The sequence below is a fragment of the Vipera ursinii genome, assembly GCF_947247035.1.
Source record: "Vipera ursinii genome assembly, chromosome: 8".
Taxonomy (NCBI): domain Eukaryota; kingdom Metazoa; phylum Chordata; class Lepidosauria; order Squamata; family Viperidae; genus Vipera; species Vipera ursinii.
In genome coordinates, this window is record NC_139519.1 from 21,457,448 (window position 1) to 21,601,626 (window position 144,179).

Here is a 144,179-nt window from a genome sequence, read left to right on the forward strand (position 1 = left end):
CAAAAGATCCCCATAGTCCCTAGTCCTGCATTTGTTTGTTTGTCAACAATAACACCAAAAACCAAAAGGAAGCTCTGGGTGTGTGTTGCATGGCGGTCCTGCCTCCTGGGCATTGCTGACCGTACGTCTTGTCTTAAAACCAACCAAATTGAGAGCCATCTCTACATTCTGTGGCAGGAATCCCACCAATTAACTGCCTGATGGGAAAAGATATTCTTCTTTTGAATAGGCCCAAGTCTCCAGTCTCCTCACCCCGAGTAGTATCACTGGACGGCTCTCAGCTCAGAAGACCAATTTCTGGCTGTTAAATCCAAACTTTGTGGTCCTTGGTGATCTCTGAGCTTTGTTGTTTTCTTGCAGATGTTTCATGATCAAAGTAGGTAACATCATCAGTGCTACAAGGGAGTGGAGTTTTCTGAAAGGAAGAGGTGGAGGAGGAGGAGGAGGAGGAGGAGGAGGAGGAGAGGAGGAGGAGGAGTTGGGGTCTTTGGTGCTCTCTGCGCATGGCTGTTTTCTTACAGACGTTTCATGATCCAACTAAGTAACATCATCAGTACCAGAAGGGATTTGCTCTCTATTTATATGTAAGTGGCTTGCCCTGTCAATGTTGGTGTGGTTCTTGTTTTTTTCTCTGAGCTGGGAATTCCTTGATTGGAGTATTGTTTACTTCTTGACTGGTAGTCTGGTGTTAACCCTGAGCTACAAATATTCTATCAATCCAAACGTTTCTGGAATTTTGTTCTCCCGAGTACCAGTTTAGAGAGGATATGTGTAGTGTGTGTGTGTGTGTGTGTGTGTGTGTGTGTGTGTGTGTGCTTTTAAGCACTCCCTTGTTTCCATAGACCTCCCAATATCTCCAATTATTTTGAAAGGTTTCCCAAAAAGTCAGGGAAGGGGATAATCTCCCTTCGTCCTCAGCTTTATCTCCTCCTTCCTCCTCAAACACAAGTACGGGCTTGTGCGTTTTTCTAGCAAATTAATAACACACCAAAATAAATACGATGCAATTTTTTCTTCTTCTTCTTTTTTATCTTTCTGTTTCTGGAACTGGCTGGCTGGTTGCAGCAGCCAGCTCCGTTTGGTTTCCCAACAGCAGCTGCATAATTCATAAACTCCTGACTAATACACAAATCCTGCCTTTCCCCACAGGCCGTCCCAGGCAAGCTGGTGGAGCTGTTGAAGTGCCACCGCAAAGTTGAGGGAGCACAACAGGGAATATGAAGGCTTGTTGGCTGAGCCTTAATTGTGAATTACGCCAAGCCCCCTCCTCATGCATTAAACAGGAACCCCAACCCGCACCTATATGGATGTCTTTGCTCAGGCGTTGGACTTGTTTATATGTTCTGCTCCGGTGAATCTGAACTATAGCTCTCTACTTAACAGTTACATCCTCATTTTCTTAGGAGCAAAAAAGAGGAAATTGCATCCCTAGCTCTGCCAATATATCCTTTGATTTCTCCCCAACTGCCTGTAGAAAGCTTCACTTCCATAGGTTTTATTCTCCATGGGAAGAGCCTCACTTGAGAGCAGTCATTGCTCTGACTTCAGATGTTGGCATTGGCCCGGAGTCTCTGGGGAAGAGTTTTAATGATTTGTTACCAATCCCACTTCTCTAAACAAACATGGAGCTGGAAAATGGGGTAGGATCTCCAGGAGGCAAAAAGGTATATACAGTACTTGGAAGGATGTTCACCATCAAACATTTCCCAGCAAGGAGAAATCTAGGCTGGTAAGAAGAGAGAAGAGGGTTGGGTAACGGCTCTCTTCCGTCGCTGTTTATTTTATTGACTGATTTATTTTATACCCCACCTTTATTCTGTTTATAAATAACTCAAGGCTGAGAACATACCCAATACGCCTTCCTCCTCCTATTTTCCCCACAATAATAACCTTGTGAGCTTGGTTGGGCCAAGAGAGAGTGACTGTCCCAAAGTCACCCAGTTGATTTCCATGCCTAAGGCAGAACTAGAACTCACAGTCTCCCAGAGATTGGTCCATAATCACCTAGTTGGCTTTTATGCCTAAAGCAGGACTAGAACTCTCAGTCTCCTGTTTTTTAGCCGCCTGCCTTAACCAGTAGACTAGACTTTTCAATGTAGATAGGGCATTTTTCATCAAGGGGGGGTTCAATATCTGATCCTCACCTACTTGTCCCTTTGTCATCAAAGGATCCTCCCTTCTCTGAAGGTTGTAGTGCAGCTCCTCTTGAAAACCCAAAACTGGGTATAAAAAATGATTTTTATGCATGGATTTAACATCTAACATCCCTGGAAGAGAAGCTCTCGCTAGTAGATCCCATAGATGTCCTTTCCCCGAAGTTCATTGTTTTGTTGTTGTTGGTGATGGTGTCATTCTAGTTTCCTAAAACATTCTTCCATAAAAGGTAAAGCCTTGTTTGAGAGGAGCTTCAGGAAGGCTTCCCAACCCCAAGTTAGAAAAGTGCTACGATCTGAAATCTGTTGTCATCTGAAGCAGTTCTAGCAATGAGAAGAAGAAGAGAAGGAACACATGGACCATTCAAGGTGTGGCTGAAAGCCCCACCATTTGGGACTCACCTACTTTTTCAAGGTGATTGGGTTTTATTGAACAATTGGAGCCTTTTTCCCCCTCTTCACTTTCCTATTTATTTTCTTTCCATGGAGTATCCATAAAAGAGCTTAGAGGCAGGAGGAACTTTAGGAAGCTCAGGAAGAGACATGTTGAACAGGTGCTGGTTTCGTTCTTTCAGACCACGCTTAGATAATGGTCCTTCCTCACCGGAATTCAACTTCATTATTCACTGCTCTTCATAAGGAACAGGATGGCTTAACTTCTACACACCTGGCAAATTCTGCCTTTTCAGATTGCTAGATTCATTTTCCACCCTTCCAAAAAGTCACCATTTCTACTTCTAAATTTAACAGACCATCACTATAATCAGATGAGACTCAATCCATTGTGGTTACTGTCCCTCACTCTATTAATAATATTTGGGTTATGCATATATATTTTTTCCTCTGACTTGCCATGTAAGATGAGTCCTCTGCAACTTTCATAGGACCTATTTGCATTCCACCAATCTGGGCACATATTACTCTGTGTGGTCATTATGTAGCTTGTTTCTTGTTTTTGTTGAAATTATTTGATCTTGAAGCAAATAGAGAAAGAATAGGATGGAAAACACTCTACTGTAGAGCAGGGGTATCCAACCTTGGCAACTTTTCAGACTTGTGGACTTCAACTCCCAGAATTCCCCACTAGTGGTAAGGTCAGTCCTGTCATATTTTTTAAGCACTAGCCGAAGAGAGTATTTGTTGCTCAGGGTTGAACTTTAGGGTCCTTGGTGCTCTCTGAGTTTAGTTGTTTTCCTGCAGATGTTTTTTTTTTTACCCAACTAGGTGACAGCATCAGAGCTAGCATTGACAATTCAGACAAATCAGCCATTAATAGACACGTAGAGATAAACCACTTTTACACACCATTCAAAAGAGACAACAAAACTAAGAAGGAAATCTGAAGACCAGAATGCATCCTCGCCACCAGCCAACACCCAGATAAGCAGGAACTAATACTAGACAAACAATCAAGCAGAAAACAATATCCTAATCGAGGAATTACCAAGGAGAAATCCACAGCCGCACCAACACTGGTAGAGCTAGCTTGTATATAAACCTTCGCACTGATGAGTGTTAGTTAGGTAATGAAATAGCTTCAAGAAAAGTACATAGCTCAGGGAGCACCAAGGACCCCATATATTTCTGTTGAAAGAAAAGTCTCCATCGGGGTCCAGTCCAAGCTGGGAGTAAACAAAATGGAGACTGCTTTAGAAAGAAGGTTGCAGTCCATTGAAGAGCAGAGCCAGACAGACGCGTGGCTCTGGGAAAGCTGACCACATGTAGCAGGGAGTGGTGGGTTTTTATGCCTTCTGGGGCTGTTGAGGTTGCTTCCTGTTCCGGTTTGAGGCTTTGTATTTCCTGTGTCATGCACTTTTTTTTTTAATTCCATTTATATCCCGCCCTTCTCCGAAGACTCAGGGCGGCTTACAAGCTCAGCAGTAGCCTTCATTCTATGTATATGCCTGCTTATTAGGGCTTTCACATACACCCCAAGCGGCATTATTACAAAGTCAGCTTAATTGCCCCCAACAATCTGGGTCCTCATTTTACCTACCTCAGAAGGATGGAAGGCTGAGTCAACCTTGAGCCTGGTGGGACTTGAACCTGCACTAATTGCAGGCAGCTGGTGTTACTTAAGGAGGCATTAGCCCACTGCTCCACCAAGGCAGTGTCCTTAGAATTTGGGTGGGGGTATGAAGGTTTTAGGGGTCATTATCTTCCTAATTTCAACAGCTCCTAGCCTCCTGGCTCCAACCTTCCTGAATGGATTATTACATCTGCATTTCTAAAAGCTGGTTTCTGCTTGGTTTTCTGTTTGGGGGAGAGGGGCTGGGGTTGCTTTCTGTCTCTTTTTTTCTAAGATCGTCTCCATTATTCATTTGGGGAAATATATTCTGCCTTTTTAATATTCCCCAAAATATTTATTTCTCTGGATCCTTCCCACATTTCTGAGCAAATAACCATTCAGAGAGAAAAAAACAAAATGAGAATATTTTCTGAAGGCATATGGAGTGGGATACAATATATACTGAGGAACATCAAACCATCTATCTTTCTCCATCTAGGAAATTCTCCCAAGCATCCATCCTTCTTTTAACTCTCCGTCTCAAGTGTTCCAATCCAGGAAAAGTTTCCCAGCTATGTTTGCACATTCAATAAACCAGCCTATCGATTCTTTGTAGGAAAGGTCACTTGAATGCCAAAAAAACAATAATCTTTTCCCCTTCATTTTGCCCACCACCAAAGATCGGGCTTTCTTTTTTTTTGAAAAGTGGATTTTAGGAATTTCTCTCTCTCTCTCTCTCTCTCTCTCTCTCTCTCTCTCTCTCTCTCTCTCTCTCTCTCTCTCTCTCTCTCTCTCTCTCTCTCTCTCTCTCTCTCTCTCTCTCTCTCAAAGGCAGGCACAAACCTAGCTGCAAAATAAGAAATCTTGAGGGAACAAATGGGGTGGGTAGAAAAAGCCTTGTGAGTTTTAAGAGAGATTAGGGCAAATTTAGTTTTGTCTTAAGCCACTAAAGGCTCATAAAAGCTCCATTGAAGACTGGTGAGCCTCTGAAAACCTGGCAGGGCTTAGGGAAGAAAAGTCAATTTAAAAGACCAAAGCCTTACTTAAAAAGCTGGGGAGGGGGTTGGTTTTTTTTTGCTCAAGTTGAAAAGTCGCAAAGGGCATTTCCTGGACGTAGGAAAACAGGGAACAAAACTTTGAAAAGCTGTTGGGTAAACATACAGTACGTTCATCGCCAGCTAAAGATATTTTACATCCAGGAGGAGTTCCTTAGCAAGATGAAGCTTGGTGGAACAAAAATGTCTTTACCAAAGTATCACGATTTGAGTCTTAGTTTCTAGGTTATTCTCAGCTCATTTTTAGTTCAGTGTTATCAATAGAATGGTGTAGCCCAGGGGTAGGCAACCTTGGCTCTTTTATGACTCGTGGACTCGTGGACTTCAGTTCCCAGAATTCCTGAGCCAGCATAACATAGCTGGCTCAGGAATTCTGGGAGTTGAAGTCCAAGAGTCATAAAAGAGCCGAGGTTGCCTACCCCTGGGTGTAGCTCTACGTAAAAAGTAATCAAATTTGATATTTCCTGTGTGGTGCTGCTGTTCGATCCTTTTAATTTTGCTTTGTTCTTCTTCTTGTTTGCATGCTGGCTGTCAACCGAAATAAGAGACTGGATTGATGGATATCTGAAATTTTTTTATCATTAGAACATTGTATTCATTTATAATAGACAATATAATGGAAATACAAAAAGCAAATAGCAGAAAAGATGGGGAAGAGAAAGGGGAGTAGAGTATCAACTTCAAACCTCAACTTTTTACTTTATAAACCAGCCATTTCGGTAACATCAAATCTATCTAACTGATAAAGCCCAAAATCAAAATTTCACTTTTCCCCCCAAATTGTTGGAACTTTTGAGCAGGTTGTTGTTTACCTAATTTAATCTTTAGTTAAGAATTCCCTTCCCACACCAACACACGGGTCTTCAACTTAAAATGGAGGAAACCTTGTGATGCCATAATGACCAGTAGGAATAATCTTGAGGAACAGGAGAATGTGCTCCAAGAAAGACAAAGGTCAGTGTTCCAATATCTCAGGGGCTGCCCCAAAGAGGAGGCAGTCAAGCAAGATTCTGGTTACTAGAACCTTACAATCAAAGTAGCCTCTGCATTCACAAGTGGTTTTTTTTTTAGTATGGGCCTCCCTGGAAGGGCTGTTGTGCGCTCACAAGAACCAATGCTTGCTCCTAGGCTGCTGCTAGCCGCCCTTCCTAAACCATCTAGGAAGGAGATCCCATCCCCGTAGACTCCATTTCTCCGAAGGCAGTTGAAGAAGAAGCGCAACTGGCAATCATATCTGGAGGCAATATTGTGGTTCTTGGAACGGGAGAAATGTTTAAAAATGTTTTCCATCACAAATCGCCTGCCAACCTGCAAGGTTTGATGGGTTAAGTACAATCCCACCTTAAAAGAAGAAGAAATCTCTCTTCCCCCCCCCCCCCCAAGTTGAGAAATGGTTCAGGACTGATTTTTATTTATTTTTACAAGGAGAAGCATTTTTTAAGCAAAAGCTGAGGATTTCAGTGCATTTTCGTTTTATTTGTTTGTTTGTTTGTTCTATTTCTCTATACACACACACACACACACACACAAACACACACACACACACACACACAAAACCCTGCTTAACCAAGCGACTCTGGGTGGTTTACAATTACAAAAGAATTTAAACAATTTAGGGGAAAAAACATTTAATGTTATTGCACAAAACTGCTTTGAGCCCCTATTATGAATTTACATTGCCGTTGTACAGTAAGTAGATCTCTTAAAAACTAACAGGACAATGGAGCTAAAACTGAAACTCAACCCTCTGCAAAAAAATAATAAAAATAAAATAAAATTGCAGGCGTTTGTTTTGATCAGGGGGGTAAAAGCGCCTCTCACTCGCTTTAATTCCCTTAGCTTTTGATTGCCTAATGAAGCCTAAATTCATTCTATTAGTTCATCTCAACTTTGGTTTATTTCATTAAACTTTGTTATAAAAACCTCTCCTTTGCTTTACCAAAGCAAGGGAGACGAAGATAATCAAGATTACTTCAGCTTGCTGAAATCAGTCAGCTTAGCAGATGAAACCGAGGCTTTCCTTCAGAACAGCAAGAAGGGAAAATAGATTGTCTTCTAAGCCATTTCAGACAGTACAGAATCTCCGTTATTGGCATTTTTTTCTGAATGCACAAACCTACCAGAAACTGAACAAATTAATTGGCAACACGTTATGGTAGGCAAACTTTTTTCCTGGCTGGACATATTTGGCATTTTAATAGACTTATGGATCTGGCTATAGGAGGATAAGTTCTCGTGTGCATCATAACATCATTGGGTAAATTACCCAATGATGATGTCATACTATAATAATAAAGAGCCAGTTAGTGGTTAAGACATCAGGCTAGAAAGCAGGAGATTGTGAGTTGTAGTCCAAAATTATCCTTGTCACCCAGACTTGTTTCTGTCTTTTTCCCCCCATTTCTGAACATGTTCAGAAATGAAAGGAATGGGTTCGCAACTAAGCAGGCCAAACAGGAAGAAGAACATAGAATAGCAAAGATTAAACTGAATGACCAATGTAAAAAAAATCACAATTTATTTGGAGGATGTTTAATACGTACGTTTTCTTCCAAGAAGAAAACAAATTGTCTGCTGTATGAATTATTTTCTTTTTCCATTCCTTTCACGGTACTACTGTATGTCTGCTTGCCCTAGTCTACTAGCACGGATCTAGATTCACATGTGCTACACACCATGCTATTCTAAGCCCGTAGTGTTTTGGATTTCATTTGATATGCTGGCCAATCAGTATCAATGGTTTCCACTTATTGGGCCAATCCTATTCTTGCTGCTTAGAATCTCAGAATTATAACCCATCATGAACTAAAAAAAAATAAGACTCCTTCATCAACTGCCATTGATTTGACTAAGCTTTGTAGACACTGGATTAAGGGTCTCCAATCTTGGCAATTTTAAGACTTGTGGACTTCAACTTCAGGGTGTTGAAGTCCACAAGTCTTAAAATTGCCAAGTTTAGAGACCCCCTGTGCTAGAAGAAACTTGGCCAAGGAAAATAATAAAAGAGAGCAGGGTTGGTTCCTCTGATGACAAACCAGGAGAGAAATTTGTCTTCATCATAGGCCAAGCTGTGAGGTCAGCTGGCCCCAAAATTGTTCCCTTTTGCTATCCGGCAACTTTTCCTGATTTTTTTTATTCCACCAGCTAGATTGTTCTCAGCGGCTTTTGTTATGCTTTGAATGTTTGTTTTAAAACTGAGCTTGTTGACTATAGATCACAATTATTGAGTTTTCTATATTTTATGTGATTTTAAACATTGCTCCATTCTCATGTAAACGACCTCCAGCTTAAGGAAAGCAGCATACAAGGATCTTAAATAAATCAATGCACATAACATTTTAAAACGCCAAAGCTGGCAAAATATATTGAGTCGGCAGGAGAAGAATTGCAGCCTGTCTTCTGAATGCATGAAAATCTGAAAATGCGGAGAACGGAGTTCGTGTGACGGGGAAGTTCTGCAAAAAAATGCATTGGTTTGATGTGACTCCCAGGCAAAACATGTCAGCCAGGCCTCCTTTGTTTAAGACAAAGCTGAAGGAAGGGGCTGGATTTGTTGACAATGGCTACGGGAATGAAAAAAATAATAATAATGCTTTGCTCAGAAGTTGGGCCGCAAGGTATTACTTACAGTGGTGGGATTCAAATAGGTGAACGACCGGTTCTCTGTGTGGATGCCGCTTCTGGAAGTCTATTCTGGGCCCGGGCAACAAAAAATTAGCTACTGGTTCTGCCGAAGTGGTGCGAACCGGCTGAATCCCACCACTGATTACTTAGCGCAGAGGTTCCCAACCCTTGGTCTGTGGACCAATACCGGGCCACGGCATGCCAGCAACCGGTCCGCACAAATAAGCAAAGCCCCATCCACAGGATCCAGGCAACACACAAAACCAGGCACTCTCTGGTCCACAGAAAAAACTTTTCCCATGTAACCGGTCCCTGGTGCCCAAAAGGCTGGGGACCTCTGACTTAGCACATAACTGTGAATAATGCATACCTCAGTTGTGAAAATGCAGTTCTTGCCAGAGATATCTTGGCTTGAATGCTGCTCCAAATTTTATATAAATGCCTCCTGTTGTCTATCCAGCTATCTGATTCTGTGCAAATCCTATATAAGAGTGAAGCCCGAGTGGAGCCCATGGATAGATTCTGACTGATTCGCCATTTATTTAAGAGTTGTTTATTTAAAGAATATCACCTTCATTTCAGAATAGGGGTGGGTGGGAAAATCACATCTAAACTAAATAAAGTGTTGGTGAACCAGACATACGAAGGAACCCCAGCTGGGAGAAAAATGAGTTTCAGCCTTTGTTTTCTTGAGATGTCTTCATGAGGCCTAGCAACTCTAAAGGGAGAGTCCTTGAGATGTGACAGGCTGAGCTTAACTTGCCAGAAAGAAAAGGAAATGATGAACTGTTGCTTGGCCCTCTCCAACACCTCGAGACATGTTGGATTTCAAGATGCACACCGGGAAGGTGGTGGTGGGGGAGGAAGAGGAGGAGGAGTGCTAAAAAGCCTCATCCGGAGGGCGCCAGGTTGGAGATTGCCATGTGAAAGGTGGGGCTTTTTTTCCCCCTGGAAAGTTAATTGCATTCTTCAGTCCAGTTGCCATGCCTACATCCTGACAGTCAAAAAAAGGTCGTCTGCTTTTTAACTGGACATTGATATTTAATAGATATGCCCTATCACATCCATATCTTTTTCTTTCTTTCTCTTTCTTTCTTTCTTTTCTCTCCCTCCCTCCTTCTTTCTTTCTTTCTTTCTTTCTTTCTTTCTTTCTTTCTTTCTTTCTTTCTTTCTTTCTTTCTTTCTTTCTTTTCTCTCTCTCCCTCCCTTTCCTTCCTTTCTTTCTTTCTTTCTTTCTTTCTTTCTTTCTTTCTGTCTTTCTTTCTTTCTTTCTTTCTTTCTTTCTTTCTTTCTTTCTTTCTTTCTCTCTCCCTCCCTTTTTCTCCTCTTTCTTTCTTTTCTCTCTCTCTCCTTCCCTCTTTCCTTCCTTCCTTCCTTCCTTCCTTCCTTCCTTTCTTTCTCTCTCTTTCCCTCCCTCTTTCTTTTTCTTTCTTTCTCTTTCTTTCTCTCTTTTTTTTTTTTAAAACATTCTACAAGCTGGGCAGAAACTTGCTTTCTATCCACACAATCACTATCACCCTCAGAGAAAACCTTACTTGCATTTACACCCAGGCAGAGGAGAACAATTACAGAAGAATACCAAAAAAAAAACAAAAAGCGAAAACCCAGCCAAGGAACTTTGCTCGGGCAGTGAGTAGGGCCAATCTGAGAGGTTTGCTGGAACCAAGGAGGAAATTTAATTAAAGATGGCACCCAAGCTTGGCAAGGGCTGTTGATGGCCGTAGAATATAAAACACGGTTCCTACTCTGAGATCAGAAAGCAATATTAATAAACCCGTGGAGAGGGGAGGGCAGAATCAGACGGCGATATTGATAAAATGCAAAGCAAAAACAAAGCACCAAGGAATATTGGATGGCAGGGTTGATAAAAAATATAATAGGGACCATATCAGTAGCTTCAGCTTTGGGTGTCCTGCTGGGCTTGTCTCCGTTATCTTTTCAGAGAAAGGCCTCTGCTCCCTAAAATAAGCGGAGAGAGTGTGAACAGAATTCTAAAACAATCTCATTATTGCCAGATGTCGGGCATCTAGAGAGACAGTTTGGTCTAGCGGTGAAGGCATTAGGCTAGAAAGTGGGAGACTGGGAGTTCTAGTCCTGCCTTAGGTATGAAAACTAGCTGGGGCTTTTTGGGCCAAGCACCAGGAGAGGATGAGTTCCAGTCCCATCTTAAGCATGAAAGTTGTCTGGGTGACTTTCAGCCAAGCACCAGGGGACAGTGAGTTCTAGTCCTTAGGCATGAAAGCCAGCTGGGTGCTTTGGGCCAGTCCCTCTCTCTCTCAGCCCAACTCATCTCACATGGTTACTGTTGTGGGAAAAAATATTTGCCACCTTATTTGTAAAAATAATAAAAGTGGAATATAAATAAAATAATAAAAATAAAGTGAAATAAACCTGTCTTCAAAGATTGGTATCCTGGACACATCCAATTCTGCAACTCTCTCTCCAACTCCCTCCCCCCCCCCCGAAAAAAAAGGTCAGTAAGTCCACATACATTTTAAGCCATGATGTGCGTTAACGATGGATTGTTGACTAAACCACAGTTGGCTGGCTCGGTGAACATGCAAAGCCTTAACTCATAGTTTGCTTATCGCAAATTTGTTTCACCAAAGAGATAGCCCAAACCTAGGAAAGCATATTATAGTTTTGCGCCACGTATAAACCTAGTTTGATGTTATCGTGGGGAACAAAGCACTGAGACTACCTAGACTTCCTGATTGAAATAGTGGTTCCTATCTTGCCTCGGTAGCAGCTGGATGTTCAGACAGTCGTGAAAAAAGGCAATCGTTTATTCCTATGCTTTATTTGCTGGTTTGTGCAACTCGTTTTGGACAACACAATTTCTTTTCAGGTCAGTTGGCAATCTGACCACGATGATGAGAGTTTGATGAAATGGCCTTTCCTGATCCAGGCCCGCATTTCAAACTGTTCCCCATCAGATTGAAGCAAGAGATTGAAAAGACACCCCCCCCCCAATTCTCTTTGGAAACCGGCTCTCATAAGCTTCAAATGTGCAAATGCAGCTTTAAATTCTGGACTGCTTTGGCCACAGCTTAGAAAAAGGAATGTCTCAAGCCGTGCTGGGCTATGAAAGCCGCTGCTAAGCGGTGGCTTTGTGGCACGAGTAGAGGCAGAAACTCAGGCAAGAGAAAGTTTTGATAGAAGAGGATATTTGTAGCATTTGGTGCTCCCTGACCTTGGTGGTTTTCTCGCAGACGTTTCATGACCCAACTAGGTAACATCATCGGTGCTAGAAGGGAGTGGAGATTTGTGGAGTGGAGGGGGAGGGGGAGAGGGAAGAAGAGGAGGAGGAGAAGGATGAGTACAAACAGAAGGATGAGTACGACAACAGTGACTGAGATCCTTCTTGCTCTCTGAGCTCGATTGCAGACATGTCGTTACCCAACTAGCTAAAACATCATCAGTGCTAGAAGAGTGTTTTATATATTAGTGGCTTCCCCTGTCAGTATCGTTGGGAGTGTTCTTGGTTGGGCTGTGTTTACTGCTAGCTTGTTTGTCTGAATTGGTCGTTCCTTGATGGGGTTATTGTTTACTTCTTGTCTGGGGTTAATCTTGATGGTTTAATCTATGCTCATCTGGGTATTAATTCCTGGTGAGGAGGAGAGGAGGGAAAGTCTGTGATCAAAGTCGCAGTTGGGTGGAGGGTCGCAATGGGTTAGGGAATAAAAGCAGACCGGAGGAATCTTACTAGATTTGTGTGTGTGTGTGTGTGTGTGTGTGTGTGTGTGATGCTCAGCTGGTAGACAACCCATTCCGGGTTTACACAATGGCGCCACCTGATGTTGCCAACAGACACTGATCTGAGCTTTTATCAAGGTGGACCTTTTACAAGGCAGGTGGGATTAATCCGAAACTTCCCAAAGCACCCGTCCCTTTGCTGTAAATATTTAGTTTGGTTTGCCTACGATCAAAAAAAATTTTGTCCCACTTTTCTCTCTAAAGCACAGCAGACAAACCCACCTTTATCAAGTTGCCACGGAACAGAATGCAAGCAAAGCCGTGCAGCAGCGAAAAAGCAGCGACCACAAAAGGGCAAGCAGGCAACCGCAGAAGACACGTGCCCATAATGAAAGTCCGATGACATTTTCTGATGCCTCGTTTGACATTTTTTAAGTATATAGAGACTGGGAAGGAGACGAATTGTTTTGAGAGAAGAAATAGCACGGATAATAAATCCTTTCCAGTTTACCTACTTTCCTGTTCTAAAACCTTCGCAACAATTTTTTTTCCTCAGGAGAAGATAGTCTGCTAGATAATAAAAATAAACAATCTAACTTGATGGCATCTAACACTGCTTTTATTTGGATGGGTTCACACATTGTGCCAAGACAGGATTTACTTAACCACAGTTTGTAGGATTTTTTTCCCCTCTCTCCTATGTCAGTAGCATGGAAGCATCCTTCTGTGGTGAAAGGATTTGCCAGTGACATCGCCATTGCCTGGGGGATGCCCAGTTGGGGGTTCATTTCGTGACCCCATGAAGTGGCCTGCCGAAATGGTACCCATTTATCTACTCGCAGTCACCTGCTTTTGAATCGCTGGGACGGCAGAAGCTGGAGCCTGTGACAGGAGCTCATCCCACCCTCTGCTGCAGCAATGGGTCTCAAACACGAGCCTGCCGATTGCCAGCCCGGTGTTACAACCTTGTGAACCACCACACTTCTAACAATTTGTAAAATAAAACACCATTGGCTGGCTTTGGGCATTACACTCCACTGCCATGATGGATTATAAACCACTTATGGGCAGGAATTACATAACATGCCACACGAAACTTAAGTAAAAGACCTGTCGGATGGTGCAGAATCACCTTCCAACGTTGCATTGTCCAAATGCCAAATAATCCGCCTTTCTGGATTCAGGAGAGTAGCTTTGGCTCTTTGATAAGATGCTAATTTGAGGAGGACCATCTTCTCTGACTTCTTGCCCTCTCCAGGATCTTAAGAAGAAGCCGAGATCTCCTATTTATTTATTTTGGAAAATTTATAAGTTCCCAATATACTTTCTGTAATGGCAATATGGAGATCCCTTGATCCTGGAAACCTTCTTTTCTATCCACCCTGTGGTCAAGAGTGGTCATCATGGAGTGAATTCATCTCAGGTCATGGCCAAAACTTTGGGCTCTCTTCATAAAGGTTGAAAGACTGAAGCACCATTTTTTTTAAAAAAAAAATCTTGCTTTTAGGTTGAAAGACTGAAGAACCGTTTTGAAACATCTTGGTTTGGTTTTGTTTTTCCTCCCTTTATGGCAAAAGAGATCACTGTCCTGTAACATGGACTGAATGAAAGACCCAAGGGCCATCCAGAATGCAGCAGAGGAAAGGAAACACTCTCCAGCCTTAGCAAACAGAGGATTATCCTTCTCATAATCCCGGTTCTGCAACCTTGCCAAACCTTTGAACTTCTGCTGCCGTTCCACTTCAGCTCAAGTGGAATTCTTTCTCACACTTACGTTTGCTTTTAATCCTGGGAGAAAAGAAACAATGGGGCCCGTCGGCTCCTTCTGATCTTTTCCGGGACTCCTTCTTGTCTTCTTCGCAGCTGCTGTGGGCTCTTGATTTTCTTTATTACCTGCCCTCAATTTCCCTCTGGCGTTCCCCGAGACAATCATTTATATGCTGGTAATGACCTATAAAGCCCTTAATGGCTTGGGTCCAGATTATCTAAGGCAGGGGTGTCAAACTCAGTTTCATTGAGGGCCGCATCAGCATTGCGGTTGCCCTCAGGGGGCCGGGTGGGCATGGCCTGGGTGGGCATGGCCTACAGGGTGGGCGTGGCTAGAGTGTGTATGGCCTACTGGGTGGGCGTGGCCAGCTCTACATCGTTCGCATCAAGGGTGCCTATGGGGGCCTGGGCAGGAGTGGGACAGATCTGAGGGTCTCTGGCAGAAGGAGGGTCTCTGGGCCAGGACCAAGGCAGTGGGGGCCATTCCCTCACTGTTTCCAGGATGGCTTCGCGGGCTGCATGAAACCACTTTGTGGGCCTGATCTGGCCCCCGGGCCTTGTGTTTGACATGTCTGATCTAAGGGAACACCTGCTGCCGGCATCAACTTCCCATCGTCCTGTGCGCCCCCACAGGGAGGGCCTTCTCAGGGTACCGCTGGTTAATGAATGCCGGCGGGTTATTCCCAGGGGAAGGGCCTTCTCTGTGGGTGCTCCTGCCCTATGGAACCAACTACCCACAGAACTTAGGACTGCCCCCGACCTTCGCTCCTTTCGCCGGGACCTGAAAACTTGGCTCTTCGATCTGTTTGGTCCAGACTGTGGGGTTGTGAATTTAACTGGGTTTTAGATTTACTCTTGGGGCTTGAATTTAATTTAATTGTTTTAATTGTTTTTAATTTTTTGTATTTCATGGTTTTAACTGCCTGTAAACCGCCCTGAGTCCTACGGGAATAGGGCGGTATACAAATCCAATAAAATAAATAAATAAATATCACCCACGGCACTTATGGAAAGCACACACCCCCTCCTGTCCCAGCAAAAAAAAAAAAAAAAAGACTGCGGTTGCTTTGTGTGTGTGAGTGTGTGGGTGTGTGGGTGGGTGTCTGTTGGTGTGCCTTGAGGTCACTTTATATAAAGTTGGGCATTTTTGGATGCTGCTGCTTTTATTCTATTATGATGGTTCTTATAATTGTTGCCCCTAGGATGGTGCTGTTGTGCGGTGGGTGGCGTTTTTTCTCTGTCGAGAGAAGCGCATCGGAATTTTTGTTTCGAGGTGTGCCGTTGTGTAGAGGGAATCCTCGGCTTACGAGCGCAATGGAGCCCCAAATATAAGTGGTTAAGGGTGAGACTTGTTAAGAGAGCTTTGCTCCACTTTTACGACCTTTCTTACCTCAGTTGTTAAGTGAATCGTGGCAGTTGATAAGTGAGCAACTGGGTTTCTTAAGTGGCTTCCCCATTGATTTTGCTGGTCAGCAGGTCGCAAAAGGGATCCCGCGACCTTGGGACACAGCAACAGTCATAAGTACGAAGCAGTTGCCAAGCGTCCGGATTTTGATCAGCTGATCACGGGGACGCTGCAAAGGTCGTAATTGTGAAGAACGGTCATAAGTCCCTTTTTTCAGTGTTATTGTAACTCTCAACAGCCACTAAATGAACCGTTGTGAGTCAAGGGCTACCTGTATACAGGTAAATGACAAGAAAGGTCCTTCCTTCCATCCTTCCTTCCTTCCTTCCATCCATCCTTCCTTCCTTCCTTCCTTCCTTCCTTTCCTTCCTTCCTTCCTTCCATCCTTCCTTCCTTCCTTCCATCCATCCTTCCTTCCTTCCTTCCTTCCTTCCTTCCTTCCTTCCTTTCCTTCCTTCCTTCCTTCCTTCCTTCCTTCCTTCCTTCTTCCTTTCCTTCCTTCCTTCCTTCCTTCCTTCCTTCCTTCCTTCCTTCCTTTCCTTCCTTCCTTCCTTCCTTCCTTCCTTCCTTCCTTCCTTTCCTTCCTTCCTTCCTTCCTTCCTTCCTTCCTTCCTTCCTTCCTTCCCTTCCTTCCTTCCTTCCTTCCTTCCTTCCTTCCTTCCTTCCATCCTTCCTTCCTTCCTTCCTTCCTTCCTTCCTTTCCTTCCTTCCTTCCTTCCATCCTTCCTTCCTTCCTTCCCATCCATCCTTCCTTCCTTCCTTCCTTCCTTCCTTCCTTCCTTCCTTCCTTCCTTTCCTTCCTTCCTTCCTTCCTTCCTTCCTTCCTTTCCTTCCTTCCTTCCTTCCTTCCTTCCTTCCTTCCTTCCTTTCCTTCCTTCCTTCCTTCCTTCCTTCCTTCCTTCCTTCCTTCCTTTCCTTCCTTCCTTCCTTCCTTCCTTCCTTCCTTCCTTCCTTCCTTCCTTCCTTCCTTACCTTCCTTCCTTCCTTCCTTCCTTCCTTCCTTCCTTCCTTCCTTCCTTCCTTCCTTCCTTCCTTCCTTTTTATTCTCAGCAAGTCTTTCCCTAATCAGGCTCTGCTTTCCCGACAGGTCTTTTCGTCGGTATTCCACAGAGGTTGTTAGGCAGCCATGTGGAACCTGTGACCCCCCAAAATACCTTGATTAGTGTTTCTTTTCAGCCCCATTTACCTATGCAAATGCTTCGGTCATGGCTGAGCAGGCCCATCCTGGCCACTTACTTTCCATTAGTTCAGCAGAAACATTGGCGATGCCCAGAGAACAGGTATTGCTTGCCGCGTCACTTTGCCTTAACCATGCAAGGAACAAAGCTCCTATTGAACCGGTTAATGACTTTGCTTCTTGTCTTCACGGCCACTGCAAATAGGATTCTGCATAAACTTGAGAACATTACAACTGAGCAATGTGGCAGCAAGATGGTGTGTTATGACCCTTGCCTCTGTTCCACAGTTCAAGCATCAGACACTAGCAAGGAAGCATAATCTCTCCCTCTCTTTCTCTCTCTCTCTTCTCTCCCTCTCTCTCTTTCTCTCCCTCTCCCACTCCCTCCCTCTCTCTTTCTCTCCCCCTCTTTTTCTCTCCCTCTCCCTCCCTCTCTCTCTTTCTCTCTTTCTTTCCCTCTCCCCCTCTCCCTCTCTCCCTCTCCCTCCCTCTCTCTCTTTCTCTCTTTCTTTCCCTCTCCCCCTCTCCCTCTCTCTCTCCCTCCCTCTCTCTCTTTCTCTCTTTCTTTCCCTCTCCCCCTCTCCCTCTCTCCCTCTCCCTCCCTCTCTCTCTTTCTCTCTTTCTTTCCCTCTCCGCCTCTCCCTCTCTCCCTTTCTCTCTCTCTCTCTCTCTCCCTCTCTCTCTTTCTCTCCCACCCTCTTTCTCTCCCCCTTTTCCTCTCCCTCTCCCTCCCTCTCTCTCTTTCTCTCTTTCTTTCCCTCTCCCCCTCTCCCTCTCTCTCCCTTTTCTCTCTCTCTCTCTCCCTCCCTCTGTCTCTCTCTCTCTCCCTCTCTCTTTCTCTCTCTCTTTCTCTGAAACAGGAAGATCTTCCTGCAAATTTCTGCTAATCAAGCTGCACTTAATGTTTTTATTCTTGTCTAATGGCAACCCCAGAGGCTCAGCTATCTAAAAGAATATATAAAAGCAATAGTTATTATGATGTGGCTTCACACAACATTGCCCCAGATGATGAGAGACATCACACATGATATTAAGAGGTGGTGGTGGGGGAAACATTGGTAGAGGATTCAGTGAAAAGAAAGCGGAGATAGCGAATGAATAAAATGTTCCCAGGCCTTGGAGTCTGTGAAGAAAAAAGTCCTCCAGATGTATCGATGTTGGGTTATTGTAGTTAAATGCTTCAAAGCCTCCTGTTTCAGGCTCTAAAGCCAGCAATTAAACATGGTCAAGGCGCTGTCTGATCAGGATGTACAAAATCCAGCGTTTTATCTGACAAACAAAAGAAGGGAGCTGTTTTTAAGGTGAAAGTTTAAAAGCTGGAACAGCAGAGCAAATCTCTGCCATCAGATCAAGGAGATTCTACAAGTAGCCCTCAAGTTATTCATTTAATGACCATTCCAAGTTACAAGGCACCACAAGAAGTGATTTGTGACTATTTTTGCACACCTAGGACCGTTGCAGCATCCCCGTGGTCACTGATGATGTTACCTAGTTTGATAATGAAACTTCTGTAAGAAAACAGCCAAGCTCAGAGAGCACCGAGGACTCCGCAGTTCAACCCTGAACTACACATGTTATCTTCTGCCAGGACCTTCAAAGTTCTCCAAAGTTCCTTTAGGAGACCTGAAGTCCAGCATTTAACAAGATGATTATCAACCAGGGTAAATGGTCATTTGAAACCTTGAAGAGGCAGAATAGAATAGAATAGAATAGAATAGAATAGAATAGAATAGAATAGAATAGAATAGAATAGAATAGAATAGAATAGAATAGAATAGAATAGAATAGAATAGAATAGAATAGAATAGAATAGAATAGAATAGAAATATGGAATAGAATAGAATAGAATAGAATAGAATAGAATAGAATAGAATAGAATAGAATAGAATAGAATAGAATAGAATAGAATAGAATAGAAATATGGAATAGAATAGAATAGAATAGAATAGAATAGAATAGAATAGAATAGAATAGAATAGAATAGAATAGAATAGAATAGAATATGTGGAATAGAATAGAATAGAATAGAATAGAATAGAATAGAATAGAATAGAATAGAATAGAATAGAATAGAATAGAATAGAATAGAATAGAATAGAATAGAAATATGGAATAGAATAGAATAGAATAGAATAGAATAGAATAGAATAGAATAGAATAGAATAGAATAGAATAGAATAGAATAGAATAGAATAGAATAGAATAGAAATATGGAATAGAATAGAATAGAATAGAATAGAATAGAATAGAATAGAATAGAATAGAATAGAATAGAATAGAATAGAATAGAAATATGGAATAGAATAGAATAGAATAGAATAGAATAGAATAGAATAGAATAGAATAGAATAGAATAGAATAGAATAGAATAGAATAGAATAGAATAGAATAGAAATATGGAATAGAATAGAATAGAATAGAATAGAATAGAATAGAATAGAATAGAATAGAATAGAATAGAATAGAATAGAAGCTGGAAGGGACCTTGGAGGTCTTCTAGTCCAGCCCCCTGTTCAAGCAGAACCACCTATACCAAACTCAGATAGGTGGTTGTCCAGTCTCTTCTTTGAAATCTCCAGTGATGGAGCGCCCATAATTTCTGGAGGCAAGCTGTTCCCCTGGTTAATTGGTGAGGTGATTCTGTAGCATTCCTCTACTATCCTCGCTTAAAGATTATCATGCCTTTTTTTTCATAAATCCCCTATTCCTGAGGTTCTAACTACTTCCAGAATCTTTCTAATCTGATGGTCTGGGGACGTGACACCTGCAACCCTGAAGGGGCCCAATTTGTTTTAGTTCATGGCTGCATCTTTGCTTTCGTATTCTTCTTCTGCCAGCTCACATGTCAGCAGTAGATTCTAAATAAATAGAATGATTAAAAAAATGGAATAATCTTGCCTGGGAAAAAAAAGTCAGACAGGTCTGGGTAATGCAATGGTTTAGTACTGAGAATTATGATGTTCTGGAAAAGAAAGATATTTTCTATCACGCAAGACACTCCTTAAGTTCCATCAGCCCCTGTTATCCCTTATCTCTTGGTTCTTATGAGCATAGACCACCCTCTGGTGGAATTTTTGTGAAAAACCTGCTCGATATATGAAGAACCACAAGACATCAATGCTAGTCTCAAACACCCATAGAACATGGGAGCATTAATCCCTTAAATGATTGTCCGGTCTATTTTTGAACACCTCCAGTAAAAACCCACTTGAAATAATTGTTGTCACCGTTAGCAGAAAAAACAGAAAAAGAAACATTTGAGAAAGCACTTTTAACATTAGGACTTTTTTTATTCATCGTTCAGAATGTGCAAACCCCAACCATGATAAGAACCAAGGCAACGTAAATTAAACCAAGATTGTCCCAGGATTCGTGCTGTTCAGCTAGCAATTTCAAGAAATCTGAATTTGTCGCAGATGAAGGAGAGCAGCTGGGGAGAGAAAAGGGTGAAGCGGCAATGGACCTCTTTGCCTTCAAGCGCCAGAACATCATTTTGGAATTTTTTTTTTTAAAAAAATTGGAAATGGTCAATACAAAAGAACCCCACATCTCCACACGAAAGCGTCAGGGCAGCCAAGGGAGGAGAATTCAAATGGATGGAATATCCTTACCTGGTCGTGTCTAAATTGTGGATATTGAGACCTGGAGCTGAGTATCAGATAGGCTACATTCAGTATCTGAACATGCCTGGAACATCACTCTGGAGACGCTGAAAGGTAAGAAGTACAGTTAGCCTGGAAACAACGTCCTACCCAAATGAAACGCAGGTAGGGCGATTGGCACCCAAACTTTGTACGCATAAGCAATGAAATGAAATTGAACAATATTTGGAGGGATGCCACAGAGAAGAGGGAGCCAAGCTATTCTCCAAAGCACCTGAGAACAGGACAAGAAGCAACAGGTGGAAACTAATCAAGGAGAGATCCAGCCTAGAATTAAGGAGAAATTTCTTATGAGTGAAAATAACTAATCAGTGGACCGGCCTCCAAACATTGTGGGAGCTCCACCACTGATGGTTAAAGAAGGTTAATTGCAGTTAAAGCTGAGAGAAGAACTTAGAAAGTTGGGGTGAGAATTACAAACAGATCCACAAAAGAAAGTGCTCAGGAAACAAATGGAGATAATAAAGGCATAAACTAAACCTGGCCGAGATGGAAATAATGGCTCGACAGATTAAACGGACCAAACAGAACTTTTTTTTGAAAATGCTGTTATTCTGTATTCTGATGCTAATCCAACCATTTAATTCCAACGGAGTCTTACCTGTTCCTCACTTTATCCACCCTCTCCTGCATAGCATCCTTTCTCATATCACTCGTAATACGATATACTTGAGTTTGGCTAGAAAACATTAGGTACATTGAAATAAGTTTTAGTACTGTACAACAAAAGAGCCACCAAAGTCCAAAGATCACGTTCTAAAAGGCTTTTTTTAAAAAAGTATTTTCAGACTCCTATTCTGAGTAACATCATCTTTTCAGAAATGCATTTATTCTTATTCATTTATATAAAAAGATCTGGAAAATATTGGCCAGAGGCAATGCCATTTATCTTTTGTTCACTTTGCTCTATTGTTGTTGTTGTGCAGAACATATTACATGTCAAAATCTAAAAAATCCATACCAATATTCTATCTTTCCTTCCCAATGTGTGTTCCTCATTTTGCTTATTGGAACTACTGTTTAACCACTCCCTTCCACAAAGGGCTTTAAGTGCTCATAATCAGAAAAGATCAAGCCAATAAAATAATAACAACAATAACCAATTGCAAAAAGCAGCTTTACTGGGAACAGCTTTTATCCTGCAACATTACCTATAATATTATTTTTTTTAAAAAAAATCTGCCTATCCTAAATCCCTGGGATTAAGTGGACAAAAATACAAAATCCAGTCTAAACATGTGGCTGGCTGTGTGACCAACCGCAATAATAATTTGTTAGCCAATTCTTGTATCATCGGCATCAAACAGGTGTTTGTCAACTTACCACCAAGTTGAGGCCAGAATTTCTGTCGGTAAGTGAGACAGTTGTTAAATGAGTTTTGCCCCATTTTATGGCCTTCCTTGTCACAGTTGTTAAGGGAATGACTGCAATTGTTAATTAGTAACACGGTTGTTAAGTGAATCTGGCTTCCCCATTGACTTGGCTTGTCAGAAGGTCACAAAAATGGATCATGTGACCATGGGACTCTGCAACCGTCCTAGGTATGAGTCATGTGCCAAGCAACTGAATTTTGATCCCTTGACCATGGGAATGCTGCAATGGTTGTAAGTGTGAAAAATGTTCGTAAGTCACTTTTTCAGTGCTGTTGTAACTTCTAACTTCTAAATGAACGGTTAGAAGTTACAACGACATTAAAAAAAAGTGACTTATGAACATTTTTCACAGGACCACCTGTAGATGCCTGCAAAACAATGCAGCTTTCAAGCCCTTCCAGGAAGTTGGAGACATTCATCTCACGAGGCAGGATATTCCACAGAGTGGGGGTTATTCTCACATGTATGTTTTATATGTATTCCTTGTGGTGTGCAATTTGAGCTGCATCATCACCAAAGGCCTACATCTGAGGTCATTTCAGTTCCACCTGCCCGTCACTCTAGGAAGAGCAGAACCATTTCTAATGCTGATGGCATTTGCCTTGGAGAGGACGGACAACTTTAGTCTCTCCTAATTTTTTTTAAAAATAATGTTTTTCACTTGTCACTAAAGAGTTGCGATGGGCATTAGGGTTCTACCTCCAGCGCATAAACTGAATTCTCATTCGGTCCTCCAGAAGCTCCTGACTCGAACTGCAGGAAAGTCTGATGTCAGACATACTTGAAAAGTCCTACAAAGAAGAAAAGAAAAGGAAAAGAAAGGAAAGGAAAGGAAAGGAAAGGAAAGGAAAGGAAAGGAAAGGAAAGGAAAGGAAAGGAAAGGAAAGGAAAGGAAAGGAAAGGAAAGGAAAGGAAAGGAAAGGAAAGGAAAGGAAAGGAAAGGAAAGGAAAGGAAAGGAAAGGAAAGGAAAACAAATAAATAGGAGAGGGAGGGAGGGAGGGAGGGGAAAAAAGAAAAAGAAAGAAAGAAAGAAAGAAAGAAAGAAAGAAAGAAAGAAGGAAGGAAGGAAGGAAGGAAGGAAGGAAGGAAGGAAGGAAGGAAGGAAGGAAGGAAGGAAGGTATTGTTTACTAGAAGTCAAGTGAATTTCAGCAATGCTAGTAAACTATAGTTTTCTCAGTAAATGGAGTTAAGGATTGTTCTTACGTAAGAGGTTCAAACTGAGGCAATTGGTTCTCTCTCTCTGGTCATCCCAAGGAGTGCAAAAGGGATGATGTTGGTACAGATATATACCAACCTCAGGTTAACCCACAATAATCTCCCTTCTCCTTATTTACAGTTATCCCTCCTAAAGTGGGTTGGGTTGAGATGTAAACTTGTGAGCTGAATGTGGATGGAAACTTGAGTGTCTCCAATGCAGCCATGATTTTCCAAAATAGTAACTCTCACTTACCACGTACCTAATTATACTGTAGATAATATACAAGTCAACGAACAAGCTTCCTACCTATGTTTATGTGGGCGTGTATATTTGAATGCACAGCATTCTGGCTTTGCAAACAAGCTTCTTGTTTATTTTGGGGAGAAAAAAGTGCATTAAGTGTGAGCCGTATTTCACATATTGTCAAACCGTATTATCCACACAAAACTTTCTATATGTTAAACAGAAGGCCTCCAGGTAAGGATTCAGCCTGTGTGTGTGTCTATCTTTGACCAAAACCGAGAACTGCAATGGCACTCACTCAGAATGATCCTTGGACCAAAGGAACTAAGAAAGGTTGTCCTATCAAATTGCCGTACAGGTAGTCCTCAACATATGGCCACAACTGACACCACAATTTCCACTGCTAAGCAAGGTGATGGTTAGGTGTGTCGCAACCAATTTTACCACCTTTTTGCCACGATTGTTAAGTGAATCACTGCAGTTGTTATGCCAATTACATGGCCATGAATCCCCACATTGACTTTGCTTGTCAGATCTCAAGTAGGAAGGTCACAAATGATGTTTGTGTGACCTCTTGCCACTTGGAATAGACAGGCTTCTTGGGCATTGTCTCCCAGATGCTAGTGTTAGCATCTTTGGAAGCTATTAGTAGAATCTTGAAAGAAATGTGGATCAAGGCAATGTGACAATGACTCACCTTGAAATTGATTTCAAAGTAGTTGAGGATTATTTATTCGGCAGCAGTCACATTGCATTGTCGTATCTGTTTCCCATATTGCTGTAGATGGCTTTCAAAATGAGTGTTTTATTCTAAAATCCCTCTGTTGCAAACTCAAAATTTAAAGGAAGAAGGAGCGGACGACAACTGCTACAATTGTTGTAAATACACGTTGACTGCCAAGTGCTCAAATTTTGAGGACATGCTGTGACGGTCACCATGGCAAGGTCAGTTGTAGGCAGTGGTGGGATTCAAATATGTGAACAACCGGTTGTCTGCGTGGATGCCGCTTCCGGAAGTCCATTCTGGGCCTGGGCAACAAAATATTAGCTACCGGTTCTGCCGAAGTGGTGCGAACCGGCTGAATCCCACCCGATAATTAGATAACAGCAGCAGCGCTGGAAGAGTCTGCGGTTTTCTCCTTTCTAGCACTGATGATGTTTACCTAGTTGGGTCATGAAACGTCTGCAAGAAAACAACGAAAGCTCCGAGAGCACCAAGGACCCCACAGTTCAACCCTGAGCTATAAATAAGTCTCTTCTATCGTGATCGGCAAGTTTCTGAGGAGCAGTTTGAAGCACCGCAATGCTCTAGCATTTTTTAAAGTGACAAATGAGATCATTGCAAAGATCTGGGACATCACCCTAGAGACCAGTTCTTGCAAGCTGCAGAACCAGCTTTACCTTCTTTCTTCTACATTTTTGTCCCCTCTCACTTTTCACTGAAGACAAATTGGAGGTACGTTCTTCACTAGGAGAAAGCAAAGTGCCAATGGCCTACCATAGTTCTCATCTTGGCTGGCCTCCTGTCTTCAAACTTCTCCCAAGTTTCCGGTTTGGAGCGTGCTGCTGCCACATCTTGGCCAACTGAAGGAAACGCTCGGACATCCATTTGGCTTTCGCTCTTAAAGCCCGTTTGGTTTTCTGATTTCTGCCTAAAGATCTTTGCAGCTTCATCTTCAACCTGCAGAGAAAGAACCATACCCTAACCCTCAACTTACAACTGGTTGCAATCAGCCAGTGGAACGGCTTGCCACCAGAGGTTGTGGGTGCTCCATCACTGGAGGGTTTTAAGTACAGACTGGACAGCCATTTGTTTGAAATGGGATAGGTTCTCCTGCTTGAGCAGGGAATTGGACTAGAAGACCTCCAAGGTCCCTTCCAACTCTGTTATTCTGCTTTATTGACCATTTAAAGACCAAAGGGATTTATGACCCAGATTCAAATTTCCAAATTAGCATACAGATACCTGGGATCACGTGGCCACATTTTGGGCACTTAGAAACCAGCCTTTATTTATAATTGTTTGCAAGTCACATGACCTCAATTCATTTTATTTTTTCCCAGCAATCCACCTTTGCTTCCAGTTTTTGGCAAAAATATTCCATAGAAAACAATGAGTTTGCTCAACAGTTGTGGCATTTGCTTAATGACTTCTACAAAAAGGGTGGTAAACCTGGGTAGTCATACGATGACTAGCAAAGTTGTGGGCTCAATTACTGTCGTAAGTCAAGGACTAACTGTATATTGATAGGGGAAGAAACCCATAAGCCCGTGGTTTTTCAGAACAAGGCACATCTTACTATAGAACAAAACAAGATGCATCAAGAGAAAGCATTAAGGATGGACAGGGCATCACAGTAATCCAGAAACTTTTATTTGGGTGCATGAACATGCATTTATCTTCTATATATCCCTTTCTGCTGGCTGGAGAACTTTCATGGATACCACTCAATCTAAATTCAACTTTCACTCCAAAAAATATTTTGCACCCGTTTCAGATTTAGTGGAACAACTTGCCTCCAGATGTTGTAGGTGATCCAACACTGGAGGTTTTTAAGAAGAGATTGGACAACCATTTGTCTGAAATGGTATAGGGTCTCCTGCCTGAGCAGGGGGTTGGACTAGAAGATCTCTAAGGTCCCTCCAACTCTTTTATTCTGTCATTCTAAGCCTTCACGTAGATCAACACTCATCAACAATGAATTATGTAGGACCAGGATAGTCTGCGTCAAACTAATTTTAGCCAGTGCTGCCAAACAGACGAAGAAATTAAATAATAATAATCTGAGAAGACAATGGTGTCAATGCAAGCACTTTGTTACTATTGCCCAGAAAACAACCTGAGTATGTCCTTGTAGACACTGAAGCTCAACCTTCTCAATCAGCTTCTTCTTCCCGATCAAAGAAAGCCTTCTCATATCCCACCCACATCCTTGTTCTGTGATGGGAATCTCTTCCATACTGGCTCCATGCCATTTCAGCATCGCTCACTTACCTTTCTTAGCCAATGCTCCAGTACAGTCACAATCTCTGGTTCAACAACAGCATCATCCTTAAAGGAAAGAAAAGGAGGAGGGGAAAGGAAGGAATTCAATAGAGAATCTTGTGATTCATCTTAGTTTATTCTCCTGGTTCAACCTTCTTGTTCTGAGGACCAACCACCAACTGATCTCCTTACTGGATATTTCCCAGCTGGAAAAGGCCGTCTAGAAACTCTGCGGAGAAAGATGAATGCTGACCATGTGGTAATTATCATCCCAACTCACGCTAAGAGTACCGGGGAAGCCAGATCCCCGTAGCCACAATTTTTGCTTGGTATAAAGAACTTCTGGATCCTTCAAGTGAGAATGATAATTTTGTTGAGCAAATCCACCCTATGCCAGGAAAGGACATTGCCTGGGAAACCGTGATGTCATAATAGAATGGAGAGACATGCACCTCCATTGGTTGTGCTTCTCCAAGCAGGGAGGATGGCTTTTTATTTTGAATATTCTTTTTCCAGGAAGAGAGGCATGGGAATAATACAAGCAAATACCTAACAAACATTTACGTAGATCTTTTTATGATCTGGTCAATTATTTCATAACTTATACACTGCTTCACAGTGCTTTACAGCCCTCTCTGAGCAGTTTACAGAATCAGCCCCCAACAATTTGGGTCGTCATTTTGCTGACTTCAGAAGGACAGAAGGTTGAGTCAACCTTGAGCCAGTGAGAATCGAACTGCCCAACTGCTGGCAGTTGGCATTCAGCAGAAGTAGCCTGCAGTACTGCATCCTAACCACTGCGCCACCACGTAATACAGAATAAAGCCGAAACTGGTTCCCTTCCCAACCCAGAATGTAGGGTACTGAATGATGACAGGAAAGAAGAATCCAGTTGAATATAAATAATAAAACAAAGGTACTTCATAATGATGAGATCAGTTTTTCAAGGGAACCAGAGTTACAAAGGGGGAAAAGGGATCGTAAATTGTCATTCATGCTTTCATCTGGCTTTCCACCCTGAACAAGAGGTTGAATGGAGGGTTTACGTGGACTTTCCCAACACCAGGATCCAATGATTTTTTATGACAGAAGAAAGGAAGAAAAGATTTATGTAACATATGAAACTGTTGTTATTTTCTTAACAGCTTAAAACAGAAAAAGCTTTTCTTTCCTTCCTTCCTTCCTTCCTTCCTTCCTTCCTTCCTTCCTTCCTTCCTTCCTTCCTTCCTTCCTTCCTTCCTTCCTTCCTTCCATTTTCTTTTCTAGTAACCAGAAGTTGACATAAAAATGATCCATGCATGTGGATGGATAGAATGAAAGAGCCCGTTTTTGTAAATAATAATAAAAAAGAAAAAAAAGAAAGACTCTCAAGTACTTGAGGGTTTAATAAGCCTACGAAAGGTTTATTACATCTCTTTTCAGACGTCCCACTGAAAAATGCACTCCTGCTATTATTTGGTTTGCTCTTGAGTGTCCATAGTGCTTAGTTGAAGGGGAGTGAAGAATCAAGGAAGGGCCTGATATGTCTAGGTTGACCATTCTTCTTCTAAGGAGGAATTAGAGCTCCTTACATCCCTGTTCCATACAGATGAAGGGGTTGCCATCAAATATAGCTCACCTGGAGAAGATATCTATCTCTTGTGTCCATTTAGTTTTTTCCAAAGAACTGGCGGATTCCACAACTCTAGGAAAGTCATAAGTCAGTTTTGAAGACCATATAGGAGCCGTGACCAGGGGGGCCTTTGCCCAGGTTCGCCTGGTGCGCCAGTTGCGGCCCTATCTGGACCGAGATGCCCTGTGCACAGTCACTCATGCGCTCGTGACCTCCCGATTGGACTACTGCTACGCTCTCTACATGGGGCTGCCCTTGAGGACCACCCGGAGGCTTCAGCTGGTGCAGAATGGAGCCACGTGGGTTGTGATGGGGGTTTCCCGATACTCCCACGTAACACCTCTGCTCTGCGAGCTGCATTGGCTTCCGGTTGCCCTCCGGGTGAAATTCAAGGTGCTGGTGATGACCTATAAAGCCCTAAATGGCTTGGGTCCGGGATATCTGAGGGAGCACCTGCTGCCAGCATCAAGTTCCCTTCGTCCAGTGCGCTCCCACAGGGAGGGTCTTCTCAGGGTGCCGCCAGTAAAAGATTGCCGGCAGACAATACCCAGGGGGAGGGCCTTCTCTGTGGGTGCACCTGCCCTTTGGAACCAGCTGCCTGTAGAGCTCAGGACTGCCTCTGACCTTCGCTCATTCCACCGGGACCTGAAGACCTGGCTCTTTGAGCTTTCGGGCCTGGACTGAGAGTATTAATTGGGGTTTTAATTGGATTCTAATTGGGATTTTATTTATTCAAGGTTAATGTAATCATTTTAATTGTTTTTAATTTTTGTAATTTGTTGTATTGTTTTTTAAAAAACCTTGTGAACCGGCCTAAGTCCTACGGGAGAAGGGCGGTATATAAGTTTAATAAATATAAATATATATTTATATTATATATAAATATATAATGATGTGTCAAAGTCATGATAGGAAAGTGTATGAGTCAGAATGTTTTTCCATCGTTGTGCTGTTGGAGGCAAAGGAATTTTTACTGAGACTTTTGGGTATCAAAACTAACTTGCTACTGAAGTAGATGTTAATCTGACAGCGCCATAATATCTCATTTGGATGTTTGTTTTATTTTTAGTGGATGATCTTATGTGCGTTTCATGCTTTAAGTTCATTTATGAAATTAGAAGGCTGGCATTGGCTCTGCTTTCATGCTTCACATTCAGTTATAAAATTATAAGGGTAATTGGATCTGCTTTCAATCATTGTACCATCGTGTGAGCATCTGAAGTACGATGTTGTTTCAATTCAATTATGCAAATATGATACCCTATTGATGGGCAGCCGTGGGTCAGTAAGAGGTAGGGTAGGGGCAGTCCAAAGAAAATGGAGCTTCCCATCTTCAATCCCATCTCCCCAAATGACCTTGTGACTTCTTTCTCAATTGATCAATGTTCCGTTTTTTTTCTTTTTTAGATAATAAAGTCTTCTTTTAAAAAAAGAAACGCATTAAGTTTCAACAAGAGATAAAATACAAATGCTTGGAAAAGCATTCAAACAAACAGTTTTCTCATATGCTGCCTTTCTTATAGTAATAGACTCATTTTGGACTTTGGAAATCCAGTCACCAACCCCTACTGACCATGATTTCTGAAGAATACTGTCAAGTACCAGGAATCAGAATAACCCCATGAATGTCAAAGCAGCTTCTTTATTGTTGATCACCTATTTTGCAAGAATCTTCCCAGACTGACTGCATTCCCTTGGGAACCAGTAAAGGCTTCAATGGTGAGGCCTTTGCCATTTTCTCCCATGGATGTCTATGGAGATTCTCAATCATCCAACTCATGGTTGTTCCAAAAGTGTTTTTTTCAAAGGCAACTAGACTTTGAAAAGCACTTTTGGGACTTTGGAAAAAAGACCTTTTGAACTTCCTCCCATGGAGTGACTTCATGCTGGAAGATCTTTTTACTCGCCCCTCTCTTGTAGGTGATTCCTGGTGAACCCACCACAAATAGAGAGCTTAAAAACCTTGATGCTTGGGAACAGTTGCAAAATAGGTTGTCTGAGGCTGGATCTGAGCAATGCCCAACTTAATGGTGATTGGAGCAGCATATAAAGCTTAGAAATCAATCAGTGTCCTATCCACTCTTTCTTCTTTATGTATTTAATTCACAGCACTTATAGACCAATTCTGTCAAGCACAAGAAATCATGCATCCAGTGAATTTAAATGAATATAGTTTATTATATGCTGATGTACTCTACAAGAGTCTTAACTACTAATGATCAAAGCAAACTGGCAGTAGACAAGAGTCAAAAAAGATCAAGGTGGGTTGGCCTTAGATCCCTTGTGTGCACGAAGGAACTCAAGACTGATAACCTGTTTGACCCCTCCCTCAGGCTCAGCCTGGTCATCTCCTAGAAGTCCAAGGGAAGTACATGAGCAAAGATGTAGCAAGTAACTTAACAGTTATATGTTTTCAACTGTCAATAGGCACTGGAACCCCATTGGGGAATGTCCAGGTATCCATCCTTGAGAAATATTCAGATGAATGGATTATAATTTTGCAGGAAGAAATGATTTATTGGGAAATTTATGCACCATTCATCCTCTTCTGATGTATTTTATGTAATGCTTCTGATTTGCAAGAGGTCTTTTAATTTTTTAATAAAAGCCAGCACTGAAGCTTGCTTGTACTTGTATGTGATATTTGTCTGCGATTTCAGACTGTAAATTTGTGCTTCTTCAGTTCAAGTCCCTCATGCTCACCACAATATCATACCGGATAATAGCAACAACCACAACGCCATACAAATGCAAAATTGAATACTCTAGGATTTATTTATTTTTTTGCAAATGTTTATTTATATCAAAATACAAAACACTTCTGAAGCAGAGTAATGTTACATGTGGAGCAATTAAATGATTTTTTTTCTTGTAATCAATTCCAAAGTCCATCATTCTCCTACAGAATGGCAGGTTTAACATAACAAAGCGACACTGCCATAATTTTCTTTACAGGGTACACATCTCTTTTTCTTAAAAAAAAAGCAATAAAATAATAAAATAAAAAGCAGGGGGTAAAAGTAAATTCATGAACATGCAATGTTACTGAAGGTGGAATTGCTGAGTAGGCTTGTAAAATACCAGCAGCTGGAAAGGTTAAAGGCATGCCGTCCAATTTTAAGGCAGGGGAGTATGTGTTTTAATTAACTGGCAACATTCTAGTTGCCCACAGGGAATAACATCAGCACTAGAGAAAGTGGATTTATTGCTTAGAAGGATCCTCCATATTGTATGTGGCCAATAAAAGCCAAGTGTGAAAAGTTTCAGGAAGGACCAAGAAGCCCACTTCAGATAAACCCAGGAACTTGGCAGAAGACATGATCTACATTTGCTTTGGTCACATGAAGAGCCTCCTCTAACCTGGAAGATAGGAGACCAAGGGATCAACCTGAACCCACATTCCTGGATATTATTACATCTCTTCTGGTTTTGTCACTCTCAGAACCGAACGTGCTCCTTAGTGTTAGGATTATTTCAACGTAGAGTCCTGGAGGAGTAGCTGATGATCTCGCAGAATACCACTGAATCTCTAAACAAGTTCAAAAATTAGATGGCAATCCTATCAGATGCTAAATTCTGGTTTACCTGACCATGATTTATTGAATAAACCACACCGACTGGGTTGACATGTGGCCTACAAACCACGATAGGTGGAACCCACGGTCACATATCTATCGATCTTGGTGGAACACTGGTGGTTATCCTTAAGCAACTGTATCAACCTTCCCCAACTTTGTGGCCTTAGATATATAGGCCTTAACATTCCTGTAGGCTTCTCTTGGTTGACAAGTCAAAATGCTGCAAGAATAAATTTTCTAGGATATAAAGGTTCATATATAAAGCCACTGCCGAACAATTTGGAGTGTATTCCTGGTAAGTTCTCTTTATACCGCAATCATCCTTCACGTTTCTTGCATCCCTTTTGCAACCTGTTCTACATAAGTGCCTAGCAGTGACTGCCTTCTGAGTTTCTATCTGCTTCTTGATTCAGTAATGGACCAATCTTCTATCTCTGTGTTTAGCTGGGGAATTCTGGGAGTTGAAATCCACATGTCTTCAGTTTCCCAGGGTTGAGAAACGCTGTCCTATCTGGATGTTTCTTTTTGAGATCTAACCAGAATCTGGATGTTCCTCTCCAGCATTTTGACTTGTCAATTCATATCATCTAGGAAGCACCAAGTTTGGGAAAGTGGACTTTGCCCTCCCAGAATCCCATTTGCTGCAAGTCATCTCCAATGTACTGTTTTATATTTGTGGGGTGCAGATACACCCCACTTTCTGTTTTTCCTCTTCTTAAGTTTATTGGGGTGGGATGCATGACAGATGCAAATAAAGCAGACATTACCTTCACCTGCCTGTTCTCTCCTCCAAGCAAAATTTAATTAGCACCAAGTCATGGAGGAAACTCCTTTTGTACCATTCACTATAAATACAGAGCAAGGAAGCGGGAATCAGAGATATGGAACCAAACCAAACCATATGTTGGGTGTCTAATTTGCACTTTGAACTTAGGTTCTTAGATTGCTCAAAAGGACCAAGGAAGAAAGCCAACAGACACAAAACTGATGAGCATCTACGAAGATTCTCCATCGTCCAGGTCGTGGTTGTCCCAAAAGGAACTGGACTGGCTTGGATTTTTTTTTTCCTTGAAAAGGTTTCACTTCTCATCCAAGAAGCTTCTTCAGTTCTCTAAACTGAACTGAAGAAGTTCCCTAAACAGAACTGAAGAAGCTTCTTGGATGAGAAGCGAAACCTTTTCAAGGGGAAAAAGCCAAGAGAGTCCCGTTGCCTTTTGAAAAGCACTTTTGGGATTATCGTGAAGAGCTATTTGAGACAAGAGGGAAAGTGGGGGGTGGGAATAAGGGGATTAGACGTGCACCACCTTGTTGAAGGATAGCAAGCAAGTCTCTCCTCTTGGAAGTGCAAGGAGAGGAAGCAACAATGACTTGCACATCTAATCTCCAGCCTTCTGCTGAACTTTAGAAGTGCCTCCTCTTTCTCCAGAGGCTAGCAAGTCCAGCTTGTGATTCCAATTTCTTTCTTTGCTGGTATTTTACTGGCCTTTACACATGGAAGCAGAGAAAAACAATGCAGATATAGAGAGATTATACCTCTTGCAGATTAAATCTCATATAAGGCTTTGGTACAGCACCATTGTATTTTATTTTTATTTATTTTTTTGGAAACTTTGCAGACAAAAAACATACTGGAAAATAATGTTGTTGTGTTTTTTTTGTGGACAGCTTTCATTTCAGTAATCCGAAGTTTAAGATTAACGCTCCATATGCCTATTCTGAACTCTATTCGCCTGGGCGATTTTTAAAGTCCTAATAAAAATCAACCATTACATCTTTTTATACATTAGTTGGACCGTTAAGGATGGAAGAGTTGGATGTGTGCCAACCATGAATCAACACACATTCGCATCTATTTGTAACCAGATTTTCCCTCCCTCCCAAACCCCCCCCCCAACAAAATCATAAAGGAAGTAGTGTGGGGAATTAAGTTTCCACTTTATTCTTTTTATGGATTTTTAAAGTCATCCCCTCCCACCCCCATCCTCCCTACCCATGGCTGCTCTTGAAACAGCACCAAAAAGCACCTTAATATGAGTTATACATAGTAATACTCAACATTCAAGACATGAAATTGAGGTCGCATGGCCTTCAAAGGTTAAAGTCAGTTAAATTCAATAGGTAAGACTTAAAAAATACATTTGAATGGTTCAACGAAAATCTTTTAAGAACATAAGAAATAGCACCGTATGGAAAGTCCAGTTTGGACACACAAGAAAACCGAGAAGTTCTTAAGAACGTTGAGATATGTAGAGACGAAACGTCCCACTGCATGATATAAAGACAGTGAGAAAAACATGTTGATTGTAGCGTTCTCTCTATAAGAATATAGTTTTGTCTCTTCTGTTGCTGTACCTGAATTACTTACAGAAAAACATCTCCTCTACTATTAATACATTTCTACAGATTTTTCCATCAACGGGAAAAGACCAAAATGATGCGTCACTCCAAGTCTTAAGCAAGACTGGAGTGTGCCCACACAACTCTTTCCGAAAAACAAACTCAAACCTAAAGACAAGTCTTCATTTGACTGATGACTGGGTGGGACTGAGGAATAACAAAGTCCTCGCCCAGAATCACCAACTTCTCTTTGCAGGAAGCAGGAAGTTTTGAATTGACAAATGTATTGGATGGAACACAAGAGAATGGATTCATCAAGCACTTGGAAGGGACAACCCACAAATTTGAGTTGAATCTTCAGACATCACGAGTGAGACTTTCAACCAATGTTATCAGTTCTCTGAGGCCAGTGGTGGGATTCAAATAGGTGAACAACCAGTTCTCTGCATGGATGCCGCTTCTGGAAGTCCATTCTGGGCCTGGGAAACAAAATATTAGCTACTGGTTCTGCCAAACTGGTGTGAACCGGCTGAATCCCACCACGGTCTGAAGCCCAACCTGGACACTTCATGTCATTATCTGTTTCAGCTATGGCAGTCCCATTCATTTTTAAAAGTTATTGTTTCATTTCATGGGAAAAGACATCGCAAACGTGACATTTCTAACGACAAACGTCCAGGTGACAAATAGCAACCAGAAGGCTGAGAGAATTGAGGCCGCTTAGAAGTTATCTCCCCAAATACTATCAGGATGTGGTGGTAAACAAAACGCTGACTATTTTGTATTTGGCATTTTAAAAGCTCATCATCATTACTGCTGAAAGCTTGCTTGGTAAAGGCCCGTGATATTTTATTTCCTTCCTGTGACTACAAAGCAGGCCACGGAAACAAACCCTGTACACAACTTGAAGGGAAGATTCCCACGCTCCGATACCCCAGATAAGGGGGGGCGGCATAAAATACCTTTCGGATGTCCTACAGAGGCCAATCTCTTCCCACAAGCAGAGAGTGCTACCATCCCTGCGGCAAAGCTCCACCGAACACAATATCGAACTGAAAAAGTCTGCCTTCCTGTACGCCTCGACTTACAACCACAATCGGGAGCAGAATTTCCGGGTGGTTGTTAAACGAGTCACGTCCAATTTTTTGACTTTTTTTTTGCCACGGTTGATCAGCAAATCCCTGCAGGTGTTTTAAGTAAACCATGCAGTCGTTAAGCGAGACTTATTGACTTCCCTTATTGAGCGTGCTTGTTGGAAGCCAGTTGGGGAGGTCACAAAAGGTGATCACGTGACCGCAGGATACTGCAACCGGCCTAGGTCCATGCTGGTTGCCAAGCACCCAAACGTGGATCACATGACCCTGAGGATGCTGCGACAGCTGTCAGTGCAAGAACCAGTTGTAATTAAAAAAAAATTCTCCAGTGCCGTTGTAATTTTGAATGGTGGCTAAACGAATGCTTGTAAGTCGAGGGCTTCCTGCATTAATGGATGAATATGTTGGGAAGGAAGGGGAAGAGAAAAGTGATGGAAATTGAAAGTTCAAAGCTAAAGGAAAGGATCCTGTTCAACTCTTGACGTACAAGTTGTACCCCTGTATTCTCCTCCTACAAAGTCACATTCTATTCGTGGCCTCTCTGATTTTGGGCCAGGGGGATAGGAATTGCTTTTTGCAGGACTACAAAGCCAACAGCTTTTCCTGCAAGAGTTGCTACTCATGCTTGGTTCACACTCCATACTAAGGCATCGTTTGCTTCAATACAGCCTCTTGTGTAAGCTGTAGTTGCTACGTCATACATGCCTGGGTTTAGGTAATGTACCGCGTGGACCACATCATGGCTTAGTACGGTTGTAAACCCAGCTGAGAGTTTCCTACAGATGTGCACCATGATATGCATGGATAGATGTAATGATTGTAGAGAAGAGCCTCGCAGAACAGAGGGAAGAACCACTGCACGGCTCTTCGTCCTGTCTCCCAAGGCCCTCCTCTATACGCACTCCGAGTGATGTCTTCAAGTATACAGAGACAATATCCTAAGACTAGCCATTCAGCAGTGTAGGAAACTATGCTACCTTCACGTATCTAACATTCTAGACAAACTGCTTACTGAATGGGTGAAAGCCCCAACAGTCCCTCCCCCACAAATGCAAAGAGCAAATCCAGAATGGAAACTTATGATCTTCCACCCAAAGGTAGGAAGTCGCAAATTCTAGAAAGTCTTTTTTTTATTATTATTATTAATCTTGCATTCAGTCCCATAATTACACCTTTGAATTCTCACTTGGAAGCCTCCTTCAAGAATGAAAAGCGACGCCATTGCGAAAGGGCATCAATGTTTTCTGACCCTGTTAAGGATGGAGATCAGCTCTATTCTAACCCACTCTGCTTATTCCATTCCCATTCCCATTATTGTATTATATTGGGCATAATTATTTAATTCTTTTAAACTCTTTTTTAACTTTTGTATTTACATTTTGATATTTATTGCCCTGTACACCGCCCTGAGTCCTTCGGGAGAAGGGCGGTATAAAAATTTAATAAATAATAATAATAATAATAATTCCTACTTCAGGTGAACGTAAGAATTTCACCTGAAGGAGGGCTGTCACTTTCATTTTCTACGTCAATGCCTTTGGGGAAGTTTGGAAGAGAATTCAGCTGAACATTATCTTTCTCTGAGCTGGGAAAACCATCCCAGAGCTACTGGGTAAGAAGCGAAGATCCCTTCCCTCTATACAGTGGAAGCTTCACTGCAGAACCTCACGCAATTAGGAGCACAATGTAGCCCTGGATTATAATACTGAAAGAAAACTGCCCACACCCATCCAAGTTACAGAAGACAGGGGATGATGGGTGGCATCATCTACGCTGTTATTCCTATCATCCCTTAGCAACAACTTTCCCCATTGCCTCCCCTCCCCATTAACATTTCTCTAAACTACCCACGACAATAATAATAATAATAATAATAATAATAATAATAATAATAATAATAATAATAATAATAATAATAATAATATTAATAAATGCTTTTCCTAACTTGCACCATTGGCAGGGCTGCGTGTGGCTGCACCTGCCAAATGGAAGCCTTTTACCCAGCAAACTCAAGATTCTTTCAAAACAGCTGACTCCCGAGAGTAGAAAGTAAAAGCTTGGTCCTCCACATTAGGCACTCCTCTTTGCTACCTTGACCCATCGTCCCCTCTCCCTCTTGATGCTGCAAAGAACTGTTTGCTGCACAGACAAGCGCCAGTACTGACAGGTCAAAGGAGAACACCAGAACTTCTAGAAGACCAAGGTGGAAATTGCTGGAAGGCAGGTGAGATGCCTTCACCAACAGACAACCATCAGCCTTGCGATTCTACCAGAAAATGCCCCCAAACTATTTTTGCAGCGTTTGCTCTGGAGCAGCCATTCGGTTGATAGACCTTATAGAGTTGATGGCTCAGATTTTTTTTTTTAAAATCCAATGGAAACACCCCAGCACAGTGTGGACAAAGGAGTGCAACACCAAGCAGTTTTTTTGTGTTCAGAAAGGGCAGGTGCCAACTGTACGGCAATTTTCCTGGTCTGTGAGCCTCATTTGGCATTTCAGAGGAATTGCACAATCCATCTTAACTATGCCGATTAAACCTACATGGTTGTTTAGGATGTCTTTCTTGGGAGAGGCACACACGTGCATGAGTGCCCTGCCTTCTAATCACCGGAAATCTTGAAGGCCAGGATTTTACCAGGCATTCCTTACACACTTCCTAGTTGACCTTTGAACTCTAACAAAAGAAATGAGTGCAACTATTTTAAACACCCTTCAAAAAGTCCTTTACAAAGAGTGTGTGTGTCCTTTACAAAGAGCCCCGATTTGCTCCAATGTTTATTGAAGACACCCCTTTCTCTACATTCAAACCTCACCCTCAAATGCAAAATGTGGTAATGACTTTCGGAATTAGTCCAACCCAGATACTAAAATAAAACAAAATAGTAAAATTAGCTGGGAAGAGGAAGTGTTAGGTGCCAACACATTTTTTTTAAAAATAAATAAAAAAGCTTGCTCTTGTTCTTTATTTTTTTCATCATTAATAACTTTGCTGAACTTTAAACATCTATTTACTTGCTATCTCTTTAAATAGTCTTTTTCATCCTCTATGCCCATCCCCCCACCCCACATTTAAAATAGAAATCAAATTTATCTTTATATACTTTTATATACAACACAGTTTTGGAATGCCTGAAGAGCACATATTCCAAAGCCTGAGCAGAAAATGGGACTCCTCTAGCAGTTCATCTAAGGCAGGGGTGTCCAACCTTGGCCAGTTTAAGATTTGTGGACTTCAAGCTAAGGTTGGACATCCCTGTTCTGAGGGGTTATTTCTGTCATTCAAGGATATCTATATTTATAAGGGCCAAAGGACTAAGAAAGGATTTCCTTTGACCTACTGAAAGTCTACAGTCATTGCTGAAATTCTACCTCAGCTTTATGTCTCTCAAACAATCAGGACTTGCCTCAAAGAATCCTGGGAACTGTAGTTCTAGTAAAAGTCCTCTTCCTCTCAGAATTCCACTCCTTGGCCTAACCTGGGGAGACAAAATATCTATTAAAGTGGAATTGAAGGCTGGGGAAGAATCATGCCTCAAAAGCAAGTATAAACTGCTGGGCAAGATGGAACAACAGACAAATGACATTAAAATAACTTCCTATGGGAAGAAGATAAAAGTTTTTTTAAAAAAAAATTCTGTTGATATGGAAGAAGCTTTGTTAATATAGAGTTCCACACTCGCTCTACTTCCACCCAACCGTGATTTACAGTCAAAATATTTGGCCAAGAGAAATATTATCTCTTGACATCACTCATATAACTTGTGCATCAGGAAAGGCAACCAGCCTGTAAATGCTAAGCTCCATCCAGTTGCCCCTACTCTACCCCAAATTAAGGGATTTCAGGGTCCTAAAAAGGGAGACAAAGGTAAGGACGATGTGACTGAAATCATACTGGAGGTGGCAGCTAATGTTCTCAGTCTTCTCTATTTGTAGATTTTTCCTGACCTCTGATTAAACCATTTGATGGGTTTCCTCCAAAAAGCACTGCTATTAGCAGAGAAGTTTCCAAAACACTCTATTTTTAAAGTGATCCTTCTCGTATCAAAATATCTCCATGCAACTAATCTTAGAATCAGTTCAGTCCAATTAAAGTTGCCAGCTGTGTTTTGATTCCTGTCTTAATTTATTACCCTCAATGCACATCCCTATACCCAATCATATTATTTTCTTCTGCAGGAACTGCTTTTCACACGTGGCCATTTTCACTGAGTCAATTTCTAAGGAAGTAGAGCGCCAACTTGGACCTGCTTGAAAACTACCAGTTTCAAAGATCCACTTGAGAACATCCAACCTCTAAAGATAAGATGTTTCAAAACCATTCTCAAAAGTGGTCCTGGCAAGCACAGTAAAAGTGGTCTTCTCATCACTAGTAGAGTTCATGGCCAACAATCAAAGGCGCTCTTCCATGTACAACTGCATGAACCCGCAACTGTAATGGAAACTACAAGCATTGGTGGATTAAGGAGATGAGAAAATCACTTTTCCTCCAGACCTTCTGTGCATAAGAAAGGAAGGATTTGATAACAGTTTATTGCCCAACTGATTGTGGAAGAACACTTTAATCCAGTGGTCCTTAATCTTTTCTTCACCACGGACTCCTTTTAAATACCTTTCGTGGTGTGTGGCCACAGACCATGGCCACGGATCCCCAAGACTTAAGTCAATATTTAAATCATAACATTTCTTCAAGCCTTTGCAGCCCCCCCCATGATGACTTTGTGCCCCCCCCCCCAGGGATCTGAGGATCGCAGGTTGAGAACCACTGCCTTAATTGATAAATAAAGGCCTTGGTCCAGTAAGACCATGAGATGGTCTTATGGACACTCAAGCCAGGTCAGTTAACCATGCCATCAATGACAATCTCTTACCATCTGTGAAATGTCAAAGGCACAATGTGAGCGGATACAGTTTGGGTCAATAAATTCCCTCCGGAAGATTAGGAATCCCAAGTATAGTGAACATGCTTAATAACAGCCAGGAAAAGGCTGTCCTGGAGACAACTTTAGTTGTATTTAACATTTGAAGCTGAGCTGCCCTCAAGTAAAATGAGAAATAAATTATCAAGGAGAATCCCCTTCCCCAAAACAGTCTCAAAAGAACCAGGAAATTGTCACAATCTGTGGCCTAATAAAGCTATGAATTCCATAAGATGAACAGAGTCATTTCCCTACTTTGGGTTATCTCAGGGGTCTTCACACTTGACAACTTTAAGACTTGTGGAGTTCAACTCCCAGCATTCTGGGAATTGAAGTCCACAAGTCTTAAAGTTGCCAAGTTTGAAGACCCTTGGGTTGTCTCCATGCACTCAGATCTGGAATCTACCTGAAGTCTTCCAGAAACTTGGAAATACCTAAACTGGATCTGGGCAGACACTGCAGTTATTTTTGTTATCTCCTTCAGCTCACTGACAACTCCATTTTGCCTGTCTGATGTTCACAGCTCAATGGGTTTAAAACTTCTCTGAACCAGCCCATTGGTCTAAATAATCCTCTGCAGATCATAGCAGTAAATCACAAAGAACCACAAGGACAGACTAACACAGAAAGTCCCATTCCCACCTCTGAGGGGAATTTTTTTTTTTTTAAAAAAAAGGTGAATTCCATTCTCCTGATCCCTTGCACATAAATGTTTTCTGCAAATACATCTAACTTCTTCTCTGATCTTTTTCTTTGTATATAGCTATATAGTTCTTATGTGCATTTTTTTAAATTAAAAAAAAACTTTTCAAAGTACCACTCACTCATCCACATGTACATTCATACAGACTTACATATATATATATATATATATATATATATATATATATATATATATATATATATATATATATATATATATATATATTGTTAAAAAACACAAAACTGCCAACTAGCAAATAAAAGCATTTACACTAGCCTGATTTGGAATTGCAAGCTTTGATCCAAGAGGATGCCAACCTCAAGACCTTTAGCATAATGGGCAAAAAGATGCCACGGTTTAGCTGTTCAGCATTTCTGAAAACATTTGGCTGACTAGTGAATAAAAGTATTTCCCTTGGGGGTGGGTGTTATTTACTTCAGAAAAATCTGCATTGTTTTTGCTGGTCTACGTAAAATTTGTATGAACGCAGCACTGAAATGGCACCAAAGCAAAAAAAAAAAAAAAAATCCTGAAACCCTGATATATTCCACTCTCTTTCCTTGCATTTCTTCATTTAATTCAAGGGACGCTGAAGCCAAATGCAATTCTCTTCCAACAGCAAAATTAGCCAAAGAGCAAGATTCCCCTTCATTTCAGTGCAATTCAATGTGTTTGGTGCACTTCAAAGGAAAAAGAGCAGCTGGCAACTTTCTGTGACATTCCTTAATACGCAGCTGAATTCCAAAACCTTGGAAATCTATGAAGATAAAACACTTAGCACCTTAAAGACTAAAAACCGTCCCGTGCTTTAAGGGAAGCTGTCGCTGTTTAATGCAAATCTGAAATGAACGCAAATGTGTCCAAGGATGACGGCCTTCCCAGTTTTGGGCATGGTAGTGAAAAAAATCTTAAAATGGGGATAAAAGAGACCATAGCAAAGGCTGGCCAAATCATTAAAACAACAAGGCTACTAACAGCTAGACAAAAATCTTCACTTTGGGGTTTAGCATTCTGCAAAGCTATTTCATCAGTCACAAGCGCAGAGCTTTCCATTATACTGTGAACACATGCACATCTGAGCACATTCAAGAAAGCCTACCATGATCGCACATGAAATATTCAGCCTCACAATCCTAACTTAGCGATTCTGAGATCCGGCTGGAAGTCCGGAGGCTCCTCAATAACCTCAGGTAAGAGATCCTATGAAAATTGCCTTCTCCTCCCTTTCAAGAACCAACTTGTTCCTGAATGCACAAGATGATGAGGATCCTCAACAGATTTGACTCAACTGCCCTCTGCTCTTCACCCCGACTCCAAATGTTCTCAAAGATTCCAAGATTTTTCAGCCAATGGTGAGCAGCAAGAGCTGATAAAAGAGAGAACAGAAGCATAACTGACTTTATTTCACACAACCTTTCCTGAGACGTGCTCATGGCATGGTCTCAATAGTTTTTCTTCTCCATCCCAGTGCCCTTCAGATGTGATGGAGTTCAGCTCACTCAGCATGGCCAAAGTTACTCTGACTAGACCTCAAATGTGCAGAGCTCCATGTAAACTCGCCGAAGTTCAAAATGTTTGAAAGCTCCTTTCTTTGACCTACCTTTCCCCCCCCCCCATTTACAGATTGCTTTTGAATTTTAAATGAGCAATTTGTTTGTTTGTTTTTTCCAAAAATAAAGCTTAGTAGTTCTAACTCTGTAGAAATACACTCTGGGTGTACGTCTGCAGTAAAATACGGAAAAAAATGTCATTATAATTATTTGCCTCAGAACATCAGCTCCACTTTAATCGTATTACTATACCAGTATTAGAAAACAATAATTATGTCTAAAGGTAAAGGTAAAGGTTCCCCCGCACATGCATGCTAGTCGTTTCCAACTCTAGGGGCCGATGCTCATCTCCATTTCAAAGCTGAAGAGCCAGCGCTTGTCCGAGGACGTCTCCATGGTCATGTGGCCAGCATGACTAGACGCCAAAGGCGCACGGAATGCTGTTACCTTCCCATCGCAGTGGTCCCTATTTTTCTACTTGCATATTTACGTGCTTTCGAACTGCTAGGTTGGCAGAAGCTGGGACGAGGAACAGGCGCTCACTCTGCTACGCGGCACTTGGGATTCGACCCGCCAAACTGCCGACTTTCTGATCGACAAGCTCAGCGTCCTAACCCACTGAGCCACCGCGTCCCTATTTATGTCTAGCAGTGCTCTAAACATACTGTGCTAAGATAGGATTCATTTTAACCACGTTCTGCTGACTACAGTATGCCATAAAGACCTAGTTAATACATGACACTGAGGAACAAACCATGGTTTGCAAACCATATTGGCCAGCATTACACAACATTCTATTCTGAAACCAATAAATCGGATGATGGCTTTCCCCAGTGGAAAGACTTATTACCATCATTTCAAGATCCCTCGAGTGGATGGAGTGCCTTTTTTTTTTAAGACTGCGCAGTTTGTGGCTTAACTAACACAACTTGAAAGATGGGAGCCTCGGTGCTCTCTGAGTTTGGTGATTTGTTTGCAGACGTTTCATTGCCCAGCTAGGTAACATCCTCAGTGTGAGGGAGTGTGGGGTTTGCTTCCTGTTTGCCCTGCCCATTTTGGTGAGGCTATGCTTTTCTCCTTGGTCCAAAAAGGTCTTCCTCCAAGGAGAAACACATACCCCCACCAAAACAGGCAGGGAAAGCTACTGCTTATGAACAGGGAGCAAGGCCCACACACCCCTAGCACTGATGACATTACCTAGTTGGGTAATTAAATATCTGCAAACAAATTACCAAGCTCAGAGACCACCAACAACACCATAGTTCAACCCTGAGCTACAAATATTCTCTTCAGCTGGAAATTTGAAAGGTGCTCAGCAGACTTTATTGCATTTTGCACTCCAGGTCAACAAGGGAAAAAGAAAAACAGGAGGATTTGAAGGGGGTGGTGGTACATAGTCAGTGGATTATACTTGACTTGACAAATATTGATAAGCCATTTAAACTTGGGGCATAGAAGAATAATACAATTACATCTCCCTTTCTATCCTCAACCCATAAGAGGAGAAGTCTTGCTTGAGAAACTGGAGCTGAACACATTCTTGCTGCCGGCGTTTTGAATTTTTTTCATTTTATTTTCTTTAATGGATTTCTACCCCAGGAGTTTAAACAGCATCCCCGGTGCCAATTTCTCGCCACCACTATAACCTTGTGAGGTAGGACGGGCTAAAATGTCACTCAGTGAGCTTCCATGGCCAAAGCTGGACTTGAACTCATGTCTTCTCATTTTTAGGTCCAACCTCATTCTAATTGCATTGTACTGTCATTTTTAATTTAGCCTTTAAAACTTTTTTTTAAAGTAAAACTATCTTAAGGTATACTACTCCCGATCGTCCTTTGGACTAAACAAAATGGGCCTATCCAAAGCCCCCCCTCCCCAAAATAAATAAATAAAAAAACAGCAATAAAATCTCTAGCCTCACAATGCAGAAAACAAAAGCGGAAAATAAAGAAATGTTCAACATAGCTTGGAAAGCTAAAAAAATAATGAATCCCCGAGATTCCACAGGATTGTGGGGGAAAAAAAGATTTGGGGCAAACCCAATCTGAATAATTACTGATGATCGGGATTTTTGAATCCATTCAGTTCAGCAAGTTCAGCAGAATGGATGCAGAGGCCACCAATTCTAAATTCCCTCTTTGATCTAAACTGACCACTTAACTCCAAAATCAGAAATGTAAAGGATTGGTGATCAAATAATTACAACAGGGATGGACAACTATGGCCCCTTTATGATCTGTGAACTTCAACTCCCATAATCCCCGAGTCAGCCACTCTGGGACTTCAAGTCCACAAGTCTTAAAAGTTTCCAAGGTCGGACATCTTTGCTTTAAAAGTTCAACGCACATGCTAAAGGGACCCCATATAATATTGAAATCCTGATATTTGTAACAGCTGATTTACCATTAGTGCAATAGCCTCCACTGGGCTCCAAAGGGGTTGAACAAGACCAGTCCCTCCTAGGAGTTCCACGCTGTGGCTTGCCATTTGAGTGGCAAATGACTGGGGTCACATATGCTGCTAAGGCGTTGTTCCCTCAACTATGGTTTATTGAAGAAACCATCACCAGCTGGGTTCCAGGACTCATTCTCTTCTCCTTCCCCATCATCACAGAAGATTCACACAAGCAGAACATGAATGGCTGACAAAGACAGCTGCCATATCATACACTGGGCAGCCAGCCCATTGGGGGTAATACAATTTTCTGGGTAAACCTATGCACGAAGTCATACTATTAGAAAGCAAAGTCCTAGTTGAGTAAAGAAAGCTTGACTAATTGAACTCTTGGTCCAAGAATCCAAAAACTTAACTCACTGGAAGGTAATTCCACCAAAGCAGGCAGCAAAACTCACAAAGGACTCAATAGGCAATAGCTCATCAGATGAGCCTGGACATATATTTGGTTCTCACTCCTAGGAAGATTTGTATCCATTTATATACATACATACATGAGAATCAATGTGGTACTATAGTCAACGTTTGGACTAGAAGTGGGTACAGGCAGATTCTAATCATCCTGTACGGACAGAAGACAGCTGGATGACTTAACAGAATAACAGAGTTGGAAGGGACCTTGGAGGTCTTCTAGTCCAACCCTTGTTCTAAGTGTCAGGAAGTTTTTTTTTTAGTTGTAGGTTGCTTCTCTCCTTGATTAGTTTCCATCCATTGCTTCTCGTCCTGCCTTCATTCTTTGGAGAATAGGTTGATCCCTGCCCCCCACTTCTTTGCGGCAGCCCCTTAGATATTGGAACACTGGAATCATGTCACCTTTAGTCCTTTTAATTAAACTAAACATACCCAATTTCTGCAATCATTCTTCATATGTTTTAACCTCCAGTCCTTTATAATCATCTTTGTTGCTCTTCTCTGCACTCTTTCTAGAATCTTAACATCTTTTTTATATCATGGCAACCAAAACTGGATGCGGTGTTCCATATTACTTTGGGCCAATCTCTCTATGCTAGACTAGGAAGTAAAAAAACAAAACAACAACTTTATATACCAACCCACACTTGGGTAGTAATGTAGATCATTGTCCATAACCTTGAAGAACCCTTCATCCAGCAGTGGATTGACTTGAGTTGATGGTAACAATTATCTAATTACAAACCTTAATAGTCCAAATTGCCAATTGTTAAAAATGCTTTCATTATGGATGGAAATGCTGAGGCATAGGCTAGGTGTAGTCCTGGTAATGTAATATCAAGAAAGAGAGTCTATTCATACCGACCACTTTATATTACCACATTCAAACCTTTTTTTTTTCTTCTTGGAAGCTTGTGCAGGTGATAAACTTGATGGCATAAAGTTGAAAAACATGATCCATGAAGGAGATCACGGGGCTTCCTTCAACTCAGCTCACAATGTATTGCTTTGGATAGCTAAAACAAACCCCCATGGTTTCTGTCTCATCCCCTGGCAATGTCAGTCTAACTTTTCAGGTTACTATCCATTTCCCAACCTCTCAATAAGATTGTATTAAAAAGGAAGAAGGCTCTTGCCAATGACCTCAGTGAAAGACAAAAGATATATCAGTCTTATAAACTGACAAAGGATTTTATGACAACTCCATTGTCACCATCCTCCTGGCAAATGGTTGAGGTCAACTGATATTGTAGCCTTTTGGGGCAGTAGGAACTATTGCAATTGACCGATGGTAGAGCTCTTCTCTAAGAGAAGCTTTCTTCTGTAGAAGATCGTATTAGAAGCTACCATATATAAACAACGATTGTCATTAAATCTGCATTCAGAAATGACTCTTCAGGCTTTGTTTCCGGAATTCTGCGGACTCTTTAGTCCTCTTTAGTCAAACATCAATGATCTTGAAATGCTAAGCAGGATCAGACCTAGTTGATATGACATCCCAAGGTCACTAGCGTGGGAATTAAAAATCTTAGAAAGCAACACAAAATCCTTTCTGTATTGCTGTCAAGAAAACTAGATGGACACGCCTAGGGTAGAACTTGAGACCTCTTCTTGAAGGAAACGTCTCCATTATTTACTCCCAGCTGCCCAATAAGCAAAAACTAAATATTATATAAAAGGAGCGCTTCAAAATAAATTTAAGTAAAAAGCTAGAAGATCTGGTTAGGCATGTTCAAAGCTAGAGAAAGAACCTACGCGCGGTTATACTCTATTTATAGAGTCATCGTTAGATGGGTCCAAGCAACAATATGTAATCTATAAAACCAAGCACAGTCTCCTCGCCCCTTGTGCTGGTTTTATCATGGTTAAGAAGCGACATGGGCAGTTCACTTATTCCTGGGGTCCATTATGTGTTGCTGCTGACAGTCTCCTCGCTGTCCATCATCACCTGATTCTCTGAACGATGCTATCTGATAAACCCAACTAAGCCAGTTTGGTGTTGATGCAGAGAAACAGCCTAAGATGTTTGCAAAATTCAATTTTTTCAACACAGTAGTCTCCAAATGCTTACTTCTAGACTAGAGTAACATTAACAATAGGAAGAATGATAAGGGCCAGCCCTAAGACCAAGATGAGGAAGGAGAGAAACAAAAGCAGAATCAGAATCAGAAGTAAGAGGCATAGAAAGACAAGAGAGAATTTGGTTTCACTAGCTGCTACTTGAAATAATTCCTGTATTCAGCCATGGAAGATTAGATTATTTTCTAAGCTCTCTTTTTCTGCTGTGTTTCTGCTACTTTTTTTCATTTTGCTCAAGTCTGTACTCACAGCAAGTCATCTGGTAGCATCTGAGGGCTACAGAACAAATTGTATTTCTTTAGGCTGCAAATGGGAATCCTTTCCATTCTTTATTTAAAGCAGAAATCCTTCGCAAGTTTTTTTTTTAAAGTCGTTCTAGCTTCCCTCTGCACTGAGCCCATTCTGGGCAGACAGTGTAATTTGTCCAGAAAGATTTCCAAATATTGTCCTCTAATCTTATAAGTCCTCTCTGCTAGCTTGGGCTCAGCCACCACATTCTGTTGTTCTTGTAGATCAGACATGTCAAACACAAGGCCCGGGGGCCGGATCCGGCCCGCGAAGTGGTTTCATGTGGCCCGTGAAGCCATCCTGGAAACAGTGAGGGAACGGCCCCCACTGCCTTGGCCCTGGCCCAGAGTTCCTCCTTCTGCCAGAGACCCTCAAATCTGTCCCACTCCTGCCCAGGCCCCCATAGGCACCCTTGATGCCAACGATGTAGAGCTGGCCACGCCCACCCAGTAGGTCATACACACTCTAGCCACGCCCACCCAGTAGGCCACGCCCACCCTGGCCATACCCACCTAGCCCCCTGAGGGAAACCGCAATGCTGATGCGGCCCTCAATGAAATTGAGTTTGACACCCCTGTTGTAGATGAACACACTGCATGTATCCTATTATGTGGTCAGGGGAAAAAGACGGGAAAAAAAGGCTGAAATGGGAGAAATCCTTGCTTAAACATAGACAAAAGAGTTTTTAAAACCCCTTATGTCAGAGGAGCTAACGCAATGATGCTTTATAGTGAAAGGTGTGCCGCAATACAGATACAAGCTTAGCAAAATTAGCATCTTAAGAGAAGCCCATCCATACCTAAAATTTGCCAGAAAGTACAATTTGGGCTGTAAATTTCCCTGGCCATTTAAACAAACAACAAACAAAAACAAACTTCCGTTTTCTTAAGTAGTCTGATAAAAAGTCCTACAGGTTTTGTTTTTCCCCAGTGTAAATTAAGAAGGTTTCCATAGATGATTGAACTGTGCAAATGACAAGGCAGACTCTAATCCTAGGTCTTCATCCCACAGATAGGAAAGTCAACTCTACGCTGTATTTTCACTCCGAATATTCAGACATCAAAGAGGTATGACAGTTGAAACGAGCAAAATATTTTCCCCTCCCTTGGTATGTTTGAATAATTTCTAATAACATACTAGTAACAGGTCCGAACGGCCATAAACCTCAGCTCAAAATCTCGTTAATTTTGCTGCATCCAATAATATGCCAACCGACTGTGTCAACTAATGCCATGTTTCCTTCCTCTAGTGGATTCTAAATAAACACTACATACAGTAAATGCACACACCGTCTCTTGCTTCTATGGTTTCTTGTTCATATATACGAATACAGAAATATCTCATATATATGAATAAATAATATTGGGAGAACCAGCTTTGTACAATTAAATCAATCGTATTCCCCTTCCGGAAAGTATACAAGCAGACGCTACAGTTCTTGCCCGGTTCTTAATGGCCCATCTCTGCAAAAGATGCAGAGAAAGCTTGAAAACAAGGATGAGGAGGGTTCAACTGAGATTTTTGCTTTTCGCCGTTCCCACCGGTTTACTCTAGGATATCTCCTCTCCCTGTGGATTACATTAGAGTAGAAGACTACGTGGGAGATGTCACTCGCTCCTCACTATGGTCAAAGACTTCACCCTGGATTTTGTCTTTTCACAGATCACACCAGAGTCACAGGTATCATGTGCTCATCCCTCCTGTGTCACCGATCACAGCCTGGATCCTGAAGGTCTAAGACACACCAACCTGGGCTTCAATTTCTCCTCCTTCCACGCACTTGAAATCTAATCTTTTTCTTCTCCTTATTTCCCTCTTCCCTGGCTGGTGCTACCCTAAAGTAAGGTTGCGTGCCCGCTGGAATCATCATGATCTACGTTGTTCAGAATGGCTGTCTGGTCTTCAGGAACCTGACGGTGACAGAGATCATCCTTCAGGGCAGAGAGGCGGGCAAAGGGATCCTGGCGAGAGTGTCTCTTCTTCTTACGCAGACAGACAGCTTCGTCAGGCCACAATACCTGAGAGTTAGGATGTGGTTGAACCTGGGAGGCAGAACCATCTGGAGGAGAAAGCAAAGAGGAAGAAGGAGTTGGTTAATCTCCGGTACCGGTCTTACAAGAGGACATTCACTCTTTGCGGTTCTCTCTTTAAGCCAACAAAAAAACAGTCTGGCCCCACTGTAAATCAACACACACACAAACACACACACACACACACACACACACACACAAAACCTAGGATATCACCAAGCTGCAGGTATGAGAAGCTTGAGCTGTAGGAACGTCGGCAAGGAAGGCACGGAGATGGTCTTGGTGAAGATGAAGATGATTCTCATTCATACCAACATGGTGGTGGGGTGTGTGTGTGGGGGGGGAACCCAGCTCTAACGATTGCAGCAAGATGGATAAGCTTCAAAAGACATCATCAAGTAACAAAAAAATAATAATTTAAAAGAGGAGGAACCAGGAAAAGTTATTGAGGAGAAGGGGTCAAAGGGAGGATGGACTATGAGAAGTTTGCATGAGAGGGTGGTTTTAAGGACAGAACCCCCCCCCCCACGGGAAATACTGGCAATAGGGACTGAGGTTAGGAGAACTAGAAGCTAGTTTTGGTCTAAGGCAGTTTTCTCCAGCCAAACATCGCCGGACAGATGGAACACCTCATCAAATACTACAGGCAGCATGGCCATTGGTAAGAAATCTGGAATCTGAGGTCTACACATCTACAAGGCACCCGGGATGCAAAAGGGTAGCCAAAGGAATGAGGCAAAACTCAAGGAGATGTTTCAGTTCTGAAGAACCAAGCTTAGAGGGTCACCCAACAATCTCTATTATGGGTTGCTCCCAAAACCACGTAGCTACGTTCAGGCCCATGGAGAGAGAGAGAGAGAAGCAATTCCCATTACAAGTCATCGACTTCAATGAGCATTGTGCCAGGTGGGGGAGGGGCAGCGGGAGAGGCAGGGGAGCAAATCTGGTGTTCCTCGCACTCACTGCTTTGTTTTTTGGATTTCGACTTTTTTGGCTTCTTAATCCGTTGGTATTTCAGAGCTTCGAGTCTCTCAGGTGCGGCCGCGTCCCGGGTTGGTGATGGACGTCTTCTAGAAAGACAAAGCAGAAAGCGCCATCAGTGGCCCCCTGCCCTATTCTCTCTCAAGGGAGGGTCTCTCTGCTGGCAAAGAGGGCATGTCAACCTCCACCTGGTCTGCCACGGGGAAGGAAAAGATGGTGACCATCAAAGCAGGGTGGATGCCAAATCCACCCTATCAGCTTCTCTGCCGGAGGTGAACGTAGCATCTTACTTCCTTGGTTATTTTTTTTCCCTCCCCACCCCCATCCCTGCGTTCCAAGGTAACCCCATCCAACGCGGCCCTTCCTTTAGCTGGAAAACTTCATTTTCCTGTTCTCGTGATCAGAACTACTTAGGTCAAACCAGGCAAAGGTTACGGAAAGGACACTAGGCCTATTGTTTGTGGGAATAGAGTCAGCCTCTTGAAAGTGGCTGAACTGTGGTTAAAACCAAAGGAAGGAAACAAAGCCCAGTTAAGGCTGAGGGTCTGGGCCTGAACCATCTGCAGTGTTAAACAGAGGAAGAAGAAGAAGAGGAAGAAGAGTTAGAGTGGCAGTTTCTGGGCTGGTTTAAGGCCCTTTTTGTTTTTGCTAGTTGCAAGAGTGAACATCTTTCAGAAAAGTCCATGTGAATGTTGGAAGAGATTTTAGACGTCTAGCAAGAACAGATGCCTTCACAATAACACATCCTTTAAAAGAGGGGAGATGGGGAGGTTCTGTTGAGAGGAGACCCTTAAGATTGCCAATATATACTTGTGTCCCTTATGTATTTGTAGTAGTTAGCCATACTTATTACATACATCTCAGTACACAGTTCAAAGAAAGCGCTTACAAGTTGCCTTCAAAGATTAGATGGCAAGCAGCAGATCCTACAGACAAGGATAGCTTGTGCAGTAAAGTAGGCATGCAAACAACTGCATTTTCACACTTCAGTCTCTTTATGGGCAACCACAACTTAAAGTCCAGCTGATGGGTTTGCCATAGGCAACACCACTGGATCAATGTAGCTACAACACATGTTATCTAGAAACTGCAGCACCAGCCCAGTCCATCTGCAACTGTAGAACTCAACTAGTTCTCTTCTGCATTACAAACAAGATTTATGTTTTTTTTGGTTTCTCAACACACCAATGAACAATCTATTATTTACACTCAGGATGTAGGCCCATGTTCTTCTGCCACGGTGTGGCTGCTGTTTACCCAGCCCTTTAGGCCAGGGTTTGATGAGTTGGGGAAAAATGGAGAAGATTGGTCCAAAACCAAGATCACTCTAACAATTGTGGTTTGTGGTAATTCTTCCAAGCTGAGTTCTTTATTGTTTCACATCTATATACAAAAATCTTGCCAAACTGAGGACTCTACTATCTGTATCTACATATACTGTGGGAATGATTACACAGAGGCTGTCTCTTCACCCTCTTTCTCTCATACTAATATTTGGGCTAGTTGTCTCTTACTCCTCTGAAATACACCCTTTTCCTCCTCTTGGGGATCCTCCTCCTCAATATATTCCACCACAAAGATGGAATAAATGTTCTTCCAATTACAATAGTATCCCAGTTAAAGAAGAAATGTATCCAGTGCACCTTCCCTAACATCCTCGCACTGGTTTATGAAAAGAGGGTAGATCTTATGTGTAAAAGTGTGGAGGTGGTATAGCCAAGTTTTCATGCAATGGATTTTTAAATTTTAAATCTCTGAGATTTCCTGGTGGATGGTTGCTGCCCCAAAACATCAGAGGAGAACATATGATTTTTCATCTTCAAAAAGGGAAGAATGAGAAGGTAGGAAATTGTAGACCTGTTATCTTAATGTCTTTGTTGGGCAAAGCCCTTGATCAGATTATAAGTACAGTGGTACCTCAGTACTCAACCTTAATTGATTCCAGGAGGTACGCTGAGTATCAAAAACGATGAGTACCAGACAAATTTTCCCCACAAGGAATAATCTAGTGAATCACAAGGCAGCCAACATTGGCACGTTCAAGCTTGTGCATTGAGTACCAAACAAACTATAAGTCAAAATGCATTGAGTACCAAATTCAATGAGTTTCAAAGTAGTTGTGTGCCAAGGTACTGTGCTTGAGTAGGCATGCTGCAATTAACAGAACACTTGTTCATTAATTGTCCAAACAAATCTTCTATTGTCCCAAACAATTTTCTTTCCCTCTACAAATAATTTAGTAATTTAGTAGATCATAGGAATGTCATTGACACAACATAACTGGGCCTCAGCAGAATGCCTCATGATTTTTTTTAAATGATAAAATATATGCTAAATGATACTACTATTAGATGGACCCACAGTTGGCTGAATGGCTACCCTCAAAAACTGCTCAGTTGTGGCTACAGATCAGCTTACAGCAGAGATGTTCAACCTTGGCAGCTTTAAGGCTTGTGGACTTTAATTTCCCCAGCTTGGCTCGCTGGGGAATTCTGGGAATTGTAGTCCATAGGTCTTAAAGTTGCCAAGATTGGACACCCTGGCTTACAGAAAAATATTAAATGAAATGCCAGAGTATTCCGTTCTGGGCCCCTTTGCTATCCAACATTTTTCTCAATACCCAGAATGAATGAGGGAAGTTAAAAGTTTTTAAGAAGTTAGGAAATTCTTAAGAAGTGTGTAAATGAGACAAAGCTATTCTGGATGAAAATCAGAAGATTCAAAAAGATCCAGATAGGCTTGAGCAACAGACTGAAATAAATCTGAGCTAATTAAATGTAATTCTACATTATCAACAAAGAGAGATTAATAACTGACATTTTCTCAGAGATGGCATAAGATAACCAGCTATCAAGAGGGAGATGAGCGCAGAAAAGAGATTTAATTCAATTTTGTAGCTCTCCTGATTCTACAAAGATGTCTGAAAAATTAAAAGATGCCTTCCTGTTGGCTGTGAAACAATCAATCAAATAATCAAGAAAACTGCCTTTGCCTTGTAGATGATAAAAGAAACTGAAAGCTCATGTATTAGCTGCCCTTTCTTAACATCAGATAATAAAAGTCAGCCAAGCCACTAATTAAAAAGAGTTCCTTAAGAAGGCTTAAAAAGGTACTACCTTTTTCAGATTTGAATGAGTACTCGAAATAAAGGGAATTAACTGTGCCTATCAGATATCTCTTTAGCACAGGACACCATGTCGAATCAAAAGGAATCACAGTGAAAATTTACCGACTTAAAATCTATCTTCCAGTGAAAATTCAAATACTGAGTTTTGCAATATATTCAGTCTATTGCTCTATAGTTCCAAAACAAAATAAAACCATGGGACAGAATTTGGTCAACACGATATAAAAAAAAACACCTTGAGACTCTAGAAAGAATGAAGAGAAGAGCAACAAAGATGATTAGGGGACTGGAGGCTAAAACATACGAAGAATGGTTGCAGGAAATATGGTATGTCTAGTTTAATGACTGGGGTGACATTATAGCAGTCTTCCAGTATCTCAGGGGTTGCCACAAAGAAGAGGGAGTCAAGCTATTCTCCAAAGGACCTGAAGGCAGGATAAGAAGCAATGGATGGAAACTCATCAAGGAGAGAAGCAACCTGGAATTAAGGAGAAATTTCCTGACAGTGAGAACAATTAATCAACGGAATGACCTGACTAGTTGTGGGTGCTCCAACACTGGAGGTTGTTAAGAAGAGATTGGGCAACCATTTGTCTGAAATGGTATAGGGTTTCCTGTCTGAGCAGGAGGTTGGACTAGAAGACCTTCAAAGTTCCTTCCAACTCTGCTATTCTGTCAAATATATATAAAAAAACATCTCAAAATAAAGACATTGAACCTTCCATTTAACAGATCTCTCTGTGAGTGGACCTCATATGCAATGAATGAACTCCCGTATTATGCATACACACAGCACATAAATCACATGAGTAAAATCCTATTTGGAGGGGAAAAAAGATTTAGGTTTAAAGCAACCCTCCCCTTCATTAATACAGTTAATTCATTAGTCTATGCCTTGGAGAAGGGAACGTGAAGCTTTTTTAATCATTTCAATTAGCACTGTTGCTTCTCTGGAAAAAAGAAAGAAAGAAAGAAACTGTATATCAGGATATTTTATCCTGCAGATAAGTAAATTATTTTTGCAGGATGCTGACTTCCAAACTAATAAATCATACTTTACAAAGGGCAAGATTTTCTTACCCCATTCACAACAGGTTGGCTATTGTGTTATAGTGACCATACATTTTGTTTATAGTTGCTTTCTGAAATACATACCCAAAAACATTTATATCTCTAAGAAAATCTCCTGGGCAATGAAAATATAAAAGGACAGTCCTGCATCATATCAAAACAGTAAAACCAACACAAATAAAAACATCATTGGAAATATATAGCCAACGTAAATAATAGATTATTGTTTGTCATTCTTTCCCCTTTGCAATAGTTGTGGGTTTCCAGTGACTACATTGTGAATTTCTTTGATAAAGGTAAAGGTTCCCCCGCACATGCGTGCTAGTAGTTTCCGACTCTAGGGGCCGGTGCTCATCTCCGTTTCAAAGCCGAAGAGCCAGCGCTTGTCCGAGGACGTCTCTGTGGTCATGTGGCCGGCATGACTAGACGCCAAAGGCGCACGGAACGCTGTTACCTTCCCACCGGAGTGGTCCCTATTTTTCTACTTGCATTTTTACATGCTTTCGAACTGCTAGGTTGGCAGAAGCTGGGACGAGTAACAGGCGCTCACTCTGCTACGCGGCACTCGGGATTCGACCCACCAAACTGCCGATCTTCTGATCGACAAGCTCAGCGTCCTAACCCACTGAGCCACCGCATCCCTTTTCTGCTTTCTCTGCTACTACGGATTTATTGTTAAAAAATCTTTCCTTATTTCCTACATGGTTCCTGTTTGGAACCTTTTATTATGCTTGAGTGACACTCTGGAAAAAAAAATATTGTTTCTCCCGATAATAAGGGATGACAAAGGAAACTAGGCCCATCATAAAACAAGTCTGCATTTGCATCACAAGTATTTGTCTTCTCCTTTGTTAGAATCACAACACTTCAATTGCAGAAAGGTCTTTGTATGTTCTAACCTCACTGGTTCTGTCTTTCAGCGTCAAGTCTTCCTGAGAAGAAGCAAAAGGAATCGCAATGTTTACACACTCTCAAAAAACCCCTGCTATGTACAAACTATCCACCGAAATTAAGCAAGTTTGTTAAGAGAGCAAGAGGGGGAAAAAGGGAAGCTGCATTACCACGATGCAATTAAAATAAGAGCTGGTTATATAAAAATAATGTCTTTCTGGGGGAGATTGACCCCAAGGTCCCTTCCAACTCTCTTATTCTGTTAAAGCTATTTTCTGCTATGTACCCTTCACCCCATTTCTGTGACTCTTCCTTCTGGCACAGGCAGTGGTGGGATTCAGCCCGTTCGCACTACTTCGGCAGAACCGGGAGCTAATTTTTTGTTGCCCAGGTCCAGAATGGACTTCCGGAAGTGGCATCCACACAGAGAACCGGTTGAATCCCACCACTGGGCACAGGGGTCTTGAACCATGCTGAAATAAAAGATTCTACTCATTTGCAAAAGAGATGACTGCTATAGAAACCCAAGCACTGAACCAGATCTAGTAACAGCATTCCCACTCAGACTAAGGGTGGTTAGATCTTCTGAGAGGCAGGCTTGTTCAAAAATTCCACTATTCTGTTAGTCTACGTACGGTGCAAAATTTTTGTCCCAATCCCCGCCAAAAAGGAAAAAAAAAAAAAAGAAAACCCCTCCATTACTATGTGAAATCTGTTGCAGGAAGCAGCCGTTTTATTTATATATTTATTTTGTAGGAACCAGCCCTGTAGTTATTCTTTATTTATTTTTTGCAAGACCAGAAGAAACTGGAAGGAATGGTGAGAAGTTGCATACTCTTTGACCTCTGAAGAGAGTTTCAGTTGCAGGAGGAAACCAGCGTGGAATTTAACTTCGGAAAGGACGGCTTTTCCAACGTGACCGCCTCAAATCGGTGAACAGCTTGGAAAATGCGCAGAGACCACCACCCACCCACCCACCCACCCACCCTTAAAAAGGTCTGCCAGCCACCTCAATCGTCAGAAAGCAGCTACTCTTGGAGGAGGACGGTTGCATAGCAATGGGCAAGCTGGACTAATGAGTGTTGCTAAAGGAAAAAGCAAGGGGGCCTGCCCCACCCCGGACACACACACACACACACACCACAAAGCGTTTTGCTACTGCCGTGCCAGCTCCACCACAACCAGCACCAGCAATGAGAGAAGGACAAGCCGAGGGAAGAGCAGAACACGTCCCCAAGAATAGCACCCCCTTCCCCAGCTTTGCGGGATCAGCGCAACTGGCCTACACGATGGATTTTTTTTTTCACCATGCTGGCAGAAGAGAGAAATGAAGGAGAGATGGAAGAGAAGAGGGGAAGGAGAGGAGAAGGAGAAGGGCTCACCATGGCGTGAGAAAAAAAGAGAGAGAGAGAGAGAGAGAGAGACAGAGAGACAGAGAGACAGAGAGAGAGACAGAGAGGAAGGAGAAACAGAACAAGGGCAAAATGTAATAAAGGAAGAGGAATCACAAATCCAAAAGAAAAGGGGGAAAAAAGGAAAGGAATTAACGAAGCACTCAGACGAGAGAACTCACAATTTCTCCAAGCCAGAGCAACTGTGAATGGCATGCAGAGTCCTGACAACAGAGAAAGCCTTTAAAGGGGAAAACTGGTTTCCTTCCAAAAAAAGAGACAGACAGACAGGGAACCTCATACTCCAAAGAAATACACCGGAGTGACAAGGGTTCAGGGGGGACATACAAGGTCTGGCCAGCCCCGCTGCTCTAAGGCTAGGAGCTGAGGACCCATCCCAGTTTGGAGACAAATACGCAGGAAGAGAGAGCAGAGGGTGAGATCCAAGGATATCCAACAACTTCCTTTGTGGCTTTGGGGTTTTGATCCGGGGGCAGCAGAGAAGCCCAGCTTTGGTTTAGTGCATGCTGGCAGCAAAGCGGGGGGGGGGGGGGCAGCGATTTTGTGGAAATTTGCAAAAGAAAAGAAAAAAAAACCATGGAACTGAGCCCCCGAGTTCTGCTTTCTCAGAAGTGCAGATGAAACCTTGAACTTTTTTGGCCTTAGGGATGCTACAGTTTTGGTTTTTGAAAGTGCCTGGGCAGTTTCAGCTGAGTTCCCTGTTAGACTGAGAGGTAGGCAAGTAGTAATTTTCCAGCATCTTGGTGTCCTGTTCATACAAAATTGGAATATAGATAATCCTCGTTTGGTGACCGTTCACAGGCCGGATTTTAAAAAAAACAAAACCAACTTGGCGAGCAATCCTTGCCTTTACACAGATTTGTAAAGCTAAAGAAAGCTGAATTAAGGTCGCAAGCACAGCTGGCTTATTGGGAAGGTAAACCGAGGCAGAACCTAGGGCCAGATTTAGCTATCAGTACCCTTCTTTCTAGGGACGCGGTGGCTCAGTGGGTTAGGACGCTGAGCTTGTCGATCAGAAGGTCGGCAGTTTGGCGGGTCGAATCCCAAGTGCCGCGTAGCAGAGTGAGTGCCTGTTCCTCGTCCCAGCTTCTGCCAACCTAGCAGTTCGAAAGCACGTAAAAATGCAAGTAGAAAAATAGGGACCACTACGGTGGGAAGGTAACATCGCTCCGTGCGCCTTTGGCGTCTTGTCATGCCGGCCACATGACCACGGAGACGTCCTCGGACAAGCGCTGGCTCTTCGGCTTTGAAACGGAGATGAGCACCGGCCCCTAGAGTCGGAAACGACTAGCACGCATGTGCGGGGGAACCTTTACCTTTACCTTTACCCTTCTTTCTAGAAAAAGGCTTTAAAAATATCCTAAAAAGAGATATCCAGAAATCTGCCAGGCATTCTTTCAAAAGTCTGTCCAAATTGCTTTAAGTCCCATATTGGGGGGGGGGGAGAAACGGATTTGTTTGTGTCTCTCTCCGACAGAGGAACTGAAGCTTTCACATAAATCTTGCTTCCTCTTTTATGGCAGCATAAAACAAGGGCTAAGGAAAGGAAGACTAAAAAGATTTTTTTACTAGCCTGCTTATAAACCATTCACAATGCCTTCAGCCCCTGACAACTTTCCAGAGCCCACTCATAAAAGAACAATTTAGCCAGAGGGGTGGCTCTTTGCTTTAATGGGACCTCTTAAAACAAACCATAATAGATAAAGAACAAAACACAGGTTACTTTAGTCTCTTGTTTAGAAGCACTGATCAACGTTGTAAAATACTCAGAGCTTTACTGCTTGCAATATTTCAGTCTTGAGCCGAAGAACTGGGGGATCAGGACTCTTCAACAATAACCTCCATCACTGGAAGTTTTCAAGAAGAGACTGGACAACCATCTGTTTGGAATGGTATAGGATCTCCTGCCATAGGCAAGGGGTTGGACTAGAAGACCTCCAAGGTCCCTTTGCAAGTCTGTAATTCTGTGTTCTACCATGAAAGGCTGATGGTTTAGGACAGGGGTCTTCAAACTTGGCCCTTTTATGACTTGTGGACTTCAACTCCCAGAATTCCTCAGCCAGGCACGTGTGCCTGGCTAAGGAATTCTGGGACTTGAAGTCCACAAGTCATAAAAGGGCCAAGTTTGAAGACCCCTGGTTTAGGATTTCATCCAAGGCCCAATACGTTTTTAGTGCTTCACGTTTGAATGGCTTTCAGTGGCCATTTGAGGAGTCTAAACAGGAAAAAAAAAGTAGGATCATCCCAAAGGTGCATTTCCAAAAAAGACAACAGGACTTTCTTGGGGTTTCTCCCCACCCTTGAAAATGTTTTTCTTCTCATCCAAGAAGCTTCTTCAGTTCTGACCGAAGTAGGGCCCTGTTTCATCTCTTTGAAAGCCAAAGAAAGAAGTGTTGACTTTAATCGTCCCTGTGTAGTCCTTGTAGATTCAACTTTCTATTTAATCCCAAAGTCAAGTTCATAAGTGGTCATCCCTGCTCTTCCAATTGGCTTGAATTGGGGGGGGGTTGTTATTGTTATTGTATTGGGTTTTAAAGATGTATTTTAGTATGTGGGCATTTATTTAATTTTGTTTTAACTTTTGTAATCTGTATTTTTATTCTTGCCCTGTTCACCGCCCTGAGTCCTTCGGGAGAAGGGCGGTATAGAAATATTATTAAATTAAATTAAAAATTAAATTAAATTGAACCAAAGGGGGAGGGAGGGAGGGAGGGAGGGAGGGACATCCTGTAGCAGAGGAGAAACCACAAAGCCACAAAGGTTTGTGTGTGCGATAGTTTGTCCTAGTTTTAGCAATTCCTCATTCCCCTTTAAAGGAAAAGAAAAGTATTTTTTTAAAAAAACCAAATAAATAAATGTTATTGGGGAGAAGCCCGCCCCTATCACGTCCCCTCCCGGACCCCCTCACCCCAACCGAATCCCCAAAGCCCAGCACCATCCTTCCAGACATTGATCACCCTTACCTATTGAGCTGAGGAGTGGCTTGTCTCGACAACACTGCCCAGATAGCTGAGATTAATCAAAAACAAAGCAGTTATCAACATCCGCAGGGAGCCAAACTCCACAAGACATCAGCAAGTCAAAAGGGGAGGGGGAAAAAATCAAAGGAAAAGCGAGGGAGGAAAGAAACCAAGAGACAAACAAACAAACAAACAAACATTGCTGGAGAAAGTAAGGGGGAAAAGAAAGGAGAGCTAAAAGTGTAGAGCACTTCATCATCAATGCAACGGGGATCTAGTGCGAAGGACTTCTCAGTGCTACGGACTGGCTCGCTCACTGCCACGTTCCTCAGGTCTTCTTCCCAAAGCATCCTGGGAATTGTAGTTCCGTCAGGAGAAAAATGGTGCGGCATCATTAAAGAGGATCTGAGGCCATCATCGAAGAGGGTAAATTGCCTTCCACCCTCTAAGGAAAGCCCATTTAAAGTTTTATTTGTGAAGCCACCAGAGTGGAGTCCCTGTCTAGTTCAGGGCTTTCAAAAATTTAACTACAATTCCCATGAATCTCTGGGGGAAGCCATCATCAGTAAAGGGACCTGAAAGCAAATTTAATGTTCATAGCATAGACAAGGGCCAAGGAAATGATATGTCCTACAGATATTTCCCATTGTTCCTGATCTCTGAGACTAGGGCTAATTGGAGGCCAAAAATCAACAAGATCTAGAACAGGAGTCTTCAAACTTGGCCCTTTTATGACTTGTGGACTTCAACTCCCAGAATTCCTCAGCCAGCTCAGTTGAAGTCCACAAGTCATAAAAGGGCCAAGTTTGAAGACCCCTGATCTAGAAGGTCCTGTATTCCCCACCCTTGCATTAGAGAAGCCTTCCCCACCTTGGGTGCTGCTGGGTGGACTTCAGCCTCCAGAAGCAATTTGGCTAAGATGACTTTGCTGAGAATCCCAGACTTCATCAATCTGGAGGTAGACAGCATCAGAAAGTAAAGGGCTTTGGTGTGACCATGGATCCATGAGAAGGTCCATGAGGTCCATCATTCCCAATCAGAGAGGTGGCTCTCACTGCTTTTTTCTCTGCTTGCTTTCAAAAGCCAAGAGGCTGCCCTGTCCTTTTTGTGTGCGTACATCTCTCTTCCCCTACAGTCTGGATCTCCTGAAAGCAGCATCCCATAATTGTGCTGATTGGGTTCATTAATGAATTAGGATCTTCCAGGCACCAGATAGTATAAATGAAATGGACAAACAGAAAGCGTTGCAAGGAGAATGAAAGTCAGCCACCCCTGCTGCGCTCATCGCATTGCAGCTTCTGCTCCTGCCAACTTGGCTGTGGCAATCCATGCTTGTTCCCATCACAAGCAGACCACGCCTCCCATCCTTTACTTCCCTTTCTCTTGCCCCCTCCCCATCCAGATGGCACAATGCCCCCGTTCATTTCCAGAAGTCCCCGGGATCAAAAGGGGAAAGCAGGGGGATACAACTCCACTACATCAAGAATCGAAACAAAAAGCTGCATCAGTAAAGACGACCAACATGGGAAGCACCGCCATCAGAAAGAGGAGCAGAGGAGAGAAGGAAGAGAGAGAAAGAAAGAACGCTTCGCCTGGTGCAACGCTGGTACCTGAGTAACCAGCTGCTGGGGAGAAGACCAGCTCCAGTCTCCTTTCGTGGTCAGAATCCAAGATTGTTGACTTCAGTGTGTTTGGGTTGGGTTGGGCTGGGGTTCTAGGTCAATGTAGGGTTTTAGGGTTCCCCTTCTCTGGGCAGTTTGTTCAGGGGCTAAAGCCCTGCTCCCTGCTTGGACAAAAGCTGGGGCAAAGTATGTTGTTGTTGTTGTTAGTTGCAAAGTTGTGTCCGACCCATCGCGACCCTATGGACAATGTTCCTCCAGCACCCCATTTGGAGATGAGGAAAAGTAAGGTGTCTTGGGTAGCCTAGTTGGAATTGTGGAAGATGATCAGTCCTATTGGAAGGGGGAAAGGATGTGAAGAAGGCAAAAAAACTAGGGTTTAATGTTCCAGGACAGTCAACAGCCAGGAATGAGAAAAAGAAAACGTCAGTAATTTCCAGAGTTTGTTCACCCCGGTCCCCACAAAACCCAAACCGTTCTCTCTCCAAAGACTCCTGAATCTGAAATGTTATTAACTTCGTTCCTCTCAGGCGTCAGTCCCCAAGCCAGAAGCAAGCTCTGCATGAGATTCCCAATGGAACAATGGAGGGTGGAAAGAAGTGGGAGTTTCTGGTAACAAACAATGCAAAACCGCAACTATAACTCAAAGGTGCAGCATTCCACCGATCTAACCTGATGAGCTGAGCAACGACAGGCAGCGGTATTGCCCCAACAGCGCAAAGTGGACTTTGGGAACTAGTCATCGCCAAAAAAAAAAAAGATGCTGCAGGGTGTCTAGATCAACTCTAAGGACTCCATTGATGGTGTTTGGGGAAGGACTTTGGGGAAGGGGTGGGAGCAGGTGAGGTGGGAGGGAAAGAAGGGCTGGGTAAAAAAAGGAAGGCAGGCAAATTCCACTTGCACGTGCACACCCTTACCCTGAACTGGTTGTCGGTGTCAGCTCTGGCCTATGGGTTTCCTCCCCAGTCCTCCTTGGCGAGGAGATCTGTCCAAAGACATCCATGGATTCCATGGGCATGGAGGGGCAATGAGAGGGGGGAAAGCTGGTGGCCAAAGAGGTGAAGGCCATCGTTGGTCGGAAGCTGGGGCTCCCTCCACGACTACTCTGGGCAGGAGAACCAGTGGAGGGCGTTGACTTGCGTGAGAAGCTGACTGCTGCTGGGGGTTGCAAGGTGATCTCTGATATTTCTGCCTGCTGGATGAGGCCGGGTCGTGGTCTGGCACGGGCCGTCAGCTCCGGCGAGCTGGTGCGGGAACTGAGGGGGCTTTGAGTCAGGGGTGATAGCCTTGATGGTTGCAACACCACCTGATGTAAACTGGGTTCCACCCTCCTGGCTTGCCGAGGGCTTGGCCGAGGTCTTGGTTGTGGGTCGTACCACCTTGTGTCTAGGCCAAATGTGCTTGTGCTGCTGTGGCTGACTGGCTCGGATGGCCCATGGTAAGGCAACACCGGTATTCCCATGCCTTGACTGGTATGTCTTAGCTGCCCTTGGCTCACCATTGGTTGCATAGGTTTGTCCTGCCATTTGGGTGCGGTGGCGGTGGTGGGCATCATAGAAGGTTGGCTCCTGCTGGGTGACTTGCCACTCCAACTCTTGGGTGCCTCCAGAGCCAAAATGCCAGGGTAGGATGAAGGAACCTGGAGGGAGGAAGGCGGTGGTCCCCTCGGAAGACTGGCCTGGGGCTGCATGCTCTCGGACATTTCGCACGGATGGAGCTGGTGAGGAAAGAGGATGGGCGAGGACTCCAGGCCGCTGAAAGGGAACTCGGCCCTGCCCCATGGTTCAGGGGACCGGCCTCCCGTTGGAGTCTGAGTCAGGGGCAGTGTGCTGTTGGAAGCATTTTCTCCATTCTCTTCAGGGATGGTGGGGTGGCCAAAAGGTCCTTCTGGATGCAGGGGAGGGGAGGACATGACAGAGCTGAGAGGGCTCACCTCTGGCATGTAAAATGGTGGAGGGTCCATCTCTCCGGGGCTGCTGCTGCTGAGGTAACCGTAATATAGACCATGGTGGAATGGCCGGGGGCCTGGGGGCCGGGCCTGACCAGTGGCTTGGAGGGCTCCTGTTCCCTCTAGACCCCGATGGAATCTGGGACTATATGCTGGTGGCTGCAGATAAGACTCCTGGCTGGAAGAAAGAGGTGTCAACTGGGACTTGAGGGCCACAACGGACGGAGGCATCACAAGGTCATCGTTTTCTTCATCAGATTGGCGGAACTCGGGGTACATGTCTGTTTCCTCAACAAAAGGGAAGCCTTCGATCCGACGGGACTTGAGCGAGGGTTCCATCTCTGAAGGATCCATGACGAAGCGGCCGTCTGGCCCGCGACTGATGAGCTCAATGGGAGTGGTGGCCTCAGCTTCTGCTTCCGCTTTGGAAACACTGTACTTCTTGCTGCTGATAGCCCGTTTGGTCCTCTTGTAAAGAGACAGCTCCTTCTCCTTGCTAGGGCTGAGCATGCGCTTGCCAGATGGACCTTGGTCATCAGACGACTCGGAAGGGGGCCGTAGAGTACGGATGCTCTCAGGGCTCACCTTGCCAGAAGACAGCCTAGGAAGGAGGAATGACAGAAAAAGGGCAAAGCTCCTGGAGGAGTTACAGCATCACCTGAAAAACATCTCAAGAAAGCTTAGGACGTGAGAATAGGACTTAGGGCTGTAGAAATGATCCAGAGAGGAGCTCCAAGCCAAGATTTGTATCAAGGTTATATATATGACTTCAGGACACTGTTCCCCAACCTTGTCAATTTTAAGAGGGGTGGACTTCAGTTCCCAGAATTCCACAGCCAGCCTTGCTGGCTGTGGGATTCTGGGTGTTGAAGTCCACCCATCTTAAAGTCGACAAGGTTGGGAAATACTATTTTAGGATGATTCAAAGCACTGAGACAATAATGTTTTCTCAGAGTTTGACTCAGGTGAGCTTTCCCAGGTCATTTGTATATACCTTGAATACCACAATGCACACGCATACAGTTTTTTGAGGGGAATCAACAGTAGCAATTTTCTTCAGCTTTGTTATGGAAGGCAACAAAACCCACAGATTATTTTTTTTTCTCCAAGCGGTAATGTACCTGTTCAAATATGCTTCTAAGAGAATAACAAGGTCAAGGAACAAGTGGATATGGAGAAGTTTTTTTCCAAATTCTAACCATGAATGTCAGACTTTGAAGGCAAACTCATTAAAGCACCACGGACTTCAACGATCAGCACAATAACAAGGTCTAACTAAGATCTATTTTCGCTGGAAGGTTTTTGCTGCAGTTGGAACCCTGAAATGCTCAACTAAAGCCTGTTTCTTTTAACTCCCCAGGCTTATAGATTCTGCATGACTGTCTAGAAGATCTGCATTTTGGACCTCAAGGCATTAGGAGAACATCAGGCTGGAGAAGATTGATGTCAACAGCGCCCCTTTTGGGCTAACCATCCAACGGATTGTAGTATCTGTGGTCCCAATGCAATATACTTACGGAGACTCTAGACTCTTCCTGCAGTGAGTTATAGAGAGAGGTGGGTCTGCAAAGCAATAACAAGAAGGTGAGAAACCAACCATTACAGATGCATGAATGAGGAACTATTTCCCTTAAACAGTTAACCCCGATAACCATAAAGGGTTAAACCACAGTTGACATTAATGCTCCTTTTCTAAATATTTACTTGCATGGTTTAACCAGATATGAGCCTTTTCTGTAGCATGAAATAAGCAGAAAGAAGAAAGAAGCTTATCTAATAATCTGAGTTTGAGGATTAGAGTTTATTCCAGCCTTAATTTTCACCACTTCCATCTAGGGGGGGGGGGTTGAGATTTTCTGGGAAAAATCTTTCTCAGAGGAACCCCATCCTGACCTCACCAGTCTAGACTCAAAATCTTTGCGGAAGTGGCAGATTGAGGTTTCTTCCTAACCAGGATGAGGATGTAGGAAAACTAGCCAGGTGAAGAGAAATTTAGGCTACAGTCTTCCTCGAAGGGATGGTTGTCGTCTAGTTCTGCTGGACTACAAATCCCACAATTGCCAGGTAGCCCCTCTGCTTTTCCAAGCCTGCCTACCTTCACCTGGGAAGGATCACCAAGAAGGATCCAGCAGGAAAGTCCTCACCTTTTTTGCGCTTGAGCTTCCGTTTGCGTTGCTTGTTGACAAAGCAGGCCGCCAACGTGCTGAAAAGTATGGCGGCAGCGAGGAAACAAATTGTAGCCACAATGCCCGCCAACACGGGACGCGCCAATCCTTCATCAGTCAGCTCCGGCTGCGGAAATATGTCTGGGGAGAAAAGAAGATAGAAGACGTAGGTAGAATTAAGGTTTGGACATGCCTAGAGGGATATGTAACAGCTCTTCTAGATGGGGCTGTCTGGGAAATCAAACTCTACAGGAGGGCTAAAACGACATTTATTGAGATTGGTTTATAACAGGGGTCTTCAAACTTGGCCCTTTTATGACTTGTGGACTTCAAGCCCCAGAATTCCTCAGCCAGCAAGCCTGGCTGAGGAATTCTGGGAGTTGAAGTCCACAAGTCATAAAAGGGCCAAGTTTGAAGACCCCTGCTCTAGACCAAAGAATTTTTTTTAATCTTTGGGGGATCATCACAAAGGACTCCCCCTGTTCCTAGAGCTGACTGAGATGGTCTCAGAACCGGGTTACTCTCAGGGGCAGAACACCTGCCTGCCAAGGCAAGTAAAATCATTGCTTACCTGTGCTGGAGACTCCAGCAATATTGCTGGGTTCGCTAATTAGACCTTGCATGACAGCCAAAATTCGGAACTCGTACCACGTGTCCTACAACGTGAAACATGTCAGGGTTATTAGTCTCAATAACGCTGATGGAAACCAATGTCATCACCATTCAAGGGAACAAATGATTCCCAAGGGAAGGGAGGGGGATGGCAAAAAAATAATAATAATCTTATAACCAGACTTGAGTTCAGCTACCTGTATTAAGTAGAACTAATTCTGATTCAACTGGCCGCTCTTTGAATGTGTTGGCACTACAAAGCCTAAAGTTCCCCAACAGTATGACCCAAAGAAAACCTTGGAAGAATTGCAAGATGGAGAGTACAGAGTATTTGTAGCTCAGGATTGAAATGTGGGGTCCTTGCTGCTCTCTGAGCTGGGTGGTTTTCTTGCAGGCGTTTCATTACCCAACTAGGTAACATCATCAGTGCTAAAAGGGAGAGGGGTTTGCAGGGAGGAGGAGGAGGAGGAGGGGAAGGAGAAGGAGAAGGAAAAGGAGGAGAATTGTGTGGTTCTTGGTGTTCTCTGAGCTTGGTTGTTTTCTTGCAGATATTTCATTACCCAACTAATGCTAAAAGGGAGAGGGGTTTGCAGGGAGGAGGAGGAGGAGGAGGAGGAGGAGGACTGTGGGGGTCCTTGCTGCTCTCTGAGCTGGGTGGTTTTCTTGCAGGCGTTTCATTACCCAACTGGGTGACATCATCAAGTTCGCCTTGTTTTGATAATACCACTGATGATGTCACCCAGTTGGGTAATGAAACATCTGCAAGAAAACCGCTTAGAGACTATCCAGGACACCACCATTCTGGGTTCAAGGAGCAAATAAATGCAGCATCCATAGGCTATTAATTTTGTAGCAAAACCAGACAACCCATTTTTCCACACTAGGACCTCTGGCAAGCGTAACAAAAAGCTTATATGGTTCACTTGCACTCCTCTATGCTCCTACATGAAAACAAGTCCTACTGACTTAATAGATTTACTTCTGAACAGGTTGCGGTAAAAGCTTTTCCCTATGGATCCCTTCAAGCAGGCATTCATGTGAGTTGATTATTTATGAATTCACGTTCTGATTTACTTATAATGGGATTTATACCCTGCCCTTCTGACTTGGAAAGAGTCCCATAGGGCAGCTTCTAGCATTAAATATACATGATGTACCATCTCCACCATAATCATAAAAGGTAACAGGACAGGTTCAAGCAGCCCATATAAATTCAACAAAAGCCCAGGTCAAATCCAGGTAGAACTAAGAGGACTTAATATCAAGGCCCCCTCAAGATTAATTAAAATTTAAAACAGGGGAGCAAGAACAGCAAAAGAGAAATGAGAGAAGGCTGTTTTGTGGAGGGTTTTTTTTCCCTTACAAATAACATTTATTTCTGGTTTTTTCTTTTCTTTTTTACTTTTTCCTAATCGTTGTATTATATCTCACCTTTTAAATTTTCACTTCAAACTTGTGAATCTTATGCAACACCAGTAATATGCTTTTTTAAAAAAAAATCATTTAACATGGATTAATTTTGGGGTTATACTGTGATATAGCTACTTATATGTATATATTCTATTCCTTTCCACTTTTTTCTGTTCTGCTTTTCCTAATGCTTTTTATTTAACTAATCAAAATACATTATTCCCAGCAACTTGGAATGTGAGGTATAGTAATAGCAATAGCACTTAGACTTATATACCACTTCACAATGCTTTACAGACCCCTGTAAGCAGTTTACAGAGTCAACATATTGCCCCCAACAATCTGGCTCCTCATTTTACTGACCTTGGAAGGATGGAAGGTGAGTCAACATTGAGCTGGTCAGGATCAAACTCCAGGCTATGGGCAGAGTTTGCCTGCAATATTGCATTCCAACCACCGCACCACCATGGTGCCACAGGTATGACATCAAGCTTACGCTTGTCCTGTTCCATCAAGTCCTACAACATTGCTTGGACAATAGTGTCCAAAGGATGGAGAAAAGTCAATCACCATTTTCCCAGAGTTTCCACTCACCTGAGTCAAATCCTTGGCAAAAAAATCACTGTCGCTCCCTAAAATGGCATCATCCAAAATCTCCCATCTTTCTCCAATCCGAAATTCCATGATGTACCGGTCAATCGGAAAGCTGTGATTGGCTGGTGGGAGCCATGACAGCAGAACACCTTGTTGCGTCCGGTTAGCTGTTAGGCACCTTGGTGGAGTAACCAGCACCAGAGGTTCTGGAGTTGTGACAGGGAATGCTGAAGGTATGGTTTTTAATAAAAAAAAATAAAAAGAGAAGAGGAAAAAAGTAAATAATAAGGACGGGAAAGGATTGCATCAATAGCACTAACGCCTACTTCTAAAGGACACCTAGAAGAATAGAAGGGGACGACAGAGAATGAGGTGGCTGGATGGAGTCACTGAAGCAGGAGGCGTGAGCTTAAATGGACTCCAGAAGATGGTAGAGGACAGGAAGGCCTGAAGGAACGTTGTCCATGGGGTCGCGATGGGTCGGACACGACTTCGCAACTAACAACAACAGAGGACACATTTGTAAATGTAGTTGGCTACCATTTGTGGGAACGGCCAGAATTTGGTCTCTCAAGAATTTGGTTTCTCACCCTTCAGCTTTTCCAGACCCTTCTCCAATTCTCCCTTTTTTTGTGTGTGACCTCTTTAACTGTAGTTTGTTCATCATAAGCGGCCCTGGGAAATGTGATTTTGAAGAGTGGCAAGCCAAGTTTCAAGGTGGAATAAAATACCAAGAGAAAAGAGTATCCGTAGCTCCGGGTTGAACTGTGGAGTCCTTGCTGCTCTCTGAGCTTGGTTGTTTTATTGCAGACATTTCATGACCCAACTAGGTAACATCATCATGATCAACTGATGATGTTTCCTAGTTGGGTCATGAAACGTCTGCAAGGAAACAACGAAGCTCAGAGAGTGCCAAGGACCCCACCTGGAATAAATTAGAGGTATTTTCGTGTCACACTTTCTCCAGGAGCTTAAGACCATCTACCTAGCACATATTTTCCTCCAGTTGTTTTAGGATAACAATCTTTGGAGCAAGTTAAGTCAAGAAGTGATATCTGAAGGTGGCCTTAAACCTGCATCTCAGGTACTAATCCAGCACCTTAATACATTAATCGCACTGGGTTTTTAGTTCCTCATCTCACCACTGTTCTACAACTCTTTTTCCAATCTGTATCTGTGGCTTAAAACAAACTCTCCCCAATGATAAATCTGGTCCACTTAGATTATTTTATAATGTGCTGTGAACCCATGCTCTGCCCACTCTTTGTGCAAATAACAATTCCAAAATGGAAATAGGGGAGAAGGAAACAGATTCATTAGAAAGAATAGAAGTATCAGTACAACCTACCACAATGGAAGTTGCATTCGTTTTCTGAGCCACACCCATCCCGCCCTACCAGGAGCGGTCCAGATGTTTTCCAGAAATTAATCTTTCATTCCAAAAAGAACACAAGGTCTGGGACACCAAGAGCAGCCTCCAATTTTGGAAGACTAGTTTCTGGGAAACTCCTGGACCATGCCCAGAATTCTGAAATGGAACAGCAAGCTTGGTACATAGCCTACCTAGAACTTTGCTGAATGGATACAAGAAAAGAAGGATGATGGAAAAGCATTCATCTCCAGGACTCACCTAAAGTATTTACGGTGACCACCTCACTGAAGGAGCTTGTGCCCAGCTTATTTTGGGCCAAGACACTGAACTGGTAGGCAGTCTCTGGTTCTAGGTTATCCATAAGCAACCAAGTGGGACCAGTTGGTACTGGAAGAGAAAGCCAATCATGAGGTCCGAACTGTGCCCTCTTCATCCTAGAGAGAGAGAGAGATAAGAAAGACCATCAGGTGAGCAGGTTCTTCAGAAAGAAAAAATCCCAGAGGCAAAACAGAAAGAAGGAGAAAGCAGAAGAGAGATGGAGAAGGGACCATAAAGGGAAAGCAGAGATAATTTCTTAATGAACAACGGCCTTGTTTGGGGAACGGTCCCAATGGTAATCAGGATCCTATTTAATCACACACCCACACACACTTTTAAGAAATGGCACAGTCATCTAAATTCCACCTTGAGAAAAAACTGAATTTGGTGACCTAAATCAGGGTTCCCTAAACTTGGCATGTGGATTTCAACTCCCAGAAATCCCCAGCCAGCCAACATGCAAATAATACATCCTATTTGCATGTTGATTTCAGTCTGCATCACTTGATTACGAGGAGCGAACGGAAAGCAACGAATCTCCGGCCCTTCAACATCCCATCTGCCATTTAAACATGTGCTACCCACATTCTGTCAAGTGTCTTTTTTAAAAAAAAAATCTGAATTAGATAACTTGGTGATTTTTTTTTAAAAAAAAATGGGTTGAAAGGTCTAGCGCAGGGGTAGGCAACCTCGGCTCTTTTATGACTCATGGACTTCAATTCCCAGAATTCCTGAGTCAGCTGACTCAGGAATTCTGGGAGTTGAAGTCCATGAGTCATAAAAGAGCCGAGGTTGCCTACCCCTGCTCTAGCGTGAGGCTTTTCTACTTCCCCCTGCACTTTGATATTGCAAGGTTTACATTCTATATTTATACAAGCTGTTGAATTACAACGGTAGGATAATCAACCCAGTTTCTGCTTGTTATCTGATACCTGAGCGCCCATCTTGCTTTTCAAATGGCATGAAATTATGAAAGCCACAAGCAGTGCACTAATGACGAGAAATTTTATGTCTGCACATCAGCCATCCTGCTGCCCACTGGTGTCTCGCCATAAACTTCTCATTATTTCACCAGGCAGATGTAAACCTTCAGTAAGATTTCACTCTCTTCACAGCGTAAAACCAGCTCAAGTGGCAGACACATAAGTGGAGACCAAGATGACTCAGATGTCCTCAGCATGAAGCCACATGACCCTCTGTGCTGCTTGTTGCTTTCGGCCTTGCTCACCTATGACCCCACTTCAACAACAGTGAAGTCCAAGGTACAATTTCACCCCTTCTGGCTCCAGTCCAGGCCAAAAGCACTGAAGATCAAACACTGAAACAACCAAACCAAGATTGCCAATTTACTGGGAAACTTTCTTCGGCACTCTAAATACTACCCAGATTTTCTCCAAGACCTGGTGTCCCTAACCTACTCCTTCAAGTCTCCCAACGGTGCACTCATGGCCACTGTTCTTGAATCTATCTGTGCCACCCAAAGGTTCTTCCCTCTTTCCAAAAAATCAAAACAGTTCTTTATTATCGGATTTGTGCATCTAATATTTTAAGTTCCCAGTAGACTTCCCTGGTCAAATGGGGTGAAGAGAGGACACAAGAGGCAGAAAGAAGAAGGAAGGATAGGAAGAAAATAGGCAACATAATACAGAAGGCAATGGATGTATCCCTACTCAGCCAACTGAGATAATGTCAGTCAGCTTAAAGGGAAGGAGATTTGCTGCAGTGATAAGAATTTTTTTTAAAATTCCGTTTATATCCCGCCCTTCTCCGAAGACTCAGGGCGGCTTACAAACTTAGCAGTGGCAATGAAAATCAATGTCTGATCCAACTCATCTACGGCTGTCAAACCTAACTACCAGCAATGTTCTAAGTTCTCATATTGGCCAATCCTTTGGTTTCATCTGCTACTATTTAAATGATATGCGGTCTATCAGGGCAACCTGGTCTACCCCAAATATGGGACGGAGCGTTCAGCTTCTGCTTTCGCCATTCAGCCCCAATCTAGGAGCTTTCACAGGCTTCTGTGACAAGCTATTTCTGCGTTGACTTTAAATTCACCAACAAAGACTTAAAGGGAGAAATAGCTATACTAGTCTCCCTTTAATTCTTTGTCGGTAAATTTAAAGTCAACACATAAGTAATATGTCCCCAAATCTAGAGGAACCTGTGGGATCTGACCTTAGGGATCTTTTCAACAGAAGCTGGTGGTTTGCACATACATCATTTGATTAATCAACACCAAAAGGACTTGTGAACTGACTCAAGGGGTGACATATCAAGAAAGAAAGGCGAATGGACTTCTCACCGCAGGAAATAATTTAGGTAGATTCCAGATTTATTTATTTTTTCTTTCTTCCTTCCTTTTCAGAAGAACCTCAACCAAAGGCCTGCAGGCCTACAGTTAGATGGCTATTTCAGCGACACTCCAGATGTAGGAATAGCTTTATTGGGGAGAAGAATTGTGCCCCTTTACTGCCGTGCCCTATATTTTCTTCTGTAAAACCTGAACAGCTATTTTAGAAGACTGAAAAAGATGGCGTAAGCGGTCCAGATACCTTTCTGGCATGACAGCTTTTTCACACTTCTGTGACAATGTTGGATGCTGCAGGTGGGAGGCGAAATGTGAGCCAACCATCAACTTTTTACTGACATGTGATTTCTAAAATTAAACCCCTACAAAGCAAAAAACCTGGACAAGGTAGATGATTAGGAAGAGAAAGTTTCCCATTTAAAACGGCTATTGGCATTGAGAGCCATCCAAATTGACTTAGACCCTACACGTATGGAAGAATGTAAATAGTCTGAAGCACCAATCTAGTATGTCATATTTTATTTTATTTTATTGATTGATTTACCGTAATTGAATTTCTATACTGCCCTTTTCCCGAAGGACTCAGGGCGGTGTACAGGGTAATTTTAGAGGTATGAAAACATAGTGCACACTGATGAGCATACCATCTTTAAATTACAGTGACTTTTAGCAAATTTTGACACCAGTAGCCTCGGAAGACAGCCTCTAAATAAAACAATTTCATCCAGTTCACAGGAAGGCAGAGGTGAATAGTTATATCACCATATAAAATTTGACACACCAGCTTTTTCCAGCTGCTGTTTTCAGGACACGTTGAGGGTGCATTTTCTTGAAGAAGGATAGATTACATAATATATAGGATGTACAGCATACTAACCAATTGGAGGATTATGCAACACTATAGATTAAGCTAAACTAGATGTTTGGTTCAGCACGTGGTGAAAATCCAACTGGGTTCTTAGCTGTCATGTGAAACAAACCATCAAAGGATGCCATTGTGTAGTTTATTTGGGCACGACAAATCACACGAATACAGCACCATTATGTCAGATTCAGAAATCAGCATGTTAGGTAAACTCAACTATTATGTTCGAAGATTTATTAGGGGTCATTTGCTTGAGACCGCAGGTGTGAAGATGGACCACAGATATGTGGCTGGTTGGGTGCTTTTTAGTTTAGTGAACTGTGGAAAACATTAATTTTAGCTTTGTCTTGTTTTGCATCATTGCAGAGGAAGAATGGATCAGGACCAGAGCTGTATCATAAAGGAGTCGGGTGAGAGAAAAACAATATTTAAGACTTTACTTTCTCACCAGTTGCTTTGCGGCTGCTGTTCCCCCAGGAATGCAAGCTACTGTTTCGTTGTACAGATTGGGATAACCACAATTTAGCCAATCTAAATCCACTGTTTTTTCCATGATGCAAATCTTGATTTGGATATTCCTGACGGATTCTATTTTTAATTGAAAACCGAATGTACGAGGCCCAAGGAAGCATTTGAGGTCTCTGCAAATGCCATGAGGAGTAATTTGGCTTCCATCGTGAAAGAAAAGCAAGATTTAAGTGTCCCTGACCGTCTCCTCATGATGGGGAAAGTCACCTTAAAAAGGAATGGACAAAGCCCTACTCCATATATACCACATAAGTCAGCTAATCAAGATCTGGGGTGCAAAACACTCATTTCTCATACAGGATACCTGCGTATTGCTGCTACACAAAAGAACAGTCAACTTTCAAGAGGACTCAGTTTAAGAAGGACAAGGCCTCAAGTCTACTGTTCACACTGGCCAACGGGGAAAGAAAAGAAGCAGAGAGCAAAGCATGCTGGGATGACTCACAGAGGGCCGTACCAAACTGAGAATGTCTGTTCATATCCGCCGTCATAGCCAGGTTCCCAGGAAACGTTGGCCGAGGTCATGGAAACAGCAACGCGCACATTACTTGGGGCATGGGGACTTGTACCTGAAAACAAGGAGATGGAAATTAGGACCATCAAGATGAACAAAACCGAGTTTAAACTAGGATGAAAGAAAGGAAGCACCCAATGGATCAGATATGGATCACTGGAGAACCCTAACATCTCCATGTTTATTATTTGATAAATAAAAGACATCTAGGAACCTGCTCAAAGGGATATACCATGTTTCCCTCAAAATAAGACCCAACTGGAAAATAAGCCCTAGCATGATTTTTTAGGATGCTCATAATATAAGCTCCAAAGCAAAAATAAGCCCCAGTTAAGTTCGTCAGCCAGACGGACACATTTAGTACCGTATTTCCTTGCTAAGCCCTAAAATATAAAATCCGGTCTTATTTCTGGGGAAACATGGTAGATACCATGTGGAAAGCAACCAGGATGTCACTCAGTTGAGATGGACTTTCACTAAAAAGAAGAAAACAAGTCAATAACAAACAAAATCAAATATAATATTACTATATTTACATGGATGTTCTCCAGGAAGCTTCTCCTAATAGATAGCAGAATGATCGGGGCTTGGCAGGGGGGAGTGGAATCATAATCCAGAAGGAAATGGGGAGAAATAATGGAAAGTAAGAAGCAAGACCTGGAAAATGCTGTTGCACACAAAATGTTTCTCTGTACTGCCCAGCTTTTCCCACCAATTAGTTAATGCACCTGCTGTGCAGAACAAGCTCCTTGATTGGCCCCAACCCTGTTAGCCTTTGAGAAGGATTTCAAGACCTCAGGCTTTGCATCGGAATTGAGGAGAACATGTCACGGGAGGCGGAATACCTTATTTATTTGATTTATATCCTACTTTATTATTATTTTTATAAACAACTCAAGGTGGAGAACATATCTAATATTCTTCCTCCTATTTTGCCCACAATAACATCCCTGGCAGGTGGGCTGGGCTAAGAGAGAGTGACTGCCCCAAAGTCACCCAGTCTGAGGCAGGACTAGAACTCACCATCTCCTGCTGATTCGCCCAAAGTCAGCGAGCCAGTTTTCATGCCTAAGGCAGAACTAGAACTCACCATCGCCTAGCGATTGGCCCAATGTCAGCTAGCCAGCTTTCATGCCTAAGTTGGGACTAGAACTCACAGTCTCCTGGTGATTGGCCCAAAGTCTTTCTCATGCTCTAATCTGTGTGATGTATTCTGGTTATTGACTGTATTTGTGGTTCTTGGGGAACCACCACTTGTTTCTCTGATTGTATGCTACAGGGAATCACATTTTTGTGTACTGAGCAGCCATATAAATCTTCAAATTAAAAAAAAACCAACAACAAGAACAACAACAACTGGAGCTGAAATGTCACAAGTGTCCATAGCCCTCCCCAACGATCAACCAGCTGGTCGTATCAACCACGCTTCCCAGCCTCATACCTACCAATGACAGTCAGATGAGTGCTTGCCGTGATGCTTGTGACGATGTTGGTAGCAACGCATTCCCATTCTCCGTGGTCATCCTTACTGAGAGATCGGAACTGGAGGCTTCCACTGGGAAGGGTGGTGTGTCTGCTTCTACTAGGCTTCCCTACCTTGGTCAAATAAGAGAGAAGACCCAGGGAAGGAAGGAGAGGGGGATGGGGAGGAACACACACACACACACATACAACTCAGAGATATGTTGCAAGTACCTGGACATAGGGTGCTACTGTCGGTGAGGGAGTGGGAGGGGATCTTGGACAGAGAACCCCCAAAGCCATGGAGTGGGGTAAAACCATGGGCCAAAGAGGCAGAGGAAGATGGGCTCCCTCGTAGAGCTTGCATAAGGAAGACAGGGATGGCAAGAGTGGCAATCAAGCAGGAAGCCATCTCTGTAGTTGGCTTTATGGGCTAATGTTGAGCAAGAAATATATTGCCCTGATCAGGGTGCACAACCGGGGGCCACCAGCACACCCATTCTTTGCTTTTTTTTTTCTGCCCTCTCAACCTTCCAGAGTTGCTGGATCCCAAATTTCACATCATTTTTGGCCTGGAAGGACTGAGGGAAGACAAAAGAAATTCCTTGAGTCCTGCACAGGCTGATGCCCTTTTTAAAAAAAAAAAAGCTTAGCAATGATGGAGCATAATAACCACATCTGTCATGTCCCCTGCAGCCACCAGACACAGCCACGTATGTTCCTTAACCTCCAGAAGTAAGGGGAGAAGGGGAGGGAGGGATGTTCGTTTTATAACTGGTTCTGCTATATCATAAATTTAAATTGGATCAAGTTCCATGGAATTAGCTTTACCATAAAGTGAAATTGGATCACGCTCCATGGAGTTTCTAAGATTTCCAATTCCAGGAATGCTCAATTTTAACCTCAGAAAGGATATCTTAGTTGGCTTCTCTCACAGAAATCCTCTTATCCACCTTTTTTTAAAAAAAAAAATTGGTGGCATGCTAGGAAGCCAAGAGGCTTAGATACCTGATCAAAGGAAGCTTTGATGTGCAAGCTTCCAAGTTGATTTTGAAGACGTCTTCTGGACCTTGAGAAATCATAGAATTTCTCAGCTACTCGTGAGAAATAGCTACTCCTTCCCATGCATTTCTTCTGATTTATTCTTGAAGCATGCAGTTCCAGTAAATATTCCAGCTTAGTTCACTGTTTCACTGCTTTAGAACAGAAGAGGGAGCTACAGACCTATTGATTTTCCTTCCCTTTAATACATTAATACCAGTTTACTGATGAAGTCACAACTAGGTTAAAAGGCAGCTTTTTCCCTGCTAGAGGACTGGTAGAGGATGCTAATTAGGCTTGCACCTTTCCCAGGACAATGATAAATAGAAAGAGATGTTCTTCTCCTTTCATTGATGATTCTGTGGCCAGGTTCCCACACAACTGAAGCCATTTCATTCCAGATTTTAGTACTCCATCATGGTCAAGTTTACCCAGCACAAAGGGCCTTAAATTAAACAAACACACTGGCTGGATTCAGAGAAGATGCTAAGCTGGGCTAAAGTGGAGTCAGGCAACTTGTGGTTTGGCATCTTGCCCAAGACCAGCTTTTAAAACTTAGGATAAAGGGAGAATGAGGCGTGTTCTGGCCTTTGCTTAGTAATAAGAAAGAGGCCAAAATTGGTGGAAAGAAGTGGATGGAGACCACGTGACCACAAAGGGGCCCAAAACGTTAGGAGCATGGGGCCCACTCTGGAACTACAACAGTAAGGTGAAACGTATGAAGAAGAGTTCAAAGTTTGACTACCAACCAAAGGCTACAGAAGGGAGAAGCCAACAAAGGCCACAAAACCAAGGTCAAAACACTTAAATTTGAACATTGTGTCTCATGTTAGCCTTTTCCCCGAGTTGGCTCCATCATACGAATATGGTCTTACTGGTTAATTCCACCATGATTGGTCCATCCAACTTATGCCTGACTTCAGCTCCCCTCATCGTTCCCAACTCGAGGCAAGTTGAGGTAGGCCTTTACAGGGAGGTGGAAGAAGTAGAACTCAACACCTCTCCCCAGTGCCGAGACCTCCTTCCTTCTTTGGTTCCCTGATGAAGTCCTAAAGTGCTGCAGTGCATCTCAAACCAAAATCAAAATGTGGGAGGATAGCCTAAGTCTGGACTACTCAGAGGAAGATTCTGAAGGAGCTTTGGGCTCCTTCAAGCTGCCAGCTACACTCCCTACTCTTCCCGCACAGTGTTCCTTGAACTTGGCCACTTTAAGCTGGGTGGACTTCAACTTCCAGAATTCAAGTCTTAAAGCAGGCTGGCTGGAGAATTCTGGGAGTTGAAGTTCATACTTCTCCAAGAGGCCAAAGTTGGGGAAGACTGTCCTACATGCTTCCTGGCAAGAAGCTGGGCTTCCCCCACCCACTTTGTAGGACAGGGCGAGAGGGGTAGAGCAGCCTGCAGTTTGCTCTTACCAGGACAAAGGATGGCTTCTCTGTCTGCAATATTCATCAAAAGCCAAATGCCCTGCAGATTTTTCTGACAGGCCGGGTACCTTTTTCCAAGTGATGACAGGAAAGGGGTCTCCTGCTGCGGCACAGGGGATTAGGAGCTCCCTCCCTGCCTCTTGTCTGTACTCCCAGCCTGGTAGCACCGTGAAATAGGGTGGGTCCTGTGAAACCAGAAAGGAAAAGCAAAGAATAATTACCATCAAATGCTTCTCGCTGAAAACCTGGAGCTGCCAACCAACTGCAGGATTTTCAGCCACTTACTGCCTTTGTCCAAAGGTGAACAAATGGTTGGCTTTCAAACCCTGGTCCATCTTCAGTCAGGGTTTCCCAACCTTGTCTAGCTAAGGAATTCTGGGAGTTGAAGTCCACGGGTCTTAAAGCGGCCAAGGTTGGGAAACCCTGATCTAAATGCACAGATAAGGGGAAGCATGATGCTTGATGTGTGTGAAGGGCCTTTTCTTTCAACCATGCACAATTCCCTACTCAAACCTCACCCCTTGCATGAGCATGCACTTCACTCACGCTACTCTCATACACGCAAACATGCAGACTGCACTAATGGAACAGCTGATCAACTTCAAGAAAATTGCTTTCTTTTCTACAAAATGCCTCAACCCCCAACGGCCATCAGTGCCATCAATTAGGTCAGCTTAATGCACAGTTGAATCGTTGGCACATCGTCTGTATCATATCAGCAACAGAGATCATTCTAGACAAAAGAACTTCCCATTAACCACAATCATGGTTTTGCTTTGAATAAACAGGCAATAATGTTTACTACCAGTTAAAACATCTCAGTTTTTGAAAGATCGGGTCCATGCACAAAGACCCAATTAAACTGATTTATTGCTCAAATCTTATGCGCAAGAATTTTCTCAGTGCCTGCGTGGAGTTAGATAAGGATCAATAAAATTCAGGGGACGTTGGCCTTAGTTTGCTTTTGGCTACGTAGGGATTCTAGGTTGATCCCTCTTTTAACTCTGCCCCCAGGTTCTGCCCCTTTTTCTACAGTTTTACTCTGTAAATATCTCCACCCCCCTTGATGTATGACAGCATTGGAACATTCCAGAACTATCACAGCAAGTTATATCTCGCTACTGCACAGGGCAAACCTGGGCCCTTTGCTAGTAGCCATGCATACATGCATGGTCACATTCACAGAGCCAAAAGGAATACATCAACCAATGATATACCTTCAGTACCAATCGGGCAGGGGGCGATTGGCCCATAGTCCCTAGAGCATTATAAGGCACGCAGGTGTATGTGCCAAGAGCGTCTTCTGTTGCTTCTTCTATTCGAATTGACCCATCTTCCAGAAGACTCCAGCCTGAATACTGCCAAAACAATGGAAGAAATTAGATTATGGCAGACATCCATGTGTAAGGGATGACCAGGTTAAGCCTGAGGGAGGGGTCAAACGCACCATCAGTCTCAAGTCCTTCCATACCCACAAGGGATCTAAATCCAGCCCACTTTGAATTCCACTGACTCTTTTCTACCTCCAATTAACTTTGTCCATTTGTAGTTCAGATTATTGTAGAGAGCTTAAGTTTGAAATAAATCTATATATTCACTTGAACTGCCTGGATCTTCAGATTTCCTGCACTTGACACCCTGTTTAATTCATCAGAGTTATTGCTTGGACCAGAATAATTCAATCTACCCCTGTCAGGCACAAGCATCCAGAACCACTTGTGAATATTCAAACAGAAGCTTTATTACTAATCACCCATGTTACAAGAATCTCAACAGAGATTCAGTGCAGAAAAGGATGCTGTTCCTTTAAGTGGGGGGAAGACAAGGGAATGAAATCTGATCAAATATTATGCTTTAAAAATAATCATTGGTTTCAATAGGTGAATAAAGCATGTGAAGAAATCTCTTGGGTAGAAATTAATCAGCTTTTAGAGCTTTGGTTTGGCTTGGTCTCTTATCAGCTAGACTAGCTGTGTTCAGATGAAAGGCATATTGATGAATGATCCTGTATTTAAAACAAGCTTCGTCTTTACGTCGTTAATATTTTAAAAATAATTCTAAATATTGAGTGTTTCGCTTAAACATTTAGAAGGATGAAGTCCTCAATAGGAATTTTAAACCAAGATAATAGTAGAATGAAGTCTCATTAAAGAGGATCTTTTATCTGCTGATAAATAATTTGAGGATCCATAAATGGGAGATACATTTCTACCAGGTAAGTTGTTCATCTGTGAACCTGATTAATCAAACACTGTTGCCTTCCAAATACAGAAACAACAATGAATGAAATTCATACCAAGGAAGTGGATAATGGATTACAGCTCAGAACTAAACATCGCCATTCTCAGTTAAGCAGTTAAAGATGGCATGATTCAAATTCACTTATGAAAGTTAGGGTACAATAGGGTAATAACAGAATAACAGAGTTGGAAGAGACCATGGAGGTCTTCTAATCCAACCCCCTGCTCAAGCAGGAGACCCTATATCATTTCAGATAAACGGTTGTCCACTCTCTTCTTAAAAACCTCCAGTGATGGAGCACCCAAAACCTCTGGTTGGGGTGTGGTGGAGGGCAGGTCCCAAACTTTCAAGGGCACTACTGTCCATGCAAGGTCCTGTTTGGGGCATCCTTAGGCATAACATAGTTGGAAAGGACCTTGGAGGTCTTCTAGTCCAACTCAAGCAGGAGACTCTATACCATTTCAGACAAACGGATGTCCAATCTCTTCTTAAAGACTTCTAGTGTTGGAGCATTCACAACTTCCGGAGGCAGGTTGTTCCACTGATCAATTGTTCTAACTGTCAGGAAGTTTCTCCTTAGTTCTAGGTTGCTTCTCTTCTTGTTTAGTTTCCACCTGTTGCTTCTTGTCCTGCCTTCGGGTGCTTTGGAGAAGAGTTTGACTCCCTCTTCTTTGTGGCAGCCCCCGAGATATCAGAGCACCGCTATCATGTCACCCCTCGTCCTTCTCTTCATTAAAATAGGCACACTCAGTTCTCGCAATCTTGACCCAGAACCTTCCTTTCACACCAACTAACTCGCAAGGTAGCTGTGAAGATGAAAGGGCAAAGGGATCCTTTTGCATGAAATCTTGAGCTTTCTGGAGGAAGGAGGGGAGAAAAATGCAACCCCACGTTTGACATTCCTAAAAAAGAAAATAAGTAGTCCACGCATACCTTTTCAATGTGCAAAGGGCGTCCATCTTTGTTCCATTTGACCAGAGAAACGGGTGGCTCAGCTTCAACCGGGCAGCGGATGTATCCATGAATCCCCACTGGAACGTATATAATGGGTGGCATGTTCACCACCCTGGCAGGATCTGAAATGGAAGCAATCAGAAGTTACGAAGAAGTGTAATCATGTCTTTATGAAACATCTGGACTTTTCTCTGCTCGTCTCCAGACTGGTTGAAAGACACGTTATTTCTACGGCAGCCTCCCTAAAATAAGGAATGGGAAAACAATAGTAATGGGGTTTTTTTTAATGGCCTCCAAAGCCCATATGCTAATTTAGTAATATTCATTACTGCCACCAAAGACTATTATATTCAGACTCATTATCTCTTCCAAAGCCATTAGCATATCACTTAGCATCTGCACGAAGCTTCAGGCTTGGAAACTGAATTTCCCCTATCTGCACTTAGCTCTAAGAAATATATATTTGGGGGCTGGAAAATAGAAGTGTCTACATTGTCGCTCACCTCCACGATCAACACTAAAATATTTAGCCTGGTTTTAAAAATGTTTTCAGTAAAATGCTTCCCACACAGATTTAGCAGGTGTAAAGCCTTCTGTGAAAACAGCAGAGGTAGAAAACTATTTACAATGAATGCCAGGTATAGGACAAACAGATGCCTGTTTTGGCACAGTCACTCCAGAATGGGCTAGCTAGAGGGACTTTTAAAGACAACGTGAAGATTCCAGGTTTGGCAAAATTATAAAGACAGGGAAAGATTTCAAAAAGCGATTGGAATCAGATCAGTGACTTGGGGTCTAATCTATTTGAACTGCTACAATTGTTTCTCGTAAGCATGAAAATTCAACCCGAAAATGGAGATATCCTTCTTAGGAGAAATATCTAAGATAGCTTTAAAGGTCAGCCCATTTTCATCTTTGGCGCCCCCTGGAGTTCTCAAAACACATAGGAAGTTGTAAATTCAAATCCAGGAATAATTCGATCCTCCTAGTGCAGAGATCCTCCAACCTTTTCCGCACCAGGGACCGGTTCCGTGGAGAAAGGTTTTCCCATGGACCGGAGAGTGCGTGGTTTTGTGTGCTGCCTGCATCCCACAGATGGGTTTTTGTTTGTTTGTGTGGACCGGTTGCTGGCATGTCACGGTCTGTTACCGGTCCACGGACTGGGGGTTGGGGCCCCCTGTTCTAGTGGATCCATGATCATTGTTCCTAAATAGGAATATATAGGGTTTGTTTTTTTTCTCATACCTTCCTCCTATCAGCTAGCCATTTCTGCTAGCATTCGTTTTGTCAAAAGAGGCAAACGGAGAGAGCAACAGCTAGTAACTTTGCTTGCAACTCACATTGCACAGTCAGATAGGCAGAGGCCGAAGGTGATCTGCCAAGGCTGTTGCTTGGAATGCAGGTGTATTTCCCGGCATCTTCAGGCTTGACCCGAAAGATGATCAGTGTCCCATCAATCAGAATCCGTACTCTTAGTTTGAGGTCGCTGCAAGTGGATGAGAACAAGGAAAGAAGTGGGCGCACAGTATCAAACTAGGTATTGTTTTATATTAAGTTTCTCCTTGATGAAGTCACTTTCTGTGAAGAAAGCGTTGCCTTCATCCTTCTCTACTCTCTAGGCTCTGCGAATCTGATGACCCTCATACCACCACAGGCTGGGAATAATAACCACAATGCTTTTCCTCAATTAAATACCCAAACTTGATTTCCTTAAGGACCAGGAAAAGAGAGAAGGGGAATATTTCTCCAATCTCCATTTCCCCCTCAATTTTCAAGGATATCCCTAGGTGGCATCGGTTGGTATATCCGTGAGTTGGAACATCTAAGATCCAAGCCTGGACTCACTTCTTAAAGTACACGTTGTCCTCTTCCCAGTGCCAAGTATAGGTCAGGTTGCCTGGATATGCTTCCGCCTGGCAGGTGAACATTGCATCTTGGGAGATGTTAACTGTGATGTTCTCCGGGGGAGAAACGATAAAAGGGGGTCCTGTGGGAAAGCAAGAAACAAACAGTTACTTCAGCAGATGAAAAAGGAAGATGACTTCATAAGCGGGAGCTGCAGAGTTCACGCAAAGATCAATCACAGCAGACTGTGGGGATCGAGGCACCTAACAGGTCCCTGTACGCTCAGCTCTTCAGCTAAACTGTGAGCGATACCAGGAGCTGTATCCTTAACCCCTCGGGGGGGTAGCAGTTGAAGTAGGACATAAGAGGCAGAATGTGGCTGAATTAATTAATCAACCCACCATCAAAGCTGGCACCTGCCAGAGCATAGAACAACTCAAAGAAGTAGTGCAAGATCGGAAAATGTGAAGGGATCCAGCCCACAAATTACCTTGGACAAGCAAGCGTGTTGTGTGCACAGCCTCTCCCTGGATGCTATAGGCCCGGCAGGTATAAGCACCCCTGTCATTGCGACTGATGGACGTAACTGTCAGACTCCCGTCAGTAACCTGAAAAGGCCAAAGGTCACTTCAAGGCAAGCTTCTATGCATAAAATCCATGGACTACAAAACCCACTATGGAACTACGTAAGACACCCTGCAGTGACAGTGTCAATAAACGCTGAAACCAGGAGCCCTCGTGGTGCAATGGTTATGCAGTATTGCAGGCTAACTCTGCCCAGTGTCAGAAGTTTGATCCTGACCAGCTCATGGTTGACTCAGCCTTCCATCCTTTCGAGGTCAGTAAAATGAGGACCCAGATTGTTGGGGCAATAGGCTGAGCTTTGTAAACTGCTCAGAGAGTGTTATAAAAAACTATGGGGCAGTATATATCTCTAAGTGCTATCGCTATTGTCAGACCTACAGCAGGGAGTGGCAAAATTAAACACTGGTCCTCAGACTGCTGCATGTGAGGGACAGCAGGGAGACCTGGAGGTGGAGTTAAACAAGTCATCAGTCTAGAATCGATACGTTTCCGCAGACAGTACAAGCCCAAACCCCTCCTCAATTCCGTTGACCCTTATCTGGCATCAATTTAGTGTTGAGCTTTAGCTGACCAGATTCTTGTGTATAGGCTTGAATAAATGTTTTATGCTGCCATCTAAAGAATAGTCTTGATAGTTTGTGCCAGGCTCCATGAATCAGGAAAGACACACAGAGTTACTTCTAAGCAGTTTCCTTAATTGTTCCTCACCTATAGACAGAATCTTGCCAAACTAAAGCAACTACTTGCATCACTCAAGAGAATTACTAGGGAGGAGCGTTCCTGACTCTCTTCCTCCCAGCCAAACCATCTTAGCTCTGCTGTCTTTTGGTCCTCTGGAATGCAGCCCCCTCCCTCCTGGGAATCCAGACTACATTCCACCACAGTGCCTCCGAATGTGCAAGGACTGTCAGTCGTCTTTCCAAGACACAAACTTACCCGGTATTTGTTGTTGTCACCCAAAAATTCTCCTTCCCTCAGCCAGGTGACGGTTGGCTTAGGGTTTCCAAAAGCCATGCAAGTTAGAGTAATGCTGCCTCCTTCCTTTGCTTCTACGTATTGGGGGGGAGTCTCTGTGAAAGTGGGAGGAGCTGCCAAGACAAAGGAGAAGGAAGGAAAAAGAGACAGAGATGACACCATTTGGTCCTAGGCTATGTGGTTCGAGGACACCAACACAAATTCACTTTAGATCTGCTGCTCTGGCACAGAAAATACAGGGATCCCTGCTCTTTGCACTCTCAACACAACCAAGGGGGCCATTCTGATTTTTTATGTATTTTATTTTACTTGCCTGTGTCCTGCCTTTAATATGTTTTAACAAATATCTCCAAGAAGTGGATGTATCCAGCACCTCTTCCTCCTCCTATTTTCTGCACACAACAACAACCCTTTGAGGTGAGTTAGGCTGAGAGAGAGTGACTGGCCCAGGGTCACCCAGCCGGCTTTCATGGCTAAGGCGGGACTAGAACTCCCAGTCTCCTGGAGGTTGGCCCCAAGTCACCCAGCAGCTTTCCTAGCTAAGCTGGGACTTGATTGAACTCATGGCCTTCTGCTTTCCAGCTTGAGGCCAAACTGGCTCCCCTGTGCTAACAAGGTGCCATGTAGCTTTGTAAAAGCTGTTACGGGTAACTGCTTTGTGACCACACAATTCCTGCTTTAGAGCTTCATGAATTTCACACACAGAGAGAAAGAGAGAGATGGATGCTAGGAGAAATGTCTTTCCTTCCAATTTTAAAAGGAGCCAACCTTATCTACACTCAGTAATATGTAATCCATCTTTGGTTGGTTGGGCTTCAGATGCTAGAAGGAAAGTTCTTTCAAATAAGAATAGAAATGCCCTGGGAAAGGGGGAAAAAATAGGATAGAAGGCACCCAAAACTGAGCAACCAAATGACCATCCGTTCTCTCTAATTTTTGAAATATACTGCTCAAAAAAATAAAGGGAACACTTAAACAACACAATGTACTGTATTTAATAGTAGGATGTCTTATCTTGTGTTCCCTTTATTTTTTTTGAGCAGTATATAACGGAGAAAACACCGCCAGTCCTTGACTTCTAAGAGTTGGTTTAGTGACCGTTCAAAGTTACGACGGCATTGAAAAAAGCAGCATCCCACATGGTCAAAATTCGGGTGCTTGGCCACCGGCTCATATTTATGACGGTCGCAGTGTCCCGGGAGCATGTGATTTCCCCACTTTTGCGTCCTTCCGACAAGCAAAGTCAACGGGGGAAGCCAGATGCCCTTCACAACTGTGTCACTAACTTAACAACCACAGTGATTCACTGAACAGCTGTGGCAAGAAAGGCCGTAAAACGAGGCAGAATTCGCTTAAGCAACGTAAATGTGGGGCTCAATCGCGGTCGTGAACCGAGGACTACCTGCAGGGTAAACAGGTCAGGTGGAATTGTTGTAGCTACCTCCGTGAGAGGTTTGAGCAACCTGTACCTTGCTTTGTTGTTTAGCTGTTTAGAGTCCAGTGGTAGGCAACCTTGGCTCTTTGATGACTCGTGGACTTCAACTCCCAGAATTCCTGAGTCAGCAGCATGGCTGACTCAGGAATTCTGGGAGTTGAAGTCCACGAGTCATACAAAAGCCAAGGTTGCCTACCCCTGGCTTAGGCCTACTTCCTACAACAGGTATAAACAACCTGAAGCTCTGAGCCATTTTGTAGGTGTTGGTTCAGTGTTGACTTCTGGCGATTGCCTGTTTTAGTTGTGTGTTTTTTTAAAAAAACAAGATTTTCAGAACTGGCTTAATTCTGCCTTTTTCCCACCCCCACCCCCACGCCCCCCCCCCAGGGCTGAGAAAGAGGGACTGTCCCTACGTTCCCCAGCTAGCTCTGTTCCTAAAACAGGACTAGAACTCGCAGTCTCCCTGTTGATAAATCACAACACCAAATCGGCTCTCGCTAAACCATAGGCAGGGCCCTGAATCCTCATGAAGCCAGAAAAACAGAAAACTGATGTGGGAGGAGGGGGGGGTTCCCTAAAATAAGCCCAAATCCCCCACGTCTAAAATCCAAAGCACTGGAATAGAAGAAGAAGGACTTTAATGTAAATAGAAACCGTTGCAAAACTTCAAATAATTTTAAATTATGGGTTCAGCAATTTCAGGAGCAAGGTGCACTCCTTTATGGAAGTTGATGTCATTGATACTGGTGAGACATTTGGACAGAAAATCCTCACTCGTTTTGTCTTCCCCACCCCCACTTGATTTTGGATAATTTGACTCGATAGACAAAGGAACTTGGTTAATATAAAAGATGGACAGGCGCGGCTCAAGCTCACTTTAGAGGAAGGCGACCGAAACACGCAGAGGCACGACCATGCAGATACTAATCTCCCTTTTGGTTAAACCAGCTCTTGCCAATTATGATCCCAGCCTAATTGTAAATAGTTGTTAAATCCAATTTCCGAGGAAGACATTTCTGCAACATCAGCTAAAAAAAGAAGAAGAAGAACGGACTCCTGGTAGCAGAACAGTTCATTTTCTTAAAGTCAGCGTAATTTGTTCCAGGAAGAGGAAAAACAGCTTGCGTTGCTTAGGGGAAAAGAATTTAGGAACAACTGCATTCATATACAGCAGCGTTTCTCTACCTTGGCAACTTCAAGAAATGTGGACTTCAACTCCCAGAATTCCCAAGCCTCATGCCAATCCTATTTTACAGAGAGACCTCGACTTACGACCACAACTGGAAGAGATGTTCTGTTGCTAAGCAAAGCAATTGTTAAATGAGCCCTACCTGATTTTTATGATATTTAAGCCATGGTGAAGCACATCACTGCAGTTGCTAAGTGAATCACACGGTCGTTAAGCGAATCCAGCTGGGAAGGTTGCAAATGGCAGTCACACCACCTGCAACTGTTGCAAACACAAGTTGTCTGCTAAGCTCCCAAATTTTGATCATGTGACTCTGGGAATGCTGCAACAGTCGTTAACAGTCTTTCAGTGATGTCATAACTTTGAACCCTCGCTAAATGAACGCTTGTAACTCGAGGACTTCAAAAACTATGGCATAAAATTACAGAATTTCGGCCATTACAGCATCCTATTCCCTGGGGGTGTAAATTCACAGGACTGGTTTCATTACTTCTGATTTATTCTATTTGCACATCTAGACTAGGCTGATGAATTTCACTTCCATCACACGTCCACAGTGCGGCACACTCTTAGCTAACAACTGCCCAGCTGGGAAAGTCTTAGACAAAATGTATGTCTAGTTGTGCCGAATGTGCTTTGAGCATTTTGGGGTCTCTTCTCTGAATACATGTACAGCATTGGCTTCTGAGAAGCTGGAAGGTGTGTGTGTATGAGTGTGCGTGTGTGTGAGTGTGTGTGTGTGTGTGTGTGTGTGTGTCATTTCATTTGCCTTCTAAAGGTTCTTTTTTTTGCACTTACAGGCAGATTTGCATGCCTAATCACTTCCTCGCTATTAAATAACACTCTGACTCTGAATCCACAATCATCCTCCCGGTGGTAAGTGCTGACCTACTTAACATGGGATGCGTAACAGCATCACAACTGATGCACACAGGAGGAATCAACTGCAGGGTCTACATATTAAGAATTGCACTCCAGAGATTGTCCATCCACCCCTTCCCATAACCACAGCCAAGATGGCTACAAATTATAGATCAGCAACTTCTGGAAAGCTGTAAGTGGCTTGTGTTGTGCTGGCAGTGCCCATTTCTTTGGCTGCACGTCCCTCTGAACACGTTGGGGCTCGTGTTCCAGTAAATATTCAAAAGATTACACCATAGGCAGGCAAAAGGAAAACAAAAATCAAAGTATTCATCCTCTTAGCTGGGTCTCACTAGGAGAGAAATGGGCATTTTTATTTTTATTTTCAGAGGGGCAGAGTTTTAAAATAAGTTGAGAGAGAGACACCCTGGACTTGGCAATTTTGCTACTGGAAATGTATCCGCAAAGGAATCCTGCAAAATTCTAGAGGCCACCCAAAAAACAAAGGTTGTTTGGCTCTTAATAACCCCCATCTATAGAGTTGAACCAATTCTGGGAAGTCATGCGGATCTATTGCTATTAGCTTTGATGGCAGTGGGCCCATCTGTTTGGGAGATGGGTGGGCTTCCTGATACAGTAGGTGGACCAGATGGGACCAGATCTGATCTATAGGAAGTCCTTGACTTACAGCCATTTGGCAACCAGAATGTATTTACAACAGATGCAGCCCCCGCCCCTGGAGTCACAGGACCATCATTTGCAACCTTCTCAGTCAGCTTCTGACAAGCAGTGATTCACTTAACAACCGTGGGGGCAAAAAGGTTGTGCAATTGCGTGTGGGTCACTTACTCATCTCCTTGCTTAGCAGTAGAAATTCTGGTCCAGAATTGTAGTGGTATGTTGAGGATTGCCTGTCTTAAGGCATGGCTTATATGCTTATGACTGAGATCTGAGAGCGCAAGTGTTAAGGGATCTTATATTTGCCCCAAATACGACTCCAATCCTCCAGATACGGAATATATAAGAAGTCTGCGGAGGCAAGCAAAAATCTGATTTTTTTTCATTAAGCACTGGCGACGTCGAGGTGAAAGAAGAGAAGAAAGGAACTAAAGAATTAGCTCTTTCTTTCCCAAAGCCGTCTTTTGGGCCATTCAAGTTCTCCAAATGAGTTGCAGGGAATATTTCCTTCAAACCCAAATTTGGGTCGATCAACGGGATTAGGGATTTACTCTTCTGAGCTTTTGGACTCATGCTTAAGCCCACCTTCAGGAAATTCCTCTCTACCAGAATAGGTGCTTTGGGCTGTTTTGTGGCTTGTGTTGACAAAGTGCCTTCCATACTGGCTGACTGGTGTGTTGAATATTTTCTTCGTTTCAAAGAAGAGTTTAGCGATTCAGCTAGTTAGATCAAGAATAATAATAATAATAATAAAAAACAGGCCGTACGTGTCCTTAGGGTGTCTTTAAAGCAAAAGTCCTGGCCTCGTGATCATCTAGCAAACGCTCCAGAGCTTTGCCACTGCTGAAAGGTTAAGACTGCAACAAAGAACATGCTCTGCTCCAGTGAGCACGCCAATACTTCAAAAATACATATTAAGGGCTGCTTGGAGGAGTGCAAGGCTCCTATTAAAAGTTAACAAGCCCAGGTTGATCGTCCTCTGCTGTTCTTGAGGCGCTGTTGTTTTTCTTGTTCTCAGGGAAAGGGGTTTAATTTAGGCACGGGACATTCCCATCCTTCTTTCCTCAGCAATTCAGAACCGGTGATCTCCTGATCTGAGCTATTAAAGAGGTGACAACTGGTTCATATTCTGAGCTTGGTTGTTTTCTTGCAGACAAGTCATTACCCAAATTAGGTAACACCACCAGTGCTGCTCAGGACTAGCTCGGATGATGTTACCTATTTTGGGTCATGAAACATCTGCAAGAAAACAAGCAAGCTCAGAGAACACCAAGAAGAACAAGTTGTGCTCCTTCTCCTTGTCCTTCTCCTCCTCCTCCTCTTCCTCCTCCTCCTCTTCCCTGCAAACCTCACTCCCTTCCAGCACTGATGATGTTACCTAGTTTAGGTCATGAAACATCTTCAAGAAAACAAGCAAGCTCAGAGAACACCAAGAACACCAAGTTCTGCTCCTTCTCCTCCTCCTCCTCCTCCTCTTCCTCCTCCTCCTCTTCCCTGCAAACCCCACTCCCTTCCAGCACTGATGATGTTACCTAGTTTGGGTCATGAAACATCTTCAAGAAAAGAAGCAAGCTCAGAGAGCACCAAGGACCCTCTCATGTCAACCCTGAACTACAAATAGTCTCCTTTATTAGGGGTTCATATTCATTAAGACTACGCCTAAGAGCCACCTTCTCCTGTTCACCCAATCTGGTGCCAGAACCTCTGTGATTTGGTGCACAGCAAAACCCACATCCTGACCTAGACGTACCAACAACACCTCCATCCAGGTTTGCCTTCCTGGATGATCTCCTTAAAAAGGGAGAAGCCATTGAAAACAGAGAGGACAAAGAGGCAGTGGGAAAGACATATTTCTGGAAGATGCTTTGCTCTCCAAAAAGACATTCTCACTTATCATTCTCATAAATGTACTCCTTATCGCCAGAGCATCAGAAAAGGAATTTAGTAGCTGGGTCAAGTGAAAATTACAACCTCCTCTGAGTTACTCTATAAATGTGCATTTCATTCAGAGTTTAAGTAGCCATTCAGTGTTACTGTAGAAACATATCACTGGGAGGCAGGACATATATATATATATATATATGTGTGTGTGTGCATAATTCATAACTCATAACTCATGTTTATTGTTTTTCTGCTTTCATTGTGGCCAGAAAAGTACCAACAAATGGGCAACACATTCAACACAACCCACCCGTTCTTTTGGCAAGATCCTATCGTTCTTCCCTTTGGCTCACTTGCTAATCTGTGTACAAAAGCAGAGGGTTTTTAATGGACATGTAGATTATTCTCACGTCCTTTTGAACTAGGACAGTTCTGAGCAAGAAAGGGGAAGGGGTTGTATCTTTTCAGATTGTGCGTTGTTAATGCCAGGGGAAGGGGAAAAAATATTACATACTGGAAAGTTGGGAAGGTGTCACCTGCTGCATACTTGCTGTAGCAGCACTTCTACCATCTCAGTCGATGGTGGATGAATCTTGGAAAGCTATCTCAGCAACATCTAGAAGCCTCAAATTCCTAAGTGAACAGTTGTATGCCAGGGAGAGAGTGTAAAATAGGTAGCTAGTGCATTGGTGCCATATTCTCACCCAAAGGCCATATTCTTCACAAGAAGCCAGCATGTAAGAAGCTAGACAACAATTATTAATCCAAACTCAGGGTTAGGTGGGCTTATTTTATGAAGCCAACAATGGCGAGATGCTTGGAAGAACCAGGAGGTAGGGAATTCTGGCAAGTGGGAACTTGTCACGATCACACTAGACATTTTGCAGGCAACCAAAGAGAATTCTAGGAACAAGGAAGATCCCTTACTCACCATTGACGGTGAGGTGTACCCAGCTGCCATTATGAAAAGTGTCATACTGCTGATCCAGCATGAGTACTTTACATTCATACCAGCCCTGGTCTTCGGAGCGAACTTGCTCAATGCGTAGAGAGGCTTTATCATGTAGGCTAGCGCGGCCTGGAAGACAGCAGTCCAGAAGAGAAGTCAGTGGAGACAGAAAAAGAATATCCGTTATTCTGCCGAGATTTAACAATAACACTGGACACACCCACACCTGAACAGTAACCCTGACATTCCCCTAAACTCCGCTTGAAGATGTTACCTAGCCTGGTAATGAAACATTCGGAAAGCAACCCACAAGCTTGGAGAACGAACCTTCCCCCTCATTAACAGTAATATTAAGATCATAGAAACTACACGGGACATTCAGAGTAAACCTTATCCCAGACTCTGCCAGGGTTAGGAATCTGTGGGAGATCTGAGGACAAATGGTGCCTAGAACTTCAAAGCCTTCTCAACTGAGCCTTCTCGTGAAAACGGGATGAGATTGAAGTGTTTATGCACTTCCTAAGCTATGTGTTCCTGTGCTCTTTCCTTTCAATTGCCACATTTTTCCTCCACCGAGGAAGAAAAGCAGCAAAGTCAAGTCCTGTGGGAGAGAGTTGAAAGAGTCAAATACGATAATAATAATAATAATAATAATAATAATAATAATAATAATAATAATAATAATAATAATAATAATAATGGAAGGGACCTTGGAGGTCATCTAGGCCAACCCCCTGCTCGGGCAGGAAACCCTATACCATTTCAGACAAATGGCTGTCCAGTCTTTTCTTAAAAACTTCCAGTGTTGGAGCATTCACCACTTCTGGAGGCAGGTTGTTCCACTGGTTAATTGTTCTGTCAGGAAATTTCTCCTTAGTTCTAGGTTGCTTCTTTCCTTGATTAGCTTCCATCTGTTGCTTCTTGTCCTGCCTTCAGGTGCTGTGGAGAATAGCTTGACTCCCTCTTCTTTGGGGCAGCCCTTGAGATATTGGAAGATTGCTATCATGTCCCCCCTCGTCCTTCTCTTTGTTAAACTAGACATACCCAATTCCAGCGACCATTCCTTATATGTTTTAGCCTCCAGTCCTCTAATCATCTTTGTTGCTCTTCTCTGCATTCTTTCTAGTCTGAACATCTTTTTTTACATCGTGGTGACCAAAACTGGATGCAGTATTCCAAGTGTGGCCTTACCAAGGCATTGTAAAGTGGTATTAACACTTCACGTGATCTTAGTTCTGAAGAACTGCAGAGCCACTCCGAAAGGTTTAGAATTCAGCTCCCCAGCAGTCTTTCCCATCATGGCCAGAAATTCTGGAGAAATCCTAGATATCCAAAGAGTCCCCATGGCTAACCCCTCACCAAGGACCAAGTCAATTCTGAGATCCAAGAGAGAGAGAAAAATATCCAACCACCCTAAATCACTAAAATCTGTTGGATGGAGGTAGTCTTAAAAAAATCATCTGCCGGTGTCCTGCCGTTCAAACAGCTGAGGGATGGAGGGAGCTGAATTTATTATTATTATTTCTCACAATCTGATCTAATTAGTATTCCTGGATTGGAGTCAGGGATGCTCTTGAGAGCTTGGGGCCTTAGCAGACAGACAGTCGAGCACATGGCCCTAGCAGATGCAAAGCCAGAAGGTGGTTAGAGAACAGCCTTCAGCTCCAGAGATACCAGCAGGCAAGACGGTATAATCACCTTTGCCACGAGGACTTGTTGAAAGGCAGAGTTCAATAGATCCAGTCTCCGTATGAGAAAGATTCAGAAGGAGGCCACAAAAGCAGAAGCAGGTGGACGGACACATTCCTAAAAGCCGTATTCTTCAAGTGAAGCTGTGAGAGTTGAGTTACCACTCTGATGGCCAGTTTGCTTCCAATTCAAGGTGTTTGTTGTCACCTTCAAAGCCCTTCGTGGCCTGGGTCCAGACTACCTGAGGAACCGTTTCACCCCAAATGGGATTGGCCCAACTCAACCACACTGGCAGAAGGACCGTGCTGTGGAAGCCATCGGTCAAGGAATTTCAGCTGGCAGGGTCCTGGAGAAGAGCCTTTTCAGCCACATCTCCTGCCCTCTAAAACATCGTGGTCCTGGGGTGAGATCTGCACCTACCCTTTCAGCCTTCAGGAAGGGCTTGAAGACATGGCTATGCCAACTAGCACGGGGTACCACTAAGTCATTTTGGAGATGGCTAATGGATTAGATAAGGCCCCCATCTCCTCCCAGGGCTCATTCTGCTCCCTTCCTCTCCAACATGGTCAATTTTTTTTTATTTTTTTAAATTTAAATGCAACATCTGCATTTATTGTTTTAAAGTTTTGATGTTTACGCAGGTGTTTTGTTTTTAAAGAGCGATGATAAGCTGCCTAAAGTAGCCAAGATGGGCGGCATATATAAATTTAATAAACAAATTCATTGATTAAACTGATTCCAAAATTGTTTGGAGTCTATAATTTCTTTTTAACTTACCAGCATATTCTGGATCCACATGAGGAGGGTAGAACCCAAACTTGATGAAGATGGGGATGGGCACACCGAATTTGAACCACTCTACCACGTAAGGAGGGGGCAGGCCCGTCACCGGATGGATCACATCACATCCCAGAATGACGCTTTCGCGAGCACGAGCCGTCACAAACTCGGGTTCCTCTCTTAAACCGTGGGCACCTGGGGAAAAAGGAATGGGGGGAACGAAGGGGGAAAAAAAGGGGGGGGGATTCAGTCATTTTCCCTAAGCCAAGAAGAAAATCTATTTACAGCTACAGCTGTATCCAACAATTGTGTTTGTATCACCCATCAGCTACAAATTTAGCAGTTACAATGGTAAAACCTGCTTGGCATGGTGAATGTCAAGCTTGTTCAAATATTGGTTGACTTCAAATGTACCAGCTCGGTCGAATTGGTCAGTTTATGGCTTAATGTACGGTGCAATCCCAAAAGATAGATTAGACCAGCAACCACGAGAAGCTGGAATCTCTGTGACTGAGATCCTGACAGCAGTTGACCCAACCTCTCTAAGACTGGAGAGTTTTTAAAATTGCTAAACTGATCATAGTCCAGGAATCCAGGAAGAGTGTATCACCTATTCTCCAGAGCACATGAAGGCAGAACAAGAAGCAATGGATAGAAACTAATCAAGGAGAGAAGCAACCTAGAACTGACAGTGAGAACAATTAACCAGTGGAATGGCTTGCCTTCAGGAGTTGTGGGTGCTCCAAACCTGGAGGTTTTTTAAGAAGAGATTGGACAACCATTTACCTGAAATTGCATAGGCTTTCCTACTTGAGACAGGAAGGTTGGACTAGAAGACCTCCAAGGTCCCTTCCAACTCTGTTATTCTGTTATTCTGTTCAAGAAGACCACAGATAAACCTATCAGGAAACATAGGTGGGTAACACCTTTCTTTCAGTATCTTCATTTTGTGAAGCACAGACCAAGCCACAACATGGTCTCTCCTTAACAGCTCACATCCTTCTATCAAGGTCATCTTCAGGAAGCATTTGAATGGGTTCTTTTCCTAACTGGGAACAGTCACAGATGCTATGGTGCAGCTTTTTCATTACATCTCTCTCTCTCTCTCTCTCTCTCTCTCTCTCTCTCTCTCTCTCTCTCTCTCTCTCTCTCTCACACACACACACACACACACAAACACACACACATCTACGCCCCTACACACAGCAGGTTAGGCTTCAAGGTGACACTGACTTTTGACGAAGAAAGCGAGCATGGAGGGAGAGAGGAGAAACGTTCCTGCGTTTATAGGACCCGTGCATTGGTTAGTGCATTTTTAAAAAAGTGATTTATACAGAAGGCAAGATGGGGGATTCTATCCAGGCAAGGTGTAGACATCTCCAAAGGCCCACCCCACCCCACCCTCTAGGAAGATTGTCTCCGCCTGAGCTTGTTATCCACCCAGCATTTGAAGGGAGCCTTTCAGCATAGCTCCAAGGTGACTTTCTCCCTACCTCCGCCCCCTTTTCTTTCTCCTTCTCAGTTCAGGGAGGGGTGGGCAGAGAAAAGGGGGGGGAGGGAATCAGCAAAAAGCCCCGTGGCTTCTCCTTCACTCTTCTTCCTTGAATGTTTTTTGCCTCACCTAATAATATCTACCGGGAGTGGTTTTCTTCTTGGTAGCATCCATTCATAAATGGATCTGTCTTCGGAGCCAATCGCTTGGCAACGCAGGCCAAAAAACATTCCTGGAAGGGTGTTTGATGGGGAAGTCACTGATCAGCAGTGCTGATCCAAAAGCCAAAGGATCCGTTTCAGCCTCTCCCTCCAAGGATTCCCTCCAGAACCTAGAATCCTACCTCTGTATATCTGAAATAAAATCTGCAATTGGATCTCCCTGTGTTGAGATGCAGAAATAAGATCTCTGTTAATGCTTCCAAAGCGGGAAGGCACAGAGGCTTACAAATCATGCTGAGCTGCAGTAGAGTCTTTCACTAATTGTGGGATCACAACTCTAAACAGCCCCAGACAGTATGCCCACTGGTTAGAGGCCCCAGAAGTTGCAGTTCAACATCTGAGTACCATCCAGGCAATCCAGTATTTCCACTATGTTTCACCAAGGAGATCTTGAGTTGCCTTGGGTTAACAGAATGACAGACTTGGAAGGGACGTTAGAGGTCTTCCAGTCCAACCCCCCTGCTCAGGCAGGAAACCCTATACCATTTCAGACAAATAGTTGTCTAATCTCTTCTTTAAACTTCCATTGTTGGAGCATTCAAACTTCCGGAGGCAAGTTATTCCACTGGTTAATTGTTCTAACTGTCAGGAAGTTTCTCCTTATTCCTAAATTGCTTCTCTCCTTGATTGGCTTCCATCCGTTGCTTCTTGTCCTGCCTTCAGGTGCTTTGGAGAACAGCTTGACTCCCTCTTCTTTGTGGCAGCCCCTGAGATATGGGAACACTGCTGTCATGTCACCCCCTAGTCCTTCTTTTCATTGCCTTCCCTTTGACCTTTAGCCACAAACTAAAATTGCCTAAAATTCTTGGCTGAGCTTCACCTTATTCAGCCATGGGCAGTCCTTCACTCTGCAGAGGAAAAAGTACAGGAACATCACCTCCCCAGAATCTTTGACAATCACTGAAAAAAAAATGGAACTAAACATACTTTATAGTAGAGAAGAACTTGGACATCTCCCCAATGGATACACGAAGCTCATAGAAATTATGGACCACAAATGTCTTAAAAATATGGACACGAAGCAAAGTCCTTGGGCCAGGAGCAAAGAAGCAGTACATTACACCTTCAGCACCACCTTGAGGAATGCTTAGCCAAATAGGACTAAAATCACCAGAAAAAGCTCTCTAAACAAATAAATGCATTGAGGAAGAACAAAAATTGTACTATTAAATGTTGCAAGAAGTTCAGAAGATCTAACAGAGATATACAGACCCTCATATTTCTTCTTACAGATCAAGCAGGAAAGCTTCCCCCATCCCAAACTGGCCAGGAGCCAGCCTGAAGTGCCCCTAAACCAGGGGTAGGTAACCTTGGCTCTTTTATGACTCGTGGACTTCAACTCCCAGAATTCCTGAGCCAGCATGGCTAAGCATAGAAACCTCTCCCTTTCCCCTCAGCATGGCTGGCTCAAGAATTCTGGGAGTTGAAGTCCACAAGTCATAAAAGAGCCAAGGTTGCCTACCTCTACCCTAGATAATCAGCTGCATCCAGGAACAAGTGGGAGTAACAGATCCTGAAACCAAGTGTTGCCTTGTGGACTGCCCTGGTGACTTTATTCCAATGGCCTTCTCTTCCACCAACCCTTCCCACCATCATGATCTAAGCCAACTTAAGATCCGAATGCTGCCCTACACTCCGATTTTTGTTTCTTATTTCAGTAACCCTCAGAGCACACCTGGGTGCCATATAGTGGTCCGCTCTCAGAAAAATGAGCTCCTTATTTCTGTTTCTCCTTACAGTGTTACTTGCCCCAGCATGCAAAGTGAGAAACCTAGTTAAGCTGATGGTGGGAATGAGGTAAGGTGTCAAGGATCAGCAACACAGAATGTGAAGCCCGCTTGATAAAATATTAAGTCTACAGATCCTGTGGCAGGAAGCAAACCAGGGGTGATTTTGCTGGTTTATTGGCAGAAGCTGAGCCACTTAACCAGTGAGGAACTGCACCAGGTGAGGTTAAGGTGGGATAGTCATTCGTGACTCGGCGGCAGAAACGCGGGTATTATCATGACCCTTTGTGCAAACCAGGTCATCACACAAAGCCACAGTCCATTTTCTTTGTTTGCTCACTGCGTGCCAATGCTGTCACAGTGTTCTGCAAAGTTCCAAACAGGGCTTTGCATGTTGCAGAAACCTGCAGACAATCTGCCCAATGACATGTCAGCTAAATCAAGCCCAAACTGAATAAAGCGTGGTTCAAGTGATCCATGTGACTTGGGAACACAGCCACTGTTTTGGTGTCCATCTGAACCATCAAACTTCGGGGGGGGGGTGTGTGTGCAGATTTTTGCTCCCTCTTTACCACAGTTCCTCATCCCAAAGTATAAATGGATGGCAGCCACTTCCCCAAACTAGTTACTACCATGGGGCAAAGCACTAAGCCAGGGGTCTTCAAACTTGGCCCTTTTATGACTTGTGGACTTCAGCTCCCAGAATTCCTCAGCCAGGCATGCCTGGCTGAGGAATTCTGGGAGCTGAAGTCCACAAGTCATAAAAGGGCCAAGTTTGAAGACCCCTGCACTAAGCATTCCTCCCAACCGATTCCAGGGTCCCACGACTGGATTCCTAATGACTTTCTTCTCGGTGAGCAATGAACCATCTCCCATTTCTAACTGCAATCTGCAGCAAGGTTTTTGCTCCTGACTTCTCCATACGAGCCATAAAGTAGCTTCAAGAAAAGATTTAAAAAGTGCTCTTCTCTTGCTGCTGCCCATCCCCCCCACCACCACCACCGCATCCTCCCTGCTGGGCTGTTGCTGATTGGCCCAAGATGACATCACCATTTTTTCCATCACAGGAGTCTGGTCCGCCAGCGAGTCTATTTTTGGCACCCACGAGACAAGCATTAACCAGCAACTGGCTCCGATGGGGCCAAGCGAGCTTACGATGCTAGAAGTCCCTCCGGGATGGGACGGAGAAAGGACAGGTGGGAATGCCCAGAGAAACCGTTATTGCTGCTGCTCTCGCCTCTTTCCCTCCCCCCCCCCCGCTTCTCCCCATATGCGCACACTCCCTGACGCTCTCGTTTGGGAGAGATGATGAAGTTACAAAGAGGCTTGGCTGCCGGTGGGAAGAAAAAGCAGAGAGGAGAGGAAAGGAGAGAGGCAGGGAGAGAGCTGAAATGCCAGCGATCAGATCCTGCCCAGACGGATGGAGAAAATATCAAAGAGCAAGGCCAGCCAGGTGGCAGTTCAGGGGGTGCCACTTCTCAGCACCCAATCCTTCAAGCAAAGCTTCCACCCTAGGCCACCCTTTTGCCTACCCCCGGGATGCGTCTCCTTGTCACTGCATTTGCAATATGGCTGAGCCCTTCGGCAAAAAAGGAAATGACTTGGGGTTGCTGGCTCTTTCCTCCCTTTCTCTTCTGCTGGTCAACCACAGAAAGATGCAGATTCCGGAGAAGGCTTGTCCATCATCCCTCCTGATGGAGACCAAGGGAAAGAGATAAAGGAAGATTCCTCTTTATGGAACATAGAGGCAGCACAACTGCTCTTCCTTAGAGCTAATTTCCAGTCCATCTCACAAGGACCACAATCCTCCCACAATCCTCAGAAAAGAACTGTCAGACTGTCCTTCCCGGTCCATTTCAGAAATCCAAAAATCAACATTTCACTTCAGCAGTCTTAGCGGTACTTCTCTAGGTTTGGCTTATTTAACAGAATAACACAGTAGGAAGGGACCTTGGAGGTCTTCTAGTCTAACCCTTGCTCAAGCAGGAAATCCTATGCCATGTCAGACAAATGGCTGTCTGACAAGTGACGGAACACCCACATCTTCTGGAAGCAAACTGTTCCACTGATTAATTGTTCTCCCTGTCAGGAAGTTTCTCCTTAGTTCCAGGTTCCTTCTCTGTTTGATTAATTTCCATCCGTTCCTTCTTGTCCTGCCTTCAGGTGCTTTGGAGAATAGGTTGACCTCCCTCTTCTTTGTGGCAGCCCGTTAGATACTGGAACATCGCTAATAATTAAATAATTCCACTCTGCTAGCACTGAACTGTGACCCATCAAACCCCTTGGATGAGGAGCCTTCAGCTTCTATTTATGGAGGGTTTGTGATTAAGTTTTGGAAACTAGTAAGGTGCTAGATCAGTGTTGGGAAAGATGGCACTAGGTCAGGCTGCAATTCTGGGTTACAGAAAGCAAATTGTCCACATGTGTTAGTTAATTTCATGTTTCCTATCGATAAGTCTTCACCATGAAAGACTGGTGCTGGTCCAAGTCATCACTGATGTAAAATCATTGCAGCATCTCGCTAAGATGGAACTGGTGGCCTCCAGTTCTCTTATCTCTTGAGGAGGATCAAGATCACTCTTTCTCCTTTGAGGTCTTTCTAGTTGGAAGACTGACAGACAGACAGACAGGCCCAGCAGACAGCAAAGAGAAGATGACAGATAACGAAGACATGAAGTGAAGGATGTCTGGCCAACATTGGGCTTCTACTTAAGGTGTAAAGATCTAACCCACCTACACTACTCCATCATCACATTTGATGAAGCTAGCATGTGTATGGCTACCACATCTGGGCTATAAAACTCTTTATGATTTTCAGAACTAAATATGTCCAAAGCAAATGGTTATAATCACACTTGCCCAAAGAGACAGACCCACCTCAGGGAACTGTAGATATGTAGACCAACATCCAGAATTTTTCACCATGCATAACTTGTGGTTTATGGAATTAACCCACGTTGTAGCCATGGCCTAGATCAGTGTTTCTCAAATTTGTCAGTTTGAAGATGGGTGGGCTTCAACTCCCAGAATTCCCCAACTACTCATACTGGCTGGGGAATTCTGGGAATTGAAGTCCATACCTCTTAAAATGGTTAAGGTGGAGAAACACTGATCTAGAGGCCTTGTTAATCATTTCCAACCTTTCACCAGAACCTCCATTTCTCACTAGCAAGTGTAAAAAGTGCTCTTAACTAGATCATATTTCAAGATCCTTCCTTGTGGGCTCAGCTGACAGGAAGATGCCGGTAATTCAGCAATCGTTTAATGATTTCTCAGTGCACAGACACACAAGCGCCTAGCCACATGAGATCCTTGTCTGTCTAAAATCGACAACATTGTGGACAACTAGACTAGGTTGGTCCTATGGGAATATGCCTGGCAATCTTGTAAGTCTCAGGTAAAAATCCATTCTAGCCTTGAAGTGCTCTTGATTCCATTTTCTGCCACAGTAGATACCAATGTCTGCAACTGTTTGACAACATGTGGAGCCATTGTTTTCCGGGAATTCAGGCAAAAGTTAAGTGTTACCGGAAAGAAGGAACATGGATAAGCATAAAACAAGGAACTCTCCACCTCAAGACAGCACAGAAGACATGCCTGAGAAGGGCTGGCATTCGAGCTTCTGATGCAGGTTACTCTACAGCAGCGTTTCCCAACCTTAGGAACTTGAAGATGCGTGGACTTCAACTCCCAGAATTCCCCAGCCAGCATAGCTGGCTGGGGAATTCTGGGAGTTGAAGTCCACGCATCTTCAAGTTCCTAAGGTTGGGAAACACTGCTCTACAGAAGAACTTTGGGACCAGGTCTTAAGAATACCCAAGGAGGTCCATCATAACTTTGAAACGGTCGTCAGTCAAGGGCTACCTGTAGTTCAACATTCTTGTACTTTGGAGAAGGAATAGTTGAGGAATGTCTTCAATCTGAACAGACCTTGGGAGGGACCTTGGAGGCCTTCTAGTCAAACCCAGTCCAAGCTGGGAATAAACAAAATGGAGACTGCTTTAGAAAGAAGGTTGCAGTTTATTGAAGAACAGAGTCCCGGGGGGAGGGGGGGAAGCATGGGATCCTCTTTTTGTGACCTTCTGACAAGCCAAATCAATGGGGAAGCCAGGTTCACTTAACGACCTTGTTGTTAACTTAACACCCACAGTGCTTCACCTAACAAACGTGGCGAGAAAAGTGGTAAAAATGGGATAAAATTCACTTAACCAATTTCTCACTGAGCGATGTAAATTTTGTGCTCAATTGTATTCATAAGTTAAGGACACCTGTACTCAGCTACACTCATTACATCTGCTCATAATCCCCTAAAATAAGCTGAAGTAACAAAACCGAGAAGTAAGTTAGATGCTTTCCGTGTGTTCTATCTGAGAATGTCCTTGAAGCTTCTTCAGAAACTTCAACAGGTGCAAGGAGACACCAAGTCTCTATCAACAGACATTCTCACCTGTCAGATATTATTAGCCCAACCTGCTCTCTTCAAAATGTGTTGGACTGCAATTTCATAATTCCTCAGGAAAAAACAGTTTTAAGTATATTTATCACATCAGGCACACAAACGCCGAGATGAATGTTTTATTACTCCTTAAGTATTGAAGGGACGCGGTGGCTCAGTGGGTTAGGACGCTGAGCTTGTCGATCAGAAGATCGGCAGTTTGGCGGGTCGAATCCCAAGTGCCGCGTAGCAGAGTGAGCGCCTGTTCCTCGTCCCAGCTTCTGCCAACCTAGCAGTTCGAAAGGACGTCAAAATGCAAGTAGAAAAATAGGGACCACTACGGTGGGAAGGTAACACTGTTCCGTGCGCCTTTGGCGTCTAGTCATGCCGGCCACATGACCACGGAGACGTCCTCAGACAAGCACTGGCTGTTCGGCTTTGAAACGGAGATGAGCACCGGCCCCTAGAGTTGGAAACGACTAGCACGCATGTGCGGGGGAACCTTTACCTTTACCTTTAAGTATTGAATGTTTAATTCCATATTTGTGAATGCTTTAACTTGCACTCATTGCACATAGCACCTACCTTGAAAATTATTATTATTATTATTATTATTATTATTATTATTATTATTATTATTATTATTATTATTATCATCATCATCATCATCATCATCATCATCATCATCACTAACAGTGAATGAGCCACAGTCCAATAATAAGGGAGTCTGGTTGCCCTGTGAACTAAATTGCCCAGCAGTTTTCCGTTCCATGGATGGTAATTACAGGCAAAATTCTGGGTTTTTTTCCGGGAGACAGAAAAGCACCCATGCTGTTTAGTCAAAAAAGCCATAAATATTCATAATTTGCTACAACAACACATACAATACGTGACCTATTACATCACTGATAATCCTTAATTCAGGAATCAACTACCCTTCCCGTGATTTTCTATTTTATTTGGTAAAAGCAGACTTCGATTCAGAGTATTGGATAAGAAGGTCCCAAATTTATATTTAAGGAGAATCCAGAATGTCTTTCTTCCCGTTTCGTTTTAAGCCAGATGTCTTTTTAGAACGATACAGTTAATTGGTTTTTTTTTCCCAACCCAGATTTCAAAAAAAAAAATGGATAAGAGAGATCTATTTTTACCTGTTTGGCTGAACTCGGCACCCTAAATGGATTTGCAGAAGACTCGAGGTATTAAGTGTATTCCAGAAAATTCTGCCAAGATAATTTTTCAGTGTAAGAGAATGAAAAGGGAGGTTTCATTATTTCCTCTTTTCCTCTCTTCCTCGTTCTCCTAGGAGAACTTGAGCTACACCTGAGCAAGCATCATCTTTAAAGGCATCTTATCACTCTGGAACCACCACCAAGCCACCAACCCCGTAAATAGGGTTCCTGGAGGTGTGTCTTGCACGCAAAACGAATTATGCATCCGGCTGGAATTTCACTCAAGGGCTACAAGACAAGCTCAACAACTCACTAATGGCACATAGAGTCTTCTGCTCCAATAAGCAACAAGGCATGCTGGACTTCTGCCACCGTATGCTGGAATTCCCTGTAGGGATGGGGTGGAAGGTGCCATCTACAGGAAGGTGTCCACATGTTTTAAATGGTGAATGCCGCCGTACAGCCGAAGCCCCACCTATACAAACCGGACACACACACGCACACACACACACACAATGGGTACTGTGAAGTGGAGCTTTGACTGTGACACCATCACATCCCATTTTTGCAGGGTGGTTCCTGGATGGGAAGAACACTACTCGTCCACAATGAAGAGGCAAGGTGTGCTGCGACTTGGTTTGCATATCTCAGTGTTTCTCAGCCTTGGCGACTTTAAGACATGTGGACTTCAACTCTGGGAGTTGAATTCCACATGTCTTAAAGTTGCCAAGGTTGAGAAACACTGGCATATCTCATTAAGCCACGTGTGGGTTTGGCTCTTGCAGGTATATAACTAACACTTGCATTTCTCCACAACAGATAAAAGTAGTGGAGGAACACAGCCAATGATAGTTTATTCTGCAACCTTATCTCTGTCTCTGCCATCTTGAGCTCCTTCCAAACCACCAATCTCTTTCTGAGTTCACATATCCCGCTCAGACATAATGAGGCTTATCTGGTGTGCCTTAATACGTCATGTGAACTCAATCATAAGGGCTTTTAAACCATGATATATAATTTAGCATGCTGCGCAAATAATCACAGTTAGGCAAACACTGCTAAGATCAGTCTGTCTAGCAATCTCTATCTATCTGTTATCTATCATCTGTCTGTCTGTGTCTGTCTGTCTGTCTGTCTGTCTATCATCTACTATATCTATCCATCCATCTCTATCTATTATCTGTTTGTATCTGTCTTTCTATCTATCTACTATCTATCAATGTCTTTCTATCTCTCTGTCTCTGTCTGTCTGTCTATCTATTCAGACTTGCAGGATAGCCCATTTTGTGGCCCATACAGCCACTTAGAAAGGTACGGTTAGATAAGCAATCAGGTGGAAAAGATTTTACACCTTATGTCCCAAAAAACAGAACTCTCAAATTGCATTCATGACGTATAAGAGCTGATGGGTCTTTTCTTGGCCTTCTTCTGGCAACCTCCTTCAAGGGAGGTCAGCATCCCTGCAAGTCCAAGAGCAATGACCTTTCTTACTCTGCTTTTGCAAAGCAGCCTCCGGGGAAGGGGAGGGGAGGGGAGGGGAGGGGGAGTGGAAGCAGCTCTTTGATGCGCTGCTCCTGCTTTTAAAGTCCCGCAGAATGACTGATGGAGAATGTGCGGAGGGCAAGTGTTAGCCTCAAGGTCACACCATCCAAGCTACAGAAAAGGCAGCCACAGCATGGAAAATGCTGTTAAGAGAAGGAAAAAGTGTGATTCCAGCAAAATCCTCTGCAGATCAGCTTAACACCCTGTGGGAAGAGGACATATCCTCCTTCACAAAGGCACAGTGGTAAGCAGGATGAAAGTGCCTTCCATTTTGTTTGGGCTCTCTGGAACAGTCACCTATTTTTCTGGAACAGTCTCCCCCATCTTTGGATCCCCAGATGTTGTTGGAAAAAACAAGGCCCATCATCCAAAAGCCCTGCTGGTGCAGTAGCTAGAATGCAGTATTGCAGGCTAACCCTGCACACAGTTTGGAGTTCGATCCTGACCGGGCTGAAGGCTCAGCCTCCCATCCTTCCAAGGTCGGTAAAATGAGGGTCCAGATTGTTGGAGGCAATAGCCTGACATTTGTAAACCGTTCAGAGACTGTGCTGTAAAAAGCACCATGGGGCAATATATAAATACACACAGAATGAGATGGCCGCGTCATGCAATTCAGAAAACGACTCAAGAGGATGATTGAGAATCTCCATAGATGCAAGACTTGATCAAGCCTGAAAAGTAATCCAGAGGAACCAGAGCAATCTAGCCTGTCTTTTGAAGCAGATAGATTCACATTCTTCTCAATCCCAAGAAATGTTACAGTAGGAAAGTAGCCAATGACCTCTTCCCCCTCCCCCCAGCCCCCAAACACCTTTCAGCCAAGGTTACAAAGGGTGAGTTTGGGAAGCAACCCTCAGTCAGGTATCTCCTGTTCTGTAGCCAGGCTCTCCCAGGGGAAGTAAGAGGGTGGGCCAAGTTGACTCCTGCAGCAAAGAGGACATACTGTAGAGTCCATGGTGCAAATACAGAAGGGCCGTCTTTGACACCTGTCCAACATTCAGCAACCTTCATGACCAAGGATGGCCAGGAAGACACAGAACAGTCTTCCCCAAAACTCCAACCCATCCTGCCAGCAATCTTAGTCTAACCAAGTGGGAGCAAGACCCGTGAGACGTTATTCAGATTTCTCACCATTGTGTTCCTCAAGCAGTCCAATATTGTTGATCATAGTTGGGAGGAAAAAAATGTGAGTAATTCAGTCTCCTGATGTCTAGCCTGGTGCCTTCACTACTAAAACGAAATGGTTCTAGGGAAACACTGCATGAGCCCATCCTGGAATTATTTTGAACTGGAGATGTTGTGGCTTCCTTCTTAGGTGAGAACTTTGCACAATGTCTTAGATCAGAGATCCCCAACCCTTGGTCTGTGGACCAGCACCAGGACGGGGCATGCCAGCAACCGGTCCACATAAACAAGCAAAGCCCCATCCGTGGGATGCAGGCAGCACATGAAACCATGTTCCCTCTGGTCCACGGGAAAACTTCTCTCCACGGAACCGGTCCACGATACGCAAAAGATTGGGCGCTGTGGTCTTAAACCTACTGCTTTATGTTGCTAACCAAATAAACGCTTCTCAGAGTAACCATACACATACACATCCTGCAAATAAATGGACTGCTTGGTGGGTGTCATGTCAGGGAAAACTTTTCCTAGGCTGCAAAAATAAAATCAGGTTGATGATGTTTGTGAAGTGTTCCGGGGGAGGGAGGGGGGAAGGAAGAAGAATTGCCCAGCTAGAACAAAATGAGGTTAATCTCTCCAAGCGCTAATGCCTTCCACTGCAGGAGCATGGACAGTGTGTCTCCTCTACTGATGCTCAGACTGATTTCGAGGAAGACCGAAAATAAATGTGCCTCTCACTCCCTCAAGCACATGAATTGCTGAGGATCGCAAAAGCAGCTCCCTGAATCTGCTTTGCATCCATTTGGGCGAAATGCTGCATGTGACTCTTCGAATCAGCAAATCAGGAGTCCTGACACGTATTGATCGGATGTCACCTGAAGGGTCCGTTCTGTATTCATGGAGAAAAGAGGAGTTGCAGAAGGCAGCATTTTCAGTGATAAAGTCCAAACGTGCCAGTATTAACTCTTCCAGGGAGAGGCTTCCCCTCCGAACTTGATTGTACAAAAACCCTCTACAAATTCACATGCATAGAGACCGTCAGACTGGAGGGTGTGTAATTTTGTGTGCTGCCTGCATCCCGAGGATGGGGCTTTGCTTGTTTGTGTGGACCAGTTGCTGGCATGCCGCAGCCCGGTACTGGTCCATTGACCGGGGGTTGGGGACCCTTGCTGTAATGCTTCAGGTTGTGGTTGGGGTGAGACAGAGGTGAATGAATGGAGCTGAGCATTTACTGGCCAGATGCCCTTCCCGTCACCCATGCACAGTTCGCAGAAAATATTTTCTCTTTGTGCCCTGATACAGAAATCTCTGTCTCTGCTTAGGATTGAACTCTCAACCTTCCAAGTGGGTGTGCGAGTCTTCACAGAGAGAGAGACAGAGACACAGAGAGAGAGAGAGACAGAGACAGAGACAGAGAGACAGAGAGACAGAGAGACAGAGACAGAGAGACAGAGACAGAGACACAGACCCAACACAGACATAAATGTTCTATGTAAGTCTCAACATAGTCCAAGATATGTTTTGGCAGTTCGTTGCTTATTATACAACTTATACAACTTTCACACCAAGATAGGGATTATTTAAGAACGGTTTATCAAGGAAACCACAATCAGATGCATTCACATGACAGGATAAGCAAGGACAGCCCTCCCTATCCTCTGCAGGTCTGCTACCGTGCTAAGCCAAGATATTTGAGATTGCTGGTTGCAGAGGATACACCATGCAGGCAAGGAACACCCCCCCACACACACACACACACTCCTTCTGATTTTCAGAGCTCCTCAACAGGCTGCTAGAAGGCAGCAGAAACATCTGTACCAGAAGATCCAGACTGCTCTGTGGTGCAATGCACCTCTCTGGCGCAAAGCACGCTACCTCGAACAGAGCTTCTCAACAAAGTCCACAAATGGTGCGGATGTGAGCTGCAACAGATGCTCGTTTCCAATTCTGCTCCAGCAGAATTAAATCCGTCTCTGTAAAGTCTTGCCTTTCTTTTTTCTATGATATGCCGAGACAAGGCAGAAGCCAAGCCAGATTGCTTATTCCAAATACACGAACGGGTTACCTATGTCAGCTAAACATCAACCCCCACCCCTCACCCAACCCCCAAGATGAGCAGGCAAGTACCATTTTGCAAGCTGATCAATTGGGGAGGGCAAATTTCATAAAATGTTTTCACTGCCTAAATTAAACCCAGCAGCATTTGGGGAATGGGGCACCAGTTGGCCTGTCCTTACTATGGGCACTTCTAGAGCAGCATTTATCAACTAGGGCAGGTTGAAGATGGGTGGACTTCAACTCGCAGAATTCTCCTGGGGAATTCTGGGAATTGAAGTCCACCCATCTTCAAGCAGCCACAGTTGAAGAACACTGATCGAGAGCCGTGCTTCTTGGCCACGATGCAAGCAAAAAGGCAGGGATAAGAAGTGAAATGGGACACACACACACACACACACACACACACCTTATGTTGATAGTTATACCCAGATTTAGGTATGGCCCCCTTCCCACCTTCTGCCCCCCTTCTGTAGCTAAATCCCAGCAGAAGTCTTCTCCTGCCTTCAAAACCAGCCAGCTCCACAGGAAGCATCGCTTTAGCATCAAAGAAATCAAAAGAGAAGAAATATCTTCTCCCCTCAGATTCCTTCAGAGGGAGTCAGAACCAGAGGGATTTCCCCATGATGTCATTAGCTACACGGCACCGTGACATCATCAGGCTTAGGATAAAGGAGGAGAGATAACATGGTTGGTTTTTTGTTTGTTTGTTTTAGGAGAAAAAGCAGTATAAAGCAGCATCAGGTAGAAGCAGATGCTTCAGAAGGAAAGGATAGAATAGAATAGAATCCAGAAGGTGGAATAGAATAGAATAGAATAGAATAGAATAGAATAGAATAGAATAGAATAGAATAGAATAGAATAGAATAGAATAGAATAGAATAGAATAGAATAGAATGGAATGGAATGGAATGGAATGGAATGGAATGGAATGGAATGGAATGGAATGGAATGGAATGGAATGGAATGGAATGGAGTGGAATAGAATAGAATAGAATAGAATAGAATAACAGAGTTGGAAGGGACCTTGGAGGTCTTCTAGTCCAACCCCCCTGCTTCAGCAGGAAACCCTATACCATTTCAGACATGTCAGACAACAGAGATGTCAGGTAGGGCCTAAGGAGAGACGGCCTTGAGGCAAGTGTTCAGAATCTGATATGTAAGCAAAAAAGAAAAGGATGAAAGATGAAATATCTTAAGTTTGGGCAATAAAGGCAGGGTAAAGGGGGGAGTTAGGTTTGGGGCCCCTCCCTGACTCACTGGGGTATAAGAAAGATGGGGAGGAAAAGCACTATCAGACTTTAGAAGTTGTGGTTATTATGTTCCTGTTCATAAAGTGTGACTCTAGACTTCTGGGGGTGGGAGGGTGAGTGGGTTCTATTAATTAATTTATATTAGAGTAATTTATACAGCTGCCCAATTCACACATAAGTGTAAAGGCAGTTTACAACATTTTTTTAAAAAAAAATCTACCCGATAATAAAAACCCATAAAAAAAAAACCTCCACCACACCACATTTCCCAATGGCAACAACAACATAATCAAATCTTGATCGGTGCCACCTAAATTTGTGGTCCCCGGGCCGGCTGACAAAGCTTTGTTTTTAGGGCCATTTGGAAAAGCAGCAGGGTCAAAGCCAATCGTATATCAGAGGGAATGGTGGTCTAGAAAGAAGGGGCCACCACCGAGAAGGCCCTTTTTTGTGGTCCCACGAGAGCAGAGGTCCCCAATCTTTTGGGCACTAGGGACCGGTTCCGTGGAGAGTAGTTTTTTCGTGGACCGGAGGGGGCGTGGTTTTGTGTGCTGCCTGCATCCCACGGATGGGGCTTCACTTGTTTGTGCGGACTGGTTGCTGGCATGCCGCGGCCCAGTAATGGTCCACAGACGGGGGGGTTGGGGACCCCTGCATTAGAGGATAATCTCTAATCGGTGGGAATCTCGTAACATGCCCTGCCTTCCCATCCTGGTGGGCCAGGGGGAAGGGTTATGTGTAATAGGGGAGAGGTGGTCCTTCCAATACCCTGGCCATTTTCAGGTCTGGCCCACCTTCAAGGGCTGATAGAGCCTCTTTCACCCCCCTCAGAATTGTAGAGTTGGAAAGGACCATAGGGACATCTAAACCCACCTTCTGCTAAATCCTGATATAGCTTAAGCCATTGTTTGAACTCAACCACTTGCTCTCTCTCTCTCTCTCTCCTCTCTCTCTCTCTCTCTCTCTCTCTCTCTCTCTCTCTCTCTCTCTCTCTCTCTCTCTCTCTCTCTCTTTCTGCAGCCCTGAGGGGAAAGACCTCCATTGAATGGGCTTCATCCCACGTGGACTTTCTTTTCAAGAAGTTTGTCAAGAAAGTTTTCAGAGGCCCACCCATTTCATCTACAATACAAGAAGTCCTTGAGTTACGACCGCAGTGCCGCCTGACCGTTATGGTCATGACAGATGCAAAAATGGGTCGGTCACGGGACAGACTTGATTTTGCGACTTTCTTTTTGCGGCGGTCCTTAAGCGAACTCTGCCGTCATTAAGGGAACCCATTGACCGCTATGGGCGTGGTTTTTGCTGAAAATCAGAAGGACCAGAGGAAGGGAAAATAGAGTCACGCGAACGGGGATATGTGTGTGCTGCAAATAGCCATAAATGCAGCTGCACTGTGGAGCCCCCAAAGTGCAGTCACGTGACACCCCCAGAGGGGGCGGGGCCGCTGTCAAAACTTTGGACCCCAGTCGTTAAGTCCCCTTTTTCAGGTTGGTCGTAACTTCGAACCGTCACTAAGCAACTGGTTAAATTGCTATTTGGGACTTTCAGCATATGGGGAAAAAAGGAGACATCCAATCTCTAAGACTCACAGACTCTAGCAGAAAAAAAAATCCCAGAAAATATTCTTGAATGCTCTACTTTACTTCCTGTCTTTACAACAACCCTGCAGGCCCACGAGATGCTGATATATCTGGGCATGGACAAAAACAGTGGAAATCAAAGTTGGACTTCGTTTGAGATGGATGTGTTTTATGTTGAAAGTGATCTTTAGGAAACAACCTGGCTTTCTTATTCCCAATCCTGATTTTTATTTAGTCATTTGATTGAGTGATTAGATTTTTATCCCGCCTTTGCTACTTTTTAAGTAGCCCACTGTGGCAGGCTACTTAATTGAAAGCTGGGTTGTTTCCTAAATATCACTTTCAATATAAAATGCCTCCATCTCCAATGGTCCAACTTTGATTTCCATTCTTTTTCTCCAGCCTTGGATATATCTGCATCTTGCGGGCCTGCAAGATCATTGGAAAGACATACATTTTATTCCTTATTCTCCTATTTTCCCCATAACAACAACCCTGTGAGGCGGGTTAGGCTAAGAGAGAATGGGACCAGAGCTGACAGTTGCCTGGGTGGGCAACTTCTAAACTCTTCCATCCTAAGAAAAGAACTAAAATGCCTGACCCACCCCAAACCAGATCCCTGAAGTTCAGCATAAGCACAGAGAATCCCAAACAACAGCAAAACAAATAATGGCGTCTCTCCTCCTTCAATTCCCACATCTGGAATACAGAGGTTGCCTCTACCTGTGGGGTCTCCATTAAGCTAGGCTTGGTCAACCGAGCAAGGCTCCTGCTGTCTCCAGCAGCCCTACTCCTTGGCGTCGATGGGAAACGTAGTTCAAGGTGTCTGAAGGCTGTTGAGTCAGCCGAGGCTGCATGACATGATTCATAGCTGCAGACAGAATATTCCACTCGGTAGCATTGGCCAATAAAGGAGGGGAGGGGGAGATTCAATTGTGGGATGGGCCAGACCACCAGTGGGTTATGCAGCACTGGCTTCCCAAGAAGAATGCACCACCCTACACAATGTGTCACTAGCACCTCGAAGCCCTATGCTCCTGGGACAGCAGCACCCTAATTTGAGGGACAGGAGAGAGGAAGAAGGCAGGCATGGATTCTTCAGACCAGAGAGAAGAGCTGGTTGAGGTTGATCTAACTATGGTGCAATGCTGAAAAGAAGCTGAGGAGAACTCAGATGGTCAAAATAGACCTCCATGCCCAGATTGACTGTATTTCAGTGAGCCTTTTAAGTCATCAAATCCAGCCAGAACTGGCTTGGTGTACTTTCCTACACAACCCAGAGAATCATTAACGGAATGGTACATTGTTCAGCTTTGTAGTGAAAAGACAAATAGTGTGTGTGTGGGGGGGGGGTGTTTCCTTCTAAAAAATGCTGGATTATATTCCTCTTTCCCATCCTCTCTTCATTAGTGGCTGGGACTAAGCCAACTCTTTTCATCAGAGCTGCAGTGACCCACCACCACCACCACCACTGCAGGTGACCAGCTCTGACAGGTCCAATGTTTAGTACAAGAATCTTGACTTCCCTCAATTATCAGAGCCTTGGAATTGTATCCTAATTAAATAAGTTCAACTTTTCGAAACACAGGTGGGCCTCCAGCAGCCCAACTGATGGAGCTGGATTACAATCCATCATTCCAACTGCCGGATTCAGTCATTAGGACCAGCATCTGGTGGGATTCACTGGTATCGGAAAGGTCAACAATTCCACCTCCAGGATTGAAGTCAAGCTCTCTCCACAAAGAGAGATAAGATCACCAAAAAAAGAAACAAAGATACAGTACAATCTGGGGGCTTTAAATATCCAGAGATATCTAGATTATTTTTAGATCCCAGTTCCTGAGAGTAAGGATTCCCCGCACGAACGAACAGCGCATAAGGGAGAACGCCAGCTCATTCTCTGTTGCGCAACTGAGTTCCCCACCTCTCTCAGAAACCCTCCCAAGCCGGATTCCCTCACCAATTCATTTGACCTCCATGTTGTCACTTCATTCTGTTGCACACACATTTGACCGGACCTAGGTTACAGCCACGTCAAGAAGATTTGTACCCCACATGCAAATGTAAGAGATGCTTAGCAACCAGCAAATAAACAAGCAGTGGAGAAATGCAATTCAATTAATGGAATGTGAACACTGTTGAGGGGGGGAGGAAACTGTTCAGAGAGCATAGTCACTAAGCATGTAAACTAGAGATTGCACATGCCGAAGGGTGCTTTCATAAAATTATGTGAAGGATCTATTTCCCTTCTGGTGGGAAGAAGTCTGTCAAAAGGGCCACAGTCCAAACCGAGCCAAATTTGCATCACACAGGTGAACAACTACAGCAAGATGGCAAAGCACAATTAAAAGGTAAAGGTAAAGGTTCCCCCGCACATGCATGCTAGTCGTTTCCGACTCTAGGGGCCGGTGCTCATCTCCGTTTCAAAGCTGAAGAGCCAGCGCTTGTCCGAGGACGTCTCCGTGGTCATGTGGCCGGCATGACTAGACGCCAAAGGTGCACGGAACGCTGTTACCTTCCCACCGCAGTGGTCCCTATTTTTCTACTTGCATTTTTACGTGCTTTTGAACTGCTAGGTTGGCAGAAGCTGGGACGAGTAACAGGCGCTCACTCTGCTACCAAACTGCTGACAAGCTCAGCGTCCTAACCCACTGAGCCACCGCGTCCCTTAACGCACAATTACAACTGCCCAAATGAGGTAGCTGCTCTGGTAGAGAAGCAAGCATTGCATAAACCAAAGCAGACTGGAGATCTAAACCTCCACCGAGCAGTGTGGCATCTTCCAGAGTGGAAAGCATCTCTTTTTCAACAACCCCTCAATCCCGGCTTGGCCACTCCCTCTCTTGAGTTAATCTCTTAAAAGGACCGTCTCGTCAGATCCTCGAGACCATTGGTAGCAGCAATGCACAACTGTCTCCTGCAAGCTTCTGATGCATCAACTCCTTCATCCGGAAAGGTCGTTCGCCCGGCAGGATTTGCATTTTCATCAGAGGTCAAAAGACATTCTAGCTGCTTCTCACTTTCCCTCTGCTTCCCATACAAGAAAGGTCCTTTTTTTTTTCAAGAGCCAGACGCTGCTGGGAATTCCTGCAGGATTTAACCCTGAGGAAACGCACTGCACATTTTTATGCCCCAAGCTTTAAAGGAAACCGATTCAGCCTCCTTTCCATCAACACCCCCCCCCACACACACACACTCCCCGGGAAGGAATATATATCAAATCATCCTCTCAAAACACCCAGTTTGGAGTCTCCCAAGTTCCATAAGCCTCTGCAAATCTGGTTATTAGCTAGACTTGGTTATTGGCAGCTGCCCTAAAACTTTTATATCCCAAATCACCTTTGTGCCCGCCCCGCCCCCCACAGATGGTCTAGTGATCAACCACTAACTGATGGTCTTTATTTTTCTAGGTCTCTCTCCTACCCCCCCACCCACCCACCCCGGCCCAAGGGAAAATCCAAGGGAAGCCTACATGATACTTTCCCGGATCTTAACTGTCTGGGAAAAGTTTCCCAAGCGCCACACGCATGCCACATGCGAAGCACGTATGATCCCGAAACCTTGGCAGCAGGGTTGTTCGGTAAACTAATATTCCACACGAGCCACACGTAGAGAAATCTTGCCTGATAACCCCGTCCTATTTGCTTCGGATAAAATGTGTTCGTCACCCTCCCACGTCATTTCGACTGGGTATCTCCTCCACAGTTTCTGCTAATCCTGTCTCCGAAAGCGTGTGGGCCGGGAAATGGAGAAGGAGGGGGGAAAAACAACGAAAAGAAGGCGAGAAAGCAAGGGAGACACCGGCTGCGTTTCCCCCATTCAATAAAGTCTGCAATTAGAAAGTCGAGGCGGGGGGGGGATTCCATCTCCGCATTCTCTTCGCTGGTTCTCTCCCCACGAATCTGACAAAGTGACCCAAGACCTGCGATCTTTTCCGGGCATCTCCCGCTGTTTTCCCACCACCAATGTCGAACCTCGGAAGTAGGAAGAAAAAGCCGGCTGTTGCGCCTTCGCCCGCTGGGCAACTTTCTGCAAGGGCACTCCTTCTTTCCCAATTCTTTCTTTCTTTCCTTCCTTCCTTCCTTCCTTCCTTCCTTCCTCATTCTCTGTTCCTTCCTTTCTCTTCCTTCCTTCCTTCCTTCCTTCCTTCCTTCCTTCCTTCCTTCCTCATGCTCTATTCCTTCCTTCCTTCCTTCCTCTCTATTCCTTCCTTTCTCTCTATTCCTTTCCTTCCTTCCTTCCTCATGCTCTATTTCCTTCCTCTCTATTCCTTCCTTCCTTCTTTCCTCTCCATTCCCTCCTTCCTTCCTTCCTGGATTCCCCCTCCCTCCAATCCCCTCTTCTACAGACCAAAGGAGCGGCGGGCTCTGTCCCCTGCCCGGGCAGAGAGCGCGGCGCAATTTCCCGGCCGCCGCGGGCGGCAGCGTCTCCTGCGCAGCCGGGACCCAGTGCGGAGCCCCGCCGCGCACTTCGACTCACCTTGAGCGGCGGCGGCGGCGGCGGCGAGTGGCCGGCTGCTGCCGATCAGACTTGCTATCAAAGCGGCCACATACCAAATCATAGTACTACTACCGACCAGCGAGCAGCAAGGGCGGCATCCTCCTCGGCCAAGCGCCCTTCGCCGCGCCCGGGCGGGGTGCAGCAGCAGCAGCAGCAGCAACCGCCGCGCTCATGCCCGCCTGCCCGGCGATGCGCCCTCCGGACGCCTCTCGGACGCCGCAGCCGCCGCCGCTCCGGCCATCCTCCCGCCGCCAAGGCTCGCCGGCTCCTGGGCTGGCTGGCTCCCTCGCCTCGCCTCGCCTCGCCTCGCCTCGCCTCGCCTCGCCTCGCCTCGCCTCGCCTCGCCACCTGCGCCGCCGCCGCCGCCGCCGCTCAGCCGCTCAGCCCCTCCGGCTTCTCCTCCTCCTCCTCCTCCTCCTCCTCCCGGCGCGCAGCCTAGCCTGGGCCAGGCCAGCCTGGCTTTTTGGGCCCCGCTCGGGCCACGCCCCCGCCGGGCGCGGATTGGGCGGAGGGCGCGGGGGGGCGGGTCCCGATTGGCGGACGGCTTTGACAGCCGGGGCCCGAGGGGAGGGGGAGAGAGAGAGAGAGAGAGAGAGGGAGAGCGGCGGCCCCCTCCCTCTCCCTCCCTCCCTCCCTCCCCCCCCCGTGCCAAGGTGGGTTGGAGCGTGCAAGGCAAGAGAGCCGCAGAATCATGCGCAATGCTGGAGCCGAGGCCGGCAGCGCTCTTCTCCTCCCCCCCTCCTCCCCCTCGCTTCCACTGCATGGCCGCTTCTCCCACGGGAGGATGCTCCGGGACCGGGAGGGAGGGAGGGAGGGAGGGAGGTTGGTGAGGGGGGGGGCGGGAGGAGGGGAGGGGGCTGGCCCGTTGCAGCGCATTCATCGCGGGAGATCTCCGCAGAGCTTCCCCGCTGCGGCTGGGGCGGAGGGGGAGGGGAGGGGCAGGGAAGGAATCCCCCCATCCCCCCCCACTCTTCCTTCCTCCCCTCCCCCCATTTTGCAAAGCAGGGGAGCCTTTTCTCTCGACTTGGGGGGGGCTTCCCACTCTTCTGGTGTTCCTCCGGGATGGGGAGGGGGCTCTTCGCTTCGTCCGAACGCCCCCCCCCCGGCCCTGCTCCTGCAGCTGAGCTTTCGGGCCGCCCCCTTCCTCCCTTTCCCCTTCTTCTCCCCCCCCCTTTATCCTCCCCCCCCCCGATCCTCCATCAGCAGCCTCCGGTCCCGGGCCATCCGCGGCCTGTGGAAGGAGGCGGCTCGGAGCAGGCTTGGATGTCACGTTTTCTACAAAAGGGAAACAGAGGCAGCCTCCGAGGTTTGGGAAAAGCGGCTGGAAGGTGGAATTTTCGCGTGGTGTGTGTGTGGGGGGCCTGTGGGATGCGCATAAGGCCCGCCTGGTGGGGGTGATGAGGAAAGGGCGAGGGGGCCCTGTTGGGTCTGAGCTGGTTCTTACTGAGCGCCCACCTTCCCGAGGAGAGGAGCAGAGGGCCACTAGCCATGCCAGGAAGTCACTTAGACTTGGGGACCCAAAACGGGAACTCTTGTGCTGAGTGGAATGGAAGAGGATGCTTCTTGGCAAAGGCCAGCTGCCTGGATTGGCTGGGTTCCCACAACACGCAAACCCCCTTCCCCATCAACCGGAGTTTTATGAAGCACAACCTTGATACTATGCTTTGGTATCGGATAGAGAAGTCTACCTTGGCCTGCTCTGCTGGTTGGCTTCACACAATCTGGGTAAAGTGTGAAGTGCCGCCCCCTGAGGTTCAACCAACCCAATCCCGTTTTAACCTAGTTTAATGAGCTACCCAGCTCCAACCACGATGTATTTTCAGAGATCTCGCCTGCTCTTCCAGTTTTACCATCCCCTTCTGCTACTTGGTTATGTTCTAGAGAGAAAGGCATTGCAGGAAACAGGAAGGAAGCCTGGGGGAAATCAAAATCATCACCATCATCATCCTAGTTGACCACTAAAGGTTGACCACGTTGAAGGACGTGGTTTCTATACGATCCAAGGTTTGCTAGAAGAAAGTCAGGGAGGGAACCCTTTTGCATCAAAGACAACATATTACAGTCCAGGGAACTTTGGATTTTCTAGATACTGTGAAATAAAATTCCCAGCATCCTTTGCTACACAGATTAGGGCTGCAAACAGCTAAGGTTGAGCACCATCTGGGGAACAATTTAACCATCTCTGATCTGACCTGCAAATGATGCCATATTGTCTCTCCCTCCCTCCCTCCCTCCCTCTCTCTCTCTTTCTTACACACAAACACACACACACACACACACACTCCAGTCCTAGAGTTTCCCAGTCAATGGAAACTTGAGAAGAAATGAATATCTCTCTAAAGGGATGATGGCCTTCATTTCCAGGCAAAGTTTGTAGACAGCCATAACTTATTGCAAAGTTCAAACAACTGTGCTGGCTTTCTAAATTCACAGATTTACACACACACAAGCCTTTGTCTTTTTCATGGGGGCAAATGCATACGGAATTGAGAGGTTGGAGCATTGTAAAACAGTATGGCAAAATAAGACCTGCAATTAATAATTTCAGCTAAAGTATGGCAACACTGGCAAGAGCCAGTATCGTCTACTGGGTGACTTTGGGCCAATAACCAGGAGACAGAGAGTTCTAGTCCTGCCATAGGCATGAAAGCCTATGAGTCAGTCTCTCTCAACCCAGCTCAGGTAGAAGGAAGGAGTGTAAAACATGTTTGCTAGCTTGAGTTATTTATAAAAATAATAAAGGCAAGATATTAGATAGATGATAGATAGATAGATAGATAGATAGATAGATAGATAGATAGATAGATAGATAGATGATAGATAGAGCTGATAGATCAATGGACTGATAGATTTATAGAGAAAGAGAGAATTCTGCAGATTCAGTAATACTGTAGCGCATAATGCTATTATCCTCACAATCTTGAGTGGAATTTCATGGGATTTCTTGCATGCAAATATTTGCACACTTAAAACATGGGTTAGTCTTCTTAGAAGGGCGTCACTTACTGGGGTTACACATTTTGCTAAGCTAAGGGTCTTTTTCATCCTTTTATCAACGATACAGGAACTGGCTGGGTTTGTATCAGCCATGAAACATGATTTATAAACAATAATGGCTGGCAAACTAAATAAAAATAAAACACCATAATGGATTACAAGCCACAAAACTTCATAGACCATGCAAAGCTAAAAGCAAAATACATTATGGCTAAGAGTAATGTGTGCTTGGGAGACCCAGCCTGAATTTGTCATGGTAACACAAACCAAAGATGAGTGGCCTTAGCTCACTGTGAAAAGACGCTTTCCTGCAAAGCTGTCTGTTCAGCCAAAATATCTGAACTGCAACATCAGTCCCCAACATTAGATGTCTCAGGTAGCAAGTCAAGAACCGCTGCCAAATGAGACAGAAACACTGGGCTGGATAAAGAAAACAGAAGAGAACAGACCGAAGTTTAGAGTTCAGCCCTTGATATTGGATTACACAACCCATCCCCCTTAAACAGTGATCATACAACTGGGCTCACGGGAGTTCTAGACTTCCAAAATATTTGGAAGGCATTCCGCATGAGGCAAAGGAAGTTGTTTTAAGGCCATCTCAACTTTTCTGGTCATTCCAGATTTTTTTCTGGATATTATATCATGCATGTCACATAGATCTGACCTATATGAACACTCTGTGTGATCAATGTGAATCCGATCTGCGTGAATGCTCCAACATGGGAAGTTTTAAAGAAGAGATTGGATAGCCACTTGGCAGAAATGGTCTAAGGTTTCCTGCCTAAGCAAGGGGTTGGACTAGAAGACCTCCAAGGTCCCTTCCAACTCTGTCATTCGGATATTACTGAAGGCAAAGCTCAGGATCTTGATTGCATCTCATGTCCCTGCCTTGGAAAGCCCTTCAGCTAATCAATATCATTGCTGTATCCTACACGCCTACGCCAAGCTCTAGGAAGTGGCCGACACCACCCACCCACCCCCAAATAAAGATTAATATTCATATTCTTCTAAAAGAATTGGGAGGTAAGTACCCTCTCCATGGAAGCAACATAAACAAAGGATTCCACCTCGTGACAATTAATCTAAAGCTAAGCAAACTTTTAGTCAAGGGATCTTGGTCTCCGATTGCTTATTATCTGCTTTTCTCCTTGCCAGGAAAGGAGGAGGAGGAGGAGGAAAAATGTTGAAACTTTTAATCCCAGGATTTGAAAGGAAAGCCTGCAAATTCCCTCTCAATGTCTTGAGCTTCCACAACTCAACAGGATTTTTCTATTATTATTATTATTATTATTATTATTATTATTATTATTATTATTATTATTATTATTATTATTGTTGTTGTTGTTGTTGTTGTTGTTGTTGTTGTTGTTTGTTGTTATTATTATTATTATTATTATTATTATTATTATTATTATTATTATTATTTTTAAGGAAAGAACGGCCTTGATGCCTGATCCATTCTTGAAGGGCTAGGAATGAACAAAAAAAGGGGATTTTATCTATGGAGGCGACAGTTTTGTGGAGTATATAATTTAAAGGATAATTATGATATTATTTTTAATTCAAAATTTCATTTCATTCATGTCTTCTTTAAGGGTGCTCCTGTATGTTATTTCAGTAATTTAGAAAGATAATAAGTCAACCCTGCTACATTTTAGGATTTCCCTTGCTCACTTTATTGGCAAGGAACCAGAATTCTCGACTTCTCTGCATTGATTTAGAAGTTTCCTGGTTTCCTGCAACCCCTGATTGTGCAAGCTTTATTTTGGGGTAAGGAAGGGCATGCCAAGGGGAAAAAAGGCTTCGATACATCCAGAGGATCTTGGTAGAAATGATGTTTTAGAATTTGAGGTTAAGATCTGAAGAATTCCATGAGCTGTCCATGGTCCTGTTTCTCTAGGAATGGAGCTCCAGATTATAGACCTTGTATTTTACAAAGATTAGTGGTTTCAATTGCAATGCATCTGTACCAGTTAATGTGCAAGGGGGGGGAGAGAGGAAGAAGTATATACACTGGAAGTAATGGTATCAATTGCATTTAATTAATAATGTCCAATTAATGTTCAAATCCAATTAAGTCCAATTAGTTCATGTCCTAGTGCCAGATTCCTCCTAAGTGCAATCATTATCAGCTGAAGATGATGATGATAACGAAAACCATGCATGGTTCTTTTCTATAGAAATCAACTTTTTATCTCATTATGAAGCCTGCAGAAAGCTAATTTCTTCCACACAGCCCCAGTAGTCAAGTCAAGTCTATAGGAACCAGTGTTACATTGTTAAGAAAAAGGATGCATGGGGGAATGTGTGAAACTTGGTTTACAGCATCAAGTCAAGGGTCTATTTCAAGCCCCTCCCTCCCCTTAGAATGTTCTCAGGTGCACAGGATCAGCACCACACATTAAATTCCAGCTAAGATGATTTATTGCTTATGCTTATACACAGGAATCTAATCAACTAGTGTTCAGCACTAAATTGGTCCTAAGGTAAAGGTAAAGTTCCCCCTTTCCGACTCTAGGGGCCGGTGCTCATCTCTGTTTCAAAGCCGAAGAGCCAACTTTTGTCCGAGGATGTCTCTGTGGTCATGTGGCCGGCATGACTAGACTCCAAAGGCGCACAGAACGATGTTACCTTCCCACCGTAGTAGTCCCTATTTTTCTACTTGCATTTTTACATGCTTTTGAACTGCTAGGTTGAGACGAGTAACAGGCGCTCACTCTGCTACGCGGCACTCGGGATTCGACCCGCCAAACTGCCGATCTTCTGATCGACAAGCTCAGTGTCCTAACCCACTGAGCCACCGCGTCCCTTAAATTGAACCTAGATAAGAGTAAACAGAATTCAAGAGAGGATGAACTTGTGAGTATGTAATGATTCTAAGCTGATAACTCTCTTGACTCTGCCCCCAGGCTCTTCCTGTCCTTCTCTTACCCTCCTGGAGGCATTTGATCCCATTTTACTGAAGAGATCCTCAAGGAGATCAAGACACAAAGAGATGCAATTGTGTGGACAGGTGTGAGTTCAGTGAAGGTTTGGTTGGGAAGATAAGATGAGAGGCTTGCATTACTCCAGTTGACTTTATACAGGCAGTTAATAAGAGATGACAGACAACTGCAGCTCTCTAATCCAGGAGTTGTTGTGAAAGTGAGTCTATTAGTGGATTCATGACTAATGCAATATGTTGGAAGATGTACTAACAGGCTGAAGAGTTGCTAATGTGATTCAAGTGACCCAGTCAATTGGCAGTATGATGTTACGCATCATTTTAAAGCTGTCCCCCCCCCCACACACCTTCATCTTCACAGGTGGATCATCCTGACTCTAGAGCTCAAAAATAATTTCCACCCTCAAGGCATCTGTGGCAGTTAATCAGCAATCAACCACGGAATATCTAGTGCAGAGAAGAGCAACAAAGATGATTAGGGGATTGGAGGCTAAAAGAAGACAAGTTGCAGGAATTGGGTATGTCTGGTTTAATGAAAAGGAAGACTAGAGGGTGACATGATAGCGTTCCAATATTTGAGGTGCTCCCACAAAGAAGAAAGGGTCAGCGTATTTTCCAAAGCACCAGAAGGCAAGAGAAGAAGCAACGGGTGGAAACTAATCAAGGAGAGAAACAACCTAGAACTAAGGAGAAACTTCCTGACGGAACAATTAATCAGTGGAGCAACTCGCCTCCAGAGGTTGTTCTAGAATGGAGGTTTTTAAGGAAAGACTGGACAACCGTTTGTCTAAAATAGTATGGGGTCTCCTGCATGATTAGAAGAGCTCCAAGGTCCCCTGCAACTCTTTCAATTCTGTTTTTCCTGCTTCTTTCAGTTGTTTTCTGCTCTGGTTGGCTTTGATGTGATCTAGCTTCCTTTTTTTGGTTGGCCTCATTTTCTTTTACCGCTGACCGTTCTGAGCATAACTGCCTTTTCCCAGCAAGTCTGCTTGCGTGACAGGGCCAAAATAAGTAAGGTGGAACGTTGTGATTCTGCCTTCCAGCGATGTGTCTGATTTTATATGCTCCAGTACTTGCTTCTTCCTTGCTGTACCTTTGCTATCCTATCCAAGGGATGTGCAGGGACTTTCTCCGTATTTGGTTTTCTTTCTGTCTACTTATTTATTTTTATTTTTATTTTTAATTCCATTTATATCCCGCCCTTCTCCGAAGACTCAGGGCGGCTTACAAGCTTAGCAGTAGCCTTCATTCTATGTATATGCCTGCTTGTTAGGGCTTTCACACACACCCCAGAGGCATTATGTCTAGTTTTTCCATTAGCCTGTCCAATGTGAAAGCTTCTTAGCAGGTCGGACTTCAGTTGCCACTGGAAATGCGCAGAATCCAAAGGTCTGGATTCATGCTCTAAACGCCTCGTTCCTCCCTGCAAGCTTGACCACTAAGCAAAGAGAGGCCGTCTTGTCCAATGGGTTGGTGTCTATGGAGGTTCTCAGTCATCCAAGTCGTGGTTGTCCCAAAGCACCTTTGGGATGTCCAGTGGTAGCTGCTCAGAGGTAAAAATAATAATAATTAATATTCCAGCTGTTCAACTGCTCTGTGAGATAAATGGAAGATCAATTTCTAACAGCTCTTTCAACAGAGGAGAGTCTAGTGCAGGGGTGTCAAACTTGCAACATCACGTATCGCAACTTTTTTTCCCCCCGTGGGGTGAGCGCGATTTTGCTATGATGCAAAATCTTGGTGAGTGCAGCATTCCTCAGTCTTGGGAGCTGAGGTCCACCCATCTTAAAGTTTGCCAAGGTTGAGAAACTCCGGTCTAATAGAAGACCCAGCTCCATATACAGGAATCTCCCTTGGAAAGCAAAGCATATGGTCTCCAACCATCATGGTGGGGCTACTTTTTCAAAAGAAGAGGGAAATACTAGGGGATCATGAAGGTGGTGGAACTTTTGCAGAAATGGCAAAATTGACCTGTTTGATCAGAAAGAAGTACTTTTATAAAAGACTGGAAACCTTTTATGGACTTTTTGCCGGAAAAATCAATTGGTGACATACGGATTTACAAATTAAAAAGGGGTGAATGTGGGAAAACAAGACGTATTTTGTAACTTTATCACTTTGGATAATGAACTTGTTTATTCCTGCTATAAAGAAGATCAGAAGAGATTTCTTTGTCCTTTATCCTTTCCCATGCAGTTTCCTTTCCTTGTACTTGCACTGTTTTCTACTTGTTCTTTTATCTTTTTTTCCTCAATTTCACTCTCTAGTTTTATGTTTACCTTTCATTTATGTAAAAATCTTCAATAATTTATTTTTTAAAAAGAGGGATGAGTACCAGATTGCAGACTTCCTTCACTGACAAAGTTGTGACAGCCATCATGCTGACAGATGTATACTGTGCCAATGGATTCTCATATACTAGCCATTTTCAGCAATGGCAGATGAATGGAGTGTGTAACATAAATGAGTGACGACTTTGTCCCATTAGCTCATATCTGAAGAGTCTCCTCTTTTTATCTTGCTGTCCTCCTCCATTACTCTCTGGACCCGTGCTTTACTTTATCCCTTCCTTCTGCATCATTCCACTTCTTCTCAGTCTTACCAGTATCTACGTTTATCCAATTCTTTTCCTTCACTCTCTCCTTTCACCAGGAAAAAGAAAATATCACCACAACAGCAACCATTGGCCATGAGATAATGTAGTGCTTCGCATTTTGCTTGAAGCATTCAGCATTATGAATTTTAAACCCACAGTAAGCATTAGCAGAAATTTCAAGGATAGGTTGGAAAAATAGCTCCAATATTTTGCACCAACTTAGAATTTTTCTCTAGGTTAGGGTTATGTAACCATAAATCAGTAAAATAAAATCATTGCAAAAAAAACACAACCCAGAAATGTGAGGAGCGGATAACTTGAAAACCAACCAGAGACGGAAACCCAGTTATTCTCAAAGACGGCCTTCTATCCTGACTCCACCAGCCGACACAAACCAGGAAGTAGAGAAAAGGCCATTTCCTCAAATTAATAACACCATTGTTGGCTCTTGACTTCACTAATCAGCCCAGGATACAGACAGAGTCTTGGAGAAAGGCTCCATTTGCAACATCGGCTGGCCTTCTAATTGCTCTGGACTTGTGGTGGCAGAAAGCCCGTCATTCATCACTCCTCCCCAATCGATCGCATTGGCCCAGACTTCAGGAAGATGAATTCACGCCTGCACCTTCACAAGTGAACTGAACTTCCTGTGTTTTACTGGTTGTGTGCGCATTGCTCGTCTTGTCGGTAACTCATAGGAAAGAGGCAAAAAGGGGAAGGGCACAATGACCCAGAAATCATAGATAGCGTTTCCCTCAGCTGCCGCCATCTTACTTGGTGGGCTTCAGAAAACTAGGCCTCTTTTCATGGCATTAGCAGGTCTGGAGTTTAAGAACTTAGTGTACCTGTCATTCATTATTTTTCCAAGGGGACATTTTCAAAAATGTAAGATTTTATAAATCCCAAAGCAAACTTCCCATCCAATGTTGCCAGTGGTTTTAAAGAGGAATAGTTTGATCTGAATTCTCACATCAAGCAGAAGAGCTAGTAAGCTTCTCTGTGGACTGTACCACTTTGGGCTGTGGGGGGAGATCTAATTATTGATTTACCACATCAGAGATATATTTTTCCCCCTCCCTGCAATGAGGTATGATCTTGCCAGACTTAAATCCTCCTCCATATCATCCAATTGACTTTGTACAAGGATGTGCTTGTTCTTACAATGGCTTGGGTCTAGGAGAAAGCAAGATGTACTTCAGGCCAGCGACAAGCTTAGCACTTGATCTTTTGCTTGGAAAAACTAAGCTACAAAACTCACCCTTCTAGTAGGACAACCAGCCTCTTCTTAGAGAAGTCAAGGGGACTGCCTGACCCAATGTCCCCGCTAGATCCTTAGAACCAACCTACAGGCTTCTCCTAGCTTTCTTAAGAGGCATTTTTTTCTGATCTAGGAAGCCTCACTTCCATCCCCAGCAGAAGGAGATGTGAACATATTTCTACACCTACTTCTGTAGACAGCTGGAAGCTGTTGGCAAGATGCTTCAGTGTGAAAGTTGGTGGAGAGGTGGCATTTGTTCCCAAGGTGGCAACAATCAGCATTTGGAGTTATGCCCAGGGAAAGTGTAGGAGAATTGTAGCTACACCTAGACTTGAAAGCAAGCTCAGAAGCGGTTGATAATACTTCTCCATAACTGGGTGGATCTCTGTATTTATTTCCCATTAAATTACTAAAGCCATCCAGACACCCACTTTGTTCTCATCTGCTACCTTTCTAGCATTGCCAAGAATATCCTATTATCAGCTCTACTATGTAAGTGATGGTAGGTTCATACATTGCACTAAGCCGTGATTTCATCGTGGCTTGCAATAGTTTCTGGGCCTTCCAGATGTTGCTGAACTTCCATCATACAGCATCCCTCATGCTTCCTAGCAATGTTGGGTTTTCCTCAACATTTGGATGCCACAACTGGCTTATCCCTGAAATATATCACGATGATAAGCTGGGTTTGTATAACAGTCCTATCTCAAGCCAAATTAACCATCTGAATGCCTCATACTAAGGAAAGAGACTTCTTAGAAGGCCGTTTTAAAACCACCTTTAAGATTTCAAAAAGCATATGGATAGCTCCCTGTTGGAAATTGAAATAATAAGCTACAAGATTGTCTGGATGCTATGTAGAAAAAGACAGGGAGAATAAGAATCATGGAACATAGAATAATAGGGTTGAAAAAGCCTTGGAGGTCTTGTAGTCCACCCCCCTGACCATATCAGGAGACCCTATACCAGCAGGTGTCCAACCTTGGCAACTTTAAGATTTGTGGATTTCAACTCCCAGAATTCCCCAGCTGGAACTTTGAAGTTGCCAAGATTGGACAGGCAAATGGCTGTCCAGGCTCTTCTTGAAAATCTCCAATGATAAACCACCTACAACTTCCAGAGGCAAGCTCTTCCACCATGAATTCAACTTCAGGACTTTGCCGGAGGGGGTTTTCCCCCAGAACAGGAGCAGAAACGCCTCTGCTGAAATACGCCGGCAACGGAGAGATTTCCTTGCTCAAGCAAATGAAAACAACTCCATTCACCCCACTGTTTGTAACCGATATGATCATTAGAGGCGGTCCGAGGAAATAATCGGATGGAAAGCTGGCAGCCGCTTTCCCTATCCTGGGTGAGTTCCTTCCGCAAGAGCATCTTTTAGCAGCCGGATCGCAATACCGTCTTGCATTTGCAGGAAAGTTGACAATGACAAATTTGTCACATTTGCACACCGCTCAAAAGAAAGGATGAAAAACTCTAGGGAAGAAACAACGGCAAAAATAATTACAAACCCCCCCCCCTCCGCAACGACATATGCAGGGATCTGCTCCAGCCGAATCAGATTAGAAGACTATAATCAGTCAAGGAACCCACCAAGGAGGAAACTTTGCATGTCGGAAACTGGTGGCGAAGATCACAAATGGTGACAGAGGGGACACTGCCATAGCTACAAGGATTCAGGACCCATTATTAGTCTCGCTCATGCAGGGAGTGTCATCTTAACTTTGGTCCCTGAATGATTGTCATTCAACAAAGACTATCTGGACCAAAAGGGAGCAAAAGTCAAACTTACTAGAACTGATGATGTTAACTAGTTGGGTAATGAAACGTCTGCAAGAAGGCAATCAAGCTCAGAGGGCACCCAGGATGCTCCCAATGGCCATCCTGCTATGCAAAGATCACACCTGGGAGGTGAGAGCATTTCTACCTGTGGAGTATTACAGTCAAAAGTAGACACTCCAGAATTCAGTGGAATCCACTCTTACCTACTGTAAATACACCAAGTAAACCAGCATTGTCCAAAAATGCTTCCATGGTCATGTGGCCAGCAAGGCTATACACCGAGGTGCAAGGAACACGGTTACCTTCCCACCAAAGTGGTACCTATTATCTACTTGCATTTGCATGCTTTCCAACTGCTAGATAGGCAGGAGCTGGAGCAAGTAACGGGAGCTCACCCCATCACATGGTGCGTGGGTCTTTCCAGCTGACAAGCTCAGCGTCTTTAACCACTGAGCCATCACGCTCCATGCATATAAAGGACTATTTTCTGCTGCTTCAGCGGGCAAGCCCCAATGAACTTCAGAATGGACCTCTACTCCGCTGAGGAAGCTTGGAGCCCAACTCTCTGCTTTACCTCATTTTACCACTGACAAATAGCCAGGCTGCGTATCAAGGCTGGATAATATCTACAAAGCAGAGATGACCCTCTGGGAACTAATCCATTGCCATCTGTTTGTTGTTCTGCATTTGGACAGGTTCTCTGGCTGTGGTGACAAAAAGAAAAAAGGAAGAAAGAAATCAAATCCAGGCAGCTGAGAAATAAATGCCACACACATTGCTTCTTCGTACAATGCACAATCAACTTTCAGGAGAGCATAGGGAAGGAGAGGGGGAGAGGGGAATTGGCAATTAGGATGGTAAAAGGAGAGAAAAGGAAAACGCAGAGGAACTTTTTTGATAAAACAGGGATGTTGCTTGCAACACTGGTCTTCAGTTCAAGCCAGCTGGTAGTCTCTAGCTGGATATCCAGATTTCATAAGGAAATGTTGCTCTCTTGGTTAAGATGCCAAACTAGAAACCAGGACACTGTGAGTTTTAGTGCTCCCTTCTCTCTGTCTCAACCCAAGTGAACTGAACAGAATAAGAGAGTTGGAAGGGACTTGGCAGGTCTTCTATCTAGTCCAATCCCCTGTTCAAGCAGGAGGCCCTAGACCAGACATGTCGAACACAAGGCCCAGTGGTTTCATGCGGCCCGCGAAGCCATCCTGGAAACAGTGAGGGAACGGCCCCCACTGCCTTGGCCCTGGCCCAGAGACCCTCCTTCTGCCAGAGACCCCCAGATCTGTCCCCCTCCTGCCCAGGCCCCCATAGGCACCCTTGATGCCAACGAGGTAGAGCTGGCCACGCCCACCCAGTAGGCCACGCCCACCCTGGCCACACCCACCCGGCCCCTTGAGGGCAACCGCAATGCTGATGCAGCCCTCAATGAAATTGAGTTTGACACCCCTGTGCCCTGCTCAAGCAGGAGACCCTGTACCACTTCAGGCAAGTGGCTGTCCAGTCCCTTCTTTAAAACCTCCAGGGTTGGAGCATCCACAACGTCTGAAGGCAAAGCTGCTCCACTGGTTGATTGTCCTCACTGTCAGGAAGTTTCTCCTTAGTTCTAGGCTGGTTCTCTCCTTGATTAGTTTCCATCTATTGCTTCTTGTCCTGCCTTCAGATGCTTTGGAGAATAGGTTGACCTCACAGGGTTGTTGGTACGTATGCCACCTTGAGTTGTACCAATAAAGGTAACATATAAATCTATAAATAAATAGTAATGTTCTCATGAAGCAATAGAAAAAAAGGAAGATAGGAAGCGTATTGACTCTTCTGAACTTTGGTGCTGGAGAAGACTCCTCATAACATGAAGAGACAAGGAAGCAAACTGATGCATCATTGAACAAATCAATTGAAAGTTCTCCTTCAAGACACAAATAACCAGGCTCAAATGATCCTACTTTGGACACGTTTTGTGAAGACCCAGCTCTCTGGAGGAAGGTCTAGCACTGGGAAAGATGGAAGGAAAGGGAAGAAGAAGAAGAAGAAGAAGAAGAAGAAGAAGAAGAAGAAGAAGAAGAAGAAGAAGAAGAAGAAGAAGAAGAAGAAGAAGAAGAAGAAGAAGAAGAAGACAACCAGCAGGAAAATGGATGTATTCAAGTTCAGTGGTGATGTATGCACCACTGGAAGGGTGGAAGGACCAGGTTGGGGAAAGTCATCATGGAGAAAATCTGTCTTGCTGATTCCCAACAATCAGCACCAACTTGATGACACATTTTCAATGAAAAACTATATAATCTGATAGAATCCAAATATCAACATTCAACACTTGGCTGCTGTTTTCTTCTAACCATCGATGGAAGGTGTGTGACCACAAGGTCAATTACCTTCCATATCTCTCTCTCTCTCTCTCTCTCTCTCTCTCTCTCTCTCTCTCTCTCTCTCTCTCTCTCTCTCTCTCTCTCTCTCTCTCTCTCCATATCTCTCTCTCTCTCTCTCTCTCTCTCTCTCTCTCTCTCTCTTTATATCTCTATATCTCTATCTCTATATCTCTATCTCTCAGCAAAAAGCTCTTCTGTCTTCATAGCGAGGGACCTATTGAATCAACAATCCCACTTAATAATGAAAATGTTTCCTCCAGCTTTGAATTAAGCATTAATAATCCCTAATCATGAGGATCACTGCTTAAGTGGAAGGCAGTTACTATCAAACTGGGCAATGCAGTGGTGATTAAGAGAGGGTTTGATAGGGAGAGCTGGCATCTGCTGAGGCTGGACACTGGGGGAGGGAGAGAATTGATGGCTGGGGTGGCGTTCTTCAAACACTGATGCTTTTCAGACTGAAAAGCTTAGCAGCCATTTTCCTTCTCCCAAACTATGATTGCTTTCTCTTGGGACCTATTTTTAGAAACCTGGCTTGTAAAAATGACTGGAATTGCTATTCTTCAGGACTGGATCTCACTTTCTCCATCCTGTATACAAGCATGCAATTCAGATAGTCCTTTATATTCTACTGAACATGAATGTCCATTTCATATACATCATAATTAAAGCTTGCATTTGGGAAAGTCTATTCACAGCATCTGCTGTCTCATTATAGGGCAATTACATTTTGCTAGCATCTTTTTAACCAACAGAACTAGCTAACAGTAGCAATGCAACCTCCCCTAGTTTCTAAAAAATAAAATAAAAAATACTGGTCTTATTTCTAAGCCAAAGCTGACATTGGTTTTGACAATCGCCCCATCCGTTTCCCTTCATGAATCCCTAACACTCAACCTAGACCCAGACCTTTGACAACTTAGTTTGCGGATCGCACACAACCCTGAAGCATAAAAGTAACTCAAGAGGCTGGGCTGGGTGACCTCTTAACCCAGTTTGTTATTGCTTCTGAATCATAGCATGTTTTGCAAAGGTAGCAGTTAAGGTGTGCTGCCAAGGAGGTTAGACACGTTGTAACACAGGTGAAGATCAACTCCCTAACCTGCTCTCAGACGTCTCCTAGAGCAATGGCCCCCAATCTTTTGGACACCAGGGACCATTTCCGTGGAGAGGGGTTCTTCCATCAACCGGAAGGGATGTGAGTTTGTGTGCTGCGTGCATCCCACAGATGGAGCTTCGTTTGTTTCACCAGGGGTTGGGGTCCCCTTGCCCTACAGAATCCTAGGAAAGAACCCTTCCATTGCCCTTCATTTATTTTCCAGATGACATGTTCCTCAAGCCCTGAGGGTTTCCTGCCCTCTGCCTTTGAAACATCACGAGGAGCGTGCCAGACATTAGAGCTGCATCTCCTAAAGACTGACAACTTTGCTTGTTTGCGTGGACCAGTTTCTGACATGCTGCAGGTTGGCGCCGGTCCACAGACCAGGGCTTGGGGACCCCTGTCCTAGAGGCTCCCTCAAGACCTACAAGGCAGAAAAATCCAGTTGATTCGAGGAAATCAAATTGCTTTCATTGTCCAACAGGAAAAGTATGGTTCTAAAGCTTCAAAAGGATCCCTTATCCAGGTGAGACCAAGAATTGCATCTCCAGTTGGGATCAAGATTGCAGATTCCGAAGCGAGAACCAGTGTGTCACGCTTCCATCTCCCCTAAGCAAACAATTTGACCCACAGATGTCAGAGAATTCCCCTCTCCCTTGGGGGAATCATTGGTTAAGATTATCGAGCTAGGAACTAGGGGGGCAGGGGACTGGATTTAGAGACCCCAGCTGTCAGAGGGAGGGGAAAAAAGAAGCAGTATTTCTGTGCTGGCACAACCTCTTGCTTTCTTGTTCCTCTTTCTCCATCCCTTTTTCACGGAAGACGGATACACAGGCACACACATCTTTCTCTGCCAAAGCTAATAAAATAGCCAGGCAGTATAATGTAATCACCAGCCAAATGGGAAGAAGAAGGCAGAATAGGAGGAGGGAGGAGGGGAGACCGAAGACGAGAAAACGTAATTATTCTGCTCTTTGCAAAGAGAAAGCTCGAGAAAGCTGAGAAAGAGATTCCTGTTCTTCTTCTTCCCCCCCTCCCCGCTTTCCCCCCCCCCAGCTTACTGCACTGAACCAATGGAGTTCACACCACCCCATCCCCCTTTTAGGATATTACAACACAATTACTGCAAACTGGTAATCGGAGAGCTGTTGTGGATATTGCAGTGGCTGTCTTACTTGGAAGGAGGTTCTCTGGAGAGAAAACTCTACGTGGGCTTAGGATCAGAGCCGGTGTAGGATTGTATTTGGGGAGGGGGTGTGGCAGAGGGCAGGTCCCAAACTTTCAAGGGAACTACTGTCTGCGCAAGATCCTGTTTGGGGCATTCCTAAGCAAACATGCTTTTTAATAAGCAGGTTTAACAGAATAACAGAGTTGGAAGGTTTCATTGAACTAACACGCAAGGGTTTGACCTGATTTAGTGACTAGGTTTAGAAAATTCCCAAACCCCATTTTAGTCTGGTCTAGTGTCTTGCACAAAATCAGCCTTATAGTTTAAAGGAGGAATAATGGTAGATTGTGAGTCACTGAACTTGGGGATTCACTGGGAAGGCACCTTACTTCTCTCCCCCCCCACCCCCAGAAACGTCTTATTCTACCGTGTTGTAACTGTGTGTGAGAAAAGCTTTGAGAGTGGAAAAAATGCTGCCTAGGGAATAATCAGATAAGAGATGGCATAGCCCAAAGCTGCCCAATGGGTGGAGAAAGGGACACAGAAGTTGACCTCCATAGCTTCTCAGACTGTGAAGGAAACAGTGGAAGATTTGTACTTTCAGAGTTGCAAGATTCTGTTAATGTAGCCTTAACAATAAAATAGAAACAGCTCATTTGGTCCTGTTTCCTGCCTGATGTCTACCTACCTGGAAAGGCTGACATTTGTATAGAACACACCAGAATATATAACCCTCTGCCTGTTTTTTGTGTTCCTTTTACGGATTAAGAAAATGTAACTGAGAAATGTCATCAGCAGGTCCTGGCGTTTATCAAGCCAGGGATGCATTAAGATAAGACAGCTAAGCAGGTCAGACCTGGTTGAATGGAAAGACTACCAGGAGATCCAAGATTGTTACGGAGACTTCACTGAGAGGTTAAAACAATTCTGGAAAGAAGACAGTGGCAAATTACTTTTCCACTGTTGCTATGAAAACTACCCAGACATGGCCATATAACCACCCAGAGTGAAATTTTACTCAAGGGAAATTCTACGTTAACTGACAAATGTGTTATCAGAACAATCCTCCCACACACAAAGCTGGAAGTCACCACATTCAATATTGAAATGCCTTTCCTTCCCAGACGGATAATGTTTAGATTCGCGAAGCCACGCGACCGATCCTCAACACAAAGTCCTTGCTTTACATCTGCCCCCTCTCCCGATATACACACATACACACCGAACGTGGTTCAGGGTTAGGGATTTACTCTGATGATCTTCATAATCCTCAGCCTTGATTACCAAGCCTCTAAATCCTATTAGCATTTTTGATGTTATATTTAATCTCATTTTCATGATCTCATCGTTATTGGAATTTACCTTTGAAATCCCAGCTCCATTCTTTAGATAGAGACATGAGCGAGGAACCATTGCACTCCACTCCCCAAGCCTTGAGGGACCAGGATAACGTCCGAGTGGTCTCCTTATCTGGCAGCATTCCAGAAAATAAACCACAGCATTGGAAGGGACCTTGGGGGGGGCGGGGTCGCCCATCTAGTCCAACTTCCACCAGGACAATCTGTGACTGAGAAGGTGGAGCCTGCTGAACTGGGAGCTGAAAAGGGAGAAGGGATGCAAGAACTGGGTTCTAGAAACAAGGCAGCAAGTTGGCAGGAGACCAAGCTTTGGGGGGAAAAAATATATATTGGCATGTTAGTCCGCTTTCGGAATGCAATAGCCTTATTTAGCCAATCTCATTATAAACATGTTGTACTTTGACAATAAAGGTTGATTTGATTTGATTCTAGGTAAAGGTAAAGGTAAAGGTTCCCCCACATGCATGCATGCTAGTCGGTTCCGACTCTAGGGGGCGGTGCTCATCTCCGTTTCAAAGCCGAAGAGCCAGCGCTTGTCAGAGGACATCTCCGTGGTCATGTGGCCGGCATGACTAGATGCCAAAGGCGCACGGAACGCTGTTATCTTCCCGCCGTAGTGGTCCCTATTTTTCTACTTGCATTTTTACGTGCTTTCGAACTGCTAGCTTGGCAGAAGCTGGGACGAGTAACAGGCGCTCACTCTGCTACGCGGCACTCGGGATTCGACCCGCCAAACTGCCGACCTTCCGATCGACAAGTTCAGCGTCCTAACCCACTGAGCCACCACGTCCCTTCTTTGATTTGATTCTACAGAACATTAAAAAACAGAAAAGAAAGTTCTACAGCAGGTGCCCCTAACCTTTTGGGCACTGGGGACCATGGAGAGAGGTTTTCTCCGTGCATGGCAGGGGGCCTGGTTTTACGTGCTGCCTGCATCCCACGAACGGGGGCTTCATACGTTTGCATGGCCTGGTGGCTGGTCCACAGACCAGGAGCTGGGGGCCCTCGGCTCTACAGAATCCTAGGAAAGAACCCTTCCTCTGCCCTTCATTTCCACTCCCGCCGCCCCAGATGAAACGTTCCTCAAGCCCTGAGGGTTTTCTGCCCTCTGCCTTTGAAACGGCGGCGTGAGGAGAGTGCCAGGCAATCGAGCTACTACATCTCCTACAGACTGACGTTCTGATGCTTGCTATTATTAAGGGAACAAAGGCCCCAATTAATAATCGTAGTATTAATGGGATTCGAGCAAGCTTTGCCTGGCGAGGCGCTCTAGGCTTTCGGGGGGGGGTTGGAATGGGGGGGGTTCTTTACTCCCTGCTTTTCTGTGACCTGCATAACAGGCCTTTCTAAGAATGGGGTGAATTCTAGGGAAGACGGAGAGCCTTCTGCTGGAGGGATTGTGTTCTGTGGCCGAAATAGAAACAAGCTCTGCTCCAGCCTCTCGTTTAATTGGCCACGCAGAAAAAAGGCCATTTGCCTCCAATTCACCAGGTCAGCTCCCCTTACCCAATTATCTAATTCACAGTTAACTAAAAAGCTATTTTCTTGGCTCTTTTTTTTTCTTCCCCCAAACCCTTTTCTCCTGAAGGCAAAGCCAAAAATGGTTTAATCTCTCTCAGTTTCTTCCCCAAAAAAAACACCCCAGAAAGAAGGAAGGGAGGATTTGTTTTGCAGTGATTCTGAGCAACATTAAAAGGAAAGACCAATCCTGATCTGCGCAATTTTGCTTCCAGGCCAAAGTTACATGTGATCTTAGGGAAGGTTGTGATGGTGGGGATGGTGGGGAGAACACCCTTAAAAGCAGGTGGAACAACAACAACAACAACAACAACAACAACAACAACGAGGGTGGAAATGAATTTTAATGAAATTGCATGGCAACTGCCCTAAAATCATTGAATTCATTAAAAGAGGCTGTAATAGAGCCCAAAATTTCTGTTGCTAAGTTGTTACGTGAGTTTTGCCGCTTTTTGCGACCTTCCTTGCTGCAGTTGTTAAGTTAGTAACAAGGGTTGTTAAGGGAATCGGGTTACCCAATTGACTTTGTCAGAAGGTCACAAAAAGGGATCACATGATTCCGAACCTTAGTTGTTTTCTTGCAGACATCTCATTACCCAACTAAGTAACCTCATCAGTGTTAGAAGGGAGTGAGGAGGAGGAGGGATGAGGGGAGGACGAGGACAAGGAGAATGAGGAGTATGAGGAGTATGAGGAGGAGGAAGAGGAGGATGAGGAGGAGGAAGAGGATAACGACAATGACTGTAGGGCCCTTGGTGTTCTCTGAGCTTGGTTGTTTGCTTGCAGGCATTTCATCACACAACTGGTAACATCATCGGTTCTAGTTGGTCAAGTATTGGCACTGATGATGTTACCAAATTTGGTAATGAAATGTCTGCAAGAAAACAACCAAGCTTCATGGATGAGAAGCAAAACCTTTTCAAAGGGGAAAAAAAGCCATGGAAGTCCAGTTGCCTTTTGACCTGGATGGCTGACAATCTCCGTGGACAACCAAGCTCAGAGAGCATCACGTTCAACCCACAGCATAACCCTGAACTACAAAAATTCTCTTTTATAGACTGACACGGCCCCTTGCTCTTCACCGTGCCATGAGATCCCTATGCAAATTTCTTCTATGACTTGACTACTTGTGGGCTCCACCCATGATGCCCATTTCTACACGTTAGTTGTAGCTTCGCTTCTTGTGTTGACTTAAAGTCAAGCGGGTTTAGGCAGCAGCTTGGGAATCTTGAGTTAGGAAAAAAAACAAAACAAAAACAGTGTCCTGTTGCACGCTACATAGAAGCTGCGACAAAATTCTCTATCTTTAGCAGGCTATAAATGTATTCCGCAGCGACAACAAAAATGGGTTTTTGGCACCGAGGATTATGAATATTACAAAACAAAATGTGTTGTTTTTAAGAATGTTTTTATAACCCAAGTTAATTTGTCTCTCACACTTCAAGACGAGGAAACGGAAGCTGTCCTAAAGCGGAAGAGAACAGTTTGCAATTACTGTATTCTCCCTACCACAGAGAGACGGGGGGGGGGGGGGGAGAGAGAGAGAGAGAGAGAGAGAGAGAGAGCTAGAGAGAGAGGAGAAAAGAAATATGTGACAACATTTTGGCAGAAAAATACTGGGCTTCATCCAGCAAGAGCCTTTCTAGCAGAAAGCAGATTGAAATGAAGGGGAATCCTACAAGGGATGTTTAGTGAAAACAAAGATGAGGAGATAAAGGGGATGAAAGAATAAATCAGCTATGGGACCCAACCAAACTCCCCAGATCATGACAATAATAATAATAACAACAGAATAACAGAGTTAGAAGGGACCTTGGAGGTCTTCTAGTCCAACCCCCTGCTCAAGCAGGAGACTACACTGTTTCAGACAAACGGTGGTTCCCATCTCTTCTTAAAAACCTCCAGTGCTGGAGCACCCACAACTTCTGGAGGCAACTCATTCCACTGGTTAATCGTTCTCACTTTCAGGAAATTTCTCCTAATCTGAGGCAGCATGAGGCGTGCGACGAGAAAGAAGAGGGGAAAAAACAAACTTTACTTTTCTATCTATAAGTCAGAGGGGTGCTACAGGAAAGTCTTGACTTATGACCATACTCAAGCCTGGAATTTATTATTATTTTTACAATGGTTGTTAAGTGAATGTGGCAATCACCAATTGTACCTAGGTTCCCCAATAGATTATTATTATTATTATTATTATTATTATTATTATTATTATTATTATTATTATTATTATTATTATTATTATTGCTAGAAACTGGAAGTCAAGGCTATAAACCGGCAAAAAAAATTTAAAAATGTGGCAAACTGTGATTATGTGGCCGTGAGATTCTGCAAGCAGCCATAAAGGTGTGCTGGTTGCTAGGTGACCAAAATAGGATCACCTTAACACAGGGAGGTGTGCCGCCATCATAATTCCCAAAACAGGTTGTAAGTAGCTCTGGAGAGGTCCGTTGTAACTCTGAACGGTCATTAAGTGACCGGTCATCAGTCAAGGATGACCCGCATTGCTTTCGTACATTGTCACCGAAGGAATTAGACATACCAGCTCAAGAGAGGATACACACAGACTGGGTTCAGCACCTCAGGGAAAAAACTAAGCGGATTCACACAGTTAATGTTAACCTAGGTTGGATTTTGTGGTTTACATCAGGGGTCCCCAACCTTTTTGACACCAGGGACCGGGTTTTTGTGAAAGACTTTCTCTCTTCTTTTTTTTTCACGGACTGGGGTGGGGGGAGGAAGAGGGGCAGGCAACCTAGATCCCACACAGGTGCAATTTCGCTCACCTGCTTTTCACCTCCAGCTGTGTTGCCCAGTTCCTAACAGGCCACGGACCAGTACCAGCGCAGGGCCCGGGGATTGGGGACCCCTGGCTTACATGACCAAGCCCTTGTGTGAATGTTCTGAATTCAGAAAATAAGAGACTTTCATCTTCCAGTTGTCTGACTGCAGCTGCCGTTTGCCGTTTCTCTTCTCTCCCAGTGTCTTCAATCGCCTTGGGAACCTCATCTACTAAAAGAGGCTGCCTGCGACACGCAGCTGAGCCCCCTCTGCATGGAGACGGATGCAAAGCATAAGCTAATGCGTACATTCCTGCTTGCCCTGAAAGCTGATGGCCTGTGACTGCTTTTCGTGCATTCTGGAGAAACCTAACGTGACTTTAGAGATAGCGTTCACTGTTCAGTGCTATCCTCCGTGTCTGGGTATGAGACTTTCTCCCTTAACTTTCTCCTCTCCTGCTGAAACGGGAAACGCTAAGCCGACCTTGCATGCTTGACTAACTTCAAACAAGCCACTGTATAGTTCAGCGTGGATAGTGGTTTAATCAATGAAGAATGACTAGGTGGACAAACTGTAGCTTAGCAGTGAAGCTAGTTGTCACCGGGATGTGAAGGCAGGATTTCAACTCTTTAGAATAACACAGTTGGAAGGGACCTTGGAGGTCTTCTAGTCCAGCCCTTCCTCAAACAGGAAAGCTTATAGCAGTTCAGACAAACGGTTGTCTAATCTCTTCTTAAAAGCCTCCAGTGTTGGAGCATCCACAACTTCTGGAGGTAAATTGTTCCACTAAATTGTTCTGTCAGGAAGTTTCTCCTTAGTTCTAGGTTGCTTCTCTCCTTGGTGAGTTTCCACCCATTGCTTCTTGTCCTGCCTTCAGGTGCCCTGGAGAACAGCTTGACTCCCTCTTCTTTGTGGCAGTGCCTGAGATATTGGAACACTGCTATCATGTCACCCCTCGTCCTTCTCTTCATTAGACTAAATATTCCCAATTCCAGCAACCATTTTTCATATGTTTTAGCCTCTAATCATCTTTGTTGTTCTTCTCTGCAGTCTTTCTAGAGTCTCAACATCTTGTTTATATTGTGGCGACCAAAACTGGATGCAATATTCCAAGTGTGGTCTTACCAAGGCATTATAAAATGGTACTAACAGGAAAGCCAGATGACACATCTCCCTCGGTGATATGGGCAACTTAAAAATGAATCCTTTCCTTGAAAGATTCCTGGTTTTTTTTAAAAAAAAGTTGAGATCCTGGCTATGCCTTGCCCCATTCAGAACAGATGCACAATGTGCCATGAATATGCAATAGCCTACAGTGAGAAGTGCACAACTCAAAGAGACCCTCCATCCTGGAGAGAAGATGCCTATGAATATTTTCAAAACTGCCCTGCTTTGGATTCTCTGATCTGGAGGAAAAAATCAACGGCAGTTACATTTACTCAAAATGCATCTTTCAAATGAAAGGTTATCATTGAAGACGTTCTCACCCAGGAACTTGGCTGGTGAAATTGGCAAAGTCTAACTACCAGACAACCACCTGTCTGAGATGGTATAGGTTCTCCTGCTTGAGCAGGGGGCTGGACTAGAAGACCTCCAAAGTCCCTTCCAGATTCTATTCTATTCTATTCTATTCTATTCTATTCTATTCTATTCTATTCTATTCTATTCTATTCTATTCTATTCTATTCCTACCTATCTGAAAAAAACTGCCTTGAAACTCATCACTGAATTCCTCTGAAGCTGAAGGATTATGGAGGTAAGGAAGCATCTCTTCTTGAACTCTTGGCATTTACAAACAGCCCATTGTCTGCAATTATTTCCCAAATTGGAAGGGAAATAATTGCAGTGCTATATGAGGGTGCCTCAGATGCTGCATTGCTGGGACCAGAATTGTGGGAAAGATAGCTAGAAATACAGAGAGAGAGAGAGAGAGAGAGAGAGAGAGAGAAGGCAGTGGGAAAAATTCTCTTTCCCCCACCCACCTCCCAGGGAGAACCGCATCCTTCTTACCAGAGAAGGTTTATTGTGCTGGAATTCCATCTGTTCATCTTTAATCTATCCTAGGGTTTGGGCTGAATAATTGGACAGAAAACAGCTTCCAGTGCTTTCAGCTGAACAATGGGGTCCTCGTGTGGTGTCTGAGCCGATTAATGGGAATGAATATAAATAATATGTACATGACAGTTCATCCTTAGTTTCACAATTAAAAAGCCTCCCCTGCACGGAGGGCTTCGTAGGGCAGTCAGAGCCATTCTTCCTTTCAGGGTGGAAAAGACTCCATTCCAACCTTTAAAAATGTTCATTGTGGGTGGGCAGTTCCATGGTGAACCAGAGAAGACCCTCAACTTCTCTTGAAATGACATCATAGCCTAGATTTGCTACAAATATTGACCAGGATCCTGGCTGTTGATGCTAAAGATGTATCTATGGGATCACAGATGACAGGGACCTTAAAGATCCTCTGATCCAGGTGGGGTCACCTACAACCCATGGGCCACATGCAGCTGGTATTGTGGCTCTATGAGATCATAAATTTCCAACATTATTGTGTGATTTTTAGCATTGTTTATATGCATTGACTATATATATTTACATGCGGCTCAGGGCAGCCCAGGCAAGCCAGAACGTAGGATGCCCATGCTCCAGTCCATGTTTCTCAACTTAGGAGCCATGAACTTCAACTCTCAGAATTTCCCAGCTCATACCTGTTGAGGTTCATACATTTCTACATTGCTGAGTTGAGAAACATTGCTCTAATCCAGGGGTCTTCAAACGTGGCACTTTTATGACTTGTGGACTTCAACTCCCAGAATTCCTCAGCCAGGCATGCCAGGAGTTGAAATCCACGTCATAAAAGGGCCACGTTTGAAGACCCCTGCTCTAATCTCTGGTGGGCAGAAGATGGGAATTGTGACTCCCATCATCTACATAGCCCATGACAAGAGTTGGAAGGATATAAAAAAAAATGTCTGGCCACTCCTATGGAGGACACAGCCACAAAGTTCTGCTTTTGGCCCACCGTGTTTTGCCTGTTCGCACCGAAGCACAAAATGACAAACTTTTTTTTTTGACAAACTTTTCTGGGTACCCACTTGGTTTTCTCACAGCTGAAACCTATTCTTGACTTCCCTCCCGATGAGTCGATCCAAGAAGCCTACAAACTCTTAATCAGCACTGCTTGTGTGATAGCCTTCCCTCCGTAGACTCATCACTGCCAATTAGCACTTCAAAGGGGGAAAAAATTTTTAAAAAAATAGCAAAACCAGTAGGAGTACAAGCCGAGAGCCGGCCCCCTCCTTCCTAGCCTGATTGACAGGCTTTTCTTCAGAACCGCCTCCCACCCCTCCCACAATGCCAGGCTTATGCACGACGTCTTTGCTTCATCACCCTTGGACTTCCTCCCTGCTCAGCTGCCTTCACCTTGCTTGACAGCCTTAGCAAAGCTGATTCAGTCTGCTTCCCCCCCCCCCCCCACACACACACACCATCCCTGGTACAGCAGACCTTTCTGTCAGATGAACAAAATCCAAGAGTGGGAAGGAGAGGATGATGGGTGAGATGATTCTGCTGGCAGCTGGGAGAACTTTTGAAGTGTCAGAGAAGAGTGCTTTTTTTTCTTTTTTCTTTTTTTGACTAAGCACATTTTGTCATCGACAGCTGAGTCTTCTTCCCCCAGAGATGAGTAAGAGAGCCTTTTTGTGATGCTTTGTCCTTAGAAGAGCTTTCATGGAGCTCTTCAACAGACAGCTGGAATTGCGCAGTCATCCCCGTGTCATCCCCTAAGGACCGAGGAAACGGGTTTGATATACTGCAAGGTTAGAAGAAGAAAGGGGATTAAAGCAGGATTTACTTTCTCCGCACTTCAGCATATTTGCCTTTGCTCTTCCTGAGCGGAAGAAGAATAACAAAAACAGAGTCTGCGGCTCACACTGGTCTAGTAGGACTCTCATCCCAAAAAAACACAAATAGGTGACAGTGGGTAGCACCCAAACTATCCTAGATTGATGGTGTTTCTTCACTAGTTCTGTTAGCCACCTTGCAAAATCCAGCCACAACATAGAAAGATAAGACACAACCCTCAGAGATAGCTAGTGCCCGAGAGCAGAAGTAAAGCAATAACTCCAGCTTGTATCTCAAGAAATCCAGTAGACAAAGGCTGAGCAACAGGAGGAAAAATAGTTGACCATTCTTTTGTGTTCCACCCTTCAAAGGGTCTACGTAGTGTTAGATTCTTCTTCTTGTGTCATCTCCGTTATCGGACATTGGTGATCATGGTGGCGTTCCTATTTTTATCAGCAGCCGCACAAAAAAGTGGAGTATGCCATATTTTTCTGGGTGTTACATCACATGTCCGAAATATTCTAACTTTTTGTAAAATCTAATGAAGCTTCCCTTGCAAATGTTCCCATGTTTCTCAACTTCTTGAGTTTGAAACTTCAGATGAGTCCATTTCAAGAAGTTGCTTGCTATCTATTTGGGTATTAAGAGGGATCCATTGGCTCTGCTTGGTCTTCAGAGGATTCTTTCAGAAGATCTAGGGGCAGCAAATATCAGCATTTCTTCCTCTTTCTGTGGCCACAATGGAAAAAAGATGTTGAGACTCTGGGAAGTGTGCAGAGAAGAGCAACAAAAATGATTAGGGGTCTGGAGGCTAAAACATACGATGAACAGTTACAGAAATTGGGTACGTCTAGTCTAATGAAAATAAGGATTAGGGGTGACATGAGAGCACTGTCCCAATGTTTGAGGGGCTCCTACAAGGCCGAGGAGGTCAAACTATTCTCCAAAGCACCAAAAGGAGGCAGGACAAGAAACAATGGTTGGAAATTAAACAAGGAGAGAAGCAGCCTAGAACTAAGGAGGAATTTCCTAATAGTGAGAGCAATCAACCAATGGAACAGCTTGCCTTCAGAAGTTGTGGGTGCTCCCATACTGGAGGCTTTCAAAAAGAGACTGGACAACCATTTGTCTGAAGTGATACAGGGTCTCCTTCTTGAGGAGGGGGGGTTGGACTAGAAGACCTTCAAGTTCCCTTCCAACTCTATTATTCTATGTTCTGTATTGTATATGCTTCTTCTCTTCTGGTGTCATTCTGAAGCAGTCAAGCAGATGTTCTGCAATTCACCCATGATTCAAAAGTGTGGAATATTTTGAGAGTTGGTTTTTACACATCTGAACATGAAAGTCACGCCCGATTCTGAATTGCAACAAGAGCTGGTATTGTGGAGTTACAGCAGACAGGCTGTTCCAGTGTTCCCAACCTAATGCATGTCCTATGAAAATCTCGGTTTGCAGAGATATATCTGTAAGCTTGCATAGGTAAATATATTGTGTGCTGATATGCAGCCAGCTTTGGCCATAGATGAAAGTATTCCAAGAACGGGTTAATCTGCATCCCGCTCAATATATGTAGCTTTATTAATTTTATAAGTCCGTGAAGGCATGCATGAGGCTCCACTCGGTCTACAAATGTGCATCTTTGCACATCCTAGTTTGTGTGTGACAAAACAAAGGGAAAGTTGGCTCAGGTCAATCTTCTGCAAGCATAGATTACTGGGAATCAGCCAGCTTGTGAAAACACTTTTGTCGACCGGGTGCCATGGAAACACCATTCCTATAAAAAATACTCTATAGCACTTGCTTTAAAAAGTAACTAATTGAGGTGCGAAGGGTTGACATCACTTGGAATTTATTCCCCGTGAGCTGCTGACGAGGACAGAGAGAGCTTCTGGGTAATTAGAAGTGGCACTGGATTGCTTAAGAGATGTTGACAAGCTACATTTTTTGGTAAGGAAGAAAAAAGTGGAATTGAGCTGGTTCTCATCCCTGTGTGTCTGAAAGGATGAGGGGTTGTAAAATCCCACCATTGCCTCACCTTCACTCATTCATGGTTAACCTTGCAGTCCCCTCTCCTCCCCGCCCCCACATCTTTATGTTTGAAGCCTACCTCCATGGTTAACATTTAAGATGGAAGCTTCCTTGGAGAAGACAACCATTACATTTTTTTTTTGAAGACCACCCCATGGTTGACATCTAAGATGGGAGCTTTCTTGGAAAGACAACCATTTCAACTGTTTTTGTTTTTTTCTACTGTATTGCTAAACTACACACACTGAAGATACAACTTATATTATGGCTGCCAAGTGGTTCAGTTAAACAGCTAACCATATCTGGGCAAACTGAAAAGATGTTCTTGATTGGCAGTTTTGCAAGTTTGAGTGTCTTTGGTAATGCAAAAATATTCACCTGATCATTTTCTCTTCCTCCCTACTAACTGGTGGGCTCTCAGCTATTCTAAAAATAATGTCTTTGATTTCAGCTTATCAAGTTATGTGCATCCAGCCCTTCTGGTCTTTGCGCCATGCTTTAGGAATTAGGGTGCTGTGCTTTATTCAATAAAACACAATGAGATGCGGGAATTCATGCATAGAACCCATTGGTCCAAGTAGCCCATTATCAGTAACAGCTGTCCAAGGTTTTGGGCAGCCTTGCTGAAGAATGCCAGGAACTGACCCTGAACCTCATTGATTGTGAAGTAGAGACTTTACTCTTGAGCTATAACTATTCCCCATCTGTTAAAAAAAGGAAGCTGCTTTTTGCAAAATCAGCCAATTATTGACTGGACTTTCAGGGTGTCTACCTGTTCTTACAAGATAGATAGACCCAGTTACGTTAACGAAGACTGCACCATTGGAATAGCTGAAGGACTGGTTAGATCATCATGGATAAAAAAAATTATCCTGTGGTTGCTAGGAGTTAACAATGACTTGATGGTACATTGTCTTCTTCTTCTTCTTCTTCTTCTTCTTCTTCTTCTTCTTCTTCTTCTTCTTCTTCTTCTTCTTCTTCTTCTTCTTCTTCTTCTTCTTCTTCTTCTCCTTCTTCTTCTTCTCCTCCTCCTCCTCTTCCTCCTCCTCCTCCTCCTCCTCCTTCTAGAGCAGGCATGTCAAACTCTCGATGTCACATGACGTCGCACGACGTATTGGAACTTTTTCCCATTGCCGAAAATGGGATGGGCGCGGTTTCTCCGTGACGCTCCGGCCCGTGGGCCAGCAGTTTGACACCCCTTTTCTAGAGCAAGTTGTCTATGGTGATTCTCCATCATCCAGGTCATGGTTGTCCCTAAAG

General features: G+C 43.9%; 1 protein-coding gene across 1 annotated transcript; it reads right to left on the reverse strand.

The window, feature by feature from the left end:
• Positions 1-49,207: 49,207 nt before the first annotated feature.
• IGSF9B (immunoglobulin superfamily member 9B) lies at positions 49,208-115,248 on the reverse strand (the record flags this gene model as incomplete). The annotated part of the gene is made up of 20 exons (XM_083368817.1): positions 49,208-49,431; positions 50,366-50,472; positions 62,381-64,012; positions 64,929-64,974; positions 65,556-65,717; positions 66,148-66,232; positions 68,193-68,419; positions 69,823-69,998; positions 74,044-74,155; positions 75,546-75,696; positions 78,095-78,211; positions 79,244-79,384; positions 81,201-81,343; positions 82,562-82,707; positions 83,067-83,208; positions 83,557-83,674; positions 84,588-84,739; positions 91,602-91,748; positions 94,086-94,283; positions 115,167-115,248. The coding sequence occupies 20 exons, from the start codon at positions 115,246-115,248 to the stop codon at positions 49,208-49,210; spliced, it is 4,308 nt and encodes a 1,435-aa protein (XP_083224943.1).
• Between the last annotated feature and the right edge of the window lie 28,931 nt (positions 115,249-144,179).